This window comes from Anoplopoma fimbria, chromosome 17 (genome assembly GCF_027596085.1).
Source record: "Anoplopoma fimbria isolate UVic2021 breed Golden Eagle Sablefish chromosome 17, Afim_UVic_2022, whole genome shotgun sequence".
Lineage (NCBI taxonomy): Eukaryota > Metazoa > Chordata > Actinopteri > Perciformes > Anoplopomatidae > Anoplopoma > Anoplopoma fimbria.
Genome location: NC_072465.1, coordinates 5,802,963 through 5,925,990, shown reverse-complemented (window position 1 = coordinate 5,925,990; position 123,028 = coordinate 5,802,963). Strand labels below are relative to the sequence as shown.

The 123,028-nt window shown below is 41.1% G+C and overlaps 9 protein-coding genes across 13 annotated transcripts; 2 read left to right on the top strand and 7 right to left on the bottom strand.

Annotated features, from left to right (window-relative positions):
* Positions 1-12,533: 12,533 nt before the first annotated feature.
* Positions 12,534-18,140, bottom strand: tada3l (transcriptional adaptor 3 (NGG1 homolog, yeast)-like). Of its 2 annotated transcripts, none has more exons than XM_054617440.1 (9): positions 17,974-18,140; positions 17,329-17,576; positions 16,046-16,293; positions 15,726-15,831; positions 15,443-15,578; positions 15,217-15,320; positions 14,940-15,046; positions 13,218-13,409; positions 12,534-13,102 (listed from the first exon to the last, which is right to left on the bottom strand). In XM_054617440.1, exons 2-9 carry the CDS (start codon positions 17,536-17,538, stop codon positions 12,910-12,912), a joined length of 1,296 nt encoding a protein of 431 aa, XP_054473415.1. In that variant the 5' UTR covers positions 17,539-17,576; positions 17,974-18,140; the 3' UTR covers positions 12,534-12,909. The 2 variants fall into 2 exon arrangements, with proteins under 2 accessions (XP_054473415.1, XP_054473417.1); XM_054617442.1 differs by lacking the exon at positions 17,974-18,140 and adding an exon at positions 17,834-17,919.
* Positions 18,141-18,516: 376 nt separating this feature from the next.
* On the top strand, positions 18,517-21,325 carry LOC129106110 (actin-related protein 2/3 complex subunit 4-like). Its single transcript, XM_054617443.1, has 6 exons — positions 18,517-18,612; positions 19,310-19,428; positions 19,823-19,934; positions 20,035-20,130; positions 20,463-20,633; positions 20,801-21,325. Exons 1-6 carry the CDS (start codon positions 18,610-18,612, stop codon positions 20,804-20,806), a joined length of 507 nt encoding a protein of 168 aa, XP_054473418.1. The 5' UTR covers positions 18,517-18,609; the 3' UTR covers positions 20,807-21,325.
* An 82-nt stretch (positions 21,326-21,407) lies between these two features.
* pfkfb4a (6-phosphofructo-2-kinase/fructose-2,6-biphosphatase 4a) lies at positions 21,408-36,919 on the bottom strand. 4 transcript variants are annotated; one of them, XM_054617437.1, is made up of 14 exons: positions 32,364-32,654; positions 31,280-31,396; positions 31,040-31,136; positions 30,879-30,945; positions 30,697-30,771; positions 30,323-30,379; positions 30,107-30,228; positions 29,256-29,463; positions 29,033-29,179; positions 28,832-28,936; positions 27,887-28,016; positions 26,745-26,807; positions 26,555-26,619; positions 21,408-23,123 (listed from the first exon to the last, which is right to left on the bottom strand). In XM_054617437.1, the coding sequence occupies exons 1-14, from the start codon at positions 32,560-32,562 to the stop codon at positions 23,064-23,066; spliced, it is 1,512 nt and encodes a 503-aa protein (XP_054473412.1). In that variant the 5' UTR covers positions 32,563-32,654; the 3' UTR covers positions 21,408-23,063. The 4 variants fall into 4 exon arrangements, with proteins under 4 accessions (XP_054473412.1, XP_054473414.1, XP_054473413.1 ...); XM_054617439.1 differs by lacking the exon at positions 32,364-32,654 and adding an exon at positions 36,687-36,919 and having other exon boundaries at positions 21,411-23,123; XM_054617438.1 differs by lacking the exons at positions 21,408-23,123; positions 32,364-32,654 and adding exons at positions 24,030-24,835; positions 36,687-36,893.
* A 2,267-nt stretch (positions 36,920-39,186) lies between these two features.
* Positions 39,187-53,530, bottom strand: mapkapk3 (MAPK activated protein kinase 3). Its single transcript, XM_054616619.1, has 10 exons — positions 52,690-53,530; positions 47,157-47,296; positions 44,878-44,942; positions 44,580-44,659; positions 44,354-44,480; positions 44,111-44,186; positions 43,836-43,960; positions 42,731-42,816; positions 42,515-42,595; positions 39,187-40,330 (listed from the first exon to the last, which is right to left on the bottom strand). Exons 1-10 carry the CDS (start codon positions 52,987-52,989, stop codon positions 40,175-40,177), a joined length of 1,236 nt encoding a protein of 411 aa, XP_054472594.1. The 5' UTR covers positions 52,990-53,530; the 3' UTR covers positions 39,187-40,174.
* Positions 53,531-53,591: 61 nt separating this feature from the next.
* Positions 53,592-84,764, bottom strand: dnah1 (dynein, axonemal, heavy chain 1). The gene is made up of 79 exons (XM_054616132.1): positions 84,726-84,764; positions 83,952-84,113; positions 83,734-83,815; positions 83,401-83,575; positions 82,951-83,101; positions 82,701-82,833; positions 82,471-82,611; positions 82,100-82,355; positions 81,816-81,973; positions 81,519-81,730; positions 80,825-81,123; positions 80,433-80,583; positions 80,104-80,297; positions 79,760-79,985; positions 79,326-79,445; positions 79,148-79,230; positions 78,865-79,006; positions 78,451-78,606; positions 78,075-78,273; positions 77,714-77,967; positions 77,181-77,393; positions 76,802-76,966; positions 76,115-76,236; positions 75,645-75,750; positions 75,374-75,553; positions 75,102-75,242; positions 74,772-74,935; positions 74,523-74,636; positions 74,246-74,434; positions 74,041-74,146; positions 73,330-73,443; positions 73,092-73,241; positions 72,774-72,860; positions 72,472-72,658; positions 72,282-72,373; positions 72,005-72,159; positions 71,741-71,918; positions 71,465-71,659; positions 71,224-71,343; positions 70,710-70,868; positions 70,479-70,580; positions 70,252-70,392; positions 69,884-70,044; positions 69,620-69,777; positions 69,211-69,384; positions 69,076-69,105; positions 68,645-68,823; positions 68,163-68,393; positions 67,753-67,949; positions 67,170-67,305; positions 66,707-66,915; positions 66,397-66,568; positions 65,619-65,810; positions 65,394-65,504; positions 65,087-65,272; positions 64,801-64,992; positions 64,445-64,612; positions 64,136-64,327; positions 63,784-63,915; positions 63,057-63,182; positions 62,762-62,881; positions 62,272-62,421; positions 61,918-62,078; positions 61,442-61,667; positions 61,089-61,284; positions 60,787-60,938; positions 60,479-60,675; positions 60,222-60,366; positions 59,787-59,945; positions 59,011-59,142; positions 58,713-58,883; positions 58,367-58,546; positions 58,022-58,198; positions 57,325-57,495; positions 56,905-57,035; positions 55,708-55,852; positions 54,947-55,153; positions 54,495-54,729; positions 53,592-54,031 (listed from the first exon to the last, which is right to left on the bottom strand). The coding sequence occupies exons 1-79, from the start codon at positions 84,762-84,764 to the stop codon at positions 53,910-53,912; spliced, it is 12,636 nt and encodes a 4,211-aa protein (XP_054472107.1). The 3' UTR covers positions 53,592-53,909.
* A 7,464-nt stretch (positions 84,765-92,228) lies between these two features.
* On the top strand, positions 92,229-96,496 carry si:dkey-202e22.2 (netrin-4). The gene is made up of 10 exons (XM_054616133.1): positions 92,229-92,408; positions 92,957-93,384; positions 93,473-93,793; positions 94,116-94,242; positions 94,806-94,994; positions 95,205-95,421; positions 95,522-95,649; positions 95,787-95,855; positions 95,969-96,139; positions 96,341-96,496. Exons 1-10 carry the CDS (start codon positions 92,288-92,290, stop codon positions 96,475-96,477), a joined length of 1,908 nt encoding a protein of 635 aa, XP_054472108.1. The 5' UTR covers positions 92,229-92,287; the 3' UTR covers positions 96,478-96,496.
* Positions 96,497-96,851: 355 nt separating this feature from the next.
* On the bottom strand, positions 96,852-100,035 carry chchd4a (coiled-coil-helix-coiled-coil-helix domain containing 4a). Its single transcript, XM_054616135.1, has 3 exons — positions 99,843-100,035; positions 98,302-98,400; positions 96,852-98,209 (listed from the first exon to the last, which is right to left on the bottom strand). The coding sequence occupies exons 1-3, from the start codon at positions 99,862-99,864 to the stop codon at positions 97,833-97,835; spliced, it is 498 nt and encodes a 165-aa protein (XP_054472110.1). The 5' UTR covers positions 99,865-100,035; the 3' UTR covers positions 96,852-97,832.
* A 1,159-nt stretch (positions 100,036-101,194) lies between these two features.
* Positions 101,195-106,462, bottom strand: LOC129105227 (protein transport protein Sec61 subunit alpha-like 1). Its single transcript, XM_054616123.1, has 12 exons — positions 106,330-106,462; positions 105,383-105,450; positions 105,211-105,276; positions 105,033-105,111; positions 104,396-104,527; positions 104,113-104,222; positions 103,479-103,632; positions 103,211-103,371; positions 102,888-103,085; positions 102,523-102,714; positions 102,357-102,433; positions 101,195-102,244 (listed from the first exon to the last, which is right to left on the bottom strand). Exons 1-12 carry the CDS (start codon positions 106,334-106,336, stop codon positions 102,058-102,060), a joined length of 1,431 nt encoding a protein of 476 aa, XP_054472098.1. The 5' UTR covers positions 106,337-106,462; the 3' UTR covers positions 101,195-102,057.
* Positions 106,463-113,720: 7,258 nt separating this feature from the next.
* Positions 113,721-119,469, bottom strand: LOC129106093 (inositol hexakisphosphate kinase 2-like). The gene is made up of 5 exons (XM_054617421.1): positions 119,193-119,469; positions 116,816-117,044; positions 116,399-116,550; positions 115,776-115,951; positions 113,721-115,153 (listed from the first exon to the last, which is right to left on the bottom strand). Exons 1-5 carry the CDS (start codon positions 119,467-119,469, stop codon positions 114,548-114,550), a joined length of 1,440 nt encoding a protein of 479 aa, XP_054473396.1. The 3' UTR covers positions 113,721-114,547.
* Positions 119,470-123,028: the final 3,559 nt, after the last annotated feature.

Sequence of the window (123,028 nt, the reverse complement as noted above, 5' to 3'; positions counted from 1 at the left end):
TCATAGAATAGCATGTTGAAAAAAGTCATAGAATATCGTGTAAAAGAATGTCCTAAAACAGTCAATAAAAGTCATAATAAAAAAACGTGTCGAAAAAAGACATAAAAAATGCATAATAATGCATGTCGAAAAAGTGATAGAACAGTCATTATATAGCATGTCGAAAAATTTCATAAAAAAGACAGTGTAATATGTCAAAAAAAAGTCATGAAAAAGGTCATAGAATAGTATGTCAAAAAATGTGATAAAATAGTCATAGTATAGTATGCCAAAAAAAGAAAAAAAATTGTAGTATAGTATGTTGAATAAAGTCATAAAAAAGTAATTAAACAATACGTAGAAAAAAAAGTCATAGTAAAGTATCATAGTAAAAAGATCATAAAAAAATCATAGTATAGTATGTTGAAGAAGTTGTAGTAATGTATGTACGTAATATTAAAAAAAGTCAGAGTTTAGCATGTCTAAAAAAAGCCTTTAAACAGCCTTTAAAAAGCCATAGTATAGTATGTCGTAAAAGTCATAAAAAAGCCATAGTAACATGCTGAAAAAAGTCAAGGTAAAGTTTGTTGAAAACAGTCATAGTAAAGTACGTTAAGACATAAAGCTTGTAAGTATAGTATTTTGAAAAAAGTCATACAAAAGTCATAGATAGCATGTCGAAAAGAGTCATAAAAAAGTCATGGTAAAGAATGTGGAAAAAAGTTATATTATAGTTTGTCATGAAAGTCATAAATAGAATAATATGTTGGGCAACACCAGACGTGCGGCAGCACAACTTCCCTTCTCCGTTCTCTACACTGGCTCCCTGTAAGAGCTCGCATCCAGTTTAAGACTCTGGTGCTAGCCTACAGGGCAGTGAAAGGAACAGCTCCTTCCTATCTCCAGGCCTTGGTCAAGCCCTACACCCCCGCCCGACCACTTCGCTCTGCTGCCTCGGGGCGACTGGTTGCCCCGTCGCTCAGAGGTCCCTGCGGCCGATCCACCCGGTCACAGCTTCTTTCTGTCCTGGCCCCTCAGTGGTGGAATGAACTCCCCACTGACGTCAGGACAGCAGAGTCGCTGCCCATCTTTAGGCGCAGGCTGAAAACTCACCTCTTCAAGAAGTACTACCCTGAGCCTTCCTCGTAGCACTTATTGCATTCGTATTAGTTGTTGCATTTACTGTATTCGTATCAGCCCGCTGCACTTATTGAATTCGTATTCGTTTACTGCACTTATCCTATTCGTAGTAGTTTGTAGCACTTATTATATTCGTATTAGTCTGTTGCAATTATTGTTTTCGTAGTAATTTGCCTCTGCACTATACTTTTGCTCTGGTTTATGCCTTAAGATGCTTGTTTAAGAAAGGAGATGCACTTATGACTTCTGGTGACTAGTAGTTCTCTTGAATACCTATGTTGAATACACTTCCTGTAAGTCGCTTTGGATAAAAGCGTCTGCTAAATGACTGTAATGTAATGTAATGTAATGTAAACAAAACAAATAACTTGTATTACAAAACTTTTTGTTTTTTAGTGATGACAGCGTAGTGTGGGTTCAGGAGCTGTGTCTAGGAACAAAATAGCAGGTTTAAGTGAAAGTTAAAACCACGCCAGTGTGTTGGGACAAGTTGCACTTTTTATAGCTGAGTCATGTCACAGATTTTTAAACACACTTGCATTCGACTGAATTGATGTCCATGCTGTTTACTGGTTGTTACTGTAGCGATGCTACAGTAACAACCCTCTGGTCCCCCTCTCTTCTCTTCACTTTTCCACAGTTTATCTTTCATTATCTCACCTCGCTGTTCTCTGCTTGTGATCTCACTAACACATTTACTTAACTTTTCTGCTTGTCATTTGTGCGTTTACTTCCCTTAACATCTCTTCTTGTCTTCCCCACTTCAGCACTTGTGTTCCTGTTTCTCTTCACATGCCACTGTTTCTCTCTCCCTCTTTTCTTCCTTATCCCTCCCCTCTCTTCTCTGTCCCTCTATCCTTTTCCTCTTCTTGCGTTCTCCTTGTGAATCCCACCAGAGCGGAGCAGAAACAGAGCCGAGCGTCAGTTTGATGAACGAGGTCATACAAGCCCAGCAGACATTGTTATGCTGAGTCACCATAAGGCCTCTCTCTCAGTCTCTCAATCTGACTCTCACTCTCTCCGTCTCTCTTTCACATGCCCATGCAAAGTAGGTTCAGTCAAATCTCACTCACCACACGCTCCTCACTCTGTCGTGCAACTCTGACGTCAAGGGATTCCTCAGAACTGTCATAAAAACAGTCCATCCTTATCAGACCTTGGCTCATTTTTAATCACAACAAGCCAAAGACACGGCTTGTTTTCATGGTCTTAACACCATGTTGGACACATTAAGTAAGCCTAAGTTAGCGTTGTGTTAAATTATATTCAAGTTATATGATAAAAACATCAGAATGGTAGTCAAATGAATTACCAAATGGTCAGCCAAACTTGAGCAACCAGTATATTCATAATTTTAGGTAATGTGATTTAGTATTATTGCCTGAGTCCTGCGCACAGCTACATATTACACTTTTATATTTCCCAGGTTTATGAAATTTTGCATATAAGTTCCTCTGTGCACCCAGAGAGCAAAATGAGCTATCCATTATTGCTAGCCAGTTAGTTATCTTGAGGGGTAGCTAGCTAAATATTGCTAGGTCAACTGAATTTAACTAAGCTTGCTGGCTAACCTGATGATTTAGGCCACAAAGCCAGACATTGTAATCATGAATGTTTTTGTTTTTCTACTTTTACTTTTCCCCTAAGTTGAATTAAATAATAGCAAATTGTAACCCAGCTAGCTATACAAATACACTCAACTCGTGGTAATAATTTCTCTTCAAAATAGAATAGAAATATAATTTATACATTTTCTACATACATTTCTACATACATAACAGTGCTGCTCAAAAAGTAAGTTATCTTTTAAGGCTTAATTGACAAAACTTCTCTCGTAAGCAAATAAATATGTTTTGGACCACATACATTTAAAATTATATATATGATAGTTATGAGCACTCAGGGCGCCCCTCTTGTTTAATCTTCTTTGGAGGTAAATGCTTTGTAGAGAATCCTAAATTGCAAAGTTTTGAGCTCCTTAGTTTGCAATGGGCTATGATCATGCAATAACATTGTTTCACGTAAATTTTACACATGACTGACCCTGTCTGGAGATCCTCCTGCGTCTGTGTGTCAAGACAGAGACCAGTCCCACATGGGTCTGTCAGGGCCTGGTAAGTGTTGTTGCTGTGGTTTCAGATAGGCCTCTGATACAGGCTATATTTACCCAGGCTATTAGAGGAAAGGACCAGACCCGAGATCCCATCAAATGCTCTTTACCGTGGCCTTTTCCCCAGCGCCAATAACCAATTCAGATAGCGTGTTCTAGTCTTGGTAGAGTCCAGTTTGAACCAGAGACAGTCAGTAGGTGGCTGAAGGGGAAAAGTTAAAGTTTCAGTTAGAACAGAGTGATGTGCAGGATGGAATAGTCAAAAAGCACTGCTGCATAATAATTAGTTTTTACTTGGATTTTACTTGGTGCATTAATGCTGTTTATTCATTATAGCCAAGCAAACTTGAAATAAATGGAACAAGTAAGATCAACTGTAAGAAAGGGGAGCTGGAACTCAGAACAACAATAGCTGATAGAGTTGAAGAATTTCCACACACTCGGGATACAGTTATGATACCTGTACAGTGCTAAGAGTTACCCAAAATGCAATTAGTGGATGAGGAAGAAAACTTCAAACTGCAACTCCTATGTTACACAACATGCTACAAACGTGGACAAAGGTTCGTAGGAGGAAGTCATGATACAATAACGATTAAAAGCAGTTCAACTGGGTGAAAAGCTGGCAATACCCTTGAACAAGCGGAGTTACCTGATCATTCAACAAAACAAAAGATTCAGCTGGTTCAGCCGGTAAAACTGGGCTCATAGCAGTCTTAAACCAATATACTCCTCGCTTCTAAATAAACATGTCCCTTTGTTCATCCCATGGCCCTGACAGGGAAGCAGGCTGTTGATAATAACAGGGGTGAGTGTAGCAAGGATTTCTATTTTTTATTTATGTATTTAAAGTGTAGCGACTTTTGCTGAACAGCCACAGTTATAGGTTAAAGCTAAATGCTTGAACATAATGTAACAGTAGCTCAAGCAGAGAAGAGAAGAGTCACAAATTCAATAATCAAACATTAGCCCCCATAAATTACTGGTCATACCAGACCAACCGTAGATTGTGGGAGCAAAACTCTTTAGTGTACTGATTAGAGCAAGGGTGCAGTTTGTTTGTTATGAATTAAACTTTTCAGTTATAGATGAGTAAATGTGTTATTTCTTCTTTCAAAAGTTACAAAATGTCCCTTTAACTGTTAGAAGAATGCTATTGCACTTACTTTACGTTTACCTACTGCCATATTGGGAAACAATAAGCCTATGTCTTAAGTCATAAGTTTTTTAAGTCAATGAAAATGTTTCTTGAAAGTATCTAGGAAACAACCAGGGCTTTGGAGTCTCGGCGTGATAAAGATTGAGATATTTATGGATCAGTTTGAGTTTTCAAGGCTCTGGCAGAAACAAGTGCTTATCCAACAACAGGTCTGTTTCCTATCAGCTGCCTGGATGGCCTTTCACGTCACTCTCAGACCTCTTGCTCTTTCTGGCACTTCTGCTGGGGCTGGTGATAATGAGGAGAGCCAGAGGAGTTTATCAGAGTTAATGGGAGTGAAGAGGACTTAATTAGTTGGCCAGACAGAATAAGACAGACACAACAGCTGGACAAGGTTGCACTCTGAATGAAGTGAAGTGATTAAGTACATTTAAATTAACTGTAAATATATGGGATAAGTTTATGTATCAATTTGTGTGCATGTGTATGCTTGTATGTGAGTTCATATATCTGTCTCCCATCAGCCAAGTTGTAGTTGCCCTAACTATGCGACGTCCCTCCGATCATCCAAGTCTCCAGCTGTGTAATGCCTGGGGAGGGTCATCAGAGCCCTGCTGTAATCACAAGCCCCTACAACCCCCGCTCTCCCTTCACCACCAGCCCCTATCCCGACCCCAACGGTAAGCAGAGCTGAGGCGCCACAGACGCTTTCAGCCCCACATCCTCTCATGTCCATTTCACACCACACCAGTCCGGTCGTATCGGGATGCACACACAGAATTGAGTCCTCCCCCAACAAACGTGGAGCAGGGCTTTGAAGAGAGTTGGTGTTTGTTCCTTGTCATTCTGCACGTGAGCAGCTGATGTAGCATGAGTAACACCCTAAACGGGCTGAGACAGAGCAGTGGCTATAGTAAAAGAAGACAAGAGAGGAGGTGAGAAGGTGAAAAGTAATAAATCCAAGGGTTAAGGGAGGTCAAAGCCCTGTTTATAATATCACATATCACAGAATAAATGCCTTGACCTTTGGCAAGGCAAAAGGTCACTTCTTTGCTGTATGTGTTTGTGTTCATCAGATGTTCAGCTAAGAGGAAGGTTTTTTGGTCTTGTGACACATTTCGTTATCTCTGGCCAACATGCTTGTACAAACCAGCGCCTCCACCTCAACCTCAAACCCAGCCAGCCACTGCTGAGGCACAAAAAAGAGGAGGAAGGGAGGGGGGAGGTTAGCTTTAGCAGGATCAGCAAAGAAAGAGAGAAAAGCAGAGGCCTGACAACTACTGACAGCTGAGCTTCCTCTCTCAGTGGGGCTTTCACGACCACAAACTGACACAGTCACACACACACACACACACACACACACACACACACACACACACACACACACACACACACACACACACACACACACACACACACACACACACACACACACACACAAATCGATCCACTTCAGCTGTAAACATAGCAACTGAGTGGTCACGCACGAATTATACCCATTTTCTCTCTCATGCAGCGTTTGACATTGACTCTGTCAGACTGTGCTGTGGAGTTGTCTGAGCGGAAAAGGAGCTCTTATGTAACAAGTGCTGATGTTCAGTGTGTGACTCCGTTTGTGTGTGATGTTTTCTATGCTTGCTTTTGGCACACAGTCCTAACTCAGACAGCTATGATGATTTTAGTGTGTGTGTGTGTGTGTGTGTGTGTGTGTGTGTGTGTGTGTGTGTGTGTGTGTGTGTGTGTGTGTGTGTGTGTGTGTGTGTGTGTGTGTGTGTGGGTGTCCACAAGTGTCCCAGTGTGTGGCCACAAACACACACACCAGAGGACAGTAAGCAACAGGTGTAAAAGAGGATGTGAAATACACAGTGAACCTATTTTCTCCTGTTTGACTTCTGAACTTTTGCTGTCACCGCTTGCATACGAGGACAGCTGTGAAAATAATTTGGTTTTCTTCACACAGAGAGTAGGAAACAATATGTGTGTATCCCTGGAAGATAAGTTCACTGGGAGTGACCTGCTTCTGTGTCTCGAAGTGAAACGTCTATCTGTGGTGTGCGTTAACCAGCACATGACCGGTATATAACTTATATTACCTAACGGTAAACAGCAGCTGCTGATTTCACAGACGACAACAGCAAAAAACAGAACAGGTCGTCCCTGGATAGGATAGCATGGGAGTAAATCACATTAGGCACTTACATTGATGATGCAGCTGTTGGATTTGTTAATTTGTCATGAGGGGAATGTCCTGAGTGAAAAGGTCACCTTTATGTTGATGACTGAAGCCTGATCATTTACAACTGATCGGGATTTTCTCTTTTGAACAGTGGGGAGCTTCAACTCTATTTCAGATAGAACCTGTCTTTGGAAAATTAGTTTCATACAGCTGTAAACACACTCTGTTTCTGTTTAAATACACGTTTTCCTAACAAACAGCAAAAACACGAAAAACTCAAACTCTCCCTTTAAAACAAAGCCAAGTTTAGAAGACAGAACTCTCTTAAGAAAAGCTAGATGACTTTAAGCTAGATAGGATTAGAAAAGAAAAAAAAGCCCAAAAGGGGCATCTTGGAGCTTGAGGTTGTGTTGATATATATTTTAATGTATAATCCATCATGGAAATATTTTGGGGCTAAAATGTGTCTGTATCTTCTCCCTAATTCCCTCCACTGACTTGAACTCTCAGGCCTCCTCCCCCATCACTCATTCTCCCATCATTTCTGTTTGGAGATTTCCTCAAACCTCTCCTATTTTAGTATGTTCCACCAAACATGATTTGCCCTCTGGTGTAAAGAAAAAACTCCCTAAGCCCCCGTCCTCTCTCTCTCATAAAACAACGTAGCCCTGTGTGCTTGTGTGTGCGGGTATGTGTTTCCACACATCAACAGTCATGTTCCCCATCTTGGAGGGAGTGATCAGGTCTCGGTACACAGTGAGGGGGATAGTACACCCGGATCCAACAGCAGCTCTTTATAAGGACAAGGGCCTGCTGCCTCTATATTTAGATGGACTTTATTGGGCCTCTTGTCTTCGTTTTTTCTCTCCCCCCCCCTCTCCTATGCTGCCGCTGTTAGAAATCTCTCACCAAAGCCATGTGGGCGGCCGGCCCTCCTCTCCGTCGCAGCGAGGGGAGAGTGAGCCTGATAATGATCTGGACTGGGTGATAATAACAGAGCAGAGGAAACGAAAGAGAGATGGGGAGAGGATGGGGGAGGATGACAGAGAAGTGGTGGGTGGTGAGAGAAATGTTTTTCATTGTGTCTCCTTCGCTACTTCACCAGCTATTATCCACAGTGCCGTTGATGTCCTCTCTCTGCCCCACCATCCTACAGCTCGGAGGAAATCCCAGGAAAGGGGCATGTTATCCATCCGGCTCTCTGAAGTCCCACAACCACTGGATGGGTCTCCTCTAGTCCCATTGCTCCAATTTGCACACTATAGTAAGAAGCTGAAGTGGCAGTATTTTATGGGGAAATATGAACATATATCCATACTTTCCTAATAAAGGTACCCTCTACATACCTCTGCTTTCTGGCCTTATCTCTAAAGAGAAGCATATTTCTCAAGAGCTTTGACCTCTGATGTCCAAAATTTACTGCCAATGACAAACAGTGCTCTAACACAGCACACTCTTATCCACCTATCTCTTTCTTTCTTATCTAACTTATTGCCTGGTGATTCTAACAAAGTGTAGTCAAACACTAACTGCACCTTGGCAGCTCTCAGGAGACTTTGCTGCAGAGGGGAAAAAGAGGAAAAGCTTTGCTCTGTATTTGCATCAGATGGGGGCTAATGGACTTTACACGACTTGAGCCTTTACAAGGAAAAGGCTCAGAAAACGTAGAGTAAACATGGGCTGAGAATTGCCCTTCTGAATGTTAATGACCAAAATTAGCGACTTGTGTTATAGGCCTAACAGTAGCACAGTAATCGAACCACACGCTCGTCTTTTGTCCCAAATCCTGATTTCACAAGATGTTATTGAATTGGTATCAATTTTGCTTACAGACAACAGGACTCAGAGTCTACAGCCATGTTAGCAGCTCTGGGAGACTGCACAGAAAATAAGTATGTAAACTATGTAAAATATATAAACATGTCACATACAAAACTTAACAATAACTCAAAATCTGGGTCTTAAACACTGATCTCCTGGTTGAAAGTGCCTTTCCCACTGTTTATACTACATCACTAGCTCTGAGAGTTTACTGAGTGTATTTCTGGACAAATTAAAAATGTTTACATGATGATGGCGCTAAAGAAAAACTCATTAGAATGTAACCTGAAAGGGACATGAATGTCTCTACAATTAAATGGCAATCCATCTGATAGTCACAATATTTTACTTGTAACCACAAATGTATTTGATAGTGGAAAGGTCAGGGGTTTACATATTAGGATACCTTGTCTGCGAACTAGTTAAACATGTGCCAATCCATCTAGAAGATGTTAAGATAGTTCACAGGATAAGCAATCATTTTGACCTGCTAGCGATGGAAGAGGAAAAGTCTGAGGACTTTCATGGCAAAACCATCCAATAGTTGTTGTGATTTTTCACCAAAAAACAACAACTGGACGACAGACAAACCGATATTGCCATCCATAGCATGGCTAATAATGCCATTGCAACTTATAGACTTACTGAAGTGAAGAGCTCATCTGTGTCTGATAGTGCTTATCTTGTACAAAGGACACCAAAAGACCTTAATCTTTACCTCACCGGTGAGCAAAGCCAAGACAGGTGCTGCTGAACAAGGCAAAAAGATTTGCATGTGACCTGCCAAGTTCTGGAGTCACTCAATAATAACATCAACTGCCATGCAAATGAGAAGCAAATGAGATTCAAACTAGACCAAGGTTATGTTTTTGTGTATGTGCTACTATATGCAACTATCTCAACATGCATCTATTCAGTCATTTGTGCCACTGACTAAAAGCTCTGTCAAATTGTACCACAGCAGCAACAGAAGGACAAGCTATGACATCAGAATAGTGGAAGCAGCGGTGAACACAATAGTTCTCTGTGCGGGTGAAGAGCCGAGGCGTGGCCTGGTTGGACAGAGGGTTGTCTCAGTGGACCAGTCGGCCTCAGCAGCTGTCTCAACCTCTGTCTGTGTCTCTGTCACACACATCATTTCAGTCCAGCATGAAAGCTGACATAGCATTAGGACAAAAGATCAACAGATTTATGTTAAATCCCTTATCTCCTATGTATCTGTGTGTGTGTGTGTGTGTGTGTGTGTGTGTGTGTGTGTGTGTGTGTGTGTGTGTGTGTGTGTGTGTGTGCGTGTGTGTGTGTGTGTCCATGCTCAGTTCGAGCTCAGGAACGCAGGGACGGAGGTGGAGTAGGAGGAGAACCACGGAGAAAGACACAAAGTTCGTACAAACTGGCAAAACAAAGAGCCAATGGACAAAAAGGCCCCCACTGACAGGAGTCCTGGCGTGAAAGTAGCCTGGATAAGTGTGTGTACGTGTGTGTGTGTCGGTGCTCATGTAAACAAATTACACACAGCCTGCCAACATCATAGCACAGTATTTACACTCCATTTGTCTTCTCGTAATGGCTTGAGGAGATACAGGAAAAGCTGCACATCTTGTGCCGACTGCTGAAGTTCAAGATCCTTACCCAGACCCTCCAGTGGAGAGCCCTGTACTTAAACAGTCATAAAGGTTTACTAAGCATGACAGAGAGGAGTGAAGAAGCTCACCACATAGCTGAATTTCACATGGGGAGAGGGGAGAGAGCTACGTCACCGAGCGGAGCTTAGACTGATGTTAGAACCTCATCATGAGTCCCTCAGGGACACGCCACCTGGGTTGTCAAAAGGAGTCCAGCTAGCCTTTAAAAAGACAGCTCAATATGTGATGTGCAAACAGCAGGCAGGCATCATTGAGCGTGTATGAGCAATGAATCTACACAAAACCCACCTGCCCTTCAGTTTAGGTCTAATGACAACAAATGCAACAAAAGCCCTGTGCGATTTTGCCCAGCCTGGAGGAGCCGCCCGGCTGTTTGTTCAGCCTCTCATTCACCTGTGAGGAGGATTCAATAGGTCTGTATGTTATTAAAAGCTTTCATACACATGAGCTGATGGCATTATGAATTTGCGTAGAGGACACCGACCTAAACTGAGGGTTTTTTACATGATGATTGGGCCATTGTTGCAACCTCCAGCCTGGCTGTAAGCTCTGCTCAAGGACACTGAGCATGAGATTTTATTTTCAACCAGTCCGTTCTGAAAAGATGGTTTATTGTTGTATTATTGGAGATTTAGACAGAGTTTCCACTTAGGGTCTTGCCAGCATACTGGTATGCTGTATATACACGACACATGTGTGCATATACATATCTGGCTAATTTACAAAAAAAGCTCTTTATTAAGGTTAGAGGTATCATAGGTGCTGCCATATAATTATATATTTAAGATAAATGTATTTTCACTAAACACAGTAACAAGCATCCTGATAGCATCCTTCCTCTAAACTTGCCAAACGCCTAATGTTAATTCCTGGGCATAGGGAGTAAACCCAACAATGAAGAGATTTGTATTGACATTAATACGTTCACCTAAATATTTTTTAGCTACTGACATGGCTGTTAAAACTTGTTTGGACATGCTTGTGACCATGTGATAGTTGGTCAGAGAGCAGTGTGTCTGACGCTTGCGTTGTAAACTGAGTGACCCTCACACAGATAAACAGCGTCAGACACAAAGACTCCTGATTTCTACTGGGATCAATATCCATGAGGGTATCTTCAAGTGAAGACTGGATAAAGAAGAGTAAAATGTCAACCACAGGAGCCTTTGCTATGCAAATTCTTTGGGCCTCATCAGTTAATAGTCAATGACTGCCATCTTGTGGTGACTTTGCAAAGAGCCCTTTTCTGCTGTTATGTGTAGAGTTAAGTAAGATATCCATCCATCTTCCGTAACCGCTTATCCAGTTAAGGGTCGCAGGGGTGCTGGAGCCGATCCCAGCTGTCAATGGGCGAAGGCAGGGTACACCCTGGACAGGTCGCCAGCCTATCACAGGGCAGACATACATAGACAGACAACCACTCATACTCACATTCACACCTACGGGCAATTTCAGAGTCATCAATTAACCTAAGCTGCATGTCTTTGCTGGAGAACCCGGAGAGAACATGCAAACATGCAAACCACACAGAAGGTTGTCCAGCCTGGGAATTGAACCCGGGCCCCTCTTGCTGTGAGGCGACAGTGCTAACCACTACACCACCGTGCAGCTTAAGTAAGATATGACACTATTTAACATGTTTTCTAAGAAAGGGAAAGGAAGCCAAAACTAAATCAAATTCTCATATCTCAGCATATTGACTTTTAAATGGAGCAAAAACAACGAGGTGAATAAATAAATCAAAAATAAATCAAATAACAATAGAGAGATACGTTCTTGTGTGCTATTTTGCATATTCACACAATAGATTGTATGACTTTAAGTAGTAATAAATAAACAAACAAGAAAGCAAGTTAAAAAAAGAAACAGATGACATTTACTCTGGCTAATGGCAGTTGCCTTAGGTTTGCCTCTCAAGATGCTCCCTCCTATTGGTGTAATCATATTACTGTAAATACCAATACAAATTATTCTAAAGCCAGTGCATAAACAGTGGAGCAAATTTCAATTCTGGCTTAACTTAAACATGCAAAAATATGCACAGAGATAAGAGTCATTAAAACATTACTTCATACCATTTTTGTGCATGACTTGTAACCAGTTTTTCTTCCTTTGGCTGTTCCATTACAGAAAGCAACATGACCAAATAGTGTAGAGGGGTAACACATGGACTCGTGCTGCTGGATTCTAAAAGGTAAATGTATTGTTAGAAACCAACGTTGTAATGCAACATTGGTCTTCATAAGCAAAGAGTCTCAATGATAAAAGACTTGGAACCCTTGGTTTTAAAGCTTGGTAAAATATAAAGTAAAATCTTACTTGTTGTCTATGCAATATAGTAGTTATGAAAAATGGTCAACAATAAGAAAAAAAAAACGCAACACAAGCAATATGAATTGATCCAATGATATGTAACCGTAATTTGAATCAGTAGCAGCAGTGTTTCTTTAGATCTTCGTATTCTGATGCTGGTAAGCAGATAGGTTTGAGAACAAAAAACTGTCCTCAAGTGGTACTGATTTATTCAAACATTTGTGTATTGTTTTCATAACATTACAATGGTAAAAAGAAAAGGACAACATAGAAATTCAAAGGACAAAGAAAGAAAAGAAAGTCTCTGATGTGTTTTAAATGCTACTGATCAAACGAGCATTCTGCTTTTCTTGACAAAAAAAAAAACTACTACAGAAATGTCCCTAATCAAATCACGCAGACGTGCAGTAAACAGTATCCTACATAATCATAAATACAGCTGTTCACTGACCATCTAACAGCTGTCACAGCAATTCTTATTTGAGTCAATCCATGGGAGAAAGATTCTTCTTCTTCCATTTTTCCACATTTTGTCTGGATAAACCCCTGACACAAACGCTTTCTACTTTTATCCGTCCAGTAGCTTGAGGATGCTTTCCCTCTCCTTCAGTGCTTTCCAGGCCTGGTCCTTCTCCTTCTTGGTTGGAGTTCGTTTCTTCTGCCTGGCTGCCATTATTCGCCGAAATCCCTCCATGACCTCGTTGTCAGACACCCTGACTCTCTGCCTGAGCTCCTGCTTGCGCATCTCCTCTTTTGCCAACCTGTGAGGCAGCACAAATACAAAAGTTAAGGTCAACAGCTGATCGTGGATCAGACTTTAATTGATATACAGCTTACTTTGTGGTACATGTATTCATCGTTAGCCTGTGTCCTCACCTGAGTAACTCCTGCTTACGGGCTCTGTTGTGCCCACTCAGGGCTTTCAGCTCTGCTTGCCTCTTCTGCAGCTCTGCCAGGACCTCGTCCTCAGAGTCTCCTCCTGGTCCAGGTCGCTCCTCTGAGTCCAGCAGCCCCTGAGCCACCAGCTCCTCTTTGATCCGAGCCTCCAGAGAACGTGTGTGAGGAACACTGGAGGGGGAAAGAAAGACCGAAGATATGAGACATGGAGTGAAGTAAAAGGCTCAGGATGGCAATTTGATACCTACAATAAACTTTATGTGCCAACCCAGTTCAGAGCACTGCTGAGGACACACAAGACTAGACTCACAACCACTATACAGAACTGTAGACATGCAGCCTCAGTCAGATTAACAATGTGACCCGTGTATATGTGTGGCAAGATAAATAAACATCACATACAGGTGTTTGAGTCACAGTTCTGTTAAGTGAATGCATCTACAGTTCATAGAATTACAGCTGCAGACCTGGTTGATGCGAAAGAAAACAGAATAGAATTTTAAAAAAAGATGCTGTGCAGCAAATTAAATGTTGCTTTTGAATTTCAATGTTATGAATGTAGCTTTTAACTATTTGGTTGAGCCCTTATAAGATTATTAAATAAATTACCTCTGGGTGAAAGTCCTTGCTAGATGTCCTCACTTTTTCACTAATTTCTTGGACATATCCCACTTATGGATATTTGTCCAATAATTGTGTCTCTCTTTTCGAGTTGAAAAATTAGATGATCCTCTTCCTCCTCCTGTTTCCTTCTTTTTCTTCCAGTCCGTTATTCCTTTTTTTGCTTTAATATCAAACCACTTCTTTTTTACTTGCGCCACAGTCAGTATCTCAGGTGACACAACATTCACTGCCTCGGTTATCGCAGCCCAAGCCTCTTTCTTTTTTTCTTTTCTTTTTTTAACACCGTGGAAACACTTCAGAAAGTGTGCTTTTTCTGCCTTCCCCTTCAGTCACTATTGTCTATATTTCTTAATTCATTGTTTTTTGTGCTTTAGAAGCAACACTCCTCTCCTTTACAAAAACCTGGCTGCCTTCACCAGGATAAAGTTCGAGGCACAATTATTTCCTTATATAGAAAAAGGGGGCGTGGCAGTATACTGATTGAAATAGCAGGCACATGTTGGTAAATTTAGAATGATTCTGATCCACTAACACAGTGGTTCTCAACCTTTTTTCAGTGATGTACCCTCTGTGAAATACTTTTTTAGCCAAGTACCCCCTAACCAGCGCAAAGCATTTTTGGTTGAAAAAAAGATGTAATACTAAGCGCTGAATGGATCCTAATTTTAAATATATTTTTTAAAAATCTCACGTACCCCCTGGAGTGCCTTCACGTACCCCCAGGGGTACACGTACCCCCATTTGAGAACCACTGCACTAACAAACCCATGGTGGTAGAACGATTGGCCAGTGTGCACATGATACGAATACAGCTGTTATTTTGCCTGTGCAAAGTAAGAACATTTCTACGCATATATTAGTGAACGAGGCCCATTGTCCTGGGATTTACCCATGATAGCAGTCTGGTACGAATGGGTCAAACACAGATTGTGTTTATTATCCTACGTCAGACACTTGAGGTCTGTGTGTTAATGTAACTTGTGTGTGAACTTGGCTACCAACAGGCCAAGTTATCTAATATGGAGATCTATTATTGATGCTTCGGATGTTTACATTCATCGGGTGTTGGACAAATACCTGAAAGCTTTTCCTTGGCTTCTAGGTGAAGTCCCAGCGCCATCATTAGCATCTTTCCCTGAAATGTCAGGTATAGGTGAATCCTCCATGGGGGATATAATGTTCTCCTAAAAAAAGAAAACAGAAAAATTACGTGGTGAGTGTTTTCACAATCTTCAAACATGATTTTTTTTCTAATGCTATATCTCCCTCATCAGTCAATTGTATTTTCAAAATCTACTAAATATGCATTATTAGAAGTTTTATCAGTGCATATTCATGATCACAGCATACTGACCTCTACAAGGGCCTGGAGCAGACGCTGTGTGAGAGGACCGAAGGGACATCCGTCTTCTGGTGATTCATGTTGGGACTCTGACTTTTTCATCAAGGAGTCCACATCTACAGCCGTTAAAAATTAAGATGAGTTTTAAGGTGGATACATGCTTGTGCAGTATGGTTATGCCAAGGGCACACTGGCCCATTGGGGGTCATTCAAGGTGCAGGCTGCAGTCTTCCCTCACCTTTTGCATCCAGCTCAGACAGCGGCCCTCCCATGAGGCTCTTCTTCTTGTCATTAGCTCGTGCTCCTTCCCTCTGCTCCTCCAGCAGATCTTCCTGAGCCCACCGCTGAGAGTAGTGTTTCCCCAGAGCTGGAATCTACAGTTAACAACAAGCCAAAGCTCAACACACATCTTAAATGAAAATTTTGCTTTACACAATAAAAAAACATGCATTATTTTTGCTATGCTTTACGTGAATTCAGGTGTAACATAATAATAAGGTACATGGCTTTGTATGTCATACTTTGAAATACTCAGCCTCATCCTCTGGGGGTTTCAGAAGCTCTTCTAGCAATCGTATCTCTTCATTCGTGATATCGGCACAATATGGCTCAACTGATGCCCAAAATCTGAAATAAATTAAATTAAATTAACACAAACATACCTTGCCAGAACAAAACTCATTCATATTACCTTAATTCTACAGCACACTTGTGTGAGACAAGCCTCTCTTATAAGATTAATAAAGGCAGATATGACTTGAGGATCAAAACAGGAAAAAAACACACTGAGGCAAAGCAAATACAGAACTGAGTGGTATTATGAATGGCTGTTGTTGCTGACCTGTTGGGTGCATCGTTTTTAGGAGTGCGGGGAATGTCTTGTGGATCGTCAGTGAATTCATACTCTTGGACTTTAGCCTGCAGATTTTTGGATTTGGGTCTGCCAGGACCTGGACCTGGTGCGTGACTGCCTTTGCCGTCCAACTTTTGCTTTTTTGGTTTGTGGCGAGATGTGGCAGCAGGGTCTGGGTCTTTTCCCAGTTTCAGAAAGCGCTTGTCTCCCTTCTTGTCCTGCCAGTCTGTGAGGATCTGAGAGGCAGCACAGAGAAGGTGGGTTAAAAGACAGGACTGGATCGAGGTCCCATCAGGCCCCTGGGCAAAAAAACGATTATTTCGTTATTTAGAACACAATTAGTAGAAACCATTACTCATTGACTTTGAAAGCATCATGTATTTATTGAACTGTTTAAAAAAAAACTCTTCTCAAAGTTTAAATATTATTTCTAATTTAAATATGGGCTCTCTTTTCCGTATTTTGGCTGAGCTGAATGAAACATGCCACAGTATTGTAAACAATTTGGGGCTCTAGTAAACAATTTGATCATTAACCCATTGGTTATAAAAAAAAAGTCACCCACACAAAGCATAGCCCCTTCCTGCAGAAAGACAGGGTGCTGCCAGCACATAAACCCAAGCAGACCCAGAGCCACTCCAGATGCTACACTTGGGGGCCCTAGTGGGCAACTCACACCAGAAGCATATGCATCCTGAAGCCTGGTCAACTCACACTTTAACGACCAAAGGGCCTCACATTGCAGGGACCAGGGACCCTCACACTGTAGGTGCCGAGGGGCCCTAGTGGTCAGCTTATGCTTTAAACATCAAAGGGTCTGAGGGCCCATGGCCATGGTGTTCAACTTCATAGGGGCGGCTGTGGCGTAGTGGAGAGCAAGGTAGTTCTCCAATCAGAGGGTCGGTGGTTCGATACCCGGCTTCGGCAGTCGATGTGTCCTTGGGCAAGACACTTAACCCCAAGTTGCTCCCGAAGGCTTGCCATCGGTGTGGACTGGATGTTGCATGAATGTTAGTTAGAGTCTGATGGTGGCACCTTGCATGGTAGCCTGTCATCAGTGTGTGAATGGGTGAATGATATGTAATATACTACTGATTGTAAGTCGCTTTGGATAAAAGCGTCTGCTAAATGACTGTAATGTAATGTAATAGGGATGTCATAAGCAACAAAACGCATGTGGTCTGAGTCTTCATTTCAGATTGACAGACACAGAAACCCCATACCACAGAGAAGTTAAATGAAGGATGGGGGGGATCCCAACTTCCTCCTACCTGTCTCTGCTCCTCTAGGGCTCGGAGTCGGCGGCTGGCTGAGGACAGCAGCGTCTCCAGCTCCAGCTGCAGGGTGTCCAGCTCCTCAATGCCGATGCCATCGTCCTCTGAGCGGCCGAGCACAGCAGTGTAGCGGGGACACACTTTGACATGCTCGACGGGCTTGAAGTCATAGTATTTCAGTGGAGGGCAGTCCTTCAATTCACTCATGATGCGGTGTGGCAAAGACCTGGCAGCGTCTGATGTAACTGATACAAGAAAATAGACATTGTGTAGGCTATGATGATAATTAAAACACACACACACACACACACACACACACACACACACACACACACACACACACACACACACAGTAATGTCCAGCTGTGGTTCAGTTGGTCTGCATCCTTCTGTCAACACACGCATTACACGCATTTCACGCACGCACCCAGATACACGCACATTCAGGTCTGCTTCATAGAAGGAGAGCTCGCTGGGCCCAACCTGCCCACATTACTCTTACATCTTAATATCTGTAGCTGTGATTTCACGATTTTTGCACACAAACATTTTACATTAGGTTATAAAGAGTATACTAATTGAATAGAACTAACAAAAAGCCCAGATGTATATCAAATAATGTTTAAGAGGATTGATATTTACGGTCAGAGTGTAGCGTCCATGATGGAAAAAACCATTATGGTTACACGGGGGTGTGACATGGATACGTGGCCTCTTATCGGTAAAGTCGTATTTAGAAAATGATTTAATAACACCATAATAGATACATTATAGGTTTCGACTGTCTTAATCCATTCAAATATAACTATAATCATAAGTAATGTTACGGTGGATGTCGAGCCAATGGCAGAATGGTATCATCGGCTCAAACCATGTTGTCTCATGGTGCATACAAAATACTTTCCCGCCAAACCGTCGTTCAGCAGTCTAATTGCATCATAACTGGATTTTTACGTTATTATACTCGTTTTTTATTCAATAACGTGTTAAAAGAAAGTCAAAATAACTCCTGAACCAACGTCCGCAGAGCTTCGTGTCCCCTGCTCACACACCGGGATGGTTGCATCGGAGGGTATGCTCGTTTTACAGACAACAGACTCCACCTGGGCGGAGCTATACGCGCAAACAGTCGCTCGTCCGTTTTGTGGAGAAATCTGTCTCTTGACACCAAGAGCTGAAGAGAAAACGAGCGCACCCTCTCTGTACTAGACGATGTAGGATTTACGGAAGAGGAGTCCCAGGCGTGGCTGAGGAACTTCCGTCTTTTACAGCACAAAAATGGTAAGTGTCTTGCACTAAATGCATCTTTATGTTTCATTATTTAGCCATTTATCTCCGCTAAATGTGGCTACATTTAAGGCCAGGTTGGTTTTTATAGCTTCGTATTTCTGGTAGACGGGGTTTCTGGTTGGCTTTGGTGAAATGAGAGGACGGGCATCCTTGAAACGATTTGCAGAAACCAAAGTGATCGAGCTGAGCTGTCTTTTCTCATCATTGTTAAAATTGTTCAAAGACGGGGGCATAGATATGTATTGGTTCAGGCACAGTGATGTAGAAGGAGCTAAATAATGTTAATGTGTTGTAATGTCGGTAACCAATCCGCGGACGTTATCGCAAGCGAAATCATTCATGTTTTTAGGACCCTCGAATCTATAGACATTTACATCAGGTCTATCTGTATTACCATCAGGGTTTTCTTTCTCAAATGACTGATAGTCGTTATACCTCCAAAATACAAAGGTGGAAAACCTAAAGTGTAACTGAGCAGCAGCCACTGCATCACTGCATACAGCACATTTTTCGGTTCCTGATCAAACATGACCTCACAGGCTGACAACGCTAGTCAAGTCACCCTCACTAGACTGGGATGTTCAGTTTGCCCATGAAACCTCCAACTAACAAGTGCATCATCCAACAAGATCTTCTCAGCATTTGAACCCACCTAGATATGTATTGATCTAATACAATGTCTCCTCAGACTGCGACTCTGCGCCCCTACCTAAACGCTGTGAGGGCCACCCTGCAGGCGGCGCTCTGCCTGGAGAACTTCTCCTCTCAGGTGGTGGAGCGTCACAACAAGCCCGAGGTGGAGGTCAGGTATGTTTAAAGGCATGTGTTTGGAGTTAGCAGTCTCACTGCTTGTCCTCCTGCTTTCCAGTCTCTCCTCCTGTTTCTCCTGCCCCTAAGCTTATTTGAAGATCCTCACACAAGCAGCTGTCACACAAGTGCAGACTTGTGCAAACTTGCATAAGGTAATCTAGGTGGAGAAAAATGACACAAGTATTGGCAAGGCTTTGAAATTGGCCTGCAGGGACTTGCAGCAGCCTATTTAGAGGTGTCTTTCAAATATATAAGAAGATTGAGAGTATTTCCAACAAGCTACTTTAAGAGCCATGTAGAGTCTCTAGCACAATTCTAACTTTCGGTATCTAGAAAACATAGTCATCTAAAACTTTTTCTCTCTAATGGCTGGATTGTTCCGTGGTTACAGGAGCAGTAAGGAGCTGCTACTTCAACCTGTGGTGATCAGCCGTAATGACAAGGAGAGGGTTCTCATTGAGGGATCCATCAACTCTGTCAGAGTCAGCATTGCTGTCAAACAGGTGATTAAAACCAGCAGGATTTGGGCTGTTATTGGCTATGAGCTATGCACAACGCAGATTTCCTTATGTTCACACGTTAAACAAAACTTCTTCAATGCAGGCTGATGAGATTGAGAAGATCCTTTGCCACAAGTTCATGCGCTTCATGATGATGAGAGCGGAGAACTTCTTCATTCTGAGGAGGAAAGCAGTAGAGGTAAGAGAAGAAAGAAAGAAAGAAAGAAAGAAAGAAAGAAAGAAAGAAAGAAAGAAAGAAAGAAAGAGAAATAGACGGGTGGTTTTGTATAATAGAATTGAAGAATGTGAGTGACAAAAGAGGAATCAATATACAGGAAGAATAAAGGAACAGGAAAAGTGCTTATCTATTAAATGGAAAAAGTCAAAGGGCTCTTCATGCAAATATGTAATAGATACAATATACAAACATAAAATCCCTCAATATTCCCCTGATTACAATAACAAGGGATTAAAAAGTGTTGACCAGTTGCACCAATGCTTTTTTTTTTCTCCCTTGCACTGTGATTTCAGGGATATGATATTAGCTTCTTGATTACCAACTTCCACACGGAGCAGATGTACAAACACAAGCTGGTGGACTTTGTCATCCACTTCATGGAGGAGATCGACAAGGAGATCAGCGAGATGAAACTGTCCGTTAATGCCAGGGCCCGTATCGTTGCTGAGGAATTCCTCAAGAACGTAAGGAACCTGCTCTCTGCTTTCATGGCTTTTAATTTAGATATTGTTATTTGAGGTTTTTGGGCATTTAACAGTTAGACTAATAGCTGTAATTGTGTACAAATGTTCTGTATTCTAAAAGACGGAAATGGTTACATGGAAAATAATAACATTTCTCCTCTCCACAGTTCTGATGGCAGTGTTGTTCCCACACCAACTAGGAAAATGCTCCAAGGGCCAAATCAGCACAGGGGTGGAAATATAAAGGAGTAAACAGCCAATCAGCGAGGAGATGAGAGGAACATGTCCAATCCGGCGATGACACCATTTGCACCCGTCTCAAGTATTTCCCTGTACTCATGAATATCAACGACTGTATATAATGAAATATATACCAGTTTCATTTACAGCCACGTAGAACAAATCCCCAAACAAAGGCGGGTCCTTAAAGTATTAATCAAGTTGATAGCCATGAATACAGGGGCGTTGAGAATGTGCTGTTGCAAATAAACCGGCCAGGTTTTTGTATTTTCGTGTGAGTCTGCGTGATCTGTCACTGTTGTTTCAAATTAGTCTCCAAAATTTCTCTGTTCAGGAACGCCATGTTCGCGACACTCTCTGTGGCGTCATGGAGTGAGAGCGGTTTATAAAGAAGCCACCAAAAGACATGTATGAAAATAATGATGAAAGATAATAAAACTTAGTTGTTTATACATTTGGTGTTCCTATTTAAATACTTTATATCATTCTGTGTCATTTGTGCTGCTGCTGTACCTTTTAATCAGATTTGTTCTGTTTGAGGAAGTTATTTTAAGTCAGCACTTTGGCCACAACTGTCTTTATATACTTAATGTGTTATTTCAGCTGTGGGGAAGTAACATAGCAGACTATGTGAACCATTTTAGTTTCACACCATTTGTTCACATTAATGCAATCCAAATGATTTAGCTATAGACTGTAATCCACAGAGAAGAAAGTAGCAATTTCTAAAAAAAGATGAAATACTTTTGAATTTGAATTCACTTTACCTTCCTTGAGAAGAAGGGCTATTTAACCCAACCACAATTGTGCCACAACATAAAGGCCTAATATTTATGAAAGTAGCAAGATAGACATATATGATAACCCCCTGGACTCTCCCTGCTCACGATCATATATTTAGACTGTGCCAGCTCATCTATTTGATTCTGATCACGCAGCCTCCACCTCCTCCTGCCCCATCAGGGAACCAGCATGTGGCAGAGAGACAATAGAACCTCATCCAACCCTGTGCTCTGTGAACTCCCATCAGCTGAAACTTCCACAGACACATTAGTACTCAAATCCATCTGACTGGCACCCTCTACATGTTCTCAATAAATAACAGAGCCAACAATTAGTCAATGAATTCATCAACAGAAAATGAACAAGCAACAATTTAGATATTCCATATTTTTACCAGAAATTTCAAGTGTGAATATAAGCTGGTTTAAGATAGCACACTAAATATCTTTGGGTTTAAGACAATCGGTAAGACAAAACAGCAATGTAGAATACATAAAATTGTGCTCTGAAAAACTGTGATGCCCATTTCTTTATTTCTGACTTTTTATAGACTCAAAAATGTATTGAGTAAGTAATGGCAGTTTAATCAAACATAAAATAATCATCAATTCAGCCCAAATAAATACTTAAACCCATAATGACAAAGATAATGACAGACATAATTATACATAAGATAATTACACATCTTTAACCAGGATGTACATTTTGAAGTCATAACCAATATCAACATCAACAGTTTTGAGCTTACATTGCATTTTTGCTTTTCCAAAACCTTGTGTGCTCAGATGTGTTCTTCACAACAAAAAATGTCATATTTTATTAAAGAATCATCAAATGCTATGATTTGGTCTGTATAAAATGTAAGTTTTTTTTCACCATATTAATAGTTATGACCCAGTCCATCCATTCTTTCATTCATTCATTAAATCACCACATAGTCAAAATAGTAAGCTTCATAGTGCTGTTTTCCAGGTAGGTTTGTAACCTTTAAATTGCATATTAACACTGACGACACCGTCACATAAAACAATGATTGCACAATACAGTAGCATGTCAAACATGCAGCAGAAAGATCATTTTATAAAGCCACAATGGTTATCAGGGTTAATTCTACTGCTGCACAATATCAACACACTGTAACCATATTCAATATATGGTAAAACCAAATAGACAAGAATCTACTGTGAGCCAAGAGTTTGACGGATAAATAATCAGCACCAGCTATGCTCCACACCTTGTAGCTTTCAAATATGAACACATAGTGTGTTCAGGTTGAGCTCCTTCAAATTAAAAGACAGACATAAGGGTTACAGAGAAGGCAGTCACCACTGTGGGCAGGTTGTGCAGATTGTAAAAGTGAAGTGACTCAGTCAAAAGGGAGCGGGAGAACGAGAGGTCCAGCTGCAGTCAGAGGTGAGGGGGGACGGTCTGCAGGGCGTCTTGAGTTGTACGATGGATGTTCACATTCTGAAAAGAGGAATGATTTGGTGTCAGATGCCTTTTGAATAAGTACCGCACGAGTACCAACACATTAACAGGAAGTCGAAAAAAACCCAGCACAGAGTACAATTTAGTTACCATACATCGACAAAAGTTATGCATATCCTATTGTTTCTGCACTTGTTATAACTACTGATGTACTGTAGCACAGCTTTCAAGACAGTTTGTCATATTAGAAAGGTTTTACATTTTTTTTGATTGATACATCTAGTTTGGACACAGATGATTTGACCTTTTTGAAGCTGTACTGGATGCTTCAGGTTTCTTTGAAAACTCAAATGCAGATTACTAGACTTTTCCTATCTATTTGTGTTTATTTGGATCATATCATGTACATGCCAGCAACTCCTGGAAAACTTTTTTGGCATTGCAAGATAATCAATTATTTTCAAAAATATATATATTTTAACAAATGCCAGTATTATTAGCTGCGAGTATCAGCTCGCGTTTTGTTATCACTCTAAATGGAGGCAGGAAGAAATCTGTGTGTTACACAGTGAGCGTTTTGTTCAGGGTGATGAATGGCAGTGCTTTCTTATGCATCCCAGTGGAGTCTTTGCATACGAATGAAGTAGGAAATATCTGAGTCTACAGTTTGCACAGCAGAGTAAACAGGAAGGACAGTGCTGTGGCTCGTACAAATAGGAAGGAAGTAGTCTGCCACGTTTGATCTCCAAGTAGTAAGAGTAAGAAATATCCAGCTAGGCAGGCTAGACGTATTATATTTTAAGATATACCATCAGGGACCTTGATTCAAGGTTAAGAATTTAACCCAAAATCCTAACTTTCAGATATTAGAGAGGGATCCTATTTTCATGTAAATTTTTCTAAAATAAGGTACAAGAAGAGTGTGGTAAGGATACACGAAATGGTTGAGTGGAGTTTATTTAGAAACAAACAAACATTTCCTCTTATATATTATACTGTAAGAGCTGTCACAGAATTGAACAAAAAAAACAACAATAAAGTAAATATGTACTTCGAGGATGTTCATTAGACAGTGTTGGACATCCCTAAAACTAGAGACAAACTGCAATAGAGGACATTTTATATGAAAATAAACAGAGTTGATTTGTTTATGTGCAAAATATAAAAAGGCACAACTTTCGTTTTGTGTTGTGCAATGCTGTAAAACTAAGATTAGAGCGTCCTGGCTTCAACCAACAGAAAAATGAAGTGATAAGACTGCTAAAAGTTAACATTGTAAAATTAGTTCAACAGGCAAAATCAATGAGAAAACAAACTACATCACTAAATCACTGCTTCAACAAAAAAGGTGCTTGATTTTCATAACTTCACAATTGGGATTACATCATCAGTTCAGAAACCCTTCATTGGTCTTTCATTCATTCTCCAAAAATGGGAGAATGTGCTAAAGACACAAGATCCGTGTCAAAATTAGAAACTGGATTCCAGTCAATTACCACCATCATCATGTCTTTAAGTATAAGTGGAGGAAAAAACAAAAGCTCAGAACAGTGGAGGGAGATTCAATCAAAGGAAGGTGGAGAAGAAACACTAGAGGTTGCCGAGTTTGCCAGGTACATTGTGCGTCTGAAGGTTACATTGTGCGTAAAGAAGGGTAAAGGAGGATGGGGGTGGGGTGAGGGATAACTGCTTCATTGGTGAGCTGGCACTGTTAGCAAAGCCTCCTCTGACATCCGCGACACTTCTACGTTCTGTTTGATAAAAATAAAAATAAAAACACAGAGGGGGAGGGATGAAAACACATAGGAGATACTAAATCCACTGCACACCAACGAACTGAAGACCTGGAAGTCTAGATGTGTGTTTATGTTTCTGTCTTCGTCACTGGTGTCTGTCACTTATGTGTTACCAACGCAGGCCTGGTGTTCTTATAAAGTCAGATGATTTCTCTGCTACAAAAACATATGATCCCACAAAGAGGCTTAATGGGTAACGGACGGTCTAAAAATCCCAAATTTTACCTTTAGGGGTTAATAAATTATCCTGATTGTATTGATTTTCTAAGCCTTGCATCATCTTACATTACTCACGCAAGGTACGTATCTTCACTGTCTTAACACTACATTATGACAGTACAATACTTTTGTATTATGACGGATATATTTCACTGGGAACTACAAGACTACTTTTATCAGTTTATCAAACTCTAACATGACCCACACACAGAGGCATATTTATCTAAAAGGGTGTGACGGGGAGGCAATAGGAGTATTATTCATTGTTGTCGTACATATAATTCATACATAGATCCGAAACAAACCTGCCCTGAGCTCATTACTATCTCATACATTGAAGCCAAACAGCCATCAGAGGGAACTGCAATGGCGGTGATATATCACATGTGACACATGATGTTCAACCCCTAGTTGCACCAACTGGTCTTTACAAAGCCCAGTCCTAACTACTTAGTCGGTCTTTATAATGGACTTTGCGTTAGTTGTATTAACTGAACTTAAGCCTAGTCTTAACTCAGTTGATGCCCTTTTATGTAAATGACCTTGGAACTATGGCTTTTGCCTAGCAGAATGCGTTGCTAGGATACATTAACAATCTCCCTATCGGTATCTTAGCATTTATCAGTCGCAGCATCCTGCCACTTTCTTTGGGAGGATGGTAGAAAAACAGAAGGGAAATCTAATGGACATCAACTGCTACTGACATTGGTGGTCAACTGTAGAGCACACCAAAGCTGGTCGGTTTTAGAAATCCAAGACAACATCAAATAGCATTAAAAGAATTGCAGAAAAGAGTGTCAATTGGTTTCTATAATATTGTTTGCTGTTTTGTAGAGATCATTTCCCAGGACATTTTCTGTGATGATCCAGCTGGTGTAATAGACAGGGATCATATCATATGTCCCTCTCTGTAGAAGTCTGCTAAATCATATTTAGTTAAGGCTACATAGCCTATAGTTTCTGTGTGTAAAATGGCTGCAATGAACAACTCTCTGCGCACAACGTTGACCACAAACACTCTGCCCTCACCCGGCACATTGTTCACCACCTGCCACACAGATAGCTGTCTTATTAATGGTTTCTGTTTCAAGGGGTTTTACAACATTCAGATTGAGATAGACTGTTATTTTTAAGGAAATAATCACCTCATAGCTGACTACGGTCACGGCGTGATAAAAGATTGTTCCGAATTGGATTTTGACTTTACGCCTGCTCCTGACTAGGCGTAAGATTTACACCTGGTCTTAGTTAGAATAAGGCTTAAGCCTAGATGGTGCAACCAGTGTAACTACTGGATCGGGCTTAGAACGGCGGGTTATGACCGACATAAGACCTGTTGGTGCAACCAGCCCCTGTCGGACCCACCCGTTTGTGAACCATCTTCTCTTTCACAAAGTGGCTCAGTGTGTGTGTGTTGCTGTGTGTGTGGTTGTATGCCGTTAACAATATACCCACCTCCGGCCTTTCTCTGTGTGTGTTCACTGCATCCACGTTTAAGCTGATGGACTCCACTTTACAGCCTGAGTATGCAGACAGAAGATTTGTTTCATTAGTTCAGGTGGCAGACAAGTTTTTCTTCTTCTTTACTGTTCATTAGAAATAGATTTAGCACTTGCAATATATGCTAATAGGAGACCGGTCTTACCGTAGGCCACTGGTGTTAGCTTTAGCACGGTGTGCAGCGGGCACTTCAGGTAGGGCAGCTCCTCTATGTAAAGAATCACACAGATTAATGAAACTCCCGGAATAAACAAAGAACTATCATTCCTGAACATCACTATATATTACTTCTTTTAATCTATCATTTTTGAACTTTAAGAGTATTCTTTATGGTAAGGACAGGAGTTGGAAGGTAAAGATATTGCTTGAGTTGACAAATACTGTATGTTAGTTACTGAAAAATGACAAAAGTAATTAATCAAAATGCCTTTTCAACAAGCATAAACTTGGGCAGTGTCACATTAACCACTGGTATGTTAAAGCCACAGCGCACTTATTAGTCGAACAGTTCATCTTTATGAACAAGCTAATCCGCATTAGCAGCAGTAGAGGGGGGGGCAGTGAAAGGATGATTGATAGTAACTGATTTCTGGTGACTGTTCCTCATTCTTTTTAAACTTCACTCAGCGGTTATTTTTACTCCTTTTATTAATTATATCTTTTAAATAAATAAAAAATGTATTATGTTATACAAATAAAAAATGACAGATAAGAGTATCTTTAAATATAATCAATAATAATAAATACAGTAAAATAAAATCCAACTGATAGCCATCCATAGTCTTAAAATATATTATGTACATTGTAGTATTTTAAAAGAAAAAATGCAATTAAAGAAAATATATATAAAACATTGTTATCAGATTTTTTTGCTACAGTGCCCAGATGTACAACATGGAAATCAGGTCAGTCAGCAAAGAGTGTAACACACTTCTCAATCTGGGAACTATGAAAGTACGTCATAGCCTCACACTGAACGTTTCAGTGTACAAAACATTTTATCCAGTGTCTTTTTTTAAAATGAGGCATAAATACTTTATTACAGTAAAAGTGTAACTAAAAGGAAAATGTTTCTTCAAGAAAAATTTATTATGTAATCTGTAATCTTCATTCCACCGCTTTGTAAGTGAACGCAGTTTTCCCTCAACTTACTTTATCGAATTTTACTTAGGAGTATTTAGCGAGTTTCTACATTTCCCACAGTGCTTTTCAACAACCTCTGACGAAGTAAAGTGCCTGTATTAACGTCCCCTGCCTTCAGGGGTTTACTTAAGTTTAAGGACTGACCTGCTGTCTTATCCAAGAAATAGGCCAACAGGCAGCGCATGACGGCCTGGTGACAGACGACCAGCACGTTCTCTTGCCGCTCCAGCTCCATGATGACCGGCTCCAACCGCTGCACCAGGTCCTCATAGGACTGAGTCAGAAGAGATAGGAAGAGAGGGAAATCAGGGGGGCGGAAACAGAGCACGATTTAATCCCAGGATCTTTGTTATGAGCTAAAGGCAGTTTTATCCATATTTATTTTCTACTGCGGATATTTTGAGTTAATCACTAAGAAAGAGGTTTTCATTTGAAGAAGAAAGACTTAAATCAGTAAATTAAAACTTCCACACAATCTATTTTGATCCCACTGCTGAATAATCAATCTCTTTAATAGAATCCATAAAGGCCGTCTAGACCAACACCAGCTTTAACAAGATTTTCTTAAGCCCTGTCTGCCTGGGCAGCCAGCTAATGCCCATATCCATCTTCCTGTGTTAGATTAATGGAGAGTTAATGGGATGGACTTAAGGTGAGAACAGACCAGCGGGCATTCAGACACACAGTAAACAACCTGGCCCCACATTTCTGGCACACACACACACACAAAATCACTCACAGACTAATGTGAAGTCTTTGTTTACTGTAATCTGGTGTTTAGCCAAATCATTCTAAGAGGCTGCTTGTCCAAGTTGAGGCTCATTAGCACAGAGTAAGTGGCCAGTAGCCATCTGGACACAGTTTTACTGCGTTTGTCGTGACGTGTGGGATTCTATGAGAGAGAGTCCGTCTTTATTTTCACAAAGGAGGACCAACTCTGCTTTAGGAAATTCAGAAATTCAAAACAGAGACGCACTGTTTGAATGTATTCTACTTCAATGTTGAAATACAAAAACCACACTTTAACAGTTACATAACAACACCCCATCATTAAACTAAACATATTAAAGTTGAACTTTAGCCACTTACCTCTCCTTTTGGGTACCGATAGCGGTATTTGTCCTGGTCCCTCAGAGCAAACTCTAGAGGAAAGTGATCCTGGATCTCCTCATACATCATCTCCTCACACATGCCCTAAAATTACATCACACACAGATTACACTTTGTTAACATGGCACACATGTAAGCAGCCAGCTGTGCTTGCTTAGCAGGCAAGAACGCCATACTCACAGCATCAATCTCATTCAGGACCTTCCACTGTTCGTAGGGCACACTGAGAGCCTCAGCTGTCTGGATGGTTCTCTTCATTTGACTGGTCCACACCTTCAGGTCGCTGATGCTCTGAGTCTGGATGAACTGGCTCAGCTTCTTTGCAAACTGCATGGAGAAGGAAAAAATGTTATCATCTCTGTGAAAAAATGTAAGACATAATGATGGATAAAGTTAGATATACCTCTTTCCCTTTAGGTGTGAGGCCAGAGTCTCCACCGATACGTCCATTGACATTGAGCTCGCTCTCACCATGGCGGCACAGGTAGATGGAGCGCGGCGTGATATGAATGTTCATGAGGTAGTAGACTATCCGGCTCTGGATGTGGTCCAGCACCCTGTTAACCAAGTAGCGCTGACCCACATCCATGATTTTAATGAAGGAGAGATCCCTGAGAGAGGACCGCAGACACAGATTTGAGAACCACAGGATAATTAGTTGTTTAGAAATACAAATTAAACCCTACGCAAATTTCTTTTAAAGAATGTTGGTACCCATTATAAAACATGAATATCATTTATTTCAGCAAATTTAATAAGGACTGCAACAACACATTAAAATCTCACTTTTATCAGATTAAGTTATTAAGTGAAAACCGTTTTGTGTGGTGTCACATATTCGTACTAAGCGAATAGGAGGAAAACGTTCACTCCTGACCTTACATGAAAAGCAAATGATTACTGAAGTAAAGCAATATCCTTCATAATTAATGGCATAACAACCTTTAGAAGTGTTACTGAATTTAATAGATCTGAAAATATGAGCAAAAACCAACATAGTCAATTTAATATTAAATATTATAAATAGTCCAAATGTAATTGTGAAAAAGATATCCGTTGGTACATATCTGTGTGAGCAAACTTTGTTGCATTTCCTTTTTCTTAATTAAACAGAATTGTTAAGCATGAGAAAAAGCTTCATGTTGATTACATTTTTCAAGTGACAGAAAATATTAAATTACTGCACCAAATTACTCCCCCTGCCACAAGGACATCTTCACTAAACACACTCTCCACACCAGCTATGCCCCTCACCTGTCCAGGACTTCATCCAGCGGCTCATAGGAGTTTTCATAACACTTGATTCTTTTCATGAAATCTTCCGCCGCCTCTTCTGTGTTACAGTTGGTGTAGTCGGGGCTACCCAGCTTCACTTGCTAAACAGAGAAACAGCAGAGAGGAGTGAATACAACTTCGACAGAAGTACATTTTCTCTTGAGATAAAATAAAAAGATAAATTAATTCACTTACCACTATGTTCTCCTGTATGACATCTGGGTCTTCACACACAGACTCCACGAAGAACACCTGAGAGAAAATGAGGAGGAACAAATCAAGGTCAGTGTGAAGGTCAACTATAGAAATAGAAATATGAGGAGAGCAGACATTTAACTGTTTTCCATGGTCAATTGACTTGAATTAAAGAAAATGGCGAATGTTGTTAGTCGTTATGATGACAAGAAATGTCAGTGAACGCAGCTCCGACAAATGTATGGCTAGTGAGCTAGGTAGCATGTCTTTCTACTAACGTTGATTTTAACGGGAATGTCCGTTCTACTCCTATTGTATTTCTATGATGTCAACTAATGCCATTTGTCCTCCCAGAATTGTGTCCCAACAGTTACCTTAAAGCCATTCTGCTCTGCAAACTGGATGATTGTCTCCCGTCTTTCTCTGGTGGTGTTTGTTGCATCAAAAACCTGTTTAACATAGACAGAACAAAAATGGATAAGCTTTTTAGCATTTCATATCATGTTTGATCTGCCTGAACCATCTAAACCAAAACAGCATTTAATATTTGACCCACCGCAACTTGGCCTCCGTCTTCTGTGAGATACTGTCGCACATCGTTCAATGCTGCTGAGGCACATTGTCTGTAAAGATCAAAGATAACATATGTTTAAAATGTCACATGGATGGTGGTTAAATACATTTTTAAGGTAGTACTAGGCCAGTTTAAACTCTTACCGTCTGATCTTTAAGCCCTCTTCGTTGTCTGGACGGAAGAACTCAAAGGACTTGTAGATCTTCACAAACTCTCTCCTGTACTGCCCAACATTGAACTCTATGGGAAAGATGAAGGCAAGGACACTTGAAAAAAACTTTCGCTTGGCATGAAACTTGTGATGCACATTCTGAATCAATTCCCTTTATTCTCTAGAATTTATGCTTCAACAAAACTATCCACTCGAGCCCAAGAAGTCGTACCTCTGGTGGGCACGCCGATCCAGTTGAGATAGCGGGTCAGCTTCTTGGAAATATAGGTCTTCCCCCTGGCAGGTAGGCCCACTGTCACAATCAGGGTGGGACAGTTGGTCATACAAACTGCAATGAAAGAAGGAGAGGGGAGAGAAAGATTAAGTAAAGCGCTCATCACACATAATATGTACGTTACATCATTTATAGGAGTCAATATTAACCTAAATATTAGATTGTTCACATTGATATGTGTGTATGACATCCTGTGTTATCTGCCTTGAAGACAAACCCACATCACACCACTCTGAGAATATATTCAGCCAGGACAGGAGGTCGCAGTGGCACAGCGACCTCTGCTAAGACATCTGGAGACAGCTCACAGAGAGTTTCCACACTCCGCTGCAGTGTGTGCAGAGATGACTGGGTCAGAGAGCGAGATAGTCTTCATGGGTGCTACTCCACCATGTCTATTTTGTTGTAAGATAATGTCCATGTTTTAAGTACGGTGAAAGACTAAACTAACTATCAGAGGAGGGCACAGCAGTCCACATCTACCTAACTGATTGTGTTGAGTTATTGACTTTACCAACCAACTTCACTCCACACAAACAGACCCATTTACCCACCACATGCTCGTGATTGCAATGGCATTTAGATCATTTCCTCACGTCAGACCACAGTGAGGAGACCCTAACCACACAGACAGATGACCAATGTGAGGATCAACATGAGGGCAAATCGCTCACATGACTGCAGGGATACAATTCCTGTTTACCAACAGCTGGTGGTGGACTTGGCACACAGTAACAATGAGATGGACACCTCTGGTATCAGTCCTTTCTCCTCGATGCGAGCAGCCTTCATCCGCAGCGGACAACATGTGCATCCTTACGTAACCGTAGTACCGTCAGCTCACACACACCGGCAGGTTGAGATATATGCTCCATGCCACATGCCCGGGCACGGATTAGCGCTGCTGGTTTAAACAACCGTCAGATGAATCCAATTATAGATATGTTTTTATACTATATTCAACCACCACCGCTGAAATAGATAAATGTGCCAACAAGTGACGCCACGTCGTCATACGCACCCTTTCTCTGAGAAATGTGCTTTTCAGGAAGGCCATTTTTACACGGCATCCAGATCTTCTCCAGGGGGTTCTGGGTGAGTTCCCGCGGATTTGACGGTGTTTTGTCCTCCATTCCGTCTTGCGGTGAGGTGGAGGCAGCCGCGGCGGGAACACGGGGCCTTTTCCCGTGATGCTGCTCTGGATGTGACCGGTGTTTCATCCGCGCTGCTCTGCGGTGATGGAGAAGACCCGGCCGCTCGGTCTCTCTCGGTCAGAGCGGGTGTCACGTGTTCCAGTCTAGCCACATTGGAAACCGACGGTCGGCCGTAATGACCGCAGTACGTGCGCAGCGCATCTTATTACCGTAAGAGACACTGAGTGCTCAGCCAGAAAACACAAGCTATGCAAAGCTGCTTTAGAGCACAAGGATAACTGTCAATTGTTTGTGACTTGTTTATTTCCGCAAAAACAGCAAATTGTTTGACCATGGAGCTGCAGCTCTAACATGGCAGGTATGCTATTATTGCTGGATTTCTAAAATAAGATAAGATAAGATAAGATAAGATAAGATAAGATAATGCTGTGTAATTAACTGTGCAATAATAGTTAATATAGTTTTTTTTTCTGTCTGTAAATATTATATTTCAGTTATTGTGTTTTTCTACTGTTTTTATTGCTTATTTATAATACTTGTCTTTTTATTTTATTTTTATTTTTTTTATTTTCATTTTTATTTTTATCTTGTCTTTCTTTACTATGTCTCTTGTGTGCACTTTAACTCTATGCTGCTGTAAGCCTGCAAATTTCCCCGCTGCGGGACTAATAAAGGATTATCTTATCTTATCTTATCTTATCTAATCCTTTATTAGGCTACAGTAGATGCTGAAGGAGTTATGCAACTTTTATAGAAAATCCTTTAACAAAATATGTTTCTGCTGTCACAGCAGGAAAGGCCCATGTGTGTCTTATTACACTAATGAAGTCTGCCTGCTGTGGAAAGGTCTGTTGTCTAAAGTTAGTTAGCCACGTTTAATTATTCGTTTAACCTCTTGGGGCAGCAGAACCACCTAAACAAAAAATCACTCTAGTTCATGAATTAAATACACGACTCCTCCTTGGCTGCTAAATGCTTCATATATTTACCAGGTCGTAGCTAACTTAGTTTGTCGGGTGTTTCTTTAAAAAGACCTACAGAGCTTTATCACTGAAAGCAGCTTCCTGCTGAAATGGGACTGATGAGAGCAGTGTGAGTGAACCAAAACAGTTAAGCAGCCAGCCATAAAACCAAATCAAGCTAAAAGATGAGGGAGAACTGCTACTACAAATGACTACGAGCAACCTCTGTCACATTACATAGTCATTTGTCTATACAGCAGCCTACATGAAGCAGAGAGAGACTTGAACTAAAATGACTGAGGTGCTATAAGGGGCAAGATGGTGAGTTGGGCTTTCAAAGTGCTGCATTTAAGCATTAGTGTATTATCATCCTTAAAAATTGTAATTAAAAACAGTATTACTATCACACCACATGGAGTGAAAGCAAATCTAGAAAAGCTGCCTTAAAGGCCTTTCACTGCCATGGTCAATTCACACAGGGGTTTCACTTATCATGTTGTCTGATTTCACCTCTTCTCAACAATGTCTGAGTGTGTAAGGATTGTTGTTGAATCATATCTCCCTTACTTTCTCGCCAAAGTTTTTAAGTGGGACAAATTACACTGTAATTGTTCTTATTGGTTCACCTGTTTATCTCCTTATATGGTGACCTCATATAATGTCCAGCATAGCTAAGCCCAGAAAGAATGTTCAGAAAGAATGACTCAAAACCCCTGGGGCCGTATTCACTAAGTTTCCAATACAAAGAGTTATTTTTTGTAACGTAATTCTAGGGACATTTGTAGAATTATTGTGTTTCTAAGAATTCCTCCTAACAGATAATATGAGATCCAAGAAAGTGAGAAAAGCATCTTAGCCCTTAAGAGATCTCCTAGAGTGAAAAGCTGTTTCGAGAAGGGAGGAGGACTCATAAGAAGTTTAACAGTTTATAATAATTTACCCAACAGAGATGTTAATAACATAAAAAAGTATTCATAAAGTCTGAATATAGTCTACATTACTGTACTAAGCCTAACGATTCCACTGTCCATTATATGCCCATTAACACTGAATGCATTTTGTTTTTGGGTGAACCAAATTACAACTCTTTAAAAGAATGTGCCATAGCAACGGGGTCAACCTCCTCACTGAGGTAAAAGTTTCTGTCCCTTCCTTGTTTCCTTGGACTCTTTGCTCAAAATTTTTAGGCTAAGTTAGGAGCTCTCTGAGAGTCTTCTCACGATATTTGTAAAAAAAAAACAAATGCAAGGCACATGACAACTGGCTGTGTGTTTTATGGGGAAAGAGTACAAACCCAACCACTACTTTGAGTATATTCAAATTCATAACCTTTAACAGGCCTTTTTCCACAGAAGACATTCTTACATCACAAACCGGAAAAACACAGGTGTAAAATGATAACATTAACGATGACTGTCTATTTTGCTGTTTCAATTTCCTGGTATTGTGCATGCTTACTCACTGTCACACTTTTATACATGACTGGGACATTTGAATACATGGAACTCTTGTTAATGTTATTAGAAACACCTGGGATTTTCATGCTTTGACAAGAGAAAATATCTTATCTGAAAAAATATCTATTGTGAAAATAGTGCAACACTTTCTCTTGATACTCCAAGTTTTCACAGATCAGCCATTACTTAGTGACAAATTTATTAAATATATTTGAGCAACTTTATCGAGGGCGCATTAAATGTGATCTAACAAGCATGAGCTAACAATGCCCACAAGATGGCAACATTACTCTCCCTCTTTCTCAGTAAGTGTGTTGACCCAGACTTTTAAACTACCAGTGTGTAAGACACACCTGTAATGCAATGCAACTCAACAGTCTTGCAACAAATCCCTATAGGTGTGATGCCCTATAATATTCAGATTGCGTGCAGGAAAGGTGTCAGAGGATTTGTATAAAAGTGTCACACATATTCTGTCCATCTCAGGCAGAGTGCCAGAGTCCAGTCACCCTGTCATCACAATTGCCTACGCAATTACCATGGAGATAAATCCACACTAACACAGTGTCAATAAAAACTGAACAGGATTGAATGTGCAGGTGTGACAGAGTGGTAACCCCGTACTATCTGTTCATCTGTTTATGTGTTCCAGGAATATCTGATGCACTGATTATATTAAGCTTCAGTCAGTCTTTACAGCAACAGGGACGGTGACCTAAATATGGTGAGATGGAGGTTTTCTAATTAAATAGCTCCTTCGCTCCCTCAAATTCCCTGAATGCAAGTAGACTATAATACATTTCAGGTTCATCAGGTCTGCACATAAATAGACCCAACTCATGCTCGGGATATATTTTTAGCTCTTTCGGTCTATAAACAAGGTGCAGTGCAGAATTTTAAAAAAGAGCATACAATCTGTTGCACATAGCCTACTGTGCATTGTCAGATGGATACAAGTTGGTCAGGCAATGTTTATTTTAAGTAGCTTATCTTATCTGCATAAAGCTTGGGTAGTGCCTGTGAAAACAGCAGCAGGCATTCACTCACATGCGCACTGTGTGGAAAATGTTAGATAGTTTTCAATCGTGGTGTCTTGCATACTTCCCACTGGGCAACGAACAGGAAACAGCTCTGCGAGCTCCTCCCCGAAACATCAGCTGTCAGGCTCAGATTGCTGCTAGCAGCTTTTAGCCCCCAACTAAACTGCACAAGTGATTTCCCAATATAGTATGTTCACATTACACTCGACAGTTAACCGACATCCGCCACGCCGAGAGATCCGCTTCAGCTCAAGAAACCAGAACACGGTGCTTGAAAGACAAAACACTGTCATCGTAGCAGCCCCAGTACGAGCTGTACAATCACAACAATCACAAACACAATACACAGACAGACAGGACACGCACAACCATCAGCCGTCAGCAGCATCTCCATCACGATCAGCGTGTATAAAATGGAAATATTATAAACAGACAAGACACAGAGGAGATCCGCTTCAGGCTACAGAGTGTTATTTGTTTGTTTCCCACTGCAGCCCAACAACATCCGCCTGGCTCTTCTCCCTCCGTGTTAAAGCAACGAATGAGGCTGGCTGCTAGAACACAACCACAGACTAACGCCTGTTGTTGTTATGTAGGGTAAAGGTCTCGACGGTGACAGCGCCGACAGCAAATCGGGGAGTTTCTCGACCTACATTTAAAGATGCACAGTTTAAACTCCCCCCCCCACAATGCACTGGTCTGCTAAAGCCTAACGAAAACACGCGTCTTACCCGCTGTGCCCTGGTTCTGTGTGAGCTTGGTGCGGCTGGAGCAGCCTCTCATCATGGGCGTCCGTCTGATGGCGGTGTGTGGTGTGTACGTGCGTCCGACAGCAGCCTGCCTAAGAGCTCCTCTGCACCGATGCTCACAGTATAGTATACACACACACGCACACATAGGGGACCTTGGGCCGGGAGGGAGGGTTTTTTCTAAAACTGGATGGAGTGATGTAGCAGCCTACCTGCCCCCTACACCCTACACCCTCTTACACCCCACCCACCACTTGGCTGCTGAGAAATGTCCCCACAAGTTCTGACAGGGCTTAAGTTTTTTTTTTCCATTTCGCATGACACTTATGAGGATGCTATATCCATTGTTGGAAACATGACTAGAGTCACGCAGCTAAAGGCACAAAGACAGTACTATAGTTGTCCCACAATATATAAATTCACCAATATTCAACATAACATCTCCGACAATAATATTTTATAGAAGTAATTGTTATACTTAGCTTATGGGATACTTGTTATATAATACATACAATAGCATACACCATGGAAACTAAATTTTGCCATGCAAAGTTTATTTGTAGGAATAAACCAGGAAGAGTTTGGAGATTTTCCAGCAGCAGTCTAACTTGCAGAGCTTGATTTTCTTGCAGTGCTAGTAAAAGTATTGACTCTTCTTTGAAGGTATCGATGTTTAATTATGTAACTTCAGGCTTTTTTTTTTCATAAATAAGACAAACTCAGAGGTAATCTCTATAATTTATCTGAGGTTTCTTAAAATTGTCTTGCATTACTGTGCATCCCTTTATTGTGAAAAACCTAAACCATTACTGGTGCAGCCTGAGAAGTTGACAAGGAATGTTGGGGGGTTTGAAAATATTTTTGAAATTCGATCACCAGTTCCAGATAATTTACTCATCCCGTCTCATCCTAAAAGTACACTGCTATGAGGTCATGCAAATTCCGTGGTCTGTGAAAAGCACAAACTTGAGTTAATATTTCAGTGGCAGTCATGATACCTTTATCAGCAGCCTGTGATAGTGTTGACACTTTTTGTTAAGCACAAGGCCTTTAACTGCACATCTGTGGATGAATGAGACAATCACTCACAAACAAATGGAAAAGTTAGAGAAGAGAAAGAAATCAGGGAATCGTTGAGTTCTTCACACCATGAAACATAAAGAAAGGGAACAAATGGATCTCAGATTCAGAGTGAGCATGACTGAAGGTCAGATGGCTCTCTACTGACCTCCAACACATTCCTCCCCAAAAGGCTAAGTGATCTCAACCCCGACCCCAACTGCACGTATACACTCCCCCTGCACTCCACACACCCAAGCTCCAGGCAGCATGCCCTGAACACTATACTGGTCAGACCTGTCTGGCTGGGCTTCATCTCAGAGTTTAGCAAAGACAACACATTATAGATAGCTTTAATGTTGTGTAGCTGACAATACATTTCCCTATTTTAGATTACTTTTTGGAGTTTTTCAAAAATCTTCTGTAAATATCACAATCCAATGAAAACCTTACATGACCATGTCATAATCAATATTCCAGCCTCAGTCTGCTCTACACGCCAGGCTATTTCATACATATACAACTTTGATTGCACAGTATTTGGAGAGATGTGATGTCTTTTAGCAGGAGGTACTGTGTCTGACTGTAGCCTATATTAAAATAAAAGTAGACTTTAAAAGATTTATTAATCAATCGAAACCCCAAAAGAATAAAAAATAAATCTAATTATAGTATTTTAAACCTAGCCCTATGTCTTTCCTGTGAATATTGCAGAAAAAACTGAACCATGAACGAATCTAACTGCTGACCCTTGACCTAATAAGAACTATTGTTTTCAAGTGTCTCAATGAGCCATGCCAAGGACGCTGGAGGAGGAGGATCAGTGACTTGATGTGAAGTAACCCAAATAGGAAGTGCATGAGACACAATAACGTCAACAGCATAATGGTGTTACAGATACAGGTTGTAATCATGACTGTGCGTGTCACCATGGCTGACTAACAAAGGAAAAGTACTAACAACTGCCTCCGTATGAGGAAGTATCATTTGCAAAATACTGTAAAGTTCCACGAACAAATACACTCTTGTCTTGTCCTGAGAACGTTTATACTTAAAGACATGGAGCACAAAACAACAGCTGAGAGGTCATGCTCTATTTGGGCCACATCTAATAATGGCTGACATCCTGTATTTACAGCAGGGAAGCCAAGTAGTTTTTATGATAAGCTTCCCTTAACCCATCACCTAAATACTGCAGCGGGACCATGTGATTGAAGTGGGGGAGAGGTACTCAACACATAATCTAAACATAATATTGTTGACCTTTTCCAGTAGAACACCAAGTCAGATAGCTGCGTCCCAAATAACCACTCCACTGCTGCTATTTATAGCATCCTCACAAAGCCTGAAAGCATGAATACAAAAGCAATAGTTCCAAGGTCCTCGGAAAAAAAAACCATCCTGCACATGAAGCTTTGCTTTATAAAGTTTTATTTACAACCGTATGAACAAATTCAATCTCTACACGGAGTGGATGTACCTGACAGATGAAGTTTTCATTATCTTGCTTATGTTTAAACATGAAGTGAAACTGCGGCCCCTATTTAGTGGGAGCATATAACTCAACCCCCATAAACACACAAGCAAGACCTTTCTCAAGAAAAAGGTGTCACAACTCATCCATGTAGCACAACCAAACATTACGCCACTTCCACATGAAGCTCTCTGGCCTCACACTGACAGGAAGCAGACAGGTCGTGTGCTGCCTCTCGTAACTCCATTAAGAAGACACCATGTTTTAACTGCAGCAGTAACACAAAGGGAAATTCACTGCTGGGTAATAAGTTTGGGGTCATTTTACTGTGTTCAATGAAAAATACTCACTCGGGTTGAAGGCTATTAATGTTATTAACAAGACATTCAGTGTTACACGATGCTTTAATTCCTGAAAGGAAGGCAGCAAATGACTGACAGCGTTAAGACCATGCAGGTCATAGTGAGTGCACTAGTTTCAGTCAGTCCACAGTTGCTTTGTCTCTCCGTGTGTGTGATTTGCACACTAGTGCATAGTTACAAAATGAGACCTCAAATACACAAACATCACTAGAAATACTTCATGTCCGCACACAGACACTCTTAAAAACAGGCATGGTCTAAAAATGACGTACATACATACAAATAATTAAAAACAAATAAAAACCATAGTGAACATAGCTGTTGTTTTGTACCACAGACAGGAGAAATAGGTGATATCAAGTCTTGATACATGTTATAAAGGTCCAGCTCTCACTTTGCTGTTGTTCCTATGTTGTCCCTTTATTTCAGAGAACATTTCCTCAAAATCCAGTCTCTCAAGAGTCCCGGGCAAACATCTAAATGATCTTCTCCTGCACAAATCAACCCTCTTCTGAACTGTTCTTCGTCATAACTGGCTTGTCCCTCTTGCTTTTCCAACAACAGTCCTCGGCGTCTCACTGACTTTGGCAGACCGTGGAGCTGCTCTTTGCCCCTGCAGCGGCCTTCTTGCGTCTCTTGTTGAGCAGCGGGTTTCTGGAGGTGTCCAGATCTTTGATCTTAACCTGGTCATAGTCCACACGCATGGTCGCTAAAGCACTGGTCATCTCTTCCTGTGAGAGACAGGGCAGAGAATAAGGTGTAGCAGAGGGTGTTAGTTCAGTGTAGACTACTCTAGTCATAAAGCCTACTACAAAAGGCAGAAATGATGCTATTCAGGGCAATAATATTATATTGCAAGTACACTTTTGTTGAGTCTTATTCTCAACCAATCTTCTCAAATGTGAAATGATTTCAACTTGGGCTCTAGGAGTTTTCAAATGATTGACTTTGCCACTTTGACCCTCTACATGAATAGATATAAGCTAATCAGTGCAGACATACAAAATTTTAACATTTTTGGGAAATACACATATTCCCAGTCTTGCAGAGTTAGATAAGAATATTGAATCCACTCTCACATTTGTACAGTAAACATTTAGCTGGTGCCAGCAGCTGGTTAGCTTAGCTTAGCATTAAGACTGGAACCGGAGGGTAAATGCTAGCCTAGCTCTTTCCAAAGGTGATAAGATCCAACTACCAGCACCAAAAGGACAAGCTGCCTGCTATGGGTCTATCGTCCTGGCATAGACATAGTCCGGCACATAGCCCCCCGTTAAGAAACACAACTTTACATTTATACACTCCAGCTTTAGGAGTTCTGGTAGATTGTTTGTATTACCCTTGGACAACGGTTTCCATTCTCTATGATACACTAAGATAGCTGACTGCTGGCTTTAACCTTAACATACAGACACGAGAGTCTCTGAAAGCCAATAGGCCTTTTCCCCCAAAATTTCGACCTTGTCCTGTTTCACTAATAGATTGGAAGTACAGGGGAAAATAACCACAGGTGAGGGTGGAGTGAAACTGTGAAACTGTGAACACTCTTGTTTTTTTTATTTTTTTGGGTAAAGATCAATTCATCACTGTCCAATGACAAGAGAAGCTGGAGATGGAAATTACTTAAATGTTAGAAGACTGGTCTACAAACTGAAGCTGAGAGCTACAGCCATAGAAACATTAACCCTCAAACCTTTCATCCTTTATGGTTCATGATTTGAGGCCTATTGTCAGTTGTGTCACTCTACCTATGAAGAAAGTGACACATTTTGTGGTTTTTGAGAAGTGGTGGCTCATGCAATCTGTCATATCTTTGCACAACGATACATCGCCAATTGCAGAACTGAACAGAGGGGTAATTGTGTGCGTATCATTTTGAAGAAATGTTCTTTTCATACCTTATCACTTCAAACCTGCTCATTCAGCTGTTGTGGAGCAATGTGACACTCTACTCATGATTTAAATTCACATTTACAGCCACTGAAAAAACTGAAACATAATGTACAGTACTGCACATTAACCACACGGTGACTTGACAAGAGCAAACAGCGTTCTTGTTCTTTAAACACATTTCTTCTAAATCTAAATCATAGAAACAGAATTGGAAAAAAAGCAGCACAGGGCAGTTAACCTCCTTTGTGTTTAAGTAAGTGAGTTAAATGTAAACTGTGTGTTTGTGTGTATATGTGTGTGTGTGTGTGTGTGTGTGTAAAATATTAGTAACATTGAACTAACTCATAGTACAGATGAAACTGTGACCACTGCTTCCCCCTATTGGCCATTGGGGCACCATCAAGATGTTGATACATAAAAGAACGTTTTCAATTTGAAACTTTTTAATTAATTTCATTGACTGAAGGTAGTAAAAAAATAAAATCTAAATTAGCATTTTTCCATTGCTGTTTTCATTTGATAATCATAATAATCATTGAAGGGACACTCCCCTTTTTTTTTTACACATGAAAATCATTTCACCAGTCGTTAGCATGTAAAGATGGTTGTATACTGTAAGTCTTCTGTGGCTCTAGACAAGTTTTGTAAAGGCTGAGAAAATTACCCCGATGATGTCATAGTGATGTCATCAGGGGGGTATCTCAGTTTGGGCTTTGGACACCCCAAATTTTAACAGAAATGATTACAAAGTGAGGGAGAAGAGTTTGAAACATATGGGTATCTACCAGGCTTGCATGTATGATGCTCTTGAGTTGCATTCTGGGAAAAGTAGGATCCAGCACCCATACTAGAGATCAAAAATCAGGATATCTCGACCTCACTACTCCCTACATTTTACAGACGTGTAATACTTAAGTGCCGGAGTGCCCCTGTAATACGTTGGCCAACCCCAAAACAGCCCAGCAGTAACAGGTTGTAATGTGAATATGTGACCAGAGGGGGGCAGTGTTGTTGCTTCTGACCTTTACATCCTCCCACATATCTCTGTCCTCAGTCAGCACCCGGGTGGTGTGGAGCGGAGTGGAGGGAACCACCATGGACTTCTGCTGAGAAAACACACACAACAACACACACACACACACACACACATATGTAGATATGAGCAAACAGATGCACAGAAAAACAGGTAGCAGTACGGGAAGTATACAATGTCTATCTGTACTACCACAGATACTTACATTAATCCAGGGGTGGTTCATAAATTGAGTGATGGTCATTCTCTCGTTAGGGTCTGTCTTTAGAAGCTCATGGATCAAATCTTTGGCTGAAAGAGCAAAGGCAATGCAAAGATAATAACTTTATTAGCAGCAGAACAAATACATGCAAGTCATGTGTCTTGTGAAGCTTTTTAAGGTCTCAGGGACGGACTAGCCTACTTTCACAGCAAATAGGATTACTTGAGAGACAAGAGTTAGACTGAGTAAAAAATTGAAAAACGACAGCGTGTGTACAGCGTCATGCACTGACATATCAGTTGGTTAGGGGGACGACACCAGCTGGCTGTCGTGACTTGAGTTATTTGTCTCTGATGTCTCATAGAGTAGTTTGGTCATGACAATTTGTTGTATGTTTTTAGAAGTAAAACTGAAGTAAAAGCACCAGGATATACGGCTGGTGAGTGCTGGAGATAAGCCATAGTGACCTGCAGGGCAGCAATCAGGGACCATAGTTTACCTAAACCATATTTGAAAAATGTTGTGTGTTGAACTGCACTTAGGGAAGGACCCGAAAAGCTAAAAGAGATGTAACAGCACAAAGAAGTAAATTGAAGCTGACTAAAATGCAGAGCTTCACCCATATGTGCTATTTTAAATGAGCTGCAGCTGATTACACAATAGAGGTTTTCAATAGAGAAAGTCTTTGACCAGGTCATCCAGTAAACTTGTAGAAGCAGGGTTTTTTTGGATTTATTTTGTGTTTTTGACAGAAAGACTCTGCAGGTTCTCAGCAAGTTTATTATTTTAACCTCTCACATATTTTGTGTTGAATACAGCTAAAAACACAATGCATGTGTTGTCACTGACATACCTTTCTGTTTGTGAGGTTAGATGGCTGCATGACAGAGTGATTTAATAGTTATGGAATATAAAACTTTAGATAAATATCCTGTTAAGATACAAGTTTAATATTGCAGTAATAGGTTGTGTTCTGGAGAATGTTTTTGCAAAAAGAGCTTGAAGGATTTTCGGGAGTGAAAATGGAGGGAAAAACAAGCTTTTTTTAAGTGAGTGTTGAGAGGGCCTGTGTGTGTGTGTGTGTGTTTTATTGGAGGGGGCCTCTCACCTTCCTGTGACAACTCAGCCCACTCTGGGTTGGGGAATTCGTACTGGCCCATCCTGATCCTCCTTTTCATCCCTGGAGAAATGGCCTGGCCCGTGTTGGAGTAAAATGGAGGGAAGCCACACAGCCTTCAGAGACAAACAGGTTGAGACAGACTGGTTAACTTTAAAACCTTAAACACTTTGTTTGAAGGCATTCTTATATAGAATTAATCATACAAAAACATTTGCAGTGACAGCCACGCTAGCCTCCCACCCAACCCCATGCCCAGAACTCACAGGATGTACATGATGACGCCCAGAGACCACATGTCACATGACTTGTCATATTTCTCCGGACCCAAAACCTCAGGAGCTGATCATTGGCAAAACATGAAGACACAGAAATTGATTTTTTTTTTTAAAATATTGTATATTGTAAATAATAGCAATAGAAATAGCATATACTGAATACATGACAATGAAACAGTTCACATGTTAGGAAAAAAAAAGAAAATATTTAACAAACATAAAGTAACTTACCAACGTAGTAGGGAGTATAACAGGGGGTCTGTAGAGGGTTGTGTAGTGTCGTCTCCTTAGCAAAGCCAAAGTCTGTTAATTTGAGGACCCCGTTTTTTTCTTTAAAGGTGTACAGCAGGTTCTCTGGCTGGTTAGGAGGCAGAGGAAGAAGAAAAATATATGACTTTAATGACCCAGACGGATAACATTTGTCATGATTTCGGTGGTGATCTGGATCGTTCTGCACCTTGATGTCTCTGTGTGCGATGTTAATGTTGTGGAGGTATTCAATGGCCACGCCGATGTCCCTCATGATCTCAGAAGCCTCTGGGAGGAAAAGAGGAGAACACACTCTCAAACCAGTAGCAATTTAAGTATCACACAACAAAAGAATAAAACAAGGATCAGAAAGGAACTCTTTATTGTGTTTTCTCTGTCTAATGTTATCCAAGATGTCTGCATTATCGTTCTTTCCTGGAAATAATGGCTCATTCTTTCTCTCTTTCTCTCTCACATCCTGTGACACACAGTCCATCAGTCCTCACCTTTCTCAGTGAAGGCCTGGTCTCCTCTGGCCTGGATTCTGCTGAACAGCTCTCCTCCCTCCATACTGGAGACACACAAACACAGACAATTTACAAACTGCACAAAGGTCGATCCAGGGCACAATGTCATCTCTACATCACAGATATCAACCTCGAATGAAGTGAATAATATTTTCTGAGCATTTCTAAAAACATCACGGGGCAGCTTTTCCCTTTTTGATATGCTCGTCTTCTGTAGGAAAAAAAAATGTAGGAAGAACATTTCTCAAATTGTTAAATACTCTACACATTTGAATTTAAGTCAGTTCTACTTGTGTAATGCAGTGCAAGACTGGGAAACAATAATTAATCTGCACAAAGCACCATAGTCAGAGTATAACAGATAAACTCCACAGGTGCAAAGTCCACTGAAGGTGCTTTTGAAACGATCAGCTGACGTAACCATAACAATGAAATGGTATTGCCCATACAAAATTGCAAGTTACTTTAACAAAATAGTCTGAGTTGTTTTACAGCTCAAAACACTTTCACCTAAAGCTTTCAGTCTCTTGCAAAGAGAAATGATACGTGAAATCGAAATTCTAAAAACACTCAGTGAAAGTACAACAGAAATGAAAACCAAACCGAAATACGGAAGAAGGGAAAAGTACCAAAATATTCTTATTGAAAAGAACCTAAAGGATTTTTTTTAAATGATACTGTTTTTCATCATTTTAACAGTAATATGGCTACTTTGTCTCCTCTGTAGTCTCATTAAGTTCTGTTATGGTGAGACCTATGACCTAATTCTTCAAAAGTTCAGACACAGTTTCAGAATCACAACCACACATCAAACAGTCCTCACTGATGCCTGAGATTCTCCCCTCTGGTCTTCAGGGAAAATGTTTGTGTTCATTGTGACGTGGATGTGAGTTACTGTGCATCAAGTAAGAGAGTACTTCTTGTGGTTCCTAACACACAGATCAACAGATAGCTGAGAGAAATGTGTGACTGTGCGCTAAATTGACTGGTGGGCTGTACTGTCGTCCTCCTCTTACCCTCGCTGACACAGGAAGTAGTGCGTGAACACTGAGAGCACACATACACATACACACACACACATACACATACACACACACACACACATACACATACACACACACACACATACACAAGGTCACTAAATACAGTACAACACAAACAGTTCCTCTGTCAATAAATGTGATGATGATTACTAGTTAATCGGTACATCTAAAAAATATCCCCATGACATGACAGAGGACAGTGTCATTTCTCTTCTGTCAGCCTCTGTGGTTTCTTTCTTTTCCACTGAATTATTATGGTTTTTTCCATTCACAAGTGGGAGGCAATAAAAGGAACAAAGTTCAGCTACAGGTATACACGTCAAAGCTCTCTCCCTCTACCTCTCTCTCTCTCACACACGCACAAACACACACACAGTGGAGTCGCTCTGGGTATTATTATGGACAGTTTGTTTGTAGACATGTGAAGCCCAGATGGAATTCTGTCCCTCTGCCTCATCATCAGTGCAGACGTCTTCACTTTGACAGGCCTTATGACTGACCATTAAAATGCTCCCAGTGGCACAAAGCTTCTGCTTAAAGCTATTGTTTGTGTGAAAACATATGAACATATAATATATATTTGAAAAATGAATTTACGCCACAATGTTCCGGAGAGTGGCTTTAATTAAGTACTGCAATACAAAGATTATTTTGTTGAGACTAAACAAACCTACTGTGAAAACTGAAGCAACAGTTTCAGCTTTAACTGTATATTAAGACACCTTTGTGATTTGGCAATCACACAAAGTGTGTTGCTTTGCATCAGCAGTATCTTCCTGAAAGAAATATGTTGGCTCCCACGTCTACATCTCAAATATGCAAATATTCCAGTAGAAACCTGTGGAATCTGAGCAGAGTCATTGTAACTTCCCATTTTTCTGAGAGACATTTGTTTGAAAGAGGCTTGTTAAATAAATCCACCTCATCCTCCTTTTTAAGATCTGTGCTCGCAGGGCAAATCACGCAGAGCTCCGTTGCCAGTTTGAGCCTGATAATAAAATAGCTCAATCACCCATCACTGTCCAATTTAAATCATTGTCTAATTAATAATCCAAACCATCAATTATTATTTATGAGACAGGAGAATTTATTCATTACGTTTATCCAATAACTTGCACTAAATATCACCAAATATGGAGACATAGAATATAGTTGTCGAGCAAAGTATCCAGAGTGTGTAAACTGATGGGTAGAGTGGTGAAATGTGACTCCTACCACTCCATGATGATGAGCAGGCACTTCTTTCCATGATGCATGTTTTCATACAGGCTGATGATGCGAACAATATACGGCCCTCCTGATACTCGCCAGTGGAGCTCCACCTCTCGTCTGGCTTTGGGGCTGTCGTAGAGAATCTGGGAGACACAGATATGTGATGTGATGAATATACATTTTATTAAGGATTCATAGAAATAAAATTTTACTGTATGACAGGACTGATGAACGCATTTTTGTCGTCAAAGTTTGCGTTTCAGAGCAAGTAAGAGCGTAAAATAACAGGTGGATTAATCTATATGAAAATGATTGAAAATTGCAGCACTAATGTTGATATCAGAAAGAATAACTATTAATGTTGTAATGATAATGTCAACACTATCACCTAGACCTAAAACAGCATCTAAAATCTTTCAAGTCTAAAGCAGAATGTCAAATATTCTCATAATTTTATCAACAACAAAACAATTATATTTTGTTTATTCATACTTCTTTGTTACCTATACAATCAATGTAGTCTTACGTTGTTTAATAATAATTACTTTTTTTGTTTTAGTTGGTGAAAAGTGACCCTCAAAAGTGTAGACCCTGTAAGAGAAAAATAAAAGCTTATAATAATGAGGAACATTAATGCAACTGACTGTCTCCCGTGACCCACTACATGTAGGACAAACACAATCCTTAAGGCAGCCCGGTCACACGACGATGTATATTTGACATAAGTGCGCACACACACACACACACACACACACACACGCACACAGCAGGTGGCGGACCTTTACATAGCACACATCCTCAGTCAGGGTATATTTTGGGATATGACAGCAATGGAGTGATCTCCTGCTGTTCACAAGGCCTGAGCCTGGAGTACATAACACACAGAGAGGCTGACTCATTGACACACACACACACACACACACACACACACACACACACACACACACACACACACACACACACACACACACACACACACACACACACACACACACACACACACGTTCTCTAGGTTTTCTACGTGACTTAACAGGTGACTTTCAAAATGTGAAAGGAATATTTATAAAATGTCAATTCTATGAGTGGAGATAAAACTATTTCTCATTCACAATTCTTGGAACTTCCTATAACATTGTGTTTTAGCTTGATAATGTCAAAGAGGAAGTGAGTGTTTCAGATCAGCCGAGTGTCGAAAGTAGAAGTTGAGGGTTTCCGGTCGACTTATTTGTGTGATCTACTACTACATGTGTCCTATTTTGTTAAGCTAGGGAGTGGGCAGGTTTGTGTCTGCTGTATCGTTTAAAGCTTTATGACTTTAATCGGAGCAGAAAGCATGTGATCTGGTTTCCTTAATTTCCTGCAGTGAACCACAGTTGGCTACAATAAAATGAGTCTGTGTTGGAGGAAATAAATACATAAAACATTGGGGGGGGGGCATATCAAGAACAGTAAACATACGCTTGTCCCTGATCCTGTTATAAACCAATCAACCACATCCTCACAGTCCTCTAAACCATTTAGATCTCTGACCATAACCCACACACAGAGAGACACACACATCAACCTGATAATGCCCACTGAGTCTAACAGCACACTACCTATTCAACTGAAGCTACACATACACACACGCATACACACTTATATGGCTCCAACATGTATTCTCTATTAAATATTAGTGGATTAGAGAGTGCTGATCTGTCCATCTTGATAAAAAGGTGGTTTATCTTTACAACTTCTACCAATAAAGCGCTGCTCATAAAGTCTACAGCAAAGTGGTATACAGTTGATCAGTGAGTGTTAACATACGATCTAATGCAGCAATAACAGTATAGCTTTAAAAGGTTACAGATGACATACTTCTAAACTACATTTTTCTTACAAATAAAATGATGGCAGTTTAATAATACATCATAGCTGCATTTATACCTAGTCTACCGCCATGCTAGTGGCTTTATGAGGCTGTACTTAGGCGCAGTGGTGCTCTTAGCTGAACGCTAACTCTAGCGAGGCCACAAGCTCAAGCCAAGTTTGACATGTTGCAGCTAACATTTGCTAATTAGCACTAAACACAAAATGCAAATGAGGCTGAAGAGAATGGCATTATAATTCCAGGTATTAGTCAAAAAATTACAAGTTAAGGGATCAACAAAGTTATAACAAGTCATCCAAAGGGGAGCATGAATGTCAACCTCATGATGGTGCTAGATGAAGAGTCAGGGGATCAAAATCAGTAGGATACATTTTCTGGCCACCATGAATGTTTGTGTTAAACCTCATGGTGATATGTTCAAATGTTGTTGAGATATTTCAGTCCGGACTAAAACGGCGGACAGACCAACATACCAACCAACACTGCCATTTTCGGAGCCACACAGCTAGTTTGACAAAAAAAAGTTGTTGTTTTAAAAAAAGGATGAATTTCTTATTATAATAAAAATTGTTCCGGTGTCGTTTTTTTTGCAGAATTATAACACAAGTTGGACATTTCTTTTTTTAAACAATTACCAAACTCTCCCCCAACACACTCAATACAAAATAGACTTTCAACTCAAGTAAGCGTTTTCCTTGACATCAGAATTAAACTGCATTGTACTTAACATAAAACCTTCTGAATAAAATCCTCACTGAATGTCCCCACTAGGCAAAACAAACATCAACATAAGCACACTTACACTTATTTAAATAAATAAGTGTAAGTAAATTCAAAATAAATTCAAATAAATTCAAATCTAATACAAATCTTGGCCTGTTTATATTTATCATACGCACTGATAACCTGTTTTTATGTTTTACATTATATTTATAGTGTATGTATCTTAGATTAGCACTTTATTGTTATTTCTGATTTTTATATTTGCACTTTGTATTGCAATCTTAAATTGCATCTTAAGTTCCTCTGTGTTGTATATACTAAACAGCTAAACAGTGATCAAATGATCTAAACCGATACAACTTCCAGCTCCTTTGATTAGTACAAAGCAGAAATGCCCTCTTGCTGCATTAATGAATGACAACCTCATGGAGTTTCAGTTCTGCATCATGTTTCGTCCATGGTACCATCAAAGCAGGTCAAAAACTTGAGTTGCACACAAGGAGCAGCTAAAGAGTCAGTGGAGACTCGTTAGCCCAAACCTCTGATACTGGTTAACTTGTTTAACTAGTTGACTGGAGCGAGCCTGTAGCATAAGATGCAGTTTTGAGATCTCTTCCATGAAGAGTCTGACTAACCTGCTGAGAATCTCTATGACAGTTTGGTGCCTGTGGGTCCTAGAGGAAACCCAGATGTGGCACAATAATACCAAAGGCCTAACCACTGAGGTGAACACACACAAACACATGAACTTTGAATGGAATTGCCAGGACACAGACCAGTAGCTTGTAAAGCTTTCCGTGTGCTAAGCTGAAAGGCACTTCAGGCGCTAAAATGGAACAATCAGCGGCCAAATACCTGCCTCCAAAAGTATTGACAGTTAATGGGGGTGCTCAAGAGGACTGCCGCGCACCACAGGGCTCTCCCAGGAGTCAGACAAATCCAAGTTAAAAGAATCCTGATGACTTTAAGTGAATTACATTAACAGGATGGCTCCCCTCCAGCTCTGCTGCAAAGTGGATTACACCGTTACCACCCATCCATTACATTTAGCGCTGAGAGCAACACTTAATTAAAAAGACAGTGAGCTGGTCAACTCTCCTCACCTCAAACACTCTTGACTTTTGTTCTCTATTTGCCTTGATATGAAAAAAAATATAGGGAAGTGGTAAAATAGATTGAATGTCAATAAAGTCAAATTAAAACTCTTATCACATAAACTCACTTAGTCACTTAGTCCAGTACAATCCAATCCACAAGCAAACCAACACATACAGACGCCAGTAAGAGCTGCTGTAGAGAAGGCATATTGTGAGTTCATGAGTGTTCCTTTGTCATCCCTCAAGCCTTTTAACAGCGTTCTCAGGGATCACAGGGGTTTCAGACGCTGAAAATGGTGGGTTTGGGGTGCTTTCTCAAAGCTGGGGTCATCCTGATCGGCTATAGCTTCCTCTGGTGGAACCTGAAGTCTGTCGAGCACCAGGCAAAGCTTTTATGAATGTACTCAGCAGATACATGACGACACAGAAATACATTTTCACAAATAAACACACCATCGCTTTACAGCAAACAAAATGTTTCTTCTATGACCACTTATGTGCTGTGGCACCATGTTAACAGCTTAGTGTCTGAAATCTCATAATAAATCCAGCAAGTAGTCTGAAGATTTTTCAGGAACATACATGCATATATATATATATAAATGTTCCTGAAAACACTCAGATTAATTGATAAATATATATTTATCTTTCTCTTTGCTGTCATTTCTTAACCGGGTTCTTCTCCCTCTCAGTTTGACATGCATGATACTATCAACCATCCTATCCCTAGCATTTCATCTCTTGTTTTTAAGTCCCTATTTTCTCTTTCTCATCGTCTGTTTCTCTATCTATCCCAGAGCCTGGGTCTACAGCGCCGCTCTGCTTGTGCCACTGCTACCTGGTTTGACAGCTCAGATCCAGATGGATTACTGTAAGCCAGTAAATCTCTCAGAGTCTGTGCCCCAGTGGTGACAGCCTGACGACCCACGCTTGTGTGCCTCTACCCGTGTATAGGGGAGCGTGCTCGAGTTTCCACTGCCCCCAGAAAAAGGTGTCTGTGTCAAAATCCACGTGCCCCAATGAAGCAGCGTAACATACCATAGCATATGGCTGGGTGACCGTGATAGGCTGAGATTCACACCCCCAGCCTGTCCACACGTAGAGCATGTGATCTCAGTTGGCAACATGTGCAGTACATGTTGAACCAAATATGAAAAGCAGAGGCCCAGACATGCTCATAAACCAGTCACAGTCTTGACATGAGTGTCGGTCACTGAACAAAGTGACTGGTGAACTATTCAAACGCACAAAGATTTTGTTGGTCACTATTACAAGCTACAGTGTCAGTCCTGTATGTAAAGGGACAAAGTTTTTGAATCATGGCTATAGACCTATGCTACAGACTAACTAGTAAACCCACTCTCCACTCTAATGTCCTAAACACACAGACTAGACAATGTTTCCATACCAAGATGGCACTAATAACACAACACAAACAAAAAACAAATAGATTTTCAGACATGTATTAACAACCTTTTATATAACTTACAATAGTTTCTATTTGAAAGCTAAATATTCAAACTATTCCTCTGCTCTATTGTATGCTGCACTTTTTTTACAAAATGATTGACAGCTTTGGACACTAGCCAGTGACTAAAACAACTATCAGGCACTGTGAAGCATTTCCTTTTTCCTGAGTAAAACTGGCTTTTTTTTTGGCACACACAATGCTTGAAAGTCTTTCATAATGCTGCAAGTGATCTACACTGCACTGAATATATCTTTAACTTTGTGCTGACTGGGCTAATTGAAGTTGACTTATGAGGAATGTTACCTGAGCTAAAGGGGTCTATTGTCTACCTCTCTGTTTATTAAACAAACACATGCTGTCAGGTGACTTCAGTACCTTCAGTGCGCACTTCTCTCCGGTCTTCTTGTTGAAGCACTGAAGAACTTTGCCATTGATCCCCAAGCCCAGCACTTGAGTGGAGATCTCGTAATCGTCCGTGATTGCGTTGCGCTTTATCTCCACTTTGGGATAAGTGGGCAAGGCGAAGTGCGTGGACTCGCTGCCCGCGTCCTCTCCGTCAGTCGCGGGGGGAGCGGGCTGCTGCACTTTCGGGTCGTCAGCCGGGGAGTCCGGCTCTGCCTCAGCCTTTGGGGCTTGCATGGGCTTCTCTTCTTTTCCGTTTCCATTTTGCAGCATGTTGACACCGGTCTGTTGTCACCGGCGGAAATCTGGAGAGGAGAGCGTGAGTAATTCACCAAAGTAGTGCGATGACGCCCGCTGCCCTCCGGTAGTTGCGTAAAGATGAGAGGAATCCTCGAGCACCGCTGGAAAGCCTGGTTGTCCTGGGCACCGCAGACACACTAGTCCCTCTGTATCTACAACATATAGCTTCAAAAATAAAATTACATTTGCTTAAACTACCCAATAGATTTTTCTATTTTTTTTCTCACTGAACTTTAATACCCGCCAATTTATAAAAATCAACTATTCTCTCAACCGGTCAAAGCTGTCTCTTCAGAGAAATCAAAAATATTTTAGATGATCTGAATGTCACAAAAATTAAATTCCAGTAAGAGAAGTCTTTTACAGACAGCAGTGCCTGGATTTTCTGTTGTTTCTGCTGATCTCAGCTTCCCGGTGATCTGGAGTCCTTTGGTTGTGTTCACATGGCCAGTCACTGTCACCGTTTGTTTAAGCACCACCCTCCCGGAGTTAAGTCATATTTCCCATCGAGGTGGAAGCCTTAAAGGAGCAGGACGTAAATTCAGTTCAGTGTCCAGTGAGCGCTGTGGAGAACAAGAGAAGCTGAGAGGAGAGCAGATTTAGAACAAAACTTACATGCAAAGCTACAATATAGTATGTGGGAAAAGTTCAGGGGGAGGATCCCTTTAATCTCTATCAAAGTCAATAATCTAACAATATTACACCACTAATGACTTGTGAAAAACAGTTTATTACACAGAGTATCAGTGAGCTCATTTATAGTAATATACACAAAGTGTCTGTCTTTGATTTGATTATGTTTAAGTGACCACAACTGCAATCAGCATTGTGGTCTGTAAAATAAAGGTACAGTTTGAAGACAGGTGCTTTTTTTTTCATGACATTGTCCAAATTTAGTAATCCAGTGCGCAGATGAGGGCTACTCCCCGTTTGATCCAATGTCTCTGGCTGTGATCTGTAGGCAGTTCCACCGCCATCACATAGTTGGTGGAATGACCGGTTGTAGATAAAGTCCCTACAAAAGCACACAAAGCAGTTCAGTGACTTAAAAACATTTTAATTGTTTGTATTTTTTATTATTTTTGCATCACTGCACTGAGTACAGTGTTTCTGAGCAGTCTACCATGCCAGTACACAAGGTGTCGGCTACTGTGCTGTGGGTGGAAAATACAGAGCTGCACTTTCAGACGCATCGTGAAACAAGACACTAACTGGAGTCTATTTTGGGTGTGAAATAAAACCACCAAAACGAGATACACACAAACACTAGAGCGAGCAGAACAACACCTAGTCACACTGTAAAACAGGGTTAAAATATCTCAGCAAAAGTTTCAGTGAATATATTTTCTTGACTTAATAAATTAATTACACAATAATTCACAAATCTCTGAATAAACTACTTATTAGCCAAGTTTATCTAATCTAGCAAATAATATTAGTTGTAGACCCACTCAAGATCAGATACTGCGTGTACTAACCAGCACGTGTGAGTGTCTTGTAGATTGGGCAGACATAGAACCCAGAGGTCGGAGGTTTGCGATTGGGTTTGGGGATCAGCCAGATGATGACCATTTCTGTGTGGAGCTCCTTTGGTCGGGACTCGCTGAGTTGACCTGCATCGTAATCCCAGCGAGCCCCCTCCAGGAATAGACCTTGGATGTAGCACCCTGCGTTTGGTTTCTCTGTTATCTCTGACGCTGACTTCACTATTACCTGAGGTAGAAGGGATAACAAAAATAAATGCGGAAGAGACCGGTTGACAGTCAGTATAAACCATTAAAAACAAATCTTCAAAGCAATGCTAACAAAAAAATACACCCATGTTGATATTCATACAAAGTCAATTTAGACTGGTAAATATATAGTACTAAAACTGAAATCTGTATGATATTAGTTAGTGGGGTTTAAAACATTCAGCCTACTGTCTGACCTGAAAGTCAAATCCAATTGTGTCGATGGAGGTGCCGGAGCGACGGGCATAATTCTGGAGGGTTCCCGTGAGAAAAGCCTGCGGGAAAAAGAAGCCGCTAATCCAGAAAACAGGTGGAATGCCGTCATGGATCCATCTCTGCAGGAAATCGATCCTCTGAAGTAGGTCTGACACCCAGGAGGCCAGCGGCTTCAGAGACGGGTATGCCTGGAGGAAGAGAGACGCATGGCCGGTCAAAGAGCTATGTATTCTTAGAAAACAGAAGATGGAATTATTAGAGCAGGACAGAAATGTCTCTGTAAGATCATCGATATCCCGTACACTGAGATCACTCCCAAATGTCAAATGTTCAAGTCTCATCCCCAAATGCATCCACTTAAACACACAGATGGATGTCATAATATTAGTTCAGTTCAAGGCCCACTGCTGTAATCTGTACTGGCATTTTCAGTTTTCATTACCTTAGAGATCCTCAACGTTTGCATATGAGTATTTTGAATTTTTTTGTAAATCAAGGTTCTCTTTGAAAGTATGCAGGGTGAGCCATCCCACCTATGGAATTGCTTAAAAATATAAATAATTGTTTACAAGTAAGGATTTTGAAAGAAGAGAATGCATTCACATAAAAGCAGCATTTTGTCATGTGGGTTGTCTTTACATGTTATGCTGGATAATGTTTCACAGTGGTTGTAACATCTGACCAATGGGCACTGGCGCCCACAAGAGAACCAGAAGGAGAATGACTGTTGTGTGTGTCTTGCCTTGGCTTTCCACATATCAGGCACCACATTGTTGAACAGGCTGTTGGCCATAAGCTCCAGTTCTGATGACATCACCACTAAACCCTTCAGGGCCTTCACAATATCACTGAGACTATGAGAGATGACTGCCAGCAGTGTGTTATATCTGAAAGACAAAAAGATATGAGGACCAATTACTGAAATACTAACGATTTAAACTGGCAATACCTGTTTTAGTACAACACATTCATGTTTCCTACTATTTGCTAATTACTAGAGCATGTGCATCACTTGTGTCTGTTCATTTGATCAAGATGGGCAAAGAAACATACAAAACATTGTATGTCATAAAGGGAAGTTTCAAGAAAGCACTCTTAGAGCCCAAAAGTAGTCAAATTATTTCCCAATCTGTTCTTGAACCCTGATATAACATGATTACTGCTAACATACTTGTTAGATTTAGTTAAAAATCCAAATAAGTAATACATTTGTAAATTATTAATAAGCAACTATGGCCAAATTTCCCAGATGGGGATTATAAAAGTAAAATTAATTAACTGATAGGCCAAGGACAAACGTATTTTGATCAAGTTTTGTGTACAAACTAAATAACAATCAAACTAAATCTGGCCACAAAATACCTTGTTTATATCATTATGTTGTTTAACAACACTTAAAGGTAAAAATTATAAAAGTTATTACTACTCCACAGTGTAAAAAGAAAGATAATATATATAAATATATATATATATATGCGAGAATTTGAGAGGACTGTTGATCAAACAACTCAATTACAATTCCAGCTTCAGACAGTTGCTGACATCACAAGCTACAGCAACATAACTGGATGAAAAAGCCGTTATTACTACAGTATGATTACCAAACCATGTAATTATGATGACAAGCTGTGACTTTTTAAGGGTACAATTTCAGCAACTAGGCTTAAATAGAGATATTACATGACTGTTGGTCACACATTTAATAACTATTGTTTACCTCGAGAGTGATACAATTTTACATTGGGAAAAATCACAGAACTATTATGGACACTGAGCTGCAAATGTTGAGCTAAATATTGTCAAAGATGCTTTTAGTGCAGCACACAGGGTAGTTTCTTACTCTGATCTCAAAGAATCACCAAACTGTGTAATTATTATTACATCAAGTAAACCTGAACTTTGGTTTGTGATGTAATCTTTTAGTACAGCATAATGTTACCTGATGACCTCCTGGATGAGCACTGTGTTCATGGACTCTTCATAGAGGACTGGGTACTTTTCCATCACCTCCTTAACACTGAAAGGCTGAGGAATCTTTTCAACGATGCCTGCCACTATCTCCTCCACTCTCTACGGTACAGGGAGAGGCACATCACCAATGAAACACAGAATGTCTCAGCCGTAGTCCAGGCATTTAGAAACACACACATTCAATCTGAATTTCTGACAGGCCGCAAAACAATGCTCAGTTAAGTATTTTCAGCTTAAAATTTGCTGAAGGAAAAAAAGTTGATGGTGAAAATGATGTTTTCTGTCCCGCACCTATCAATCTACACTGAATTAGTGTGCAAATTATAACATGATTCATGAGTACTAAAAATTTGAGAGTAGACAAAATCAAATCAGTAGATATCTGTACCTCCTCCAGTGGTTTGCCCCCAGCAGATGCAGCTCGGGGCTGAAGACGGACAACGGCTCCCAGCAGGGCGAATGTCTCATTTTGGGCAAAGCTGATGTTGGCGTTGTCATGGAGACCAAAGATCTCAGGTGTATCATTGATGGGCAAACCACGAATGTATGCCAAGTAACCCTAGAGTCAGAATTGCCATGACAACAGGTCACTCGTGGGCACCAACTGTTATCAATAAGTTTGAAAGTCAGCAGTTCAGAAGTTGATGTGCTTTGAATTACCACAGTTTATCATTTTCTCTCATTTTGATGTTAAACACAAAATATAATACACAACCTGTGGTTCAGCACATTTCATTAATCTAAAGTTAGTCTTCTCATAAGAAAAAGGTTGTTTGTCTTAAAGGATTGTTCACCTAGTCTTGGTGAATCGATCCTTTAATGAATGATTAGAAAATAATTATCTCTCTTTTTTTCAGTGTCATGGTGTTTAATTAAAAAGATATCATCATGTTTCATAGATGGTTGTCTGGCAATTTATCACCTAAAGACTCAACGATAGGTATGCTGAATAGAGAGTGGCAACTTGATTCCCCAACCTTTGAAAATATATGCGGTTTTGGAGTGTACCAGCTGATGCAGACAAAGGTCAAGTCTAATACACTACTCTTATCACAATCTTTAGACTGCTCTTGCGTTTATCTCACCTTGATATCCAGATTGGTGTCTATCTGCCGGTAGACTCCAGATGAAGAGTAGACGTAATCATCATTAAGCACAGCGGGACAGTAGAAACCATCCAGCACACTGAGCAGGCATCGTCTGTCCCAGTCATCTGTGACGCGGCCGCCATAATTAATCTCCCCTGCAGTATATTTCAGCACCTGGGCAGGTGGAGGACAAAAAGGCTCAAACACACACTCATCCCCACAATGTGGGTGTCTTACTACAGTGCAAGGAACATGTCACAATAGGAATTAACCATTAGCAATGGAACTATTGTTGTCTTAACAGGCTGTTAAAAAAATGACAGAAGCCTTCTCTCCTCCCACCTTGTATGGGACGTCCTGGTACTCGTCCAGGAACATTTTGAGTTGGCTGATGCAGATGTTTAGGTCGCCGTCAGTGAAATCATAGGGAATGTTAAAGCCCAGTGGGCCAAACTTCCTTCGCTCCAGGGCAATTCCATGGAAGAGACAAAGAGACAGGAGCAGAGACTTGAGGTGTGCAGTCTGGAGAGGAGAGCAGAGGAGAATAATTAGTTGGAGATACTACTGGGTACTAGATGTTCTAAAAACCAAATCTGATCTAAAAAGGCAGGTTTTTTAATCAAAAGTATAAAGTGATAAATATAATTAGCAGGAACGGACTGAGATGGTGATGGAAGACTAGACAGACCTTGGTGGAAGAGGAGATATAATCATTGGTGATTCTTAGGTAGGTTTTCTGAAGATTGGCCTTGATTCCCTTGGGAGGCTCAATGGTCATCTTTGACCCATTTTGGAGAATGGACACTGGGAACTTGTTGCTGGGAAGACTTGTGAGCCACATACGGAAGTCCTTGTGCACCTGTTTGGGGTGTTGTGGGACATGTGGTGCCCGTGGACAGTAAGTATTAACACTGACAAAGTAAATTAAGCTTCTCTCACATACAATGCTACAGTAGTGTGAAATATATGTGTGCAGATGATCTGACCTTTGCTGGGTTGATGTTTTCAATGAGTCTCTCCAGGGAGGGCATCCAGCTGGGCGCCAGGTGACAGTTCTGGAAGAAGACCCAGTGACCCCTCTCCAAGGCAGAGTGCAGCAGGATCTCAGCCCAGGGGCCCTGAATCACATAACATCAGCATAGGAAAAGCAGATGTGAAGACAACAGCTGTGCCCAAAACAGTAAGCTTAACACAAGGCTTACATTTAAGAGAAAACATCCATGTTAGTCATTACATAATTTTCCTGCAGCCAGTTTGACATTCTAGGAGTTTTTTCAGAAAGGCTCAAGAGCTCTAGACATAAACTGAGGACAGGGTGATGTAACAGCCCAGTATGAGCCAGGATTCTAACTCACATAATTGAAAGTAATGTGATAAACACACGCTAACACCTATTGAACAGACACAGGGGTAATGTGTTGCTGGGAGAAATGTTTGGCCAGCCACTAAATTTCAGGTTTGTGGAGGGTGAGTCTGCATTTATTCTAAAACCTACACATGAGATTTTGATGGTTATTCGTTGAGCTTATTTATGGTGTCTTGGAATCTAACATCAGTCAAAATAGTATTGTACATTGTCCTGTCCTTTGGCCATATATAGAAAAAACTATTAGCACAGAGGTGGCCATTCTTTACAAGACAAATGAGAATGGCCTGTTTCTGTGAGAAAGTGTTTTACAGTATATCTCCCCAGGGTCAGAGAGAGTGTACAAAAGAGAGAGAGAGTGAGAGATAATTCCCAGGCACCCCGCATGGCCCTGACCTGGCCTTGGCCCAGAGAGATGGCACTCATTTTCTTGGAGAACTGCATGACATCAGCAAACTTGTAGAGGTCAGCAGCAGGGTCAGTGCCAGGGGACAGGACAAAGATGAGGGGAGTGAAGGGGGACGACTCTGTGAAGACCACAGAGAGGTCTGACGTCTGTGGAAAGATGGAGAGAGAATTAGTAACAGGCCATAAATAACGCTGTGGCATACTGTAGAGCAAACAACAGGAAATTATTTTTAGCAGAAGTTATCAGAGTTAATTCGGTATGCCAAACATTAACCAATGTTTGCACTGATGCAGACCCAGCCAAAACAAATGGAACCATCCTTGCCATGTTAATATTACCACTCATCTAAGCCACTGTCACAGAGATAAGACATATTGGCTTTAATATCAACATTAAGGCAAGAGGCAGGTAAGTGACACTACCTGAGGCTCGATGAAGCGTTGTCCCAGATGAGCGGAGACAAAGTCCTGCAGGCCTTGAACAAGACAGTCAGCCCTCAGACAGCGCAGGACCAACAGCTTCTGGAATGAGTCCAGCTCTGTGTCCCACTCTCCAGGGAGAGGCTCCCTAGAGGCAAACAAACACACATGCACACCTAGTTAGATATTGACAGCTTCTGCACAGTTCAAATTAAGGAAACAAGTGTGCATTTTCTAGCATAGTGGTTATATATGCATGCCTGTGAGGCTGGTTGCTGTCAAAAATTCTCTTGAAACCCTGCAGATGTTCGGTGAAGTTCTCTGCCAGGTTGCTGAAGTTGTCCAAAGCGCTGAGGCCCAGGATGTCCTGCCAGGCGCGCTCAGACAGCCAAGTCACTGCTGGGTTGGTCAGCTCTTGGACAGGCATCCCTCCAGAAAGCAGGTAGTGCCACTCAGTCTGCCACGGAGAGACAACACAGATTGATTACCTGGATTGACTCAATTTCTGTATTTTATATGAGTTCCTACAGGAAATGAAAGAGATTGTGCAAACGCCCCTGTTTCTCACCATATCAATTTTGTTCTCATTCATCATGATGCGAACGCAGAGGAGAAAGGCGAACATGAGTTTGTGCTTCTCAAACAAGCTGCGGCACACATTGCTGTACAGGCTGAAGGTGAAAAATTCATTGATGTTGGCGATTCTCTTCTCCACTGTGTCTGTGATAAACATGTCAAGAAAAAAGATCAGTGGTGCAGAGAAATATTTCTTTATCTGGTTTTTAATGTCATAAACCAGTTCTGATAATTTTCCATCTGCATTGACGAAATTGTGTGCATAATTAAATTTGCTATGGAATTTCATCCTACCTGCTCTCTCGGAATTTGCAATGCCAGCCATGAAGATGCCAAGGAACCACTCCAGTGAGTACTGGTACATGGGGTCAACATTGGACAGGTCCGATACACAGAAGAAGAGGATCTGAGTACGCACAGCCACGGGCACATACTCCTGACGGGTGGTGTCAATGTCCTGCTCTGTCTTCTCTGCCACCATCACTTTGGCCTACAAGTTGAACCAGCTTGTGTTAAATCCAACAACATTTTCTTGTGAGTTTGATGGCACATCGTCATAGTATCATAGATGAGGTCAGGAGGGGAAGTAAAACTTCCAAGGTAGGCCAGATATGATAATAGAAGTAATAGCTCCCCCACTCTTTTACCTTGATCTCTCCAGCTTTGATCTTGGAAGCCCCCAACACTTGGATGAGCTCTTCATTGTCAACAGGGTTTCCCTCTGTGGAGCTGAGTCGGAACAGGATCTCATCTTCAATTTCTTTTAGCTCCTGTTTCATCTTGGCGTTGCTGATGATCAGCTGGTTCTTAGCCTCCTCCAGGTCTGGACGTTCCTCAGCCACCACCTGGCCCAGCAACTGGTCCTCCAGACCACTGGAAATGCACAAAATGCACATTTACACAAGCACAGATCGCAAGACCAAGACATAACTGTTAGAATATAGTTCATACCCTAGATTTGATTCTGAAAAGAATATTGGTTTTCTATCCTTAAAAATTCTTAGGTAAACTTTCATTTTGAGTTGTAGAATGTAGAATATTTTATTATAGTATTGATGGTAAATCTACAAAAATAAAGTGGTTAAAATCAGAATTTTGCTTTTATCTGTTAAAGGCATGTTACCTGGGTGACAGGGTGAAGTTAATGAGGGTGACTTTGGTGGAGACCTCTGGAGAGTAGTGTGGGTTAGGCAGCTTGGTGGTGATGTACATCTTGAAGCCTTCATGGTAAGGGATGACTGAATCCCCGAGCTTCAGCACTGTGCTACCTTGCTGCTTAAATGTCTAATGGCAGAAAAATATGAATGAAGCAGACCAGTAGACATATAACACTGCCATTCATTACAAGTGATTTTTGTTATTAATAGATGTGTGTGTGTGTGTGTGTGTGTGTGTGTGTGTGTGTGTGTGTGTGTGTGTGTGTGTGTGTGTGTGTGTGTGTGTGTGTGTGTGTGTGTGTGTGTGTGTGTGTATTTACCTGTTGCAACAAGACGGGTTCTAAAGCAGGGTCTAACTCCTCTCCTATGTTCTCCAAGAGGCAGGGTTTACCAAAGCGAATGGCATTCTCAAGACTACGTAGGAAGTCCCGGTCACTCAGCTTCATAACCTCCAATCCATTGTCCTGCTCCTGGGTGACAACAGGAAGCAAGTATGAATGAACAGTGGATTCAATACAGACACTGAGAAGCTTTCCAGAGGAGTTGTGGGTTATGTGGAATATGAGGTTACCCCAACAGAACGGAATATCCACTTGTTGCCACAGAGCCAAAGCCGGTACACATGCATGTACTGAACCTAGTTTAACCACATATTGAGCACCTGCACTCCTGATACTGGTTCATACAATACAATTACAAACTACACATGTAATGTGAAGGAATAAATTCTGATCTTGATACAGCTGCATTTCATATCTTTTTGCATCACTTGCACCCTCTGCAGTTCAGATCAGCACACAGATTCCTCACCATCTTTTTGATCCATGTGTTGGCTTGTCCCTGGGGATCAATGAATAAAGCCCAGCGCAGAGAGTACTGGGCAATCACACCATTCTCCACTGATAGGTTATCCTTGGGCAAACCTGCAATCTATGCACATAGAAATGACAACGTATGATGACTGTTAAGGTAAATGGTATTTAATAGTTAAATCTAAGTCTAAAGCCCAACAAAAACTGATTCAGGGTGATGGTCTGACTATTAACAATCAAAATGTTAAAAGGGTTAAACCCTGAAGGACAGCTGATGATAGGATGATTCCGACCTGCCAGGAGCGGATCTTGACTGGATCTCCTAGGGTGTTGACCATGTTGGGTTCTTCAGTGTGTGGAACATTCAGCTCTTTAAAACAATGCAGCCACTCCTCTGCCATGGCTGCCCTGTACTCTCCCTAGGAATAGACCGACAAAACAGTGGCACACTATGGTTTACCTACAAAAAGAATACTCAAATCACAAAAAGACATACAACATTCACAATGAGACACAACGCAACTACAAAAAGGGCAAAACAAGCACAAAATAATGCATGTTTTGCTCTTATGTAGTATAGTGGTTCGGCCTGTGCCCAGGGGCCCATTGTCTCATTATCCGCCCATGACAACAATACGTTCAGACTTTATGATTGTGATAGGTTTGATTTTTAGATAAGTCTACTGGAACATCAAAAACTAAAAATGTCCTTTTTATTTTGTTACAATCCTCTTGATGCAACTTTAAAAAAATGCACTACAGTAATGTTTTTGTTTTGTCATGATTTTCATAAATGGACTAGGCTAAATCTGCAACTCATTGTGCAACCCGGTGTTGCAGAATGACAATAAATCATTCTTGAACATCAAACCTTTCCACCAGAAAAAGCATCACAACATTGAATGGTAGAAGTGCAATTGATTGAGATGGGAAATATTTATATCTACAATATATCATGGGTCATGCAGCTTTTTGACATGTATTTACACTCAAGCACCAACTGAGATACAACCCACTTACAGTGAAGGGCCCCAGGTAAGCTACGTATCCTGCAGATAGAAGCACATCGCCTGCCACATTATTGACCATGTAATCCAGATGTTGCACTGTTTCCTTCCAACGCACCTTCTCATCTGCCAGTCCACCAATAAGCTGCGAAAATCAATGCATCATAATTATACAATTATCAATATTAACGAAGTAAAGTATGTTGAGATTAACTGAAAATGATATAAAAAGTTATTTTCATTAAACAATATTGCACTGCATTTTTTCGGCCTTGCCAATTAAGAGCAGACAACGCCTGTTACTGAACATAATTTCCCCCCTGGGGATCATGTGTTCTTGACCTGGATCAAGTTCTCCTTCTGACCTTGTCTGCTCGAACAAGGCGGGCCTCACACAGTTGACACTTGTTGTCCAGTTCATCTTTCTTAGCCAGACAGTCCTGGTACTTGGCCTGCAAAGCGGCGATGCCGCCCTCCACCACTGCCAGTTTTTCATTGGCATCATCAAGGATCAGCTGGGTTGCTGCTAAGTCCTCCTGGGCCTCCTGGAGAGCTTGCTGTGCAAATATTTACATTTTTTAATGGTAAGATGACTCTCTTATCCAACAAACCTGTAAGTACAGTGGTGTCTTATGTGGATATGAAATGGCTCCAATGTGGATTTCAGTCTTTACCCTTTTAGGTTCCACACCCTTCGCCACAAAGTGATATATGTGCATCGCTTGCACCCACTGGCAAATGGAGGTACAGGCTCTAGACACCTTGGCAATGGAGGCTGGCTGGAATTCTTCATTATCTATGTAGGGCTGGACTAAATTGATCACGCTATCTGGGATGTTTTCCTGTAGAAATGATTGATGGAAGAAACACAACTTTTATCTCCCAAACAGGAAATAACTAAATCAGCATCAAACACTGACATTTATAGAACTACTCTGAAAGAGACAATTATCATGCTCTGGAGAGACAATGACAACATATGCTTCACATACAATGACATGGCAATAAAGCCACTACATATAAGCTCTACCTTGTCATACTTGAAGAGGCTCTCCAGAAACTTGCCAGGGTCTTGTAGCAAACCTTTACCAGGTTCCCAGTAGTCATCGATCTTGCTGCCGGGCTTCTCTCCAGGTACCCTTTTGGGTTTGATGCCCTTCATAATGCACACCGCCTCAATAACCAGCTTCACCCCATGGGGAGGTCGCTGCATGGCTCGAACCTTTAGAAAGAAAAAGAACATTCAGGAGGTAAATTCTAAATATAATCTAACCATTCTGTAATATTTGAGGAATGTCATCATCAAAATGCCTGACCTCAGTGACATCATTCTTGTTGAGTGACTTGAGGCTGTTGAGGGCAGCATCCAGGGCTGGCAGAGCCTCATCCAAGTCTCTCTGGGCGTCTGCAGCGATCGCTCCTGCAAAACTGGCTTTCTTTGAAGCCTTGGCTTCCTCTGCTTGCACCGACTTCCGGGTCTCCTCTGCAACCACTGTGTCTTTCTGGCAACATAGAATATAAATCACACTCAAGGTTCAAAGGTTACGCGCATAAATTGGTTAAACCATCTGCCCCAGTTTTTGTTCCACTATTAATGATTTGCTGTATCTTTGTTTTCCTTACTTTGATGGTCTCCATAGTGACTTCAGTGTCCTTAGTGGCCTCCTCCAAAAGAGGCCTCATCGTCTCCAGCTCCTCCTGCATCTTGCTCACATCCTCCGCTGTGCTAAGAAGCTTAAGGATCACACAACAGCAGGTAGTCAGATAAGATTACTAATTAATCAGCATATGTACACAAATTACGAATTCAGTTTCTGGCATTGTTATTTTGCCAGATCAGTGTCTTGCCTTGTCCAGGCCAGTCTTCATGCGCTGTCGTGCACTGCTCAGTTCTTGCTTCTTGCGTCCAATGAGATCTGAGAAGATTTTGAGCAGCTCCAGGTAGCTTTTGGGTGTGACATAGTTGTGTCGAGAAAGCTCAGCCAGGTACTGTGCACACTTCCTGGCTACCATCTGGTGGATCTCTACACACATCAATGTCTGGAGAATAAAATCAATTAGGGAGAGACTGTGTTTAATGAAAAGATGTAGAAGTATCTAAGATTTTTGATTCCGGTATTTTACATTTTTCATTTTCTTTCAAGGCAGCCAGTAGTGTCTGTTTATTTAACCAAGGTATAAAAATGCATTTGCAGAGACCCACAAATTCAGACAGTTTGGGACTTAATGATCCTGTATCCTTAAATGTCAGTTAATCTGCTGTATGTTGATCGCTCCTGGTTGAAGTGCATTGCCACACAATTTGACAAGAACATTGCTCAAGGACACGTATATGTTGACTGTGTTTGATGGCGTTTCTCAAGCAAGTTTCAAGTGTTGTGACCCAGATGTACTCATCTTATCTATATGCTATCTTATTTTATTTCTCATTGTTATTATCTAACATAAAGCTTGTTGACACATTTTTGTATTATGGTGAGGTTAAGTTTGTTTCTATGTATTTTTATTTAAATTATAGAAATTATTAAATTGCATTTTTCAATGTATGGTACATCTATCTTTAAACCATCATATCAATAAAGCCCACTGACACACACAAACAAACACACACACAGAGCATCCTCACCAGTCCCCTCATGACTGTCGTGCTGGCTTCTAGCTCAGGCAGCTCATTAAGAAAGGACATGGCCACAGCCTGCAGAGCCTCCTCTGGCCAGGCACTGAACCAGTCTATGGTGCAACACGTCACCAGTGAAGGAAACTGCCTCAGCCGTGCACGAAACACCTCACCTATAGGACTGCAGAGGAAGTGAAGTGAAAGGAAGAAGCGTGAGTAGCACAAAGGGAGAAAACATGGATGGTATAGACAGAACAAATGTGAATTTATCCACGTCTTTTAATTTGCTTTTGACCAAGTGATTAAAACTTTGTACAACCTCATGCAGAGAACAGTGTGGATGTTGCTGCGGACCCTCCTGATGTAGGCAGCCATAAGGTTGGGTTTAGTTGGCTGTTGGCCCAGGTCTTGCACCACTGGCTTCATGGCTGACAGGATGCGCTCCTGCTCGTCTGACGCATACAGGTTTGGAACATCCCCAGAGTTCAAAATGTTGTTGATATCCTCCAGGAATGATTCAGTCTTAATCTTGGAGATTTACAAAAAAGAAAAGGTAATGATGAGTAAAATCATTACTTTATGCATTGTATACTCTACATGTAGCATTTTTGTTCATGCGCTTATTCAATTTGACGAAATAGATTAAAAAAGGAGTGCCAACAGCTACAACAACATTCAAACCAAATTATCCCATTACAGTATGAACTATGATTGTGTGATAGTGATATTAATCAACTGCCACACACTGGCAGTATACTGTAGCAGGTGATTAGAGATATTACCTGTGTGTCTACAAAGAGGAAGGTGATCTGCTGGTTCTGAAGGCCGGCCTTCAGCATAATGCTTTTAATATCGTCTCTCCACTCTGTCTGACCGTAGTTCTTCGACAGCTCAATCTGGAAACACTCATATTCTGATCTGAATATGGACAAACACACAATGAGGACTGGGCCACAAGATGTTCCTACATGTTTTAGCAAATTAACAGTTAATTGTGTATACTTCTGGTTGAATCATTTTAGAAAATGTTCCCTTTCCCAAAAAAAAGGACCTCTTTGTACTTGCTATTATTCAGTAATCAATAAATAATGCCGCTTTGATATAAAACAAAAAGGCAAATGCATGTTGATTGTTACATATTACTGTATCTATCTAATGTATCATTACGATTTTTATAGTTAGAAAAAAATTTAAGAAGCTGCCGATGAGGTGGGACATCAATCCAAAAATGTCTGTATTCTTAGGAAAAAAGTCGGCAGAAGTAACACAAAATGATCACCAAAACAACAACAGTGTAATCCTTCTGTTTCAAGAGAGTTGTACTCAGCCTTTTGGCATGGGAATTACATAGTGTAGGAATCTCACATATATGAGGCCAGCTTAGTGAGTGACTGTCGCCCGCTCCCACCCACTCCAAGCAGCAGGGCATTGCCCAGAGGCTGGCGTAGGATGCGGCTAATGCGGCACACATGCTCAATGGCATCCATAAAGAGCACAAGCTTCATCTTGGTGGTACTGGTCTGGTTGAAGTCTTCCATGTACTCATCCATCACTTTCATCAACTAAATTATATAATAAAGGGGTGAAAAGCATTTTGTTAAAGTATATATTCACTTATGCTGTAGGATGGAAAATAAAAGACTGATGTGGGGCAGAGGGAAATGAAGCAACTTCACAATTAACTACAATGTTACTCCTCATAAGCCGACTGATCAGCTCTTAAGCAAAAGAAAAACAAACCTTAAATACTTCCAGCACTGGCTGCCACCACTTACCTTTTCCTTGTCTTCTATGAGTGTGTAGACTTTGTGATCTGCTCCAGGAATCATGAAATCTCCATACAAAACAGGTTGGCAGGTTACAGTCTCTTCGAAGCTGCAGTCAAACTCCTGAATGCAGTCCTTCAGGAGCGTGTTGAACCAGTCCCTGTCCTCAGCACACACCAGGCGGTCTCGGAAAACCCGACAGCTTTCGTGGTACCACAGCTGCAGCAGCTGCAATTTGTCCTAAAATCCCCAAAGTCACACTACTTTTATACTGGGAGTTTTGAAACTCAGAAATTTCACCTTAATATGAATATTTGCTAGGGTGGCATAACGTTGATATGCCACCCTGTTGATAGTAGTTGCTTTAAAAAAAAAAAAATGGAAGTACTAAATAGATCAAGTGACTGAACTTGAAAGAATATTCTAACATTTTTCGTAAAAGTAATCAGGTGATTAGGTCACATTCATTTGATTCTGTTTCATCTGATTACCTCTATCATTCCAGCCTCAGCCATCAGGATGCCCTGGAAGACTTTGGACAGGTCTCTGAGGTTAAAGGTGTAATGGGATTTGGCTGGAGTTGGGAGGAGCTGGGAGGTAATGGTGGCGTAGACTCTAATAGTAGCGTCTACAAGAGGTTCATTCAGCGGCTGGATGACTGGCACAGGTCCTGATGAAAGATAGCAGGAGAGGAGAGAGAAGTGAAATAATGATAACATTAAATTCATGTGTAAGATTTTGATTTGGTCAACAACGTGTGTAAATTTGCTCTGTGAATAAAATGACTTAAAATTACACATTTTCATGTGTTTTGTAACCTCTTATAACATACAAGCTATACTAACTGATACTGAGTATTAAAATACATTTGTACAGTCTTTGCACTCCTAAACTACTTCCTATCTCTGTGTCCCTGACTTACTGCCTGGTTGCTTTTTACTCATATTTCCATCTGAAAGAGAACAAAGATTCTGTTACAAACTATTGTTAGTTTTTCTTTTTCACAAGCTTTTGTAAGTATTATCTACCTTCTACACGTTTAATAAACCCAACTCACCCATCCAACTGCCCAGAATGGTGGAGAAAATCATTTTTTTGCTGGCATCTTCCATTTCAGTGAAGGACAGGAAGTTGAAGTGGCGTGTGAAGCGCTGGGTGATGGGGTTCCTGCCGCCACCCGGCGGGCCCATGGCACAGGCAAAGTTGATGTCCACAATGTGCTTGAATGTCCCTGTTTAGAAAGGACAGGAAAACAAGAGAGAAGTTAAATCTAATGAGACTTTTCACATTTCTTAACAGCAGATATAACAAAACTCAAATCTAATAAACAATTAATATTTAAGGCATGAAGACACACTCTGGAGCAATTTACTATTGCAATAGGACAATAAAGGGTCAACATTGAATATGAAAAGCACAAAGGAACACCAGGTTGGGTAAAGGGGAAAAAACTCCAATATTCCCACCTATCTGTTTCCTGTCATACCAGCCTCCATGGTCCATCCACTGCCTCAGCAGTTCAATAGGAGGCTGAGCACCATAGGTCTCCAACATGGGCATGTTTAGATCATCAATGAACAAGATGAAGTGCTTCCCTATTGGAGGTCCAAACACACCTTTCCGCCTGACACACAGCATCAAAACATCATTGAAATCGTTGGTCAAAAATATATTGTTGCATTGTAAATTATGTGTAGTTGGATTGACAGTGTAAAGTGGAGCAGGCATACCTTTTGTCTAGCTTACTGTCAATATAATCTTGAGTCTGGTTGGCTGAGGTGCGGGCAGAAAACATGAGGAAGTGTGTGATGTATTCAGCAGGCATGTTCTTCAGCAGCTTGTCTGACATGGTCAGGGTCTTTCCTGTGCCAGTTGGTCCAATACAGAGCACCTGGATCAAACACACAGACAAATATAAATCATGACTAATTGTTCCCTTCCAAGGCAATGAAAGCATTTAAATGTAAAGCTTTCATTATTGGATTCGAATAAGTGCTTCAGTATATTATGTTCACAGTTTATGCTGACAAGTAATTTTATAACAATTACAGAATTTGTAGACAGATAAGTGGAGCTCGATTACAATCAAAGTACTCACTGGTTTCTTATTGGTCAACAGCATATCCATGAGGTAAGACATTCTCACTGTGTCAGCAGTGGGAACGATGATGTCCGAATAATTTGTCTCCGGCGTGATTACAACACTGTTTGAGTATTTCATCCAGCTGACCCATTCGACCTAAAGTATAGGCAAAAAGTTGATTGAGAAAAAAGCAAAAATGCATCTGATGGTCTTGATTGCATGAAATATTGGTATGAGTTTACTTTTCTTTCCTCGTCTTCCTCATCATCCTCAAAGTTACTAATCCCTGCATCATCCAGTCTGTAGTCATACACCAGTCCCTCCTCTGGAAAGAATAACTGAATCTAAAGGACAAATACATTTGCGTTCCGTTAATCAAAATATACCTTATCAAGAAATAAACCAGGTGTCAATACAAATTACATTAGAATTATTTTGCTATGGGGATGCTGTAGTGGAGATGCTGTTGTGACCTCTTCCTCTGCCATCTTGTTCCTGAGCCAGGCACTGAAGCGCTTACAGCTGGCTGCATCTCCTGTGGCTCCTACACTCCACACCAGAGAGAAAAAGAACCAGGGCTCAATCAGCTCCTTCAGACGTTCAAGTTTCTTTTGGGGTGGTGGCTTCTCATCCTACAGGACAATAAAGGATTGGTGGGAGATGACAAGCAGCAAAACTCCCAAATACAAAAGTACAGGAAAGGTTTTTTTATCTACTTAGAGGATAAATCAGTAACACATTTATTTACACTCATGACATTGTGGTTGGAATGCACTGAAAATGTTATTGACTGCTCAAGTAGCATGATTGCTAATACACTATTTACTGGAACAGAATAGATGCAACCCAACAAACTCAGTCAATGCTTGTACAGCTTTCCTAAAGCACTAAATATTTAGCATACAAAGCGTAAAACTCTAACGAGTGTGAAATCCATATATATTCATTTCATGGAAGCTAATCTAACAAAGAAAAAGCAACACACACCTCTCTGATATCAAAGGGATTGAAGAAGCAGTCCATAAGTTTAAGCAGACTGCAGGTAAGGTTGCTGTCCAGAGAGGTGATGACCTCCTTCACTGATGTGCGGACAAATGTGACAGAGTCCTGTTAAAAGTACAGAAAAACAAAAACAAAAGCAGCACATTGTTTATACAATCATAATCTACTATAATGAAAAGCTTTAAGATTCCCCGGTGGTGTCTCTCAGTTATAGCTCCCCTCTCACCTGTAGGAACCTGGCAAACAGGGAGTCAAGCTGCTCCGTGAACGGCTTCAGGGCTTTAGGAACTCGCCTCAGCCAACACTCTGTAAAAGGGATGAGGCCCAGGATACTGGGCTCAAGGTAGACCATACCACAGCGAGACACTGTAGCTGGAGAGGCCACCGCCAGGTCTTGCACCTCAAACATCATGGTCATCACCTGCAAGGGGAAAACACAGAATGTCTGAATGCACATGGGACACAGGAAAACACAGGGAGAAAAATGTAGACTTAACCTTACATCAGTGAGCTTGATGATTTCCCCCGAGCTAAGGCAGAGTTTTTTGTTGTCATCCAGCACAGTGTTCATGTTCTCAATCCATACAGCATCCACTGGCCCATCAAACATGTACCACTTTTTCACACTGTCCATGGATGCTGCACCTCCACGGATAACAGATGAGAGGATACCATCCGTCCTATAGGGTTGGGGAAAAAGTGTCTGTGTATAGTATTAGTCTGACTGTTTTTTTCTTCGTTCTGTAGTTTGTGTAAAATCACTTACCACTCATGTGTGAGCAAGTCATACTCCCCGTAGAGCTGTCCCATGGTGATTGACTTGGGGTTGAGGACATACATCTGAACCGCCTCATACACACCCCCACTCACAGAGGGCTGGCCCTTCAGAGATGTTATTGCCTCACCTAGTATCTCATAACACTAAAACGCACAACAATAATGCTTACATACAAGACTCTTCACTGCAAAACAAAAAATAATTGTCAATGTTTGCGAAGTGTGAATTAAACTGTAAACAATATCTTGACAAGTAAAAGGCTCACCTTGGTTTTGCCTGATCCAGAGGGTCCAACCAACATCAGGCCATGTCTCACCACAGTGGTCTCATACAGCTGAATACACTTACTTATATACCCTGAAATAACCACAAGACTTTTATGTATTCATCCTAAAAACACAGGTACCTGCATATTTAAAAAAAAACATTTTTTATAGATTTCCAGAAACACTAACCATCCACATCTTTGAGGTTCTTCTTGGTGCAGACATTACGCATGGATTCTTCGAGGGTGCCATAGTTGATTGGCTCCTGTTTTGTTTTAGGGAAAAGATCCGACACTATACCGTTGAAGAGCTTCAGGTCGTCCAGTAAAAACTTTGGCACATTGACATCTTGAATGGCTCTAAGAACGATCAACTCCTGGGAGACAGGGAGATAGCAGAAGAATGATATTAATTGGACAAACTCCATTTGAAATTTGCGTCATATTTTCTTACAAATTATTTCCATCATAAACAAAAGAAACATTTCTAACCTCATTCATGTCCTGATGTTCTCTCTTCAGGTTTCCAGCAGCTGAGATCACAGTCTTCACAGCTCTCATACCAAAGTCATAATGATCCTTCATATAAACAAGAGCAAAGGTAAACACATCTTCATATCTTTGTTATTCTCATGTACAGACAGATAAACAAACATCTTTCCATCATCTTGGGGATTTATTAATTATGTTACTATGTGTTGTATACCAATATTTTATAGTTAAATACTGTAAATTGAAAGCATTTACACAGAAATTTAACTAGAGATTCAACTGATTCTATGTCTGATCTCCACTGAATCCATACAATACCTGAGCGCTGAGCTGCTCAGAGGAGAGCTTGAAAGTGGTGGTGATCTTCTTGGAGAGGATTTTGGCATCACTGAAGCCAAATGAGTACAAGGAGATCTCAGCTATCATAGCATAGTCAGGTACCATCATGGCCACAGGACGAAACAGTGCCTGTAGAAGATAGAATCTCCTTTGTTGAGCTCCATCTGCTTATCCTCAGTGTTATACAGTTGTTTAAAATCAAGTCAGCATATCAAACCTTGAGATTGTCAGGCAGTTCAGTGCGTCCAGCGTAACCAGGATTCATGGTGATGAATACAGCGCAAGAAGCGACAAGAGGGATCTCTGTCCCCTCAAACACAAACCTCTCTGCCTAAAGACACAACATACCCACAATTATCTTAGAAATACATGCTACTACAGACACTTCTTTTTGGGTTGGATGCAGTGGTGGTGAAACAAAAAAATCATATTATTCACTTAAATAAAAACAATATATATTTATTTTACAACTTCATAATGGGAAAGGACTGAATGAAAAGTAAACTTACCATATTTTACATGCAGCTAGATAAGTTACTTTCAGATTTTGTATTACTGACATCATTAACTTTAATTCTGTAAAATGTTAAGTACAACTTTCTATTTTGGTGAGTAATTGCTGCACAAACTGTGTTGTTTTTAACATTACACTACTGTAAACAGTAATGCTTCCATGTCTCTGTAATTCCTCCAGGAGGTGAAAGTTTATTCAACTCAATTAATTAAATCAAATGAATGTAAAATCGACTTAAGCATAACAACCACATTTGTTCTTTCTTGAAATGAAGTAAAAATAAAGTACAACATGTATTCACAAAATAGAAATACTCACTGTACTTATACACAGCATTTGTACATCTCAAGTACTCTGTGGTTATGTACAGTATATACCAGCACATGGATTTCTAGCAATTTAACTGCTTCTCACCCTTTGCTGTTGGGCCTTTTGTATAGTGGTGATCTGTTGTGCCACCACAGAGAGCACTTCCACATCAATGCGATTAAACTCATCAAAGCATGCCCAGGCCCCAGAGCTGCAACAAGTGAGACAGACAAAACATGAATGTGATTGATGAAAGATTTTTGATATTTAACAGCACACATTCTATCACACTTAGGTAATTGCATCTCACCTGGCCAGTCCTTTGAGAAACTTGCCCATAGCAATGAAGTCCAGCTGATCCGAGCAGTTGAAGACAACTGTCTGGATAGCCAGAGCCTTTCCCAGATCTTTAGTGGTTTCGGTCTTTCCTGTCCCTGCTGGACCTGCAGGAGCTCCTCCAAACTTCAGGTGTAGAGCTCCTGTTAGGGTCAGGTAGCATCTGAAAAAGGCAGGGGGTGGTGTATTCAAACGATTTAATGACATTCAGGGAAAAAAACAGTGTCAACAACATAAGACTTCACAACTACCTGTCTGTGAGTGGGGTGATGACCAGACGTCCGGAGTTACCAAGGTACTCGTATCCATACAAAAACTCTGCATTCACTGCACGGATGTACAGGTCATCTTTTGCCCAGTAATATCTACAAACAGTATCAGATAAGTGTCAAACTTATTCTGCACCCAATGAATTGCAACGATAGAATACAGTGGATTCCAACGTCAAGTGTGATTCAACTAAAAAGCAAATAAATTACAGATCAAAACAAACAGATAACCTGAGCTGGCTAATCCACTCAAAGTCATTGACGCTTGAGACTTCCTGCTCCACCAGTTTGGCCGCAACATCCTTAGCATGGACCTCTATGACGATAAGGGCAGACAGCACAGCTCGTTGCATATTAGACAGACGTCCTCTCACTAGCTGCACCAAGTCGCCCAGCTTCAGAAACAAAAGGGGAAGTCTTAAGAATGTAGTGATCTGTACACTGTAGTGTGCACAATGTTCAGTGTAAATGTGAGCAACACAAAGTATAATGTGTATATATTTCAAATATTATGGATATTTAAAGATTATTAAATTTGAATATTGGCCCTATATTACACACCTGTGTCTGTAGTTGGGGATAAAGGCGGTTGGGCAAGTCTCCTTGCTCCAAGGCCTCAGATACCTCAGCGGTCCAGAAGACCTGACAGCCAGCTATCACCACTTGACCAGGCCATGATAACACCCACTCTACACGAGGTTGCTGAGGTGTCAGGAGAGCACACACGGATAAACATTAAACAAAATTTAAAAATGTTTTGAGATTGCACAAATAAGCTATGCAAGATTGGAATACACATCAAAAACATCAAAGTGAGAGTTAAGCTCGCAGACCTCCGGATAGACTTTGAGTGAGCGGTCAATGTTATCCCTCAGTGTGGCCTTCATAGATCTCTCGACATCCCTGAGCCAGTTCTCCACATTTCCAGTAGGCCACACTGGTATTGACAGCTTCACCTCCTCCCCTTCTCCAGAATACATATGTGTGATCTGTAGATCTGGCTGGAATTGAAGCTGAGAACCAAAAGAAGCATCAGTTGTATGGGGGATGCATGTTATATTTTCAGTAATATATGAGCAGAGTAATCGTAAAGAAACAACAAACCGATGCAATGTTCTCAAAGCATTTGCGCAAGTGCGGTTGTACAGCAGTAGGATCTTTGGTCTGGGACAAAATCTCCAGGAGCTCATCATCTGACAGGAAGTAAAACCTACAGGACAAATATCCACTGATCAGTACATAGTCCTAAGTCTGAGTCATCAACAGTGTGTCAAAGTTATGCATGGAAACTCATTTCAGGCCCAAAATGCTCCACAAATATATCATTGTTGAAAAATGAGCCTCCACTTTTAAGAGATATTTGCTTGATTTTCTTTTGGTATCAAAGCTACCTCCATTTATAGCATCCAATTTTGATTGGCAAATCCCTGTTGGTGTGATTGTGATTGTATGAAAAAGGGACATCAATGCATACCATCTCCAGGGAATGGTATGTGGAATCATCTCATGAATCTGTGCTTAACACCACCAGCAATTGAGAGCCAAGGATTCAGGACACTTTCAGTGAGGCTTACCTGGGGAAGGAGCCTCGTTTCGTCTCCAAGTATTCAGTGAGACCCTTCTGCACCTGTTCCAACAGTGCGTTGCACTTTTGCAGTTTGCCTAGTAGACGAGCATCTGGACACAGTTCAATCACCTAGAGACGAATGCAGAAAATGATAATAACAGTTTACAACAATGAAGTTGCATCACTGTATAAAAACAAAACATTTGTCCTTTAACCCTTGTGCCTACATTTTAAAAAGTTGCTATGATGTACCTAGAGGACAAAAGTCTCTGCATCAAGAAAACCAGCTTGTTAACACAATGCCTCTTTTTTATTGAACAAAAAAGAATAAAAGACAACATTTTAATAATTTTCTCCATACTAATTGCTAGGGGATATTTTCAAAGTCTGAGATATGTCAATGATCATTGATTTTGATGCTTGTGCAGGAAACCAGAGAAATAGCATGTATTTGCACCATAGGGCAAACATGAAAAATGGCTCAAATTTGTGGAAAATAGTAAAACCATTTGAAGGCAGAAATCTAGACAGAAAGTCTGGCATCATAAAATGCATGATTTTATGATGCAATGGCAATTGGATCAAAAGTGGTGTCAAAATGTTTGCTATTTGCCATAACACAGCCCAAAAAAATGTATCTAAAATAAAAAAGTGGCACAAGGGTTTTTATATGAAGTGTAATGGAAGCTCTGACCTTTCTGTTATTAAAGGCACTTTTCATGACTCCCCTCCATGTTTGATCCATGTGCTGGTATCTTTTTCCTTCCACAGGCAGCTGCTGGTTGATATCATCAGAGCTGAAGATGGGCTCCAAGTAGAGCCAGGAACGCTGGCATGTCAGCCACTCCTCCAGAACATCCTGCAAGCACCAGAAGAGGGCAGTAGCACAACAAGAAACACTGCATAATAACGATACAAAACAGAAGACCATAAGTGTGTCTCTGTGTGTGTGTGTGTATGTCTGTGTGTATGTGTGTGTGCGTGTGTGTGTGTGTGTGTGTGTGTGTGTGTGTGTGTGTGTGTGTGTGTGTGTGTGTGTGTGTGTGTGTGTGTGTGTGTGTGTGTTTGTGTACTTGAGTCATTCTGAGCTTGCTCTCCCAGGTGTTGATACGGCCTTCAAAGGTTTTTTTGAATGGAGAGAAGGACATGCTCTGCGTCATAACAATGTGGTCATCCAGCAACTGCGATGCTTCATCCGGGCTCTTCAGTATGTAGGTGCCTGTCTCCTTGTAGGGCAACACATCAAAGACTATTGTCGACCACTCTTGTTCCATCTTTTCCAGGGCCTGAGTGAGAATGTGTGAAAAAAGTAGCAGCCACCAATTTTAACGCAGATATTCACACACTGGCCATTGCATGAGCAAGAAAAGTTAGTTGAGTATCTTCGAATTTTAAAAAACACTTGGCCTCTGTTTCACCATCATCACTTTGTAGATATATCAACCGTCTCAAGTGCACCTATTGTCAAAATGGCATTTGAACTTTAATTGCATCCAACATTTGCAGTTCAATAGGGTCACTCCATTCATTACACATCCTAGTACAAACATAACTTAACACTTCATAAAACGCTGTATTTAGAGTACGAATACTGTTCAAAGGGTACCTGTTCAATGGTGTACTCTTTCCCAGCCACCTCACCCACATGAGCTATGTCAGCCACGTGGTTCTGTAGACCAAGCTCCAGGCAGCGAGAGAAGGTCAGGTTGGCTTTGGGTATAACTTTCATCTGAATGCGTTCTGAAAGTATCTCCCAGTGGCGGCTTCTCATCCCCGGGTTCCTCAGGCCCTGAATCAGAGGAATGTGAGGCTGGAAATCCTCAATTTTGCTTTGGATTACAGATGCCACCATCTGGCACTCTGGCATTGTGTATGACAAAGAGAGCGACAAGAAAAGAACACATCAGACATATTAACAATCACACTTCACTTTTTAAAATTTGAGTGGTGATATATGTGTCACCTACCAGGAACGTCCTTGAACTGTTTAATACATTTGTGCATGGTCTTGTAGGCAGTTGTAACATTGCGCTCAAGCTGCTCAGGGTCAATGGAAGACAGTGGGTCATTGAGCCAACTCTCATGCCAACGAAGCCAATCAGATGTGGTGCTCCATAGATCTTTAAAAGGCTGGAAGTCCTTTACAAGCTTCTGCAGCCGATCATACTGTAATACACATTTACATTTTATTGTCAGAAAAAATATGGTAAATACCTGATGCACTATATTTATTGCCATATATATATAAAATCTTTCACAGTTTTTCTAACAGTTCAAAACCCAGGGGCAATATTCTGGCAAAATGTATTTAGACATAATTTGACGGATTTCACTTTCACTTACATTAGTGACAGGAATACCCAACAGTCGTTCTCTGTTGTTGTAGGTTTGAGCCATTGTCTGACACTCTTTAAGTTGCTTGCTTGTACGCCTCACCTCGTTGGCAACCTCATGGGCATGATCCATGTCTGCATGACCCGCAAACCCAGCAACCACCATCTAAAAACACAGTTGTGGTGAGTTAGAAACAAATAATATCAACTTACTGACCGAATTGAAAAATACAAAACTTAAAACATTAAGACATTATTAATTAAGGTCTGTCTAGAGTGGACGATTTTAGATATTACTAGCACAAGTTGAGGGAGGACAGTTAAAAGAAGACATCTTGAAAAGTACAAATCATCAAGGGGGAGAACTGTAAGTCCAAACAACTCTGTGAGTTCAATTGCTGTTCATCAAAAAGGATCAGCTGACCTGCAGAGAGTCTAGGTGTTCCTCAAAGTTGTCCTGGTCAACCATCTGGATCTTACGGAAGCGTCCCTCGTCCTCAGCATGCTGGACGGCTACTGCTTCCATCTGGTTGATTATCCTTAGAGGCCACCCAATAGCTGTCCACCTGCAGGGATTTGTAACTAAAGCAATCACTGTAATAACTCCAGTTTCTTCTATTCACTGGAATCACTATGAACCCAGCAAATCACTCTTTACACCGAAATTAGTGTATCAATTAGAACTAGCATTATGATTGTACACTTACTTTTTATTAAAATCCTCATTCGAAAGACAGTGGGAAACTTCTTCCATTACCTCGTAGTCTGACAGGGTCTTGCCAATAACTTCCTGTTGTAGACAGATCGATAAAAATAGTCAGATTTATTGACAACATAACCCATCATATGACATATTACAGAAATAGCCTGTCCACGCATGTGCACCTTGTAACTCTTGAGCTGTTCTGGGATTTGCTTTATCCACTCCCTCTTTTCAGCCAGTTCCTCAATGCTGTTGGACCTTTCCTGTAGCTTTCTATTAATTTTGTTGCACTCTTCACATGCCTATGCATATCCAAGATAAAAAGGTATAATTAAAGTTAAAAAGGTAGGAAAAGTTGACTTTGAAACTGAAATAAATGTAGATCCTGAGTAAAAGAAATGCATTATCAAAACACTTCAATATACAACATCCATGCAGTACAGTGTACAAATGTACATATTACAAATGAAGTATAAATGAACATATCAGTAAATTACTTATACCTATTTGTGTATACACACACACACACACACACACACACACACACACACACACACACACACACACACACACACACACACACACACACACACATATATATATATAAATTACTTACATTATCAATCTGCTTGCGTAGCTTCTGAGTAAGGTGGTCCAGCATTGCATTGGCTAAAGCCTTTCTTTTGTTGGAGAGAGCCTGGCGAACAGCCTCTACACGGACAATAAATGGACCAATGACAATGGAGGATGGAAGAGAGTGCTCAATCCTTTCCTTGTCTTTGAGATTTTGTTCCACCTCTTTCTTCACCTCTTGAGATGTCTGTTCTGCCTGCATATGAGATCTGGTAGAGAAGAATTAAATGACTCCATTTAATGAGCAAGCTTATAAATTGACCATACATCTGACTGAGCCTTAACCTTGTCGGAGAACTTGCATACATCATTTTTAAACAGACTTACTGGAGCAGGGTCTCTATGTCCAAGTTGTGTAACTCTAAGTGTTTCTCGTATTCAGCAGCATAAGCCCTGAGAGGTATGGCTGCTTGTATCAGAGTATTGCGGACCTTCTCTCGCAGCTCGACTATCTCTGGTTCTGAAATATTCACAGAATTGAGCACGGCATCGCCACCGATGAACAAATTCTGCATCACAAACTGGCATGGACAAGAGAGGAACCGTTAAATGATCATCCATGGACAGAGGAACCTATAATGAACAAGGTCTATATTGCATTTTTTTTTTTTTAAGCTAATGCTCTGTAATGTAGGTGATTACAAATTGTATTTTACCTTATCAGGTTGTGGAACATTGTATGTGGCCAGAATGGCCTTATCAAACAGGTTGACTATAGATGTCTCAAAATCCTCCAGTGGAGTGCTGTAATGCACCCCGGTCGGATCCAGAACCAAGTCCACCAGGAACAGAGGGTTCTTTTCTGGCCTAGTTATAGAAAATGGAGTAATATTAAACACATCATATTAAATAATTAGCACATTAATAGGTTATGAGTATATAATGTATATGTATAATACAATATATATATGCTGAGCATATAATGAATAGCTGACTCCGGGATATAAGAACAGCATAAGAAAACACAGATGCATATGAGCACAAAAGTGTGTGGAGATGTTTACATAAATTATTGTGTGCCCATGTGTGCAACTGCCTGTTATCCTACTTGTAGGGGCTGGTGATGAGGTTGTTCCCCCAGGCCAGGTCCTGGGGACACGTCAGCAGACTGTTGCAAGCGCTTAACAGCAGCTGAGTCAAGCTGATCAGTGAATTCTTCACAAGGAAGCGCAGGGAGTCCTCCAGGGTCAAGCGCACCACAGCCATCAGTCTGTTCATCTTGGAAAACTTGTACATATCCCAGCGAGACTCGTTCACATTGTACGCGCCTTTGCCACAATCACCCAGGCTGGAACGGATGCTGCTACTTAGCGTGGAAATCCATGCCTCCCTAAGTAACAAGCTTATCTGGAGAGGGAGGAAAAGATTTCACGCTTCTTTATTCATGTGATATTCAGGTGTCTTCTTCATCTGCAAGGTATCTCTTTCTGGTAATCCACATCAGTAACAAACATGTATCCATGGTTATATTTAAATTAATCTGATTTGTACAGGCCTTTTTTTACCAGTACCATATAATTTAAAATAAAAGAGGAATTGTTACAGTTAATTTTTTACAAATGGTTTGACCACCAATGAGCTGCCATTGCCCAGATGACCCATTGTTTTAACAGCAGTGGTGGATACATTTGGGTGCTATGTCTGTAGTGATAAAACAATACATTCAACTTCTTATTTAAAATAAATGAAAGCTACTTTGAAGCCCAGTAGGCAGAAGAAAAGCTACCCCAATGCCACAATACCTGAGTATGCACTTGAGATTGGATGACTTCAAACTCGTCCAGTCGCATTGGTTTGACTGAGGTGACATTGAACAGCCTCATGGTTGCTACTTTGTTGCACTCAGACCATAATTCAGATAATACAGAGATCACCTCTGGCTTTGTTAGCAGGGAAAAGAAGACAAAAGCAGCTTGGTTCTTCTTATATGGAGAGCAAGGAACTGGAACACGCCCTGTACATAGATACAACAAAACAGTGTAGATTCAGAGGGTGAAAGCCAGGTTTTGAATGTATGTATACGAAGCCAACTGTTTTACCTTTATGCGGTACATTCTCAGGATCCTTCTGTGGCAGGGTGATGTGTGAAAACTCCTCTGGGTGACTCATCACTACTTTGTCAAAGATCATGCGGTTCATTGAACACTGATATTCCAGTTTGACCTCCTTCTCCAGATCCTCTTTACACTTCTCCAGACTGCAAACATAATATTCTCTTTATACATCCTATTATTTATTTAACATTTCAACTCATTGGGAGCTATTATAAAACAGATAATTCTGAAGAAGGAGAAAATGATAGTATGACTCTGACATCACTCACATTTTCATCCTGAGCCCAGGCGCTGAAAGGGCGCGTCTTTTGATACGCTGGAGACTGTGGGTATCAATAGATGGTGTTCCACTCCAGACGGGCATGCAGTCCACAGACAAGTGGTAAAAAAGCAAAGCTTCTGTGCTCTCCCGCCAGCGCAGGGCAAATTGGATCCGTTCCACAAAGACACGTGGGTCCTCAGCACTAAATATCAATCTGATCCTGGGTACCCAGAACTTAGTGCCTGCTATCATGGCGTTTACTCCTATGAAAATGAGGGAAATGGAAGGTATACATACATGGTCAACAAGACAAACAGAGACAAAAGGAAATCATGAGATTATACTGTGTCATTATAGTGCGAAGACATAAAAACCTACCACGAGATTTGCGTTTTTTGTGTTCCTCCTTTTGAGCGTTTTGGTGAACTTTCTGTACCAGGTACTGTTTTTTCTCCTTACTATATTCAAGAACCCCAACCAAATGCCAGCTGTAGTCCAGGGAGGAGCTTTTTGGGTCCACTTCAAAAGAGAGAAAAGAGAGTAATTACCAAAGAATAGAAAATAGTGTCTACCTCTATTTTCACACTATATTCCTGAGGACATTTTACCAGAGGCAATCTTGTCATCTGTAGGCAGCAGGGCTTTTGCAGGAACAGGTTTTCGATTAGCTGATCGTTCAGCATTGCCAAGGGCAAGCCAGTCTTCTGGGGTCCGGCAGTCATACTCCTCATTGTCAAATACCTAAAGGATAAACAAAGTAAAGATGCATGTGGGGTGGTGCTGTGCCCAAAATATGGGATGCAAAGGTAGTTGGCTACCCAAATGCAAAAGAAAAGATTGCAGTAGTAACAGACTTACCTCCAGGGGTAGGTATGATGATACAGGATTATCCGTTGTCGTCACATGCTCATCACTATTGCTCTGATGTTTTGGAATTAGTAGATTAGAGTCGATGCCTTTTTCTGCCAGGAGATGTTCAAAGTCTAACTTTAAATATTCCCTTCGAAGTCTATAAGAAAACAATACAAAACAGCATTAATAAGTATTAACAGGCAGTTTAAATAAACCAATTTGTGGAACCAACTTAACCAGCTAATGTACACGAAGAGAAAAACGCTAAATATGTGATGTATGATAGAAGCTCATTGTGATCAAGTGAGTTACTCAATCACATATGACCAGTGAATTTGGCATTACAATATGTACAATACGCTCACTACGAGAAATGCAGGAATGGAATGAAAAGCTCCACAGCACTAGATGACATGTCCTCTTCTGCCATACATGGTACACACAAACACTGCATACCTCTCTATCGCTAACTTGCGGGGAATCTGGCCAGGAACAGTTTGGTAGGGTATCTGGACCTTGGGTGTATTTCCACCCTGGCAGAAGTAATCATTTTGTGATTGCTTTGAGGTAGGTCCATGGTTATTGTTTTCAACAAGCTTGCACTTTTCATCTGGAGTCTTTGCGGTTGTAGCTAAGGAAAACAGTGCAGAATGACACAGATTTTATAAAATTATGTTTTTTAGAGAACCACAATATGCTCCTCTTCTGAATACCTAGTTGCCGTATCAGAAATAATGACTGGAAATTCCTACATGTTTAAAAAAATCAAGTAATATAGTAGCATCGCACCTTTTGTTGTGTTGAGATCACTGAACTCAGAGATGGATTGACCCTGGGACTTCTGCTGGATCTTAGGTCCCGCTGCACTGGACTGATCAAAAAACAGGAAGCCTTAGTCTCTTGGTTTTGGACAGAGCTCAACTGAAGCAAAGTGTTTTGCATGGGCTTCATAATGAAATGTCTGTCAGAATATGAAGAGTCACATGCATGAGCGGCTGTGCTTTTACCTGGAACTTGAATGTAGTGATGTCTTCCGAGTAGATGCCCCTCTGTTCATTCACAGAGCATTTTCTGATTGGAGGGAGTTTGCACCAGTGACTTAGAGCTCGAGGTTTGCTCGGGGGATTGGGCACCGGTAAACCGAAGACCGGCAAATATTTCCTTTCCATCTTGTAGCAGAAACAAATAATGTGTTACGTTAATGCCAAACAATGAAGCCTGGATTTAATCCTGTAAATTGCATTTAAAATAATTTGGACAGTACACTGGACTGTATAGACTCAACTTAATTTACCTACATGCTAAATGTGGATGAAAACTGTTTACGTTAGCTATGTTTTGGAAAAGAAAATGTGAAATTAAGAACATCCACAGGCGAAACATCAGGCCAGGTCGAGCCACGGTGTCCCCTGTGGACGCTCAACCAACCGCTGGTGCCAGATAACTACACTGACCCATCAACAGAAGCATGACAAAACACAGGCTATGAATCAAAACAGCACGCTAGTTAGCTGGTGTTAGCTTTGAGAGCTAACACCAGCTAACGCTAAATTGTGCTTCGGTCCTTGGAGTCAGATTGGGCTTCATGACATCGATAAGTAACGTTACGGAACGTTTGCTTATTTCATTTTTTTTCAGAAATAATTTTGACATACCTTGTTTGAAATTCAAATGCTTGTTGTAACGCTGCTTTTAATTGTCCTCTGCATAGCTAAAATATTAGCGAGCTGAACTTTTGAAATCTCAGTTTCCAAGTGGACGTTAACTACCGGTCTCTAGGCTACCGGAGTATAAATGTTTGACGCGGCAACGGTTGTCATGGAGACGGACACGTGTCTCTCCACCAACTGCAGAGAGAGAGAGAGAGAGAGCCACAGCGGAGCAATAGATAAAGATCACCATTTTTTAACACAATAAAAGAAACACCAACAAACTAATTACTAAGTCTCTCTTCTGGTTATAAAATGTCATTTTCTAGATGTAATCGGAGCTATTTTGCTGCACTTTTGATACCTAAAATGGCTACATTTTGCTGTTAATATTTACATAGCTAATTATTTTTAACTGATTCTTTAACAGTTTATTGCTAAACTATATTTTTAAAAAAAAGGTATGATCATGCAGAATGAAAGAAGTGAGAAACTCTTAGAATCTGACCCTTTTTCCTCTGTAACAGTAGTGTTTCAGTGTGTCCATTTCTCATTCAAACCAATCCACACCCAGTCCCAATCCAACTAGTCCTCTAATTTCAACAGCTGAATATCTGCTATAAAAGTATTAACTTGACAAAATAAAGAAAATATTTGTGTATTTTTAAATATTATATAGTTTGAGCCTTTGGGAGATAAATACTCAAAATTGTGTGCAAATTTACATAACCACTACCGAAATTCGACATGACACTGTTCTCCACAGGTAAGCACCAGGAACACTCACATCCCATGCTGTTCGTGCGGATAGTGATGGTAATGGCAGTAATGATAAGCTAATGGAATTTGATTGGAATGCACACTCGCGCAAATTTCCAATCTTTTCCGTTCACACTCATGACAGCTTGAATGTGTCCACAAGGGGGAAGACCCCGTTGACCCGTGCGATCCCCACACTCCTGGGTCACAAGGGCATCATAACCTTGTCTGTTTCCCATGGCAGATCACAGGCATCATGCACTGCGGCCCCTGCTCCTGCCCCTGGCCTCTTCAGTTGAAACCCATCAGAGCAGCCTGAGATTGGGTAGTCAAGCACAAATGAATAGTCTCATGTGTCTGAGCCCTCACGTGTCACTTGCATAGGACATGCTGCCACGCAGATACGGATAAATTAAGGTCGAGAGGGGACCGGAGAGTCACTGAGGAGGTATATTGTGGCTGGGATCATGAGGACAAGGGGGTCATAGGTGACCTACATCACTGTACTCAGCTCTGTGAGAGGGTCACAAACAAAATTATTTACAGTGGAGATAAAGAACAAAGGTCAAATAGAGTGACTTGATATGGATGCTATAGATACTGCAATACTGTGTATCGGTCATTACTCAGGATAGGCCTGTTGAAATGTTTAGTAAGAGGCCTTCTGCTTCATTGTCTTCTTCTTAATAGAGCTCAGCCTCAAAACAATGACCTCACCCAATGGGGAAGCCTAAACCAAATGAAAGACTTCCCCAAGGCTCTAAATAACCCACATCTAATAAAGACATTATCATATCAGAGTGGCCTCAACACTCAAAGCCTTCAGACCACAGCACTGTATTAATCATTAACACATGTCTAATGGTATTGATTAAACCAGTGAGGAGATCCGGGCCAGAGAGGTTCCAAAGGAAAACCCTAAGAGAACCACAAGTCTCTGATGAGGTGGTGGTCCTCAAAACATAGTTGCCTACCAATGTTTGGTTGGCAGTACTGTAGCCATCTCTGGAGCCAGGAGCCCACCATGGTGATGGGACTTGATTGAACAGATGTGGCCAGCAGCTCTGGGTGAGTGGAACTGATTAAATCCTAACAAGCTTTGTTACAGCTTTGATCCACCCTGTACTCGTCGTTTTCTCACTTCCCGTTCAAGCAGTCCAGCAGTAGATAGATGCTGACATGAAAGGTCTGGCTCAACATCAACCGTTAAAGAACATCAATATTAGTCACTTACATAATCACTCAGATGTATAATCCATCCTCTCCCCTCTTCATCCTGATATCCTTATATTATTCATCCACTTCTCATCCTCTCCCTCCCCTACCTTCACAGTATTGGGATGTTGTGAGGGTCATGGCTCTGTGAATATAACTCCCATTTTACGCTAATGACATCAGCATGTGCCGCTAACTTTAGCTCTTTCTGAGGGCCAGATGTTGGCTGATGGGATCAAACACTGGCTATCCCCCTCTTACTGTCACATTGTTGGGCAGGCCAGGAGGGCTTAGCAGTTGCACATATTCCCACATACCTCCAGCAGAAACCCACAATCTGACCACAATTGCAGGCACACCCTTACGTTGCAGTGTGATTTTATTTTTGCATTTGCGCACAGGAATGGAAACACACAAAGGCATGCTGTGGTTTCTCATTAAACTTTCTTGAGAATAGACTGAAATTTTGTTAAATTTTTATCAGAAAACTGTGAAAAACATGCAGGGATCATTTGCCACAAAGCTATAAAGTCTTCCTCATGACTTACGCATCGACACTATGGAACTACCAAGAACGAATAGAGCTCCTGGAAACATTGTGTGAATAATTTACACTTCACACTTACAACCTAATACCTATCGCAGCACCCCATTTTCAAAGCACTTTCTCCTTTTTAACAGGCATCTGATCTGAGAGACAACACCGCTGTGGTCAATGAATGTCACTGGTGTCAGTTCAGAGATGAAACATAACCACCGTGAGGGCAGCAAATGTCACGTTCACATCACAGTGTTTTGTGGCAGTGCATTTTACAAGAGCAAAGCAGATACCAGCAACAAACATACGAGGCTGCCTCCATGCAGATTTGGTTTTTGACTTTGAACCAGTCATATGAAGTACTGTTGTTTAACGGTGACCCTTGTGCTTGGCTATACATTGAAGTTGCCGTCATGGCTTGGATGACTCACAGGTGGACTCTTGGCATGCCAATAAAAACTTGTTTAATGAGCAAAGGAGGGCCTCAAAGAAGCAAAGTGGCCAGACATGAGAGACAGACTGGAACCCCAACCTGTGGCCCAGGACCTCAAACAGCTGCATTTGATTTTTCCTCTCATTTGCTACATTTGTTAGCGTGACTTTTAGGAGGAGATTCAAAGTCAGACAACATGAGTCATAGAAATATTGAGCCCACGGCTAGAATTTCAGTGATGTAGAGCTAAAGAACTTAAGCTGTTTGTGTGAATTTATTATGCTTGCGGCTTCCTGCATCTAACTGATGTTGAACTCCAATAAGTGTCCATTATTTATCCCAGCTCCATCGTGCTGAGCTCCGACCCCAGCACATTTGATGGTAGGTACATTTGTTTAGCTAGTTTATCCTCCTGCCAAACTAAAGTTCCTTTGATTGCAATGAAGTTCTTTGAGACAGTTAAAATAAATTGTTATGTAAGCCATGTCACTATGCTTTATCTTAGTGGGTGTGCGAATATGAGCTGGAAGAATAAGAAAGCAGTGAGTGGAATCTGTAACACGTGTGTGTGTGTGTGTGTGTGTGTGTGTGTGTGTGTGTGTGTGTGTGTGTGTGTGTGTGTGTGTGTGTGTGTGTGTGTGTGTATTGTGGTAACAAACCAGTGTGTTTACTGGCATTCCAGTTTGTTTATTTGGGTGGGCGATGGAAAGCCATGAAAGAGTTATCCAGAAAGTGCGTCTGTGTTTGTGTATGTGCATGCTTGTACATATGTTTGTGTGTCAATGCGTGACAATGTGTTTATGTGAGCGAGTTGGTGACGCATAGTACAATTTGGGCTTGTTAGTTGATGACATCATAAACAGATATTAAGACAAAAGACTGAGGGGGGCAGTAGTAGGAGTGTGTGTTAATTTGTTGTCCAATATTAAACAGGAGTTTCAGCTATAAATAAGTCACCACCGCTCAGCTGAAGTCTCCCCGAGTGAGCCACCCTTTAATATTTCTGAAATTCCTCCTCGTTAGGCATTGATAAAGAATAATTGGAAACCGTTCTGTGTAGTTTCCACTTACACATACCCATAATTCCACACACAAGCTCACAGATGCACACATTATTGGTTTGGCAAGCTGCCTGAGTGCCTCACTGAGGCCCTGATTTGTCATCCTGCCTCATCTGGCCTCTATCAGTTTCTGGTCTGACAGCTTAATCTGTGTCATTCATCCTCTCACATCAAAGAGGCAACATGCGATCTAAACCTAACATGCTAGCACACTCACACAAAGTAGAGATGCAAACAGACTTCCGTCTCTGTGTGCATATTCAAAAAAAAGAAACCCTTGACATGAGGATCATAGCAAACATCCACAGTGAGGACATGTTCTTTGTAAGCTGTCCGCACTGATTACCATGCTCACAGTGATGATACATTAAAGTGATACAACAACTCAAACGATCCTAAAGAAATACAGTCCTCTTGGTTTCATTGGACTTGAACTGAAGACCTTTGTTGTTGACTTATCACCTTGACCTTTTAACTTCAAACTATGCCAACTGACTGGCTTTAAGGTAGAGTATTTAAGAACTGCTGTATGAAGTGCAACTGACTAAACTAGAATTTCTTGGATCTACAGCATACACGAGACATCAGTACTGTGTACTTACGATTTTAAAAGCTATGAGTCTTCCTCCAAAAATTCAACGGGATAATTACCTCTGACCTCAGTGCTTACATCCTATTAACCACGGCACTGACTGGTTGCTCTTGTGGCCAGTGGACAACGTCATACTGGGTCCAACTGTGTGCTGTCATAGTCTCCATAACAACAATTCCATAACAAATTGAAACAATTAAATTAGACTTTTATATAAACCTCATTGTTCCAAATGAACACACACTAACTGAATAGATGTACTATTTAGAGAAACAAATCTGGCAGTGATCATGTTGGCTAAATGTCTTAATGCAGTCAAGTCATGTAAGGAAGCAGCTTAATCCTCTTCATCAGCGGATGAATATATGAGCTGACCTGTAGAACACAAGAACTGAGAGAAGACGTGGAGGGAGATGGAGAGGTGTGGAGTGACACCATGTGCTCCACGCACAAGCAGCCTGGACAAACACCGGGGATTATAAGGGTGGGAAGGGGGAGTCCCTGTTCGTCTGACCCCGGCTCTCTAACCCCCGGCCCCTATTAAGCCCTGTAAATGAGAGAAAGAGGAGCAATTAGAGAGGCAGCCACGCGGCAGGTAGGAGATCTCTGTGACCTTTCCTGGCTGGTATTTGACCTCTCCCAGCTGGGGGCCAGGATAAATATAAGTCCTGAACATTGAGAGAATGTATTCGCTGAAAGGTACTGAAAGAAAAAATAAGAAGACATTTTTCTCTGAGAACACGTGTTGTTAACTGCGGTGTGGATTCTGTTGTTCGTCCTCTTTGATGCGCTCACGTTTTAAACAAGAACTTTATTGGATGTGGGCGGCTCTGCATTCCTGTATCACATAAAATTACCTTTAATTACAATTCAGTCAATTAAGAATTCAATGTGTTTCGCATTTATAAGGCGAAATGAGCAATCAAACTTAGTTAACTTGCACTTGAACCAGCTGCTCTTAAAATGTTTTATGGCTCTGCTGCAAACCTTGGCCTCAAACCTCAGGGACGTGAATTCATAAATACAGTATGAACTTCTGCCAGAACCAACCTGATTCTGTCAATGAGAGCAAAACTACAGCTGGACCACACTGAAGATTTTACTCTCTGTTTTATCCATTATAAATGCACACAGGTCCTCCCATCCTGCAACCACTCGAAAAGATGGGAAACTCATTTCCGTGTGTGCCATCGATCCAGAACAGACTCCGAATCAGCACAAGGCAGCCGTAAACTATGTCTGTATGCCACTTACACAACCAGATAACAGCTAATCCCTCATAAATGGCGTTACCCTATTTTCCCATAAAGCTATTCTTAGCATATGCTGCACAACTGGAGTGTGACGAAAGGAGAAACTGTGAGATCCCAGAAAATGGAGACCCTCCGGGTTTTATTGTGTGGAGGCATGCCAGATACTATAGCTGGTGTTAAGAGTGGAGAGCAGGAGGACAGAGAGATGAAAGGAGAGACCAGGGAGGGGTGAACAAAGATAAATGCACTACTGGAGTGATATACGAGTTGAGAGTCTGTGGAAAAGGGAATAAAAACTTTAACAAGGAGATACATTTAAAATCAACACAGATGAACAAATGTCAGATTCAATAAGGATTGATGAATGGGTCCAAATGATGCAAGTAACCCACTGCTGGCTGCTCATAAACATCACATTGTCAGAGCAAACACTGCACATATGGCATTCTGTGGTAATTTTGTTTTTATTCTCCATTCATGGGGAAAAGCAAGCAGGCAGGTCTGAAAACAATTTGCATGGTATTAAAGACATTTATGGAAACCAATCCAATTCTGGGCGTCCATTCCAATTTTCTGAGCACCCTGTATTTGAAGTTGAGCCATAAAACTGAAGAGACATGGTGTTTATTCTCTAAGGGTGCCAGGGAGAGGGGAAATACATCAGGCTCAACAAATGACTCAAGATTTCATAACGTGTGGTTAAAATGAATTTCAAATATGTCATATATCAGACCCTGTGTTCACTATCCAGGGCTATAATGAAGAATGGCAGGGTAATCTTTCCAGTCAGGCAGACAGATGGGAGAAAGGCCCTTTTCTTGTTCAAGTCATTTGCATGAAACTCCAAGCTGTCAGATTCTTTTGGTGCCACAATGCCCCATCAAGCTGCAAATACTGCACTGAGGACTATTTATGTCTCCCTACTCGGGTTTCTTCCTGCTAGACCTCAAAGAGACCTGTAACTTGGAATCACTGCAGCTGAAAAACAGAATGGCAGAAGCAGATAAACTAATTTCCTCGGCCCATTACGAGGCCCAGGTTAGTGCAGGGACCTGATTTAGCTGGTATGCGCCATGCGGCTGGTTCACATTAACTGCGTCGCTACTCTAGTCTTCCTCTGCACGAGATCTTTCGCAGAATCCCAAATGGATGAAAGTCGGACAGGGTGGAGAAAAAATACATCTCTCCATCCAGGGTAGTTGTGTTTTAGTGTTGTTGCACTACAACGTCCTCACAGTGTGTGTGTGTGTGTGTGTGTGTGTGTGTGTGTGTGTGTGTGTGTGTGGGAGGGGAGGACCATGGATAAATAGAGCGCACACTCCTCTCCTGTGCGTAAACGCGTAAAGCGCCGGACCTGGGCTGGGACTAGGAGCTCTCAGATTGAATATGTATTATTTAAAAACATTTACATGTATAAATTAGCATTGAATAGAACAAAATCATTTTTCATCGTTTTGAAAAGTTTTTTGTTGCGCAAAATGGAAGAAGACAAACGTCTATCAAATGGAAAATAAGCATCACTTCGTTGTTATGCCAAATATGGAGCGTTGATTCTTGGACTGACCAATGATCCATCCGATCCATCTTTTGCTGCAACGGGGGCGCGGAATCCACTTTTGTCACAGAGATGCACTAGCTGTTACGGAGGATGCATTGAACTTTATACAGGTTATTATTTTATTTTTTCCCCAACATTGTTCCGGGAAGGATATCGTGGAAAATACTCCCTGATTCATCTGTATGCTTTGCGCATTGCGTAATTGTCAGGAACAATGCGCTTGGCCGGTAGTCAGGCTTTACATAATGTTGGGACCCATCTCTGCTGGAAGGCGTTTGTCACACCATGTATGTTTTGAGCAGAGCAGAAACAAGGATGAGAGGGCCTAATGTGCTTGGGAGAGGTCGGCATCAGATGCTGTTGGCGCTCTGTTGGCTGTTTTTGGTTGTGACGAGGAGCGGAGCAGGTGAGGTCATCATCATCATCATCATCATCATCATCATCATCATCTCTGTTGCTTTTCTTCCTCTTGCTCTGAATCAGTTGCCTTCTCGTTTTCCTGTTGGGGTAAGGCCATGTTATTGATTGGGCAGACCGTTAGGATGACTCAGATGGCGTTAAATTGCCATGAAATTGATGACCTAATGATGTCTAACGTGGTTTTTTCCACTGTAATTGCTTAAGTTTCGCTGTCCCAAGAGCGAAGTAAAGTCCCTACCTGTTGCTGATACATTTGAGAGTGGGGCTGCTTAATTGTGTCTTGCCATTACATGTAACCTGAGCAGCATTCTGTGTCACATCAGAGAAGGCAGCAGTCGCACAATGGTCAGGAGAATTAAATATTCATGGCAAACACAATGAAGAGGATTGCGGTTTTGTCAATGATGTTAGTGCTGGAAAGTGCTTTTTTTTCTTTCTTTTTTTTAAGGGGTTTCTGTCACCAGATATACTATAATAGCAGTGATCTTAATACCTGTGTGTGTTCTGCTGACTCTCCATCCCCCTCTGTGTCAGTCTCCAGATGTGTGGACCGTGCCTGTAGCCCACCAATCGGGAACTTGGCTAGTGGCAGGACCCTCTTCACCCAATCAAGTTTCCCCGAGGACACCCACCCATCCGCTCACATGACGGATGACCCTTTCTTGCATCCGGATACCTGGTGGGCGTCGGGAGCAAGCGATGCCATACATGGGCAGCAGGATGAGATCCGGTTGGAACTGGAAACACAGTTCTGTCTGTCCCATGTAGTTTTGGTGTTCAGGTCACCACGGCCTGCTGCCATGGTCGTTGAGCGTTCAGCTGACTTTGGAAACACCTGGGAAGCTCTGAAGCTTTTTGCGCACAATTGCAGCATGGAGTTTGGTTTGCCTGATGATTTGACTCAGCTAGGCTCTTTGTGTACATCCCGTTATACCAGTGCTACACCCTGCAGCAGGGGGGAGGTAAGAGAATATAGACAAAGATTCAGCGTATTTTCTTTATGCAGATTCACAATGTTTGATTCAGTGCTTATTGGTGCTCTCCTTCCAGGTAATAATACGGACACTTGACCCCAGCAGTGGTAAAACACTGGACCCTTACAGTCCAGAGGCCCTCGCCCGCCTCACCCTCACTAACCTCCGCATCAGACTGCTGAAAGCTCAGACCTGTCCGGCATCTCCAAATCCCCCCGCCGAGTTGACAAGCCCCACAGCCTCAGCTCTGACTTCAACATCCACCAGAGAAAGCCCAGTTTCAGCACCTTATGCCATTTATACTTTACTGGCCAGAGGGACCTGCCTGTGCCATGGACACGCTGAGTACTGTTTACCATACAACAGCAGCCAAGACACAATACAGCACAGTAACATGGTGAGTAGCTTTCACTGTGTCTAGGCGCATGAAAAGTATAAGAACGGCTATAAAAAAACGATCATGAGAGAAAGTGTGTCTGTCAGTTTTTGCATTGGTTTTCAATTGCTTCAGTATTGTATAACACACATCAGGATGTTAGGTCCAGATGTAAAATGTACTTACGGATGGAAAATGTTCCCGTTAAAGAGCTTTAAATAGCTTGATTTACTCTTTACACCACCTGCCTGGATCTATTCTAAAGCGGTCTCCAGAAAGCAGATGTCTGTGGCGTCTGCTAGTGTAGGTGAAGTAACTGAGCAACCCCAGATGTGTTTTCCAGGTGCCTGGTAGGTGCCTATGTACTCACCATACAGCGGGGGATCACTGTGAGAAGTGTGCCCCGCTCTACAACGATCGTCCATGGAGGCCTGCCAACAGCAGCAGCGGGGAGTCCAACCCATGCCAGAGTAAGTGACCACAAACAGGACTGCACCATACTCATCTTGCTGAAAAAGAAAGGACCAGAGAAGTGCTTTAAGTGTGCTTTAAAGTGAACTGAATACTTAGTTCTTAGTTAGGCTCCATATAGCAGCATTTCAAATACATATTCAAGATGTTTTCAGATGAGCATTATGATTTACATACTTTGTCATTATGTTTCATTTTAAAATCAGACCACGGACATAGGAAAAAAATCTAGTTAAACCACCTTTTTATAACCTATTCAGAGAAGGCCTCATATTGTCAGTGCATCTTTGGTTCTGGCTGTTTGGACCCTGTTTCACCTTTGGGTCTAGTTTTAAAATTTGGTTATGTAGTGTCAATGTCAGCACAAAATTGAATTCATGCTGACATCAGTAGATGTATATTTTACTATAGTATACAAATAGGACAATAGATTAAACAAAGATCTGACTTTTGATTCACCTGTCACCCATGTCTCTCTTCTCCCCTTCCTGATGTCCTCACTTTGTCTCTGTGTCTCATGTCTCTGATTGCTTCAACATCACACACCGCTGTGTGACTTCAGAGTGCCAGTGCCACGGTCACGCAGACAGCTGTCACTTCTCTCAGCGGGCATGGCTTTCCTCCGGTGGAACCAGTGGGGGTGTTTGTGATGACTGCAGACACAACACTGTTGGGCGCAAGTGCAGGCGCTGTCGCCACGGCTACCACCGTCACCCATCCATGCCCCTCAACTCCCCCCACGCCTGCACACGTAAGGGCTCAGAACTGGGGTGTGGGGCGGTCAGAAGGTTTAAAGTTCAAAGTTAGGGATGTCTGTGAACAAAAAGAAAGGGAACCATAATGTCGTTTGGCTCCATCTGCTGGCATTTGTTTGTAAATTCATAATTTGACAATAAAAGAAGAGGAAAAAAACTAATGTTTGAGTGGTATACACAACTGTTGGTGCGTCTCTGTTCCTCAGGCTGCTGGTGTGATCCACAGGGCTCTTTGCCTACTCGTCCCGGAGAGGAGGGACCCTGGTGCCACCCCAGAAGCGGGCAGTGCCACTGCAAATCTGGTGTAGGCAGCACAAGCTGCAGCCACTGCTTGCCAGGCTATTGGGGTTTTGGAGAGGAGGGCTGTAAACCCTGCGCCTGCCCTCATAGCTGTGATCCAACCACTGGGCAGTGTCTGGACAGGTTAGCTATATGCTTAGTTATTTACACAAAAGCTAAAATTTAACTCAATGTAGTGCTAACAATGGACCTTAACCTGATGGGTTCAATTTGACTTTTGCAGCTACTCAAATAATCAGGTGTTCAATGTGCCCGTTGGTGGAAAAATCCCTGATCTGGATCACATGTTCACAATAGAAGAAGAGGTACAGTGGTCGAAGGAGCTTGCGGTCTCTGCTCTGCATTACACAGGTGAGTAGTAATTTGACATACAGCTGTGTTACTGGTTAACTGTGACATTCATCTGCATTGCAAGGCTTTAAAATTGTGAAATCATGCAGTGTAATCTTAACTCAATATAACCCACATAACTTAATATCTGCACACAGGAAAGTGTAGCTGTAAGGAGAAAAAGCTGAGAAGTGCATCTGACCTCTGTAAGATCAAACATGATTATGGTAAGACATGATGAGCAATATGCTCTGGTTTAAAAACCGTTTAATAAAGTGTGATCCACACTTTCTTCAAACTGGCTTCTCTGTCTTCTGATTGTCTTTGTGGCCCATGACAGTGATCAAGGCCAGTGTGCTGTCTGCTCACGACAAAGGCAGCCACGCAGAAGTGCAGGTCAAAGTTCGCAAGGTTCTTCGATCAGGCAAAGTGGCACTCTACTTGGGAACCATCAGCATCTACCCTCTGTCCTGGACCAGCCGCGGCTGCACATGTCCTATTCTAAACCCAGGTAGGGCGAGTTCAAAGCATGACAAACAAATTTGTGATGTGGTACCCAAGGCACAGTACTGTTCAGTTCATAGTTTTCTTGCAGAGACATTATGAGATGAATATTTAAGGAGACCCAACATTGACACAAACACTTTAAAATATCAAACTAACACCAAAGAGATAGGTTTGTCAATTTATAACGACTTATGTTTTTCACCAGGTATGGAGTACCTGCTGGCAGGCCCAGAGGAGGCTGGGACAGGCCGTCTACTGGTCACCATGCAGAGTGTGGTGGTCCCATGGACACCACGACTGGGTTTACTTATATCAGAGGGTCTGAGGAATGGATGTACGTGAATATAAATACAAAAAAAGTGGAATGTCAGAGGATTTCACGAGGACATTTGAGTCTGTGGACAATTCAGAAAAGAGACTGAACATCACTGGACATTATGCCGTCTCATCAGGAGGAAGCTATCAAAGAGTCAAACTCAGAACATTCAAGAAAGGTACTCACGATGTGTGAGTGTACGACACAAAATAAAGACTGAAAGAATTCCTGGATTTGTTAAGATCTGAGTCCAACAAATATCGTATTCACTGTTTTAAGTTGTCATCAATCAGAAAATATAGGATGGGCAAAACCTTGAGCTTTAGTTCTTTGAATGTTTAGTTGGGTTGCATTACTTTTATTTAAAACCTTTGTTATAACAAGGTAAATACAATACAATTTGAAACCTAAATAATTTGGATTCAATGAAAAAATTATATAAGTGAAAGATATCAAATATGATGGTGGGGTTCTGTCTTATTGTCATCAACTTGTAAATCTTCTGGGCAACTTTGGTAAGAAAATCTCCCATAAAATTCAGACTTTCAACGTGTGAAGAAGAAAATTACAGACATATAAGGGCACTGTACTTTTACTTTAGAAGAACAAAGGGAAAAGTAAGTGGAAATTGGTCAATTATAATTTTAATCTGGACATGTTGGAGAAATATTCATCAAGTCTTTAAGGCCTGAATGTCAGTGAAGAGTGATCAGAGTATCCAACTGGAGACTCTAGACAGAATTAAGACAACAAAAACATTTATGCAGTGACAGTTGAGTGTGCCAAAAAACACCTTGATCTTGACCAGATACAGTCAATCAGGACCATTGTTCATATGCGGCAGATTGAGAGCCTTGAGGATTCTACAAGATGTCAAAAAACACAGCTACAAACGTCTCTTAAATCAATGTAATTTCCACTGAACAGAAGCTGAAACAGATTAACTGTTAAGTCATAGTAAGAGTCAAAACTGTCTTGAGTCAAGGTGATTCCTAAGAAAAGCTGAACATTGCGCAAATAAAAAAATCCAGTGATTACCGTTTAGATCTCTGTCAAACACACATAATGAACGCATACAAACAAGCTCTTATGATTGACACGCAGTAAATGAAATTCTAATTGCATATAAAATGAGTCTTTCAACTTATGTCCCTGCAGCAAACAGCTTGGCCAGCTGTCATTAAATCATATTATTCAATGATTTTTGATTGCTCAGCAAACAAAGCAGCCTAAACTCTTGTACATACGCTAAGTTTTCTCTGCAAGTCCTTCTCTGGTGACCTGTAAATATTGCCCATGAGTGTCAGAGCTCTGACATCGAGAGTCAGTTATGCTGGGCAGTGTTTGCACACAGTAAAGCCTGGATGACAACCGATGGACTTTAGCTGGCAGTCTGGTTGTCTGTAGGTGACATGCTGTCAGGTGAGACAGCAGACTCGGATGTGGAGGCGGCTGCGATAGAGTCCGTTTCAGGGGGTAAGGCAGAGCCCTCAGTCGGCTCGGCAGAGACAGATCCAGATCCGGACTCTGCTTGAGAGGAGCTTTCTTTATCTTCCTCCTGAGGATAGAGCTCAGGGTATTTCTGCATGCACTCTTGCATATTGCGGAAGTTGTCAATGCACTCGGAGCCCTTCAACTCTTCCTTACTGTAGTGGAAGCAGGAAAAGGCCTCTTTGAATTGGGAGCCACACGGGCCGCTGGCCATGCCGCCCAGGCACGGACAGTTCCAGTTGATGTCTCCATTTGGCAGGATCAGACCTAAAAAAACAAAATCAGGTTAAAGTAACTTTATGAGGTAAGGAATGTTTGAAGGTCAGGTCCACTGTTTCCACAATGCCTGAAGGACTTACCCTGCTCCTCATAAGGATCATTGGGGTCATCTGCAATGAGTTCCGCGTTGCTGGGAGCCTCATGGTCCTCTTTGGTCACAAAGATGATGCGATCTTTACCTTTATTGACAAAAAGACAAGCAACGAAAACTTCATGGATTACAGAAAAGTAGAAGTCCTTGGCTGCGGTCAAAAAGTAATTTTTGCCTTGGAAGGTTGACTGAGTGAGTGAGTCACTGAGTGACTCACTCACTCAGTCAGTATCTAAGTGTACGCATGATAAGGGCTGTTTGAATTCCCTAAATGCTAAGGAAAGGTGCTTTATCCTTCCTTTCTTAGCTCCTTTAGCATAGAATACACTGGACCATCCTTTACCAAATGAAAAAAGATAATGCCGCCCCATAATTCCTTGCGGTGGCAACATTAAAAGTGACGCACCATGGGGCCGTCCATGAAAACAAACGATATGCTGATCTTAAACAGATTTCATTCAGTCATAAACTAATGGGATTCATGTTGATGAATATGAATAGACAGTGAAAACCCTTTCGTTACATTTTATATGTTTTTAAATAATTTGAACATGTAACAAATAAATAAAAAAACAAATCAAGAATATTAAATAAAATGAACAGTAAATATAACAACATTTCAAGGAACAAACTCATTCTCAATAGGAAACATCAGTAAAAAAAATAAATAAAAAAGCCAGGCCTATGATAAATAATTAAACTGTTTAAAATCTAAATATAACTGAACAGTTGAATCTACACTATTGCACAAAGGAAATATTCATATTGAACAGTTTCATTGATATTACACATCAGTTAATTGTCAGTTTCTACTGAAGCAGTGTTGATAAGTGTAGCAGGGAGGAAGGGAGCTCCGGTTTCTCTCCTTCACTCACCACCAGTGAAGAAGCACGTCACTGGAGGAGCACTTTTTGTAGCCTGCATGCTAATGCATAATACATTTCATTGGGTCATGTTTTAGTTGCGCTTTTTGTAGTCCTTCGTCTTGGCAGACTTACGTCAATGACATTCGCCTTAGTAAAAGTGTAGTCGGATCATCTAAGCACCACGGAAGTCTTTTCCTTTTCATAAATTCTCCTTCACAGATTCCCTAGACCCCGTGAGCTTTTCATTCTCAGTCAAGTAAAGTGTTGAGGAGTTTACGTTAGCGGGTCATTTCCGGACTTCTCGACGGTGGCCGCCGGTCGTGCAGAGCACAGCGGTCCTCTCTGTTAACAGTGACCCCCTGAGGCGCACACAGGCAGTGTCTGGTTGACTTGGTTACCCTGCTCTGACAGTACAGTCAGGATCAGATGAAGCCGTTTCCACCAATTCGCGACTTGACGTTACGCGTGAAATGTCTGCAGCGACCAGTGTTATTACGTCGTCACAATGCCAGACACTAATACAAGCCTGCCTGTACTGTTGCTGGAGGCTAAGCTTCCCTCGTAGCTAGCCATGTAGCTAACCTACTGTACGTTAGCCTAGCATGGTGGCTCGGTGACATTGGATGCCAAGGAGTAAAAATGAAGGACAGAAAATTGAAATTACCCTCTTCCTTGCAGTACGACATGCCTTCCGGTGTTTTTGTCCGTCTCCCCCTGTGGTTAAAGATGACCAGTGTGAGAGGAATTACTTGACAACTGCAAGGATCTCATTTGACAAGCAACCCGGCGTCCGACAGTCCGTTACGCCTCTGACCCTCCGGTCACATGTGGGCGCATCACAATGACGTCACAAGGTCCTTATAACATGTTGTACATTTTCTCTTTCATTCATCAAAAATGACTACAAGACATGTAAAGATGTTTATAAATATCATTCTTTTAAAAAGTGAAATAAAAATAAATGTACTGTTTCTGAACGATTTAAATAAACTGTATTGAGAAAAAGATCTAGCAATAACTTCCTATTATCATTTTGACCTATCGAGTTGCCTCCTGCTTATTTGGTTATTTTAGTCGTATGACCTCATGAGTTACAGCTAACCTGAACACCTATACAATACACCCCTCTACTACTACCTCGGGAGGAGATTCATTGGTGCCACATGGGTGTTCATGGCAAAATATAGGCGGTAACCAAGCTCACACATATGTGCTACAAGCCTTCATGTAAAGAGCTGGCCAACGCAAAAGGGTATATTGGACAAAATAGTAAACTAACTGTAAAAAAGAAATAAAATAAAACATAAAATAACCAAAACTTAATCTCAATGATCACCTAATATAATATCCATGAATGCACTGCCTCATAACTTATGTTTGGTGACTGACTCTCATTCTTCAAATCATAGGATATCTAGAAGAAGTAAGTAGTAATGGGTAACTTTACTTCTGGTTGGTCTTGAAGACATTTCATCTCTCTTATTTATCCATGTTTTCATTTTTTCTTTAGAGCTCTGTAAAGCAACATTTTATATATATATTAAATATAAAGTGAGAAGATAGTCGGTAGTGATGTACTGGCATATACAGTTTGTATAACAAACCCCCACCCAGTTGTATTGTATATTTTACTATTTACTATGTGAAACAAGATAATCTTAAACCTCATACAGTGACCTCTAGTGGAAGTTAAGTGATTTGAAGTTACAGCAACTGCATTAAACAGCCAAGTTATAAATCACAATTCAAGGGACATAAACTTGTTTCATCTCTAGAGGTTAACATCACACTAACAGCCCAAGTAAGTTGTTAAGTATGTCATAGCTTGTTGCTCTAAATTTGTTTTACTTCCCTTTAGTGTCAAATTCAGTTTTAACTATCAATGTGTGCCAACACAATTTATTGCTATGCCACTATACATTATTTCACCCACAAATAGTATCCTGTAATGGTCAAAGAACATGCAAGGATTAGGCACAACAAAGAGACACTTTGAATCAAAACACAATTTCCAAGTATGTTGGAAAAAAATCATTATTTTTTTTTTTTAATAACACAATTACGTTTGTTACATAAAGTAAAAAACAAAATGAAACCCCTTTTCGTCCCTATCAAACCCACCCTAATCCCGACCATCTCGGCAGTATTGTGCAGTGATTCAGTCTGGGAATAAAAGAGCATGACGACACTGATAAACACTTTCCTTTGAGGACCCAGAGACAGAGTACAAACAATGTGTCCTACATAAGACCAGAGTGAATATAAAACATAGTCCGTCATTTAAAATAAAGGTAAATAAAAACCACCAACAGCTTGTCCGAGATTACAAGAACCCTTATTAGGAGTACAAGCATATTATATTTATACTTTTCACATTCTAATATGGGCCCCCAAAACCTCAAGCATGATTGCTACTTGTGATGAACATTAAATGTTTTTCCTTTCGTTTTCCCCGAAATGTCCAGGCAGTGCTTTCAGCTTGAAATAAGCACTATCTCTTGTCGCTGTGGTAGTGTTCCTTGAACATGCTGCAATGAACAATGCCCGAGGTAAGTCAAAGACAGCACCTCACACTTGTGTGCTTTTAGGCATCCTTCAGCTGATAAGACAGTGGGTACAGAGGCAGCCTGCAAATAAGATGGGTAAAAGCTATTGGAGTAAAAGGACTGAAGACGCACAATACTGTGCTCAACAACTGGGAGTAAGCAAAATGGTTTTTTGGAGAGGTAACAATGGTAAACACAGGTGGCGGAGAAAGGTTACCTATCCCAGCAGCAAAATGTAGTGATTGTGCTATTTGCAAAAAAAGAGCAAAACAAAAACAGATGATGAGGGATGGATGCTTTGTGTCTGATGTGTGTCAGGAGCCTGGTATTCTTCTAGAAAAGCAGTGCTCCCATGCTGCCAACTTCGCTCTGCTCCTTCACAAAGATTTCAAAGTACTGGTAGATGATGGTCACAGCCAAGAGGATTCCCGTACCCGAACCAATAGCACCCAGGAAGTCAGCCATGACTGACAGCCCTCCTATGCAGAGGCCACCAAAGGCAGCAGCTGTGGGGATGTACCTGTGAAGAGGGAATCCATTATAAATACATACATATTCTGGAGGACAACTTTCAATCTGCTGCAAGTAACGTATATGAAATCTGAGACTCTGTTTGCACGGTTGCTTTGTACCTGTTAAGCTCATGCACCATAGACGTCTCTCTGTGTCCCCTCATCACCATCTGCTGCTCCTTCAGCTGCTTCGCTACCTGAGACACACAAAGTGATATGCGCAGGTTAATTTCATGTGAGACTAACACAAAGCAAGTTGCAAATGCTTGTACAAACACAGACTTACATCTTTGGCAGAAGATCCCGAGACCTCGATCCAGGTCTTGGAGAAGAAGGCGCAGGAGCCAAGCATGAAGACAATGTAGATAACAGCATGTACCGGGTCGTCCAGGACAGAACCAAACGACTCTGGAGGAGAGAGGTAGTAGCAGAGACCGCCCACTGGGTAGGCCCGAGCTGGTCCCCCACTTGTGGCGTCCTGAACAAAACAAGATTTTGATCATAAGATGCTGATAGTCCATGACAGAACCCGACTGGGTACTCTTTATGAAAATAACTTCGACTTCTGGATACAATCTCACGGTCCGTAAGCATGTTGCAAAAGACTGATACCAGATGAGCTTGAGGCAGAGCACCCCATTATATACTTACAGACCAGGTTCCCAGGAGGTTGACGAGGAAGTTGCCACTGAATCGCGTTGAGAGCATCTGAGATATCACGTAGAGATTGGAGACCAGGGCAGATTGCAGGATGATGGGAATGTTGGAGGTGTAGAACAGTTTGATGGGGTAGGTGTTGTATTGACCACGGTAGCGCGCTGACTTTATGGGCAGGTCCACCCTGAAGCCCTGGTGAGGTAACAAAGTGTGCCAATCAGTAAGCTGATATATGCTTCAAAACATGTCGTCCAAATGCCTTTAGTGCAATAACATGTAAGACACTGGACCGTAGTTAGTTGGTGTTGCCAACTCACCTGGAAGTATATGACCACTGCAAACACAAAGACGGTGGCGATGAGGTTCATGAGGTTAGGCAGGTTTTGTCTGTAGAAGCCCTCTCTCAGAGCACGCACCTTGTCCGTGCGGGTAGCCAGAAGATGAAAGAGAGCAATGATGGCTCCCTCAAACTCAGTACCTGGATAAACAACAGGAATCACAGGGTTAGCCAATATAATACATATGAAGATGTATCTCTTTCATCATCACTCAGCTTTAAGATGGGTTCATTCCCAGTACACATACCTCGGCCCGTGTTGACGGTGGTGGGGCTGAAGGCCTTCCAGACGATTGTCTCACAGATGTTGGTTGCGATGAAGAGAGAGATACCAGAGCCCAGACCATAGCCCTTCTGGAGCAGCTCATCCAGCAGCAATACAATCAGACCTGCAACAAAGAGCTGAAGAAACGGACAAGAGGTTTGTACTGAGCCGATTCAGGCAGAGAGCCAGCTGTTCAAATCAGTGATGTACATTATGAAAGTCACAATAAACCAGTCAGGGTTTGAATTTTCTGATTTCTGCCTCCCCCACGAAGGGAGATGGGTAGAATTGTATCAGGTTGAATATAAAACATGTTAGCTCTTGTGCAGTACATTTTTTCCTTTACATTATTTAAAATTTATTTGCAAATATTTTTGCTTCAAACATTACTTTATGTTATATATGACACACAAACTAGGTCGATTGATAGACTTCTTTAAAAAATGTGAAGTAAATATTTGAGTTGACAAATGTAATCTTAGCACGTAAGATCATTTAACTATCAATGAGCTAAACAGAATTTTAGAAACAGAACCTTCACTTTGGAAAGGTCTCTGTCTTTTTCCAGATATAAAAAAAGTTAGGGCAGGAGAGCAGCAGCAAGAGTTTGTATTAACCTGGATGATGATGAGCAAGCAAATACCAGCACCCATCTCTGAAGGGTCTCCATACATGCCAGTCATAACATATACAATGGCCTGTCCAATGGTGATGATCATTCCAAACACTGCCAAAAGACAGAAAAAAAGATTAGCAATTGGCAATCTTGCAGGAACAGCTACTTCTGATGTTGAACAGTGTATTTTGTCTGACAATTTCAAAGCAAATAAAAGAAATCTTCAGTTTCAAAGGTGTGTGACAATGTCTAAAAATAGCCAATGTAGTGAGCAGTAGACCTACATTTCTGAGCTCCATTGAAAAGAGCTCTGTCCTTGGGAGTGTCTCCCACCTCAATAATCTTGGCACCAGCCAGCAGCTGCATGATAAGGCCTGAGGTGACAATGGGTGAGATGCCCAACTCCATCAGAGTACCTGGAGGGGAACAGCGTTAGGGTCACTGTGAGATTCAGTTAGCACAATAATAGCAGCAATACCAGAAACAATGCTACATCTTTCGACCTTTAAGATAAGATAAGATAAAATAAGATAATCCTTTACTAGTCCCGCAGCGGGGAAATTTGCAGGATGACAGCAGCATAGGGTAAAGTGCACACAAGAGACATAGTAAAAGAAAAACAAGATAAGAATAAAATGCAATAAAAAAACAACTATTATAAATAACAATAAAAAACAGTAAAATCCACAATAATTGAAATATTATATGTACAGACAGAATAACTATTATAACTATAATTGCGTTGGTTGTGTAGTCTGACAGCAGCAGGAAGGAGCACAAAGGCAGACTTATCACATGTGTTAGTGAGATTATGTAAAGCCTGATAACAACACTGAAATTAGATCATTTCTACTCAATGGCGATCACAAAACATAAAAGAACTCTGTGATTAACTCTGTGAAACATAATCAAAGCAAGCACCTCTGTTGGAAGCCAGGATTACTCTCATCCAGTAGAAGGGATCTGCTGAATCTGAAGACATGATGCCGAAAAGAGGAATCTAAATAAAGAAAAAGATTGAAAACAGTGTCACAAACCACTATCACAACTAACAGAACCAGTAGGTTGGTTATCATTATTATCATCAACAGATACTAACCTGGCAGCAGACCAGAAAGATGAATAGTGTGATGGCAGTCCATAGTACTTTTTCTCTAAATTGAATCTGCAAGGATTCAAAACATGAGCACATGTCATTCATATCCATTCATATATGCACAGTGCAGACACAAGGCAATGTGATTATATATGTTAAGAAGAACTTAACGTACCTTTCTTTCTGGTTTCTGAATTTCTGGCAAGACCGCACAGAACGGCTTGATGACCTCCAAAAATTTAACTGCAGAAAGAGATGAGCAGATTGTAAGACACAAGTAACATCGCACTGATAATACACAGTCGCAGTATCACAGATATTAGTGTTATCTTAAGTTATTGGTCTTCTAAAACCTGTCTTCTAAGACAGTGTAGATGCTACGTCATCACTAACCACCAGGTAAACAGCTGCCTGCGGTCACCTGGACAATGCAGCAACAAGCTGTATTTTCTGAGCAATATCTGGATATACAAACAAACAGACTTGAGCAGGGTTGGAGTGACTAGTACTCAGTGTTTGGGCATTTATGGACAGTTTTTGGGGCTCGCTGCTGCTGAATGTTTCGTCTTGGTGCCGATCAGCTGTGTCGATCACTGAAATTGACTTTGACAGCAAGCTATTTAACATACTCCACCTAATTAATTAGTTTTCCTGGTACACGATTAGTCACTTGGGCACTGCGATTATACAAACGTGGTCATACAAAAAAAAAGAAAAAAGGAGAAGACACAAACATCAACTTGTCCTTCCTGTGTAGTATCCTGGCTGTATAGTCCACACAGCTAGCCTGATGCTAACTAGCATTAAATCACAAACCGAGTGAGCAAATCACTTAAAAACAGGAAGCCTGGTCGCATATTTCAAAGAGGAAAGCAGTGACTTGGTAATGGGCTCTGACTGTCAAGAAAACGCTACTAAACCCCGGCGAGACGAAATCTGATTTTAAATAAAAGCTTCAAAGCAGCCCCCGTTATAAGCTAGCTATCGTTCAACTCGCCACCTATCCAAGGTTAGCCGTCCGACGAGCCCACCGTGTCCCTCATAGTTCCGACATTAAAACAGACAGCAGGTATTCCCGACCCCCCTCCACACGTGTATACAGAAGAGAAGCGTGCCACGTACTCCCCATGGTGCCCTTGGACCGACTCCTGCCGTGCTACTGGTACCGGTTTGAGTGCTCAGCGGAGTCAGTGTGGCTCCATCCAGCCTCCCCGTAAGAAAAGAGAGAGCGGTAGAGACACGTCACCAGACCAGCCGCTAGAACGCGTCACTACTCTGAGACACGCCGCACATGAGCACACGTGGTCCCGCTGCACACGCACACACCTGTGAAGTCACTTTATTTAAGGTGATTAAAAAAATCCAGTCAACTCAGAAAACGCAAGATTTTAATTGTTTTACATAATTTGACCTCCTGTGACACAGAGGTGTCTCCCATCCTCCAGGGGGCGCCATTATCAGTTACTCTGATACGAAGACCGACAAGAGACAAAGCTGCAAATCTTTCAGAAGAGATATGAACTTATAACCACTAGTCTTCTGCTGCTTGCTTGCATCATTAGCTCTTTTTATTATAATATATACACCATACACACAAACAATAATAATAATAATATTCATAATAATATTACCTAGAATAAGTGTGGCTGCAATATAGGCTACTGCGCTTGATATATATATATATATATATATATATATATATATATATATATATATATATATATATATATATATATATATACATACTGTATGAAAAAAATACACAATATATATACTATATGAAAAAAAAATACTGTAAAACGTTCACTGTAACATTTTATTAAAACTTATTTTCTGTAAAAAAAAAAGTCTCAGCAGTTTAAGATGAAAGGATATTTCCATACTGGTGAAAAAGCTGCCAAATATAAGGAAACTTAGGAAGGCAGATGGGTATCAAAAGACAATGCCTAAGCCAGAGTCTCTTCACCCTGCTCTTGTCGAAAGAGTTACAGAAGTATCAGCTTCTGTGCCACCAAACTTCATAACAGCTTATTTCCTCAGGCTGTGAGACTCCTAAATGCATCCTCCAACCTGCACTTCATAGTATAGTTTTGAAATGTTTTTGTGCTTTTAGTATTGTGTAGCAAAATAGGATTACAATGTTACGCATACGTAAAATGACAATAAATGTACATTGTAACCTTGTATAGGGCTTTTTGAAGTGTTAAAAAAAAATCTGATGCTATAATTTCCCTTGACATGCTTTCACCACTAGGACTCAGTGTTGTTCCATTTGTGTTACTGTGAGTAGCTACATGATTGTAAGTGTAATCCTATTATATGAAAACAAAGAAAAACAAATTAGATTAAAATTATGTAGATTTAGTGAAGAAAGGCTGTTTGTGAGTAGGCTAGTGAGAAGATTTCATCACTTTGTTTTAGTTGTGAAGCTCTAGGTCAGTGATTGTGGTATTGAATTGTGGAGAGCACCTTTGGCTGGGCGGTGCTGGCGGCACACTTAGCCACTGACCCATAATAATGACACGATAGCACCACAATGATTGGACCTTTCACACATCTGTAAATCTGATCAGTCTTAATTGTATGAACCTATTCTCGTCCATCACTTGATATTTTTTACAGCAGAATTCACACACATAAAACACAAACACACACACACACACACACACACACACACACAGTAAGTAAAGGATGATTGGGAGCCTGCACATCTGTACTTAGAAGAGATCTTTGTTCATTTGGTTACATAATAAATACAGAGCTCTGAGCCAACAGGTGAGGACAAACAAATACCACACAAACCCGCTCCAGTCTCTGCTTTTCACAGAGTTTTAAATAGATTGTTCAAGATGTACTGTAGATTTCTTCCTGTCAGATTTTAGGAAAAGCAGTCAACTTCTGCTTTGAAATGTTAAATAGAAGTTATTAATATTCAATGGGAATCTATTTCTGATTGAATCATATTCATGCTTTAATGAACACAGAGCTATCCCAAAATGATTGTTCAATCTGCTGTGCTTTAATGATCCGAAAAAGGATAACACAGCCTAATACACCATGTGCAATCACTGCCTCTGCGCCAGATAATTCAAGCAATCTATGGTAATACACAAATATTTATTATCTTATTGTACAGAATAAAAATCCATGCCAATAAAACATGAATGCTGATTAAATGTATTAATAATTTAGTAATTTTCCATCTACATTACAGGCTAAGGGTGTTCCTGTGTGTACCTGTGGAGGACATTATGACTGTCTGCAACCTTCAATTATGTAAACTCACCACTGTTTCAGTGTATGCCTAAAACATGGAGCCTCGGGCCATGGAAATAGACCACACTATTTACATTCTAAATTGGTCTCTATAAGACTAACAAAGGTGAGAATAAATGTTGTGCCTCAGACTTGGATGCATCAAAGACATAACTATCTTGGATTACTTTGTACCCAAGAATCAGGATTAAATCCTTTAAATTAAATGTAACTAACTCTAACTCTAAAAGATCCTATTAGTTTAAATCGTGCTTTATAAACCATCGTGATATATGATCACAGTTTTACAGAGAAGATTAATCACAGGGTGAAAATATTTTTTTATCTATGTTCATTCTAAAAATGCCCTAATTAACTTAAACAACTATTATCTCCAAAGTAGCCCACAAGCCTTCTTGTGCACAGGATTTGAAAATTCTATCTACCATTTTTTTAACATCATATAGGAATGTGACATTGTTTTACAGCTGCAACTCATTTTTATTTTCATAATTGATAAATCTGTCCTAATTTTGATAATTGATCGATTGATCTAGTTTTTTCTATAAAATGTCTAAAATATTTCTAAATTGCTTGTCATTATTTCTCAGACCCCAACCTCGTTTGTTAGGCCAACGGTCCGATGACCTTTTTTAAAACAAAAAAATAGCTGATAAGCTGATTTGTGAACAAGAACACACATAGTGATGCTGGAATGATCATGAACAAAAATGTAAAAACTCACATCCATGCAAACTCTTGTGTATATAAAGGGTTTATGTAAATCCACCACTGAGGATTGTCCATTAGTAGGGGAGAGGGATTTCATTGGGCAGAGAGAATCCCAGGGTAGAAATTATAATCCTTGGCTGATATATTTGAGTTTTCATGTTATTTCATAATAAACTTGTCATAACACTATGTCTGGCACTTGTCTATCACTGAAACACTTCAGACTGTGGACAACTGAGGCTCCATTTGGAAGGCACAGCAACATTTGACTAAAAACTGTTTCACGATGGTTTTATGTATTGATAGAATTTATATTTTTCTAGCCTAAACCCAAACTGCTGTAATCCCCAAGTAATCCAATCGAAGCCTGGCTGTGGAATAGTGTAATGATAGCCAGAGTAACACCCATGGAGTGATTCAAGAGGGCAGGAAGTCTTCCTTCATTTGACCTTCGTGAGTGAGCTTGAATAAAGACTGTGTTTGGTAAATCTGTGCCTCTGATGGTTCATTATAGTAATTAAGAGGTCAGTGTAAATGAGTTTGACAGAGTGGCCGGGCATGCCGTGAGTACAACAGGGGCCTCAGGCAAGGTCGAGGCCCGATGCCTGGCAGACAGCGTCACTGCAACCGTTATGTAACCCTCCAATTACATCTCCGGCTCGACTTTTCCTCTCCTGCTTTTTTGTTGTCCATTTCTCTGCCTTTCTCTGCTTCTGTGAGGGGACGAACAGACCGAGCCTCCACTGTGTTGTCATGTTCTTATACACAGTCAGTTTGACTCTAGTCAGTGGTTAAACCCTTCTAGACGTGGTATCTGGTAGTATTAACATGGTTAACTGCAGAGGCGGCATCATGTGCATGTGTGAGTCCACGATCAAGTGAGAGAGCAGGGATTCTATGAATTTAATGATTTAGATTGGTCATGGTGTGATTTTATCCTCCGGAGATAATGATTCCTGGAAAAAAATATTAAAAGTTAAAGGAAAATAAAAAAAAAATAGAAGAAAGATGAGTAATTGGCCTTTTAATGTTTATTCATTTTATCTGATAAATATCATTAATGTTTGTATATTGACTGGCCCCTGACCTGTTGTCATTTACATTTGTGACTCCCAGGCAAAGCAAGTTGTGATATCGACTTTTTTTGCAGCCTACTGATGATGTTTATACTTCACATTTAAGCTTAAAAGTTAATTATCAACCTTTTGAAAAGAAGTTTAACAAAGTAATATATTTTACAATTGTTTTTAGCCACGCTAGCAGCATGGCTTTAGAGATGCTGATTGGTTGTTCCACCACTTTGATCCAGACTGAAATATCGCAGTCTAACTATTGGATGGATTACCATGACATTTGTATAGACGTGCTTTAACATCTTAAACTGAAGTCTGTGGCAAACGTGAACTGTTAATCATCAGCATGTTAGCATTGTCATTGTGAGCATGTTTGTATACTGACATTACACTAACAAATAAAGGCAAATATGTCAGAAAGAAAAAACATTGTGAAATAAGGCTATAGAGTCTACAGTCACAGACTGGAGGTCGCAGGTGCAGCCAGATTATAATACACTTGTGTGAATTCACAGCTGTCACTTAAATGCGGTTGTTGATTTATCCGTCCATATTCATTTCTGCTGTATCTGTCTTCTCATCACACCATCCTCATTCTAAAGCACAGCTGCCTGTAATCTCTTCTGACCTTAACTGGTGGCTGCACTTAAATCAAATCATATTCATTTTTAAGCAGGTCGGAGATTATTCCCTACAACCACCACCATCTTAATCATTCCTTTCTTTTCAGCGTATGAGCGAGAAATAGCAGAAAGGCATTCTGTCTGTTTTTCTGTCTTTCATCTCTCTCATATGTCATTATTGACCCGTTAATGTAACTGCGTCAGCAAAGCTTGTCACCATTGAGTAAACTCAATTTAGCACATGTCAAAACAGGCTTGGCTGTATTCCTGAGGTTCTCGATTTCTTTTGACAGTGTGCTAAACTTTGTGACTGACAATGGGGCAATTCTCAGATGGCAGTGAGAGGATGCGCTGGTTCAGAGGACCATATGCAGAGGTCATCTGACAGTTAGTCTGCAGACCACATAGGCTGGTTAAGTTCACTTCTTAAATAGCCCCTTTTAAAGGGAAGATCTGTGTGGCAGTCTAGGCCATGTAATGTTGTTGTTGTTGTTGTTGTTGTTGTTGTTGTTGTTGTTGTTGTGTGTGTGTGTGTTCTTAAATAGTGTGTGTGTGTGTGTGTGTGTGTGTGTGTGTGATCTGTGTGCAGTCTAGGCCATGTAATGTTGTGGATGTTGGGTGTTGTATGCAAACATTAGGGTGCTTACATAATGTATCTATCAGGATTCATGCAAACATTCACAGGGTGAGAACATTGAAAAGATAAAACACACACACACACACACACACACACACACACACACACACACACACACACACACACACACACACACACACACACACACACACAACAACAACAACAACAACAACAACAACATTACAAGCTGTAGCAGTGAAACATACATTTGGTCTGGACTGGCCCCTCCTATGCCGAATAGCTGTGAAATAGTTAACTGCCTTTCAACAGTGCAGTAAGTAAAAGATAATTAGTGAACTGCTGAGAGATAAGGAAATGAGTTGGTGGAAGTGAACAAACAAGTGAAGGGATTAACTCTGCATCATGCATGACCTTAAACTTCTGCAGGCAAAGGATGACTTTTGCAATGCAAAGTCATTTTTTTGTTTTTTGTGACACGTGCGTCAATCAAAAGACTGTGTGCTTTGAATATAAGTGTGCACCACTATGTCCATATGCAAGCATGTACAATGTACAATCACTGACTAAATGCTTATAAAATGATGGAGCAGACGTGATGAATGAAGTAGAGACAGAGGTTATTCATGTTTTTTATAAACGCACGTGTGACTCTTGTGGCCCTAAAAGCTCAGGCTTTCATTCCCAGCAAAGGGTGCTGTTGCCATAGTGATTTTAACCATTATACAACTGCTCCACTTTACAAAGCAATGGGATACAAAGACTCACGTGCATGTGTCATACAGTGGCATGCAAGCTCTATGGTATAGAATGACAGAGATCTACAGCATGTTCAGTTTGACAGGCATTGCATACATACACATACAATATGATGGCAGAATGGGATCATTTTGATTGTTAAGAGCAGCCCACTGATCCTGAGGCTGTTACACAACATTGGCTGACCCCCCCCTGTACAGCTGAGATGGAAGAGCTTATCTTAGTCCTCTATCCATCCTCTCATCTATCAATCTTTCAATCCCTCTGCAATCACACGGCACAGAAAAATCACATCTATACTGCCTCAGGACTGTGGCTCTGCAGCTGATCTTTGGCAGTATATTAAACATACATTGGGGTCTAAAAGTGGCATGTTAATACACTGTATGTGCTCATAAACCCCCCTAACCTTGCCCCAGCTCAGTCTCTTAAAGATTCAAGTGTCTGTCCTTTACTGGGTTACAGCAAAAGGTTTGACCTTTTATTGTACCGGCCTAAACCACCATAGGATTACAGAATAATCCAGGTCAAACATACAGTATATCAACAACATATGTGTTGACAGTCAACCAATGAGATTATTGAGAAACGGGGTCTGCACAGCTGGTGTTGAGAGATACGGGAGAAAAGTTTTAAAACTGTGTCAGATATTCAGGTTCTAATTTAACAATTTGTATAGCTGCATTAAGATCGACTAATTTTTTAGACAAAAATGACAATGAATGAATATAAATATGTGCTTTATACTTCAAATGTATTTGAAATGTGTGTGATATGGATGTCTGTTGCAGCAGTGCATTCCAGAGAGAGGACACTGAAGTGGTGATAGCTCATGCTTTCTGTTGACACAAGCCTGTGCCTGCTTAATAGCTCTTCTCCACACAGAGCGCCGGTACTCCTCATGACACAGCGCCTGTGTCTCTTAGAGCAGATTGTTCAACTCCTCTCCATCTGCCTCAGACTGGTAAGAGATGACCAGGACTGGCTGAGTCCGCCCAGGGTGTCGTCATCCTCCTCCTCCCGCCAGAACAACCCGTCTCTATTTTGACATCTCTGTAACAAATACATTCTTCTAGACTATAGGAAACAAGGCTATATCTATGTTGAGGGAACCTCGTGTCTTGGCTGCACTCCACAGCATTTGTGTCTGATTGCAGACCCATACTTTACAGGGTATTTCTTGAGATATTAATAATTCTGTCATCATGTGCTTGGGCTGGCTGGCCCTCAGAGAGCAGTCATTTGTACATAATCACGACCTCACATACTGGACATTTACATGAAATTTGATTGCTGCATATTTCATTTGCAAAGTCTGTGGTTTTCTTTCTTTAACCCAGCAATCATAAATATCCTAACCTTGTCAACAGGTAACATCAGAAATGAAAGAAGACACAGATGTTAGCACAAACCATAGTCTTTATTTTCTTTTCCCAATAAACTGTGGACAACACATACATACAAGATAGAGGTACCAAAGATGTCAAATAACAATATTATTTAATATCATTATTATAACATTAATATCATGGAATGTAGGACTCTCCATTCACATTCTTTTTTGATTTTTTAGTTTATTTTATGAAGCATGTCAAATAAAGAAATAAATCTATATAATTTGTCCCTGATACCTATATGAATATAGTCACCTTGAGTGAAGATGAACAGGGAAAGAAGGATGGCATAATGAAGAGGCAAAAAAAGCAGACTGGAGGGTGTGGGCTCACGACCTCTCCTCCCATCTGCTCTGTCCTCATACTCATACAACTCCTGCTCTCTCTCATAACCCTGTACCACTGCAAACAGACACTTGTTCAACAGGATGTGTTTGTGTGTGCAAAATGCTGACGCCTTCTTTGGAATCGGACATAAGGAAAACATTTTGTCTCGTTCTGTCCCAAGACTTCAAACTGCTTTAAATTGCTGCCTGCCTATTTGTCCCAACGGTGCACCCTGTTAAACAAGTTTTTTGAGATTACACCAGTCAAAAAGATGGCTTGTCTATGTTATTTGCAAGTCTATTTCATATTCCGAAAAGAGACACACACAAGAACAGGAACATTGAGAAGCACCAGGAACTGGGTCAAATGACAGGCCATGTTTCTTTTTGAAAATTAAAGGAGAAATCTCTCTCCACTTCTGCAGTCCAGTCCTCCTCTTTATCCTCTGTGTTTTATGTGCCTCTGTGTCTGAATGTGTGTGTGTGTGTGTGTGTGTGTGTGTGTGTGTGTGTGTGTGTGTGTGTGTGTGTGTGTGTGTGTGTGTGTGTGTGTGTGTGTGTGTGTGTGTGTGTGTGTGTCATGTCAGTCGGTGCTGTGGTTCTCCAGCTCGGAGATGATGGTGATTAATTGCTGGAGACCAAAGATGTAGCCGCTGTCCAGGCCCTCGTACACCACACTGTCCCCGTGGTAATGACTGCAGGTGGTGTGGGCGAAGTCTATCATTCTCACATCCACCAAGGGGCTACGGGTGTCTGAGCGGGACAAGCGAGCCTGCCCGACACCTGAGCTCCCGCTACTGGTGCAGCCATCGCTAGACCTGGAGGGTCTCTGAGGAAAACCAAGCGCACCTGCTACTTCACCCTCCTCCTCCATTTCCGGTTCAGCCTCCACCTCCTCACCTTCATCTTCTTCTTCTTCTTCAGAGAGGCCATCCCGAGTGTGTTTCTGGTACGGCGCTCCGTCATAGATGATAAGCAGAGAGCTGCAGTAGAAGCGATAGGATTCACAGGTTTCAAGGGCAGCTTGCAACTCTCTGAGCTGGAGCAGCACCGGTGAGAAGAGTTCATGTCGTAGACGACATCCACTGTGGAAGAATTGGAACAAAGCCTCCTTGAAGCCCAACACAGTCAGCCTGCGGCCACGGATCTTGTTCATGAACATCAGCTGGCCGGTGTCACACCGGTACACCTGAAGGGATGGAGAGACATAGTGGGGTTGGAAAAGTAGAGTGGGAATAGTGACTTCTATAACACCTAAGATTTGTTGGACTATATTGATAGTACTGCCTAAAATAGGCTTTGTTTAACCTGGACTAGACTGGCCAGGTAGAAGAGACAATTAAGGGTTAACTGTACAACAAATGTTTTGCATCTTATTCATAACATTATTCTAGTTTCTACATCCTGGCAGTGAAGGAAAAATAGAACTATTCCAAAATGTTCAGAGTCCCTGTTTGGATTGGTTATAGACAGAGATGATGAACAGATGTCGGCGCTTAATTGTTCTCAAATAGTTACTGGCCAGTTGGTCACCTTTACTGATTTAATAGCTAAAGGCAAATTTCACTGCCATTTGGTGCATTACAGGTGCTAATTTTAGACCTTTGTTGCAGAGTAGATTCCTGAACAAAACATGGCAGTCAGGAATTAATTAATAATTATATGAATGGTTAATGAACAGTAGGAATAATCTTGTTAATAACGAGATATAATATAATTATAGCGATTTTGAGGTGTTTCCCAAATGTCCAACTATCCCCTTAAGACGTGTAGTAGCCCTGAACATTGAAGACTCTGGGCTCAAAGCTCACCTGCATGCCAGAGAGGCAGACTCCTAAAACAGATGATGTACTCGGCTGGCACTTGTGAATCTTCCTGGTCTTTTTCTCTTCAGGGATCTCATCTCCATACTGCTGTATGCCCATCTTCAGGTCCAACACGCACGGCAACGTGTGCCGCCACGTCAGATTCTCCAGCAGGATGAATCCTGGTAAACTGAGTCAAGGAGGCAAGAGTTGTAAAAAATGTGGCCTTCTTCTACACTAATCAGTTTATAACATAAAACTGCTTAACAAGGTTTGATTAAAAAAAAAAAAAGTGTACATCCAAGCTTTTCCCTCCACAGGTTTAACTGCATTCACGTAAATGCTACAATCCATGCAACACTGTATGCAGAGTCACATCAATATCAAGTAACTAATGGGAGTGCTTTGGAAGCACAACACCACCAGAGAAAGACATTGATAGCAAGAAATTGTAGTAGGTAATGTGCCTCAGGTACATGCTGGAGCCACTGATAATCATGTATACATTTCAACTGCTTCAGGCAGAGGCAAATACCATGACCATTAGCCTTGAAAATCTGAACAATAAATCCTGTCTTGTTCCACTGTCATACCGAAAATTGTTTAGTTCTCAGTCAGTGAAAGGATACTGTATTGGTCGCAGTTCATGCCGTTGTCCTTAATCTTCTGCAGGCAGTTCTGTTTGGTCCAGGGGTTGTGTTTCAGCTGTGGTACAGCAGTACTGTGACTGCGCTCCAGTCTGCAGTAAAGCACCTCGGCCTCCTCCTCCAGCTTGTTAACACTTGATGACAGACGGAGAGAGAACGTCATCAGATTGAAGAAGAAAGAAAAAAAAATGCATTTATTTTGAATAAATCTTGGTTGTGTAATGGTTCTGAAGTGGCCACTGCATCATCTGCAATTTAATTTACATGAGCCTCGATTTAAGTGCGAGTGACTCCCTTTGCCCCTGCCTGTTCATGCATTGACTACATCTTCTACGTAATTATGTGAAACAAGTCCCACTGTGTACTGCCGTCTCTGCTGGACAGTTTATTTCATCTCACCTCTTGTCCTGGTCTTTACAAGAATGGCGGCTTCTGCCATCTTTGCTGTAATTTTCTCTGTCCACAACGGATGCCATCATTTTCTCCCACATGACCATATCGCATTTGGACTTGGTGTTGGCCAAGGGGTCCTTGTTTTCCAGATCATCTGCTGGATCACTCTGAATGGGGTAAGCAATCAGGCAAATATTCCCTTCTTCGTCCTCCTCGAAGCTCACTGACACCACACCTGAGAGCCGAACATAGAGGGAAACAGAAAGACATCTGTTAGACATTTGTGTCATGGAGCAGAGAAGAGAATGTCTTTGATATTGAAGCAAAACACAATAAAGCTGACAATAAAACACAATCTCTTAAGTGCTAAGAGTCTTTTTCCCCAAACCGCTGCTTTACAGACTAGTTTGTCTACATCCACATCTCTTTCAGACATCTCTCCCAACAATACATGGACAGAATTACGACAGAGGATGGGACGGAGAACTAACACAGAAAAGGACAGAATGAGAGAACAATCAATCAATATCAGTGTGTTGGCAGTTGGTTTTAATTGTGTAGACCCATACAAAAAACAAACAATGCTCTTTAGAAGTAATGCTTAAAAGCATATAGCAACACAGAGAAACTAATAGGCAAACATGAATGACAAAAGGCTGAACAAATTTAAGTTCTGTTTATTGCCAAATATTAAATCTCACACAAATGACAAGCAATATACATAAATATTATGCAGAAACAACAAAGCATCACCATAAATTTACACAGAAAAAATGATATGATGCTAGTCTACAGGCTTCACCTACGAATGAAGAGCACAACAAATAAGAGTCAGCAGGACATGTTTGTATCATAAACAGTCTCTCCTCCCAATGGTGTCAAATAATATGGCTGAAGGAGAAGGAGAGGAGGACTGAGAACATAAGTGAAAATAAAGATGAATAGGTGAAAATACTGAAATGACAGAACTGTTGCCACAAAATATTCACAGCAAGGCAAGGGAAGGGAGGATAGAGAATATATGACTCCTTTAATCAGTATGCCTTTGCCAACAGGTCAAGTTGCAGTTTACATCCATGTCTGTCCAAAAATGTAGTGAAGATTTTCAAGGAACTTGATAAAAGGTATTATGTGTATTTTTTGGCAAAATAGAAGTTATCATCATATTGATATGCACGATTCCAGTGAATCATTTCCACTGAGAAACATGCAGTCTTCAGTTAGAGACTATTTAATACAGAGGAGTACAGAGTTTGTGGGCTGATAACAGCGGAGCTGTCTCCAGATCAATGCAGAAAAAAAACAAAAGCTGGTAGTTGACCTCTGAAGGTGAAAACATTCTCCTCCTGAACCAGTGAACATCCAGCGAATAGATATAGTTGAGTTGAGGTTCTAAGGATAGAGGATGTTGTTTGCTGTACAGATTGTGAAGGCACATTTTGTATTTGTGGTATAGGGATATAAAAAATAAAGTTGATTTGACTTGACTCTGTCAAACTTTGTTGTTCTTGTTCTGCTACATAATTTCATGGGGAACAAAATTGTGAAAATATGGTCACAATCACAATGTCTGTTCCTGAGTTATGGCTTTGCATAATGGCGAGAAAAGTGTAATTGCAAAAACATTCAACATAGTGAAGTTAGTTAAATGTCATCATTTTATCCTATTAGACATTTGTGTTAACTAAAATGATGCCTGCACTAAAATATAAAAAACCTGAAGACTTTGTACAAATATGTGTGAGGGATATACAGGTGACCTCATTATGAAGTGACATATTAAATCATCAGTCCACCACGCTCTGTTTGCTAATGTCACTTACTGTGTTTCATTTTAAAATATCTTTATACAAGGCTGTGGTGATGATGTGACCATTGGGTCTGTGAACTAATCCACAGACCTCATCCAGAGGTCTGGGAGAGTGCTGCCAATGTTGACATTTCAGATGCAGATTACCTTGTGGTGGATTTTGGGATCTAAGCGATGAAAAATCTCCCTCAGGATCCTTTTTCACCGGGCTGGCTGTCAGTCGGAAAAATAAATGGGTGACTTACCTGTGTTAGTACAGCCTCCAACAAATAGGACATCGCAATGGGGTGGAATGTTTGAAGGAGGCCCACTAACTGCAGCAGCTGCAGCACCATCCTGTGGCACAATGTGGCACATGCTGCTGACAAGCACCTAGGAACAACACTTGAGCAAGAGCAGGGAGCTCTGTCTCCTCAAAATCTAAAAATGAACGCCTAACACACAACCTGCAAATCATCATCTCCCACCTGACTTTCACATATGCACATAGAGCACTGAAATAAAGAAAGAGAGATGCATAACAACACAGCATAACACAACATTGGTTAGCAATGGAAGGATAGTTTGCATTACCTCTATACTGGGGGGTAAACTTCCTCATTGCTGCAGGCACACTCTCGTAGAACTGATGTTCACGGAGGATGAGGGGTTTGCAGATGGTCTGCTCCCCGAGGCGCAGGATGCAGCATTGTCCCCCCACTTGGTGTAGGAAGGGCTCAAGCATCATCCCTTTCTCCATGTAGCTCTGCTGCTGCTGCTGCTGCTGCTGCTGCTGCTGCTGTTGTTGTTGTTGCTGCTTTTGCTCTGCACCCATGGCCTTCTGGGCCTGAGCCTCCACAGCCGGTCCCATCCTCCTCTGGACCTGACCACGCCGCCGTGGGCATTAAGACAGGGAGGAGGAAATAGAAGAGAAACAGAATAAAAAGCCAAGTTTTAGTGGATATCTTATTCCCTTTTAACTCCTTGGCTGGTAGTCCTTGTAGCTGAGTAGAAACAGAAAGCTACAGAAAGTCCTCTAACTGTTGACGTTCAAACTAGTGCTGCAACAGACTAGTGCTGCAACGGAGGCAAACAGAGACAGATCCTGCTTGTGCCTCCACTTCAGAGGGAATGCTCTCTGACAGCTGAGAGCTGGCTCACCACTGGTAAAGCTCTCACAAGCCTGCCACTGGGCCCTCCCCCATAACTAGCAAACCACCAATCGGGAGCACCCAAAGCAGGTTGTTGGGTGGTAACCCTTCAAGGGAAAGAATCTAGGAAACAAAGACAGTGGTGGTAGAAGGGGGCGGTCTGGTGGAAGGGAGAGATAAAAACACGGAGGGAGGGTGAAAGTGGGCCCAGCTGTATTTCTCTCTGTCACAGCAGGGTTTTAACAGCCTGACACAACAAGTAACACCAGTTCCTCATATAGTGTGAGGTGTACAGAAAGGAACAACAAACAGAACAAATGGGAGATAGGAACACATAAACTGATGTGCAGTACAAAATACACTGTTAAAAGTAAAAACAGAAATACATAATAGCTACACAGTAAACTTGGACTGAAAGAGCCAACAGTATTGATATGATAAATAAAACGTGGTGCAAAACAGACCCAACAAGATACCTTCATTTTTTAGCATGACAATTACCCTAGAAGACATAGTAAACATTGAAAAATGCTGCTCCCAGCCGGAGGCTCTGTGGCTACCAGCAGGTCCGCCAGCATTGCTGTCATTTGTCATGCTGTTCTGTTGAAAAATGCATCTCTTTGAGCTGTCATAGCTCATAGAAGAAGGTAACCATGATCTTATGATATGATAATAACAAGCTTTACTAAAAGTATGCTGTGGATAGAACACTCCCTCATACACATAAACAATGATAAGAACAGATGATTTCTGGCACATTGGGTCAATGAAAATGTCCAGCAACAATGCGCAAACTTGAGGTAAAATGGTCAGACTACAGTGGTCAGATGAAAGTTAATTGTCCAGCTTCCACTATCACTGCTTTTGCTGGTGGAAAGATGAAAAAAATTACACATGGTGTTTAGGGGTGTTGTGTTTTCCATAAACGCCCTATTCAATTTTCAACTGACTGGAGTAAAGATCTAAAATATCATTCTGCCGATGGCAAAATCAATTTACTATCACAAAATGTAAGGAATTCTAAATAAAGCTTTACTTTTATAAAAAAGATTTTTATTGAGAGTCTATAAATTTATAATATGTATGCAGCTTGAGAATTTCTATATTTCGTATTTAATTCTCCCACTTACATCCTGAAATATAGTGGTAACAATATGCTAGACTATAAAACAATATGCTAGACTATAAAACTAGATATAAGTGAATTAGAGTTGTGGGGACCCCTAGCTGAGCCTCTGTCTCAATAAGAATTAACTTTAAAGATTTAAAGAAAGTGACAAAGTAAAAGATGGAGATGTCGATGGCAGCAGATGTTGTGACTAAAAGGGTGTTGCTAGGAACTCGTGCTGTGGCCAGAGTGGAAACTATAATCCTCATCCACCCTCATTCCCTTTTTGACACAGATTATCATAGCAGGCAAAATAAGATCTGATTAAGAACGTCATTCACTGCTGTCTCCATTCATGTGAGTCCACCTTCACGCTGCTGGTGGGAACACACTACACAGACAGAAGTGCATTGTGTATTACCAAAATGCATGTTTGTTTGCTCTAAAATATCATCATGTATTTTTTTGTGTACGGGTGAGTGCGTGCTTGCATGCGTGCACAGGCACGTGTGTTTGTGCTGTACATTAGAGTTGAACACTGGCTGGTTGTGCAAGGAACAGAGTCAGAAAGCCAGAGCTAATCTCCCTAATCCTCCCTTTAGGAACACAAGTAGAAAATAGCCCATGACCAACAAGTAGGAAATAGCCATAGTTACACTTAAACACACATGTTTTGCTCTCTGTCTGATGATGGACACAGAAGGGAGTTAGCTTTCACATTTCCTGGGGACCCCATACAAACACCCTTGCTCCAATATCTTTCATCAATTGGACCAATCATACAGAAAAGCCCTGCTTGACCACAGCAGGGAAACATCTGTTTTGTCATCACTGACTCAATTAATCATTAAATGTTGTGTTCCAAGATAGCCCAAACGCAACACTGGTGTTCTCATTAAAATATGTTTCTGTTTTTGGTGTCGGAAGGCTGCACAAATATAAATCATGACTGCGGGTAATAAATGCAACCTTTTAACCAAGGATAAAAGTAATCCCTGAGTTTATGACCACATGCTTGTCTTGCAGCGTAAACATACTACTATGTCAATGTCAACTTCTGAATTGCATACTATATTTAAATGAGATCACAGAGAGAGTGGCAGATAGTTGGCAATGTCAAGAAGCCAACATTAAAGAAGCTCTATATGGAATTCATGATTGAGGGATTGCCCTTCACAAAGCTCTGGCAATGGCTGAGCCGGCGGCTAGTAGCTAATGGTGCTAACAGCATGAACAGTGCAAACAACGGCAACAGTGTTAACCAGATGAGAAGCAAAGAGGAGAATCCGGCAGACATAAACAATCATAAATGCATGCAAATCTAACAAACATTTAAGTGATTTACATGACAAGCAATAAAGCCGTTCATTTTTGCAGAAGAATTTAAAGGTACATGTTGGAACTTCCACTGCATGGTCTCAAATTCGTTTTTCACGGCAGATTGTAACCCCTCAAGATAGGCAGGATTCTTAGCTGATCATAATAGCAATGCCAGCACATTATATTGAACAAAACACAAACACACAACCACAGTGCACCAATGGTCTTGATCCTTTCATCGCAACCAAACAGAGGAACTGTCTGTACTTCGTCCCTGGTGTGGTTTTGTAGGCTGCCTTTCTAAAAAATCTGGGTCGAGTACATTCTGGAGCATGAGTATTTTAAAATAGCAGGTTTGTGCAGCATGTCCTGTGACCCGCAAGTGACGATTCTCTCTGACCAATCAGTGGTCTGCAGTCTTGAACTCCTTCAACAGATTTATACCAGGTATCGGGTACTCTTCACAACTTCTGCCAATGGAAAAGAACGGTTCCAAACGAGTCGAGTTGTGTCGTACCATTCAGTGGATATGCAGCAATTGCAGCCAAAACTGTAAATTGGTTATGAACTGTGCAGAGGAAAATACATGCTGTAGACTAGAGAGCAACGGAAATCAAAAAGAGACAACGGAGCGAGCGCCGTGACCTTGGAAGAAATGGGCCGAGATGAGCACGGAGCAGTTAGCAGGGGCTTTTCACAGTCCCGATAAGTTATGTACCAGTCGCAAACAGAGACACTGGGATATGGAGCTAACAGGAAGTTGGAATCCAGAACCACAACAGGAAAAAGCCAAAGGCCTTTGTTTATGTCTGCTCTTTCTTAAGCCTGATGATTGTCAGTCACAATTTTAG

Excerpts from the sequence above, each read along its gene's own strand:
- pfkfb4a (XM_054617437.1), bottom strand. The coding sequence starts at position 32,562 with ATGAAACACCGGTCACATCCAGAGCAGCATCACGGGAAAAGGCCCCGT. Across the intron at positions 31,397-32,363 it reads GCACATTTCTCAGAGAAAGG|TTTGTATGACCAACTGTCCC; the intron begins GTGCGTATGACG and ends CTTTCATTGCAG. Across the intron at positions 23,124-26,554 it reads CACACAGAGAAAGGCCGGAG|AATGTGAACATCCATCGTAC; the intron begins GTGGGTATATTG and ends TCCTCTTTTCAG.
- LOC129106093 (XM_054617421.1), bottom strand. The coding sequence starts at position 119,469 with ATGGGACCGGCTGTGGAGGCTCAGGCCCAGAAGGCCATGGGTGCAGAG. Across the intron at positions 116,551-116,815 it reads TGTAAAGACCAGGACAAGAG|TGTTAACAAGCTGGAGGAGG; the intron begins GTGAGATGAAAT and ends TCTGTCATCAAG. Across the intron at positions 115,952-116,398 it reads CATGAACTGCGACCAATACA|GATTCATCCTGCTGGAGAAT; the intron begins GTATCCTTTCAC and ends TCAGTTTACCAG.
- chchd4a (XM_054616135.1), bottom strand. The coding sequence starts at position 99,864 with ATGTCGTACTGCAAGGAAGAGG. Across the intron at positions 98,401-99,842 it reads GTCGTACTGCAAGGAAGAGG|GTAAAGATCGCATCATCTTT; the intron begins GTAATTTCAATT and ends TTGTCAATAAAG. Across the intron at positions 98,210-98,301 it reads TGATCCTTATGAGGAGCAGG|GTCTGATCCTGCCAAATGGA; the intron begins GTAAGTCCTTCA and ends TTGTTTTTTTAG.
- dnah1 (XM_054616132.1), bottom strand. The coding sequence starts at position 84,764 with ATGACAACCGTTGCCGCGTCAAACATTTATACTCCGGTA. Across the intron at positions 79,446-79,759 it reads TACGCAAGCAGATTGATAAT|GCATGTGAAGAGTGCAACAA; the intron begins GTAAGTAATTTA and ends GGATATGCATAG. Across the intron at positions 66,569-66,706 it reads CACACTGTTCTCTGCATGAG|TCCTATAGGTGAGGTGTTTC; the intron begins GTTGTACAAAGT and ends CTTCCTCTGCAG.
- si:dkey-202e22.2 (XM_054616133.1), top strand. The coding sequence starts at position 92,288 with ATGTATGTTTTGAGCAGAGCAGAAACAAGGATGAGAGGGCCTAATGTG. Across the intron at positions 92,409-92,956 it reads TGTGACGAGGAGCGGAGCAG|TCTCCAGATGTGTGGACCGT; the intron begins GTGAGGTCATCA and ends CCTCTGTGTCAG. Across the intron at positions 93,794-94,115 it reads CAATACAGCACAGTAACATG|GTGCCTGGTAGGTGCCTATG; the intron begins GTGAGTAGCTTT and ends TGTGTTTTCCAG.
- tada3l (XM_054617440.1), bottom strand. The coding sequence starts at position 17,538 with ATGAGTGAATTGAAGGACTGCCCTCCACTGAAATACTATGACTTCAAG. Across the intron at positions 15,832-16,045 it reads AAAAACGATGCACCCAACAG|ATTTTGGGCATCAGTTGAGC; the intron begins GTCAGCAACAAC and ends AATTTATTTCAG. Across the intron at positions 15,321-15,442 it reads GTCTGAGCTGGATGCAAAAG|ATGTGGACTCCTTGATGAAA; the intron begins GTGAGGGAAGAC and ends TAACGGCTGTAG.
- mapkapk3 (XM_054616619.1), bottom strand. The coding sequence starts at position 52,989 with ATGCTGCAAAATGGAAACGGAAAAGAAGAGAAGCCCATGCAAGCCCCA. Across the intron at positions 43,961-44,110 it reads GGCGTCATCATGTACATCCT|GCTGTGTGGCTTCCCTCCAT; the intron begins GTGAGTTCTGGG and ends TTGTCTCTGAAG. Across the intron at positions 40,331-42,514 it reads ATATGTGGGAGGATGTAAAG|GAAGAGATGACCAGTGCTTT; the intron begins GTCAGAAGCAAC and ends TGTCTCTCACAG.
- LOC129105227 (XM_054616123.1), bottom strand. Across the intron at positions 104,223-104,395 it reads TTTCAATGGAGCTCAGAAAT|TGTTTGGAATGATCATCACC; the intron begins GTAGGTCTACTG and ends GTCTTTTGGCAG. Across the intron at positions 103,633-104,112 it reads GCTTGCTCATCATCATCCAG|CTCTTTGTTGCAGGTCTGAT; the intron begins GTTAATACAAAC and ends CCGTTTCTTCAG.
- LOC129106110 (XM_054617443.1), top strand. Across the intron at positions 19,935-20,034 it reads TCAGCATTGCTGTCAAACAG|GCTGATGAGATTGAGAAGAT; the intron begins GTGATTAAAACC and ends TCTTCAATGCAG. Across the intron at positions 20,131-20,462 it reads TGAGGAGGAAAGCAGTAGAG|GGATATGATATTAGCTTCTT; the intron begins GTAAGAGAAGAA and ends CTGTGATTTCAG.